The sequence below is a fragment of the Canis lupus genome, chromosome 35 (assembly GCF_003254725.2).
Source record: "Canis lupus dingo isolate Sandy chromosome 35, ASM325472v2, whole genome shotgun sequence".
NCBI lineage: Eukaryota > Metazoa > Chordata > Mammalia > Carnivora > Canidae > Canis > Canis lupus.
The window spans coordinates 10373935-10502222 of NC_064277.1; the positions used below are offsets into that span (position 1 = coordinate 10373935).

At 42.2% G+C, this 128288-nt stretch overlaps 1 protein-coding gene, 1 long non-coding RNA gene and 1 other non-coding gene across 7 annotated transcripts; 2 read left to right on the plus strand and 1 right to left on the minus strand.

Annotated features, from left to right (window-relative positions):
- Window positions 1-18113: 18113 nt before the first annotated feature.
- On the plus strand, window positions 18114-101206 carry GCNT2 (glucosaminyl (N-acetyl) transferase 2 (I blood group)). 5 transcript variants are annotated; one of them, XM_025444658.3, is made up of 3 exons: window positions 18114-19671; window positions 94076-94168; window positions 98595-101206. In XM_025444658.3, exons 1-3 carry the CDS (start codon window positions 18747-18749, stop codon window positions 98783-98785), a joined length of 1209 nt encoding a protein of 402 aa, XP_025300443.1. In that variant the 5' UTR covers window positions 18114-18746; the 3' UTR covers window positions 98786-101206. The 5 variants fall into 5 exon arrangements, with proteins under 5 accessions (XP_025300443.1, XP_025300459.1, XP_025300467.1 ...); XM_049106039.1 differs by lacking the exon at window positions 18114-19671 and adding an exon at window positions 43165-44267; XM_025444650.3 differs by lacking the exon at window positions 18114-19671 and adding an exon at window positions 67442-68533.
- On the plus strand, window positions 32440-32511 carry TRNAK-CUU (transfer RNA lysine (anticodon CUU)). Its single transcript has one exon. It is a non-coding gene; the product is annotated as a tRNA-Lys (tRNA).
- A 1058-nt stretch (window positions 101207-102264) lies between the features above and the next one.
- On the minus strand, window positions 102265-114589 carry LOC125754402 (uncharacterized). The gene is made up of 3 exons (XR_007408470.1): window positions 114497-114589; window positions 105997-106406; window positions 102265-102644 (listed from the first exon to the last, which is right to left on the minus strand). It is a non-coding gene; the product is annotated as an uncharacterized LOC125754402 (long non-coding RNA).
- Between the last annotated feature and the right edge of the window lie 13699 nt (window positions 114590-128288).

Here is a 128288-nt window from a genome sequence, read left to right on the forward strand (position 1 = left end):
AATAACAACTGTTTAGGAGGATGTGTAGAAAAAGGAACCCTTGTGCACTGTTGATGGGAATGCAAACTGGTGTAACCACCATGGAGCACAGTATGGCGCTTCCTCAAGAAAATAAATTACTTTATGATTCAGTATTTCCACTACTGAGTATTACCCAAAGAAAACAAAAACTAATTTCAAAAGATATATATGCACCTATGTTTTTTGCAGCATTATTAACAATAGCCAAAATATGGAATCAACCCAGGTGTCCATCAAGGAAGAATAGATAAGGAAGATGTGGCATATATATATAATATATAATATTGCAAAACCATAAAAAAGTATTATATCTTATCATTTGTAACAACATGGGTGGATCTAAAGGATATTATGCTAAGTGAAATAAGTCAGACTGAGAAACACAAATACCATATGATTTCACTTATAGGTAGAATCTAAAAAAAAAAAAACAAATGAGTAAACAAAGAGAATTAGACCTATAAATACAAAGAATAAGCTGATGGTTATTGATTGCTAAATCAATTCCTTTTGTGATATAAAAACACATAAAACTTGCCAAAGAGGAGGAAGGTGGGGGGATGGACAAAATGGGTAAAGGTGAGAAGGAGATACAGGCATTTACACCTGTGTAATCTCTGCCCTTTATGCTAGACAGGACTATGGTGTGAGGAGAAACTAACCTAGAATATATTTTAAAAAGCAACAGTAATATAAAAAATAGGAATCAAGGATATTGAATATGTTGGTGGTGTCTACTGCCTTGGTATAAAGGAGGTAAAAGCCCTTATTGAGAATTCTTTAAAAGACAAGTGTGTCCCAGGGGCACCTGAGTGGCTCAGTTGGTTAAGTGTCTGCCTTCTGCTCAGGTCATGATCCCTGGGTCTTGGGATCCAGCCCAGCGTCCATTGGGCTCCCTGCTCAGCAAGGAGTCTGCTTCTCCCTCTCCTTCTGCCCCTCCCTGCTGCTTGTGCTCTCACGTGCTCTCTGTCTCAAATGAATAAATTAAAAATCTTAAAAAAAAAGAAAAGTGTGTCTGACATGTATGTGAGTATAGTTGGAATGTAGTATATCACACATGTCGAATGGACCACCCAGCATTGCTCAAGTGCCTTCTACGTGACCTTAACTAGTTCCTTGGGTTACTGATGGGACTCCTAGAACAAAAGCATTCTGTGTCAAAATAAGTATGGGCACTCACCCATTAGAGTGGCTATTAGCCGAACAACAAAATAACAAGTATTGGTGAGAATGTGCAGAAATCGGCGCATTGCTGGTGGGAATGTAGTGTTATAAGTCACATGGAAAACAGTTTGGCCATTCCTCAAAAAATTAAACAGAGCATACTATATGGGCTGGCAAGTCTGGTCCTAAGGATTAATCCAAAAGAAGTGGAAACAGGGTCTCAAACAGATACTTGTACACCAATGTTCATAACAGCACAATTCACAATAGCCAAAAGTTTAAAACAACTTAAGTGTCCAGCAACAGATGAACGAATAGACAAAATGTGTAGCATACCAAACAACAGATTACTCAGCCATAAACAGAATGAAATTTCTAACATACGTGACAGTGTGGATTTGAAAATGTTATGCTGAGTGACGTAAGCCAAACCCCGAAAGATAAATATATGATTGCAAGTCATATGATGTATGTAGAATGGCAAATTCACAGAGAGAGAACGGAGTAGAGGTTAGCAGGGGCCCAGGTGGGGATGCAGAGACACTGCTTAATGGGTACGGAATCTGTGTTTGGGATATTACGAAGTTCTGGAAATAGTGCAGATAGTTGTACCGCATTAAGAGTGCGCTTACCATCCCTGAATTGTACATTTTCATCTTTTGCATATTTTACCACAGTAAAATAAACAATCAAGTGCTAAAATAGGAGTTGGGACAATACTGGATTAAACAAAGTGCAGCAGGTTTCTTTACCACCGGGCATCTCAGAACCTTTGACGGCTTAGTTAGAATTGTCACTCCTGGAGGAGGGAGATTAGTATTTCTTAAATTACTTTTTTTGTTGTTGCAGAGTAAAATCCATAATAAAAGTTGATAAATAGTAGGCATTTAAACTTGAAATATAAGGCAGCAGGACAAAATGAAACAAGCCCTGATAGTGAGCACTGTTTTAATGAGTCCAAGCTCCCACTCTAGAAGCGTGTGGCTCAAGAAGGATATGAACAGGTGGTCTGTGTGCCTCACTCAGTAGCCAGAAGGTCAGAGTCAAGGACAGGGCAGATGGAGGAACTGGAGGACATGACTGCTCCTCCCCTGCCCCCCCTCGATTTTTCTTGGCTCTGGAAAGAACATGTCGAAAGAAAGACAGTGTTTTATTTCTTCCTGACTAATCTCTTAATTTCATTAAGCTGAATCAAATTATCCAGGACACAGAAAAGAACTTAATAAAAATATCAGATACGATTTCTTTTTCTTCTCATGAATGTATGCCACCAGAAGTCTCTGGATATTTCTCTTAGGAATTTCAGATCCACAATAATTTGGAAACACTGTTCCTTCTTCAGGATGTCCACACTTAGCACACCGCCGTACTCCTAGAGTCGAGGTCGCTTCCACTGTGCTCTTCCTGAATTCCAGTACTTAGCTCTTAAAAATGAGACTAAACAACATATTTTCCCCATGAATAAAAGCAATGTACACTCTGGAATGGAGTGAGGGTAACAAAAATAATCTGTATTCCTATAACCCAGGAATAACCACTGTTAACATTCCAGTGGGGGGGGGGGGGCGGGCAAGAAAGTCTGCCTCTCACCCATCTCCCAAGCACTGAGCACATGCTGAGCTTTATCCCCACTATAGAGGAGACGTCCAATAAACACAACTAAATATTCTTGTATAAAAGATTATAAAACTATACACACTAAATTCGTATCATTTTCAGTTTGCATGACACTTACGGAATAGGCAAATTTATGAAATCTGTGGAAAGTCAGATTAGTTCCCCAGGGTCTGATTTGGGGGACGGTCAGGGCTGTGACCGCTAATAAGTAGGTGACTTCCTTGAGAGATAATAAAAATATTAAGGAACTAGATAGTGGTGATGGTGGTATAACCTTGTAAATATAAGGAAAGTCACCAAAAGGTAAGTTTCAAATGGGTGATTTAGGGAGTACATGAATTAGATCTCCTTAAAGACTCTACAAAAACCTTATATGGTAATAGCAATGACTTGCAGTTGTAATACATTTCGACTTTCAAAGTACCTTCCTTTTATTATATCATCTTAACCTCATTATGACCTCATGAAGTACGCAGGGCAAGTTTATTTAATCTCCTTCACAGTGGGTGAGACTGAGACCCAGAGACACGGTCTCAGGGATTTTGCCAACATCACTCACAAATCAGAGGTAGAACCAGATGTAGAATAAAAATATTGCAGTCCCATCCGGCGAATCTGTGTCCAATGTTACATTAATGAATCATAATCAATAGGTCGCTAATCAATTTCATCTCCTTGGTGTAATATTGTTATTAAGTGATGACTCATTTATTTTGTGCCTGCTGTTTTCCAGGTAGCTCGTGTGTTATTTACTAGTCATTATACAAATCTCATGAAGTAGGTAGTGTTGCCTTCATTTTACTGCTTTTAGAAATTAACTTACTGGCCCAAGGTTGTCCCACAAAGGACATTCATTTGGCAGTTTTGGTTATCACAGCTGGGGGTGTCTACTGGTGTCTAGTGCATAGGCCAGAAATTTTATGCTAAACATCATGCAATGCAGAGGACAGCTCCCCCTCTGCAAAGAATTATCCAACCCCCCATGTCAGTCGTGCTGAGACCCAGACACCCTGCTTTTAATGAAAATGGCATAATATATGAACATAAACACTTGACAAATCCAAGCTGCTATTTCTGTTGTTTTACAAGTAGATTTTTCTAGTACAACAGTAATTCCTGGGACAGTAGCCAGTACTAGGCCCTCACCTCATGATTGTTGGGTAGATTAGTGCATGTTAAATGCTTTGGGGGGTGGGGGCTGGGGCGCCTGGGTGGCTCAGTCAGTGAAGCGTTTGCCTTTGGTTCAGGTCATGATCGCAGGGTCCTGGGATTGAGCCCCGAGTCAGGCTCCCTGCGCAGCGGGGAGCCTGCTTCTCCCTCCGTCCCTCCCCACCACTTGTGCTCTCTCGCTTTCTCTCTCTCTCTCTCTCAGAAATAAATGAATAAAATCTTTAAGAAAAATGCTTCAGGGAATATTACTGAATGAAATAAGTCAGTCACCAAAAGTCAAATACTGCACGATTCCATTTATAATGCAGTATCCAAAGTAGTCAAATTCACAGAAACAAAATGCAGATTGTGGTTACCAGGGGCTGTGAGGGGAGAGAAATTTGGAAATCGTTCAGTGGGTATAGAGTTTCAGTTAGGTAAGATGAGAGTTCTAGACGTCTGTTGCACAATATACGTATAGTTCACATCTGCGCTGTGCACTTAAAGGTGGTTAAGAAAGCAAGTTTTATGTGTTTTTATATCACAAAAGGAATTGATTTAGCAAGTCTTCCACATCAATGACTACGGATTGGATTTGAATTTTAGAGGTTTCAGACTCAGTATTAGGGGCTAGAAAAGATTCTGTGTCAGATTTTCCTGTAGGTGCACCTGTTCTAGCCAATCAGACAGAAATGCAAGCATAGGTCAACCTTGGGAGGACAGGGTGGAGGCCACAGGAGGGAAGATGGGTGAAAAGATCTACAGCGGAACCTCATGGAGGAGATACTGAATACGAGCTTGGAAATACACCAATGCGTTGGGTTAATGCTTGTTTTTATCAGAAATAACCTATTTTCAGAAGATAACTGGGGAGTGAGAGGACATTCATAAACATAGATGTCAGGACAACTAGGGGCTCTTCACAAGAGTTTTGAACATACCTGTTGGCTTTGGCCACAAAATTTCCAAAATCATTGTTTTGCTGTGGATATATTTTCCCAGTCCTGATAGGACTAACCAGATGAAGCGTTATCTCACTGTGCTTCAAAGTGCAAATATCTTACCCGCCTCTTCAAAGAGCACAAATATTACCTTTAGCCTGGGTTTCTGAGGGTAGAAACTGAACATAAGAACAAAGCCCATGAAGCTAACATAATCTCATCCCTTGTTTAACTTGCCTTTCAGAATTAGGAGAGTGCTTGTGAAATTGTGTTTTCTAAAGTCTTCTCTATCGGACCAAGAAAGGAAACATTTTTGGAAGTAGCTGATGGCATGGGCCAGCTGTCACTCCTGGGGTTGGTGCTCGATCACTGTGTGACTTTAGGCAAGTCACTTTCTTCCTCTGGTTGGCATCTTGCTTCCTTCTGTAGAGTGACAGCATGGGATAAGAGGCCCTCTAGCCTTCTTTCAGTTGTCTCCTTGGACTGTTCTCTTCTGTAATCATTTAACTGTTCTAGAAAGAAATAGAGTTGAAAATTTAATATTCAGCCGAACGGTATGAAAAGAATTGAAATGAAACTTGAATTTTGAGGTGAGTGTACCTAGGACATTGGGGGAATTTTTATTTGTAAGACATCTCTAATTCTGAAAATGATAATATGAGTGATGGTGCATGACCCCCGGTTGCAGCTTCCTGCCCTCATAGTCTGTCCTGTCTGCCCTCCCTGCCAGCATGCTCCAAAGGGTCCCCAGTAGCACTCCATACCCCAGGCCTCGCTTGCATTTCTTCCATCTAATCTAACCTGTCCTCACTCCATTTTTTTTCAGAGGGTCTACTGAGTATCATTGGTTGCTAATGGCTTAATGAGATACTGAGAAATATCTACTGTGTCATCCCTCTTGCATAACTCATTTAAACAATGTGCCTTCTAATGAGACCTCTTAAATAGCATTCTGGATCCCTTGGTTGGCTGCTGGGAAGGAGACCTTGAGAGGGACGTGTTTTCCAGTACCCATCCAACGCCACATTGAGTGCTCCTCCCATGTCTTTGAAGACATGTACTTTCCTTCAAGTTATGCCCAGTCTAGTGGGGAACAAAATGCTATAATGGTAAGAAATTCTTCTCTCCTCCCATTCACAAGATTTTTGACCACTGAGAGGAAAGAAGAGACATGTCCAGCTACACAGTATGGAGCCACTGTGTGGCAGCACCACATCTTGCCTAAGTTTGGGCCCAACGGAGTCAGGCAAAGCACTGTGCTATGAATTTTTATTTACTAGGGGTGCGGGTAGACTTCAAAAGTGACCATGTATAGAGAATAATAACCAGCATTTGAGAATATTTTTTATGTGTCAGAGTCTGTCCAAAGCGCATCCCACTTATTAACTCATTAATTCACAAGAAATCCTACTGGTATTGTCTCTATTTTACAGATGACGAAACTGAAAGAGAAAGGTAAAGCAACTTGTCCAAGGTCAGTCAGCTAGGAACCAGCAGAACCACGTAAGTCCCTCTTTAAAACCCATGCTCTGCTATTAAATATTATTACAACATTCGCGAGGAAATCTAGAAAATAAAGCAAAACGTTGTACAGCTGTACCAAGTCCACAACAATCACCTCGATGAGGTGTAAACACAAGGATTTGCAGAGACATTGGTAATTTCAGGGGAAAGATCAGCAAACCTTTTATGTCAAAAGCCACATAGTAACTATTTTAGGTTTTGGTGGCTAGATGGATTGTGTTCCAGCTAGCCAACTGCTGTTACAACATGAAAGCAGCCATAGCCAATCTGTAAACAAATGAACGTGTCTGTGTCCCAATAAAACTGTATTTATGGAGACTAAAATTTGAATTCCGTATAATTTTTACCTGTCATGAAGTAGTTTTTTCTTCAGATTTTTTTCAATTATTTAAAAATATTAAACCATTCTTAGTACACAGGCTGTACAAAAATACGTGGAGGCCTAGATTGGGGCCCCCTCCGCATCCCCTGTCATGGTTTGTGTAGAGGGAAGAGGAATCACTGCCTATTGTCTGATAAGTGCTGAAAATACAGTCATCAGTAGACCAAAGAGTCTTCCGTGGACTAGTGCCAGAGCAAACAAGCAATTAGAAAGGTACAAAGTCCTATTAGGAAGGTGGAAGGGCTCCTAACCCAGACTTGGGAGGATAGAGAAGGGACACCAGGGAAGTGGTACCACATGGGGACCTAATGGATGGGTGGAACTCATCAAGAAAATGTAGAGGGAGAGAATATTTCAGGTAGAAAACCTGTATAGTCAGAAGGATTAGGTTTGAGACCTGATGGTTACCATTAACTCATTATTGGCCATCAGGCAAGTCAGTGTACCCTTGGGCTTCCATTGTGTCTCCTTGTGTCCCAAATGGATATAATGTCAATGCTTACCTCATCAGTTGTCAGTAAGAAGACAGAGACTAGAGTGTAATAGAATATCAATTATAGTTCATAGTCAATGTTCTCCATTTGTAAATCAAATGAGTTAGTCTGAATAATGTGCGACATTCCTTCCAGCCCTGAAGTTCTACTGAATTCATGATTTTTAACTTTTAAATAAAGAGACACACTGCCACTGAGCAATTCTGGATGTTGTCAATGTCAATGGTGACTTGCCTCACCAAAACTGAAAGTGCCCAAAGTTGAAGAAATATACTGTCCTTTGTATTCATAGATGGCATCAAGAGATTCTGAAGGTGGCCCCTCTGTGGAGTAAAGGGACTGCAAGATGGACAAACGTTCCACCTTCACCCCACATGAGAATACCCCCCTCTGAGTTGGAGGCTGTGTCCAATTTGTCAGGGTCTTACCTTGAGATTGGCCTTAGACAAAGGTACTCAACACTGTCCAGCTCTTGCTCCATTGGCCCCAGCTGCTCATGTTCTCAGATCTGCTTAACCCATTCAATGTAAGAGAAGAACTTCAGACTTCCAGTTGATCCCCTTAAGTGAGTTGCAACATTTCTCTTTTTGCTCAAAATAACAAGTGGGAGTAGATTCCCTAGTAACCTAGGGATAGACCTGCAGACTGACTTCGGCAATGGTACGAAGTCCAGCAAGTGACAAACGAAGAAGAGATGGTAGGAAAAATAAAGCTGAAGGTGTTTGGTTTTGTTAATGGTCTTGCAGCCATTTCTATAACTCTTTTATTCCTCTCTACTAACTCAGTGTCACAAAAATAGCTGCAAGTGAGGAAAATCTCAAACTCCAGTGTTTGCAGAAGTCCTGTGACATGAAAGGATAGAAAAATCTCCTGGGATGAAAATATGCCAGTGACTCTGTAGGGGAGGAAAACATTTCCCTTCTTCCCTTCTAGGTTCTTTGGCTGGTCTAGTCATTAAATTGACATAAGACAGATGAACAAGAGAAAACCAAATTTAATTTCATATATATGGGAGCTCATAGCAATATGAGACTCAAAGAGGTGATCCAAGCAGGCAGCTTTTATACTGTTTAGACAAAGAAATGATAAATTTGTGAAGAATTGAAAAAGATGAAAAAGTTTGGTCAGGGGTAGTAAATTACTGAAAAAGCAACAAGGTTTGCTTATGTGGCCTTCTTGGCCCTAAATTCCCTATCTCTAGTGGTAAGGATGTCCTCTCTCTCTTAGTAAATACAGGGAGGGCACCTTCCACCTGAGATATTTATTTCCTGTTTCCAGGAGAACAAAGGAGAGTCAGTGCATCCTTCTTGCAGCAGCTTTTTCTTAAGTAATTTTAATTCAAAATAATCAATATGCCAAAGAAGCATATTTGGGGCAGGCTGCCCTGAATCTCATCAACACCACTGAGAAATGTAACTTGCCAACAATACTGAATCTAAAATCAATACCTAATGAAACCCGTGTCTAAAGAGAAGGCTGAGGGGTGCCTGGGTGGTCAGTGTGTTAAGCATCTCCCTTTGACTCAGATCATGATCTCAGGGTCCTGGGATTGAGCCCCAGACCCTGGGGAGTCTGTTTCTCTCTCTTCCCCTGCCCCTCACCCCACGTGTGCTCCCTCTCTCTGTCTCAAATAAATAAATAAAACCTTTTTAAAAAATAAATAAAAAAATAAATATGAAGCTGAGTTCTCCTTGGTATCTGTCATAGCCATCCACAAAGATTTGGATATATTTGAAGGTCTCTTCAAGACTATTTGCACACCTCAACATTTCTACCGTGTTCATGTGGATGAGAAAGTCATCCCTGCTTTCAAAGATGGGATGGGAAGGCTATTGAGCTGCTTTGCAAATACCTTTCAGATCCAAGACAGGGTCTGTGGTTTATGCAGAAATCTCCAGGCTTCAGTCATCATAACAACCTGGCAATACTTGTAGCTTCTGAAGTTCCATGGAAGTCTATCATCAATACCTGTGGGTAAGATGAAAACCAATAAGGAACTAGTTTAGTATCTGAAAGGATTTTAAGGGAAAAAAATATAACTCCAAGATTGCTGCCTCCTTATATTATCAGAAGGACCAGATACATGCACTCAGAGCAGAGATGCTGTTTGCTCTACTTTATGCTGCTTGGATGAGAAAAACACCTCCTCATAACCTGGCATTTACTTCTGCTCTGCCTCTGCGGTCCTTAAAAGAGAATTTGCTAATTTTGTTCTTCAAGACCAGAAGGTTATCAATTTACTTGGGTGGCTGAAGGACTCCTACTCTCCTGATGAAAATTTCTGGGTGACACTCATGAGGATTAGAGGTACATGAAACTTGATTTCCATTCTACACAAAGTCTGGAAGCAGTGTGTGTGCATGTTTTACACTTTGAAAATGAGCTCGATGGCATTATATATATTCCAGTCTTTATGGACATCCTTTTAAAAAAAAAAAAGATTTTATGTATTTATTCATGAGAGACAAAAAGGAGAGAGAGAGAGGCAGAGACACAGGCAGAGGGAGAAGCAGGCTCCATGCAGGGAGCCCGGTGTGGGACTTGATTCCGGGTCTCCAATATCATGTCCTGGGCCGAAGGCAGACACTCAACCGCTGAGCCAGCCACCCAGGCGTCCCTATGGACATCCTAATAGACTGTTTTGTGTGTCTTTTTCAATGGAATTCATATAAAATAAATTATACTTCTTACATATCAGTAATAAATATGCTGTTTGCTTATAGAACATACTTATTAAATTTTTACTGCATTGTATGTCACTAATCTTTGATAGGACACACGAAACTTTTTAAAGCAATCACATTGTGTGGTTTAGGAATTCAATTATCTTTAATATGGATTATCTGTTACGGTCTTGTTTTGTGCAAATTTGAATTATGTGAGTTTGGGAAGTTTGATATCTGAAAAATGTCAATAAGATCCCTATAAAAACAATTTGAAATAATGCAAATCTGTCCAAATTAATTTTTTTTAAAGCTGTCCAGAATTTCAAGAATTTAGCACTGTAGGCCAAATGTGTTTACGCTCGGTCATGCAGCAGCCTCACTTTGCTTGGTGAATAGAAATCCTGCCATCCAATGTTAGCTCTGTACTCCAGGTGTGGATGAGCCTTCAGGAACTTACCCTTCATGTGAAATTTGAAAACTCCACTAGTTACTGATGAGCAGAAAAAAATTAAAAACACTTTTTTCTTATTCTAAAATACAGCCCTATTGTAAAAACTCTGAGAAATGAAGAAAAGAGTAAAGTAAAATTGCTAAGGGGAAATTGTAAGGAAACAAAAATTACACATTAACAAATTGAGAAGTAATTGCTGTGAAAATGTTTGTATTATTTTTCTCCTTCTCCATGTATTGCTTTATGTATTTAGGTCGTATATATATATCTATCTTTCTTTCTTTCTTTCTTTCTTTCTTTCTTTCTTTCTTTCTTTCTTTCTTTCTTTCTTTCTTTCTTTCCTTAGTAGGCTCCATGCCAAATGTGGAGCCTGGCAAGGAGCTTGAATTCATGACCTCGAGATCAAGACCTGAACTGAGATCAAGGGTCAAATGCTGAAGTGACTGAGCCACCCAGGCACCCCTGTAGATAGGTCATATCGATTTATATAATTTTGTTTCCTGCTACTTTCTCTTAATAATATATGAGAATGATTGCCCTGTCTTCTTGGAAATATGATGTAATCACTTTCTTTTTCACAGTATGGTTGAAGCATAATTTGCCAGTTGCTGAGCATTTATTTCCATTTTCCTACTGTGGAAAATGTTATAATCGATGCTGAAGAACATCAAAAGTAAAGTAACACCTTTTCACATAAAGCTTTTTGTCACACGTGTTACTGCCTTTGTAATAAAAAGTTCAAGAATCAGAAGATAGTGGAATCACTATGTCATAAGCCTGAACCTAATGTAACACTGTGTGTCAACTATACCTCAGTTAAAATATCATAACAACAATTAACAAAAGAAATTGAGAGACAGGAACACTTTAAGTTCTTGATATATATTGTAAAATTGTCCAAGGGAGGGAAAAGAAAACCTTGGGTTTACCTGCTTGGGTTCTTCACCTAAGGGTTCTAGAAACTACATTGACAATACAGATAGTCAAGAGAAAAAGTTTATTACCATATGCAGCGCACATTCACGCAGGAGAGATTCAGGGGTGAGTAACTCAGAGGAATGGCTGAAACTTGGAGTGTATACAGCATCTTAACAAAGAACCATACATTTGTAGAAAAGTGCTAAGACAAAGGAAAAGGAGCTTAGGCTCCCGGGGAGGCAGCAAGTTGTAGTAAAAGGAATATGTGGGGGACACTATGGAAAATAAGAGCTAGTTAGTAGAGTTTGTGATCTAGATTCCTCTGGTGCTATTCCATAGGGTCTAGAATTGTGTCAGGGATTAAGACCATCCTATCACTTCAAGGCCATTTGGCTAAGATCAAGTGTGAAGGATCATCCTGCTTTTCCTGCTAGAGAGGGGAAGGGCAGACTTTCCTCTGTTTCCTTCTTCTGAATCACTTGAGCTCACAATCATCCTTAGGTCAAAATGGCAGACTTTGAGCAGCATACTCTGAACCCTTTCACTGCATTTCAAAATATGTTTTAACTATCGATCAGACCACCAGTGTACAAGAGGGCTTATTTCATCACACCTCTGTTCCCAGGGGGTACTCTTAGGTGTTTGTGGGTTTGGTTTTTTTTTTTTAAGATTTTATTTACTTATTTATGAGAGACACACACAGAGAAGAGCAGAGACATAGGCAGAGGGAAAAACAGGCTCCCAGTAGGGAGCCGGATGCTGGACTCCTCCCAGGACCCTGGGATCACGCCTGAGCCTAAGGCAGACACTCAATCACTGAGCCACCTAGGCATCCCATTTTAGGTGTTTCTTTTTAAAAGCTATTTGTATTAAAGAGAAAAGAGATGCTTTGTTGTTTTTATTTGCAATTCATTGAGAGCTGATCCTTTCTTAATGTCTACTAGCCATTTTTCTTTGTCTTTATGGGTGGCCAGTTTTCTCCATGGAGGGCGTGGAATTTAAATGTTCTCTTGTTAATTATGGAGAAGAGTCAGTTAGGTGGATCAAGAGGAAGGAAGGATGAGGGTATTTAGAAAAGAGAATGGAGCCCCTAAAGATCAGGGAAGTCCTGAAGTAATTTGAATGGGCACGATCTGTTAACCGGTAGGGTGAAGTAATAAAGTCATTGCCAAGGAATGGAAAATCAGCTTTGGCTGAGATCATTTGGCTCGACTGGCTCTTTCAAAACCAGAGGACCCAATCCTTAACCTTCAGAAGAGCTGCTTCTTCCCCACCCCCACCCCCTCCACCTTCAAAAGCTGAGTCCAAAAAGCACCAATGTATACAAAAATAGATATCTGATGATTTTTGTCCTTTGTTGGTAAAAGATGTAAAATCCCACAAAGCATTGTTATTTATGGGCACCTGGGTGGCCCAGTGGGAGTGTCTGCCTTTGGCTCAGGTCATGATCCCCGGGTCCTGAGCTCGAGTTCCACATCAGGATCCCCACAGGGAGCCTGCTTCTTCCTCTGCCAATGTCTCTGCCTCTCTCTTTGTGTCTCTCATGAAAAAATAAATTTTTCTTTAAACAAGCATTGTATTTACTTCTCTAGCAAGATTCCTATGGAGTAGGGTCTGTTTTTTTCATACTTTTGCAAGTGGTACAGAATGTTAGGCCTTGAAGATATTGAGGAAGTTGAATGCTAATGAGGAAGTTGAATTGTCGATCTATGTCCAACACACACAGTGGGGCTGGGGATGAAGGAAAAGATAACCAGCTGAAGCCGTTACAATTTTTCTTTTCCGATTAGAAAAATAATCCGTGACCGTAAGTATGAAAACAGGAACAAGTACATAAAAGCAGTACTTTCTCAGAATCCCAACACTTAAAAGAAAACTCTATTAAAACAGTTGGGCTTCTTTTAGTCTCTTTGGGAAAAAGTTATTTTGAGAATTGCTGACATGCTATTCCTTTGGCTTTTCTTGACTCCATTGCAAATGTTGTTTTTAAAAACCCATTGGATTTTATAAGTTGCTTCTAGTCATTTATAGGAAGGGGAACCTGGCTAAAAGTATAATGTCACCTTGCTTGTTCTGCTGGAACTCGAACCATGATTCATTTCTGGAAGGGTATGTAAAGCGCACATACCCTAGTTTGCCTGGCCTGAGGCTCATTGTGAAAAAAGTAACTTGCTCAAGGTAGACAACTTGCATTAGGGGTGCTGGAATCCAGCCTCCTAACACCCAACCCAGGATATTTGCTACTAAATCCTGTTGCCATCTTGTGATTTCCCGTCCTTAGTGGGCAGATCTGTGGGAGGAACACAGATCTAAATCCAGGCTAGCTCACTCTGGATCTGGGACCATCAGATTTCCCATCTGGAACTTAGTTTAAGGGTGAACCATAAGCAGCAACGATCTTTGAAGAAAATCCAAAAATCCCTTCTCTGGCAAAAGCAAACTTTGAGTGGAGAAAATGGATGGGCAGTCTCAGAAGAACCCCAGAGAATAAATCTCATGCATCCTACATGAAAGCATCCTAGTGGGAGATCCAGTTATGGCAAGGATGGCTGTTTCCCTATGCAACTACTTTTAACCTCTTCGGGACTGGAAGCATTAGATTCAAAGCCCTTCTGGATTCTGAAGGGAAGGGATAAACCAGTAGTAACTAGATAACAGTGACTTGACACATCAAGAGTCCAGGCACAGATCCTTCTTAGGTTCCCAGGCCTGGTCCTCTGGGGTGGGACTAAAGGCAAACAGAGCACTGTGCTTCCACATTTTGTTACTCCACTTCTAAATATTAAGGTTAATTTGGTTAACCTGCCTTTACCTTAAAGAGAAGGAGGTATTTGCTCTGGAATGCATCTGGGCAACTTCATCCACCTGGGAATGAGAGAGACAGAGAGAGATTAATTTAGGAAAAATTATTGGGGAGAAGAGATTGGAGAGGCACCCACCATTATCTCTGTTTAATCCCAAACAGTATACGATCCAGTAGGATTATATTCATGTGGGCTGCCTTTATGTTTTATATTTCTAGAACCTTGCACATTGCCTGGCATAAAGTTAGCCCACAAAAGATAATTGTCGAATGAGTGAATGAATCATTGGATAGTGGTACACAGGATTTCCATTTCTAAAGGCTTTTCAAAGACTAGCTCAGAGTAGTGTGTCCCATTATGCCATGTACTTACTGGGGACTGGGATTTTTTCCATTTGTCCTGTTGACTCATTAATATCCACATATATTTAATTACAACTTTTAAGTTTTTATTAAAGGACAATGTTCATTTCTAATTTAATGATTTACAGTATGTTCCTCAGTTTTCTTCCGGCAAGAGGAAAATGTTTCCAGACTTTAATAAAGTATTTGGCATTGTCTGGTGGTTAAATGTACTTTTACTTCATTAGTTCCCCATGACATTCCTGTGAGGTCTGAACTCCAGTTGTGAGGTGTGAGATCCAATACCTTGTGCAGGGGCTCTGAGCTATCCATGGTGGTACTGGTCCAACTGGAGACTTTCTGACACAGAATCCAGGACTCTTCTAGTCTATATTCTTGTTTCAGGCTGTTTCCTGTGGTTATAAAAAAGTATTGGTGAGGATAAGACAGGGTACTGAATTTAACAATAGTAAATACATCAATAGGTAGAGGAAGAAAGAAGAGGAGGAGAGGAGAGCCAGGGCAGGGCAAGAGCTGGAATAATGAAAAAAGGCAAAATGTCAAGAGCATGTAAAACCAATTTAATCCAAGACGCTCATTCCCTGCGATCTCAACGAGACTTTTGTAGACTCTGAGCAAATATCCATGTGGCTTCCTTAGTTTTTCTAACTTGAGCATAGAGGCGATGTCATGGTGAAGTATGTAAAAAGTGCTTTAGGCATCCTGTGGCCCCAAGAATAAGTAAAATGAGGATCGTGGGTAGCTTATCCACATCTGTAGAAATGGAGCCCTTCTGCTCCCTTTCTAAAATCAGTTGTTGAGATTAAACTCTAAGCACAGTTTTCTTAGAGGACCAAAAATTAATTTATGCCCAGGATAAGGATTTATAGTATACATTAATAATGGGGTGCCTGACTAGCTCAGTCGAAAGAGCATGTGACTCTTGATCTTGGGGTGGGGAGTTCGAGCCCCATGTAGGGTGTAGAGATTGCTAAAAAATAAACTTAAAAAAAAAAAACGCTAATAAGTAAGCACAGGCTGAACTCTGGGGACGTAAATATACACCTACTATTTATTGAGTGACCAAGCCACCAGTCAGAACAAATTCCGTTTCTTCAGAACTCCATCTTACCTGATTACTGCCTCCAATTTAGAATTGAGGGTATTCATTTTGATCTAATGCTCAAGCTGGGATGAAGAATCACACTGTTTTTTTATGGTCACCCATTACCATCCTCTTCTATGATTTCGCATAAGTGCAAGAGCCCAAAACTCAGGATTTAGAAGGATGATTAGAGGTACATTGCATAGGGCCTCAGGAAAGCCAGGAGGATCAGAATAAGCATTTCCCACATTTCCTACATGCTTACCAGGAAGTTAAGCAGCAGATAGATTGGGTTGATGGAAACAACAACAAAAAAAAGAGGCTAGGTACTAATTCTTTAAAATATGTTTAGCATTGTTACCAGGCACCTGGGTGGTTCAGTTGGCTAAGCATCTGCCTTTGGCTCAAGTCATGATCTCAGGGTTCTGGGATTGAGCCCTTACATGGGCTTCCCTGGTCGATGGGGAGCCTGCTTCTCCTTCCCCCTCTAACCCTCCCCACCTGCTCATGCTTGCTCTCTCTCTCATCCCATCAAGTAAATAAATAAAATCTTTAACGTAAATAAATAAAATAAATAAATGTTTAGCATTGTTGAAGATTCTATTTTAAATAATTGTGAATGTTTCTAGAGCTTAAAATCAGAGGACCCTTGTAGCAGGTCAGGTGAGGTACAGTTAACTACTAAGCAAAGTACTAAACTGTAATTGTTTTTCACCCTGTAACTATAAATTCAGGGATTGTAGATTCAGAGGAGAGCCAGCAAGCTGTGAGAGATGCATTTCTATATGAAATGTCTGGAGGGATGGGATTGTGCCAAGAATGAGGTGATAGCCCGAATAAACCCAGGAAGTTATCTGGATATATTAAGAGGAGAAGCTGTAAAAATTTGGCTAGTTTAGATAAGCCATGTTAGGTATTGATGGCTTCATTTAATCATCACTGGTCCCTTTCATTTGATGTGGACAGAGACCTAGAGGGATAGTAACATTTTTTTTTTTAAACAAGAGAAATTTTAGTCATCATTTCAGAAAAGATTATTCTTAAATGACTACTTTACTGAAGAGATGATTAGTACAAAAGAATTGTAGGTACGCACATGAGAGATAGTTAAGTAAATAGGTATTTGGGTTGATTGAATTCTATTTGGGATCATATAGACAAGATGGTGAGTCTGAATTATGCTATAGAATCAGATTCCAGAAACCAGTGAGACTGATGTACCTAGTTCTGGAGAATTTCCCAGCATCTCTTCTTATCATCATTTCCTGTGCTCCCGAAGATCCCTTCACCAATGCATAAAGCTTTCAACTGAGGTGGGAAAAAAACAACAAATAATTATCCCAGTCTTGTGTTCTAAGGTAATGATTGTGAAGACAATACCCCATGAAGACTGAGTAGCACCATGGAAATATTAGGCTATGATATTAAACACAAAATGCAGGATGTGCACTTGCATCTACCCTGAGCACAAAAATCAAAATGTGTGTGTCTGTGGGCAAGAGGTAAATAGACTACCAGACATGAAAACATTGTGTTTACCCACTCTCTGTAATAGTACGTTGTCTTTATAACTAAGATGTATTGGGAAAATAAGTATGTTGAATGTACCCACATCCATAGATACAAATAAAGATTAGAAGTCCTTAATATTTGGAACCTCATGCTAATGTGATCAGGGAAACAGAGAAATGAAAACTAGAGCACTCGATCAATACATATTTGATTGTCTAGCATGTGCAGACAGTGGTGGGAGCTAGAAACAGATGAAGGTTATGTGAGCTCAGTGCTAACCCACCACTTCTGCAAGTATGCACAGCGTACGCTCACACCCCCATGCAGCTAACCACCAAATAAACTAAAACTGATCAGGGTTAACTTTGACATTTCATCTAACAGGCTCGGGCTCACAGAAGGAAGAATAAGGGAAGTGTAAAAAGGTTTCAACAGAGTGGTGGTGATTGTGTCGTTTTCTTGACACATGATGGGGGAGGGACTTTTGTTCATTCTTCTCTCTCACCTCAGCTGGTTGCTGGGCAAGGCCCTGAACTCTTCATGTTACTTCACTTTATTCTCATGACTAACCTAGGGAGGTGGTAAAATTATTTTCATTTTTTGCATAGGGAAAAACCCTTTGAGGGGGTTTGTAAATTCATAAAAACCTCTCTCTGTGAGTTCTGGAACTTCCCAGAGTGAGACACTGTCTCTCTCTTAGCTTTCTACATACCCACAACTTGGGCTCGGGTGAGATCAACTTGGCATTTCACAAACTGCAATTTTAGCCTTTATATAATTTTGGGGTAGGGACAGATGTTTGAGGTGGGGTGTTTTTGGGGGGATATATATATATATATATTTTTTTTTTAATTAACCTTAATTCATCAAGCACCCCAGTCACTTTGTGTAATAAGTTAGGTGGTGAGGTAATTTTGCAAATGTGCCTTTCTAAGGACCTTACTAGCAGCAGAGACAATTAAGCCCTGGAAAGAATTTGGCTCAACAGCCAATCATACGTCTTGCTTTATAGCATACCCAGTCGATATAGGGAGGTCGGAGTGTGTGTGTGTGGAAAAAGACAGGTTAAGCGATTAATTTTTAAGCACTAAATATTTATTGACAGAATGTCTCTCCAGGCGGTGTTCACATGCTTAGAACTGAAGCTTTTAACTTGGCAGTGCTGTTTAAGCAAACAAAGCCAGTCAGTTGAACGCAATGATTAACAGGAAGTTGGGGAACTGACACAGTCGCAACCTCTGGCTGGGAGAAAAGGCTAGGAGAGAAAGTCTAAGGGGCGCTGACTTGCAGAATGGTGACCTCACTCTTCGGTGACTTTCCAGCAGCGAGAGGTGGACACCTCAGAATCAGAACCTCCCCGAGACGGCTTGTTTTCGTGTGGTAACAGGTTGCATGGTGAACGGGAGCCGGAGCAAAGCAAATCCAAAGGAGCTACTTCAGAAATGTGTCAAAGAAAGGTGGAAATGAAACATAGTGGCGAATGAGAAGGCAAGACAGGAAAAAGGTCCAAACGGTTACCTGGAAGGGCACGGGGAATAGCTGCTCAGAATCACGTCAACCAAGAGGATGATCTATGGATTCTGGAGAACATGTAAGTTGAATATATCTACACTCTGATCGGATCTCAGGAGACATTTTCCTCGCTTTCTGGTCTTGAATGATGGTCTCTTGGAAGCATTACCTTTTCACTGTGTCTCTTATCACTGCCCTGGTTTTTGTATTTGTTTACAATCACAAGTTATGGGAGGAGAAGCATTTTCTGAGGGCATCTCTGTCCAATGCTTCAGTGTTAACAGAAGTCTGTCAACAGATTTTTAAGGGGAGGGTTTTTTACCCAACGGGGAACGCACTGAAAACTACTCTCAGTGACTCTACCTGTTACGAGTACATGGCTCAAAGTCACTATATAACACAAACACTATCAGAAGAGGAGGCAGGGTTCCCTCTGGCTTACACAGTGACCATCCACAAAGACTTTGACACTTTTGAGAGACTCTTCAGGGCGATTTACATGCCCCAAAATGTCTACTGTGTGCATGTGGATGAAAAGGCAACAGACACATTTAAAAATGCAGTGAAGCAATTGCTCAGCTGCTTCCCAAATGCTTTTCTTGCTTCGAAGATGGAGCCCGTGGTCTATGGTGGGATTTCCAGGCTCCAGGCGGACCTGAACTGCCTTAAAGACCTTGGGGCATCTGAGGTGCCCTGGAAGTACGCCATCAACACGTGTGGCCAAGATTTCCCCCTGAAGACCAACAAGGAGATCGTTCGGTATCTGAAAGGATTTAAAGGGAAAAACATCACCCCCGGGGTGCTGCCCCCCGCTCATGCCATCGGACGGACCAAGTACGTCCACCGGGAGCTCTTAAGCAAAAAGAATTCCTACATGCTTAAAACAACACAATTAAAGACCCCACCTCCTCACAACATGACCATCTACTTCGGCACTGCCTATGTGGCCCTCACCAGGGAATTCGCCAACTTTGTCCTCCAAGACCAGCATGCACTTGACTTGCTCTCCTGGTCCAAAGACACTTACAGTCCTGATGAACACTTCTGGGTGACGCTCAATAGGATCCCAGGTATGTGAGTCTCTTAACTTTTGTTCTTCTGAGTGAACATTGCACAGTCAATACTGAATGAGCTGCTTTTGAAAAAATAGTAAAAAACCAAAAGGTTATTTCAAAGATCTTTATATTTTCAAATGTTAATTAAAAAAAATCTTTATAGGGACACCTGAGAGGCTCAGTGGTTGAGCATCTGCCTTCACTGGGTGTTACAGGCAACTGTAACATGATCCTGGGGTCCTGGGATCAAGTTCTGCATTGGGGTCCCTGAAGGGAGCCTGCTTCTCCCTCTTCCTGTGTCTCTGCCTCTCTCTGTGTCTCTCATGAATGAAATAAATAAAATCTTAAAAAAAATCTTTATAGCAGTTCTCACAGATATCACTGATGATATAATTCATCTCCATTTTACAGATGAGGAAACTAAGGCATAGGGATTAGCAGGGCAGAGGTGGAGCTCAGCTGTCTTACTGGATTTTGCTCATATGCCAAGCTGCCTTTCTGGATCCACAGACCCATGTCAGATGTGTGCTGCAGCCTTGGACAGGGCAAAGGATTGAGGGAAAGCCTGCTGTGCATATGAAAGACTAAACCCAATTCTCCCCTAAGTGTGATATCATTTACAATCAGAGATAAATATTATACAGTAAATTTGAATGATATAATGTGAACGTTTTAATAATACTTTCGCTCCTGTTGAAGTTCCAATAGCTAAATTCACAGGCTTTCAAACTGGGAGCAGGGTATGACTTTAAAACTTCTTTGCAATTTCTTTCCTGGAATTGAATCAGAAATTTAGAAGGCCTTAAAGATTTTTTTTTTTAAGATTTTACTTATTTATTCATGAAATACAGAGAGAGAGAGAGAGAGAGAGAGAGGCAGAGACACAGGCAGAGGGAGAAGCAGGCTTCCTGCATGGAGCCTGATGTGGGACTCGATCCCGGGTCTCCAGGATCACATCCTGGGCCGAAGGCAGGTGCTAAACCACTGAGCCACCCAGGGATCTCCACCTTAAAGATTTCTAGACCAGTGCCTTCATTGTATAGACAGAGAAACTGCAGTGTGATTGCGTGATATGCTCAAAAGCTACCCAGCTAGTGAATGATCATGCAAATGATATAAACCAGGTCTCCTAAGCCTGATGTTCTTTTTATTTCCATTAGATCTCAGTTGTTACTAAATTAACTGCACCTTTCCTTTGGTCCAAGTTCTAACCGATTTGAATGACCTTTAGTTGTTTATAGTGAACTGATTCAGTCCTACTAGTTCAATTCAAAATAAAAATTCGGATTCATAGTTCAAGGGAGAAGTAACTTGAATCAATATGAGGACCAGATTCATGGTTTCTTGAGATTAGTGGCTCAACCCTGGATGCATTCTATATTCACTCAGAGCTTTTAAAAATACATAAGGCCAGGCCCCACTTCCTATAGGGCCTGACTTCTAGGGTAGACCTCACCTTAGGTGTTTGTTCTGTCTCCAGGTAATTCTCCGGGACAGCCAGGGCTGTGAATCATTGCAGACACTTGTCTTAACTGTTGTTTACAAACCTTTATAGACTTAGGACCCTTTTTTTTTCAAACACTTGAAAACAGCCTCTTTACTTATTTATTTTAAAGATTTATTTTTTAAGTGAGATATAACTGACATATTACATTATATTAGTTCCAGGTGTACTGCTCTTTGTAGATATTGCAGAATGATCACCACTAGAAATCTGGTTAACACCCATCACCACATATAATTGCAATTTTATTTTTCTTGTGACAAGAATTTTTGGTATGTGTGATGAGAACTTTTAAGAATTGCTTTTTTAGCAATTTTCAAATATACTGTCAGAGAGGAAAAATGTACCCCTCTTCTTCAAAGTTCTTCTGACTGGTCTAAGAATTCAATTGACATGAGACAAATTTTTTAAAAATAGCAAGATTTCATTCTTTTTTATGGTTCAGTAACATTCCATTATATAGATAGATGAGAGAGAGAGAGAGAGATTTCATATCTCCTTTATTTATTCATCCACTTATTGACACTTAGGTTATTTCCACATCTTGGCTATCATAAATAATGCAATGAGCATGGGTGCCATATCTTTTTTACCTAGTATTTTTTTTCCAAATAAATACCCAGCAATAGGATCATAGGGTAGTTCTATTTTTAATTTTTTGAGGAACCTCCAAATTGTTTTCCAGAGTGGCTGCACCAATTTACATTCCCACCAACAGTACAAGAGGGGTCTCTTTTTTCCACATCCTCCAAGACTTGATATTTCTTGTCTTTTTAATAATAGTCACTCTAACAAGTGTGAGGTGTTATCTCATAGAATGCTTTTTAAATCTGTGGTTTTCCAAAAAATGGAAGGGGTAATGTTGCAGTGATAAAAGATATCAGGACTCAAGAAAGTGAGGTGGAGGAGTCACAAGCATATAGTTGTTTCAACAGAATTATAGTGTCCAGAATAAGGGAGGAAAAACCCCACTTCTGTCTTAAGTGTTGTGAGGATCAAGCATGATGTAGACTGTTCAGGTATGAGCACCATATTTTAAGGAGAGATGTTGACAAAGCAGTTCCAAAGATGGTACCCAAGAAGGATAAGAGGCCAGTACCCCCTCTTTTTTTTTTTTTTCTAGAAAGAACCAAGACAAAAAGTTTATTCAATCTGAAACAGATTTGAAGAAGGATCGTTGTCTTCATATAACTAAAAGATTTGTTCATTTGGAAGAAGAATCTAGGGTCAGTGTTGGGAGATTTAAAAACCTGTCAATCTGGGATTGGAATGAGTAGCTTCCTCAGTGGTGAACAAGCCCAAGTGATATGGAGAAACAGAGGGGAAATGCTGCAAAGGCAGCTCATTTATCAAGCGTTAGACAAGATGGCCTGTGAGTCTCTTCCACTCTGAGAGTTAGATTCTAAAGGATGATTCTAATCAGTTCGTTGAACAGAAACCTAAAGATAAAAGCCTGTTTTCTCACCCTGGTTTATCTACTGGAAATGGATTCTTACACTTCTGGTTAGCAGTGAAGCTATAGAAAGTCCATGTACTGCTCCGTGCTTTTCAAAAACTTAGAAGACTGAGCCCTTGAAGTAGTTTCTGTTTTATATGTATGAAGGATTTTTTTCTGGAAGCCAGTGCCCTCTCACTGGTGCAGCTGGCACATGCAGGACCTGGGTGAGCCTGAGTATAGGGCTTGCTCATGAAGAGGGAAGGGAACTGAAACCGAAGTGGCTGTCTTGTTTAACTATTACTCCTGTTCTGTGGAAATCGGATTTTGTTTGGAAGGGGCTTCTTGTTGATGTATGAATTGGCTGGTTGGTTGTTTGGGACATTTTAAGATTGTTCTAGTTCATCGCAGTGATCGGGGGCTTGTTAGGATTCTCAAAGAAGTAATAGGCCAGGACAAAAAATATCTCACAACCAAAATGGCCTCAGGGAGCTAGAACAGCACCATCCAATAGAAATATAATGTGAGCCATGTATGTGATTTTAGATTTTCTAGTAGCCACATTAAAAGAAACAAACACGGCACCTGGGTGGCTCAACCTGGGTGGTTGAGCATCTGCCTTCCGCTCAGATTGTGATCCCGGGATCCTGGGATCGAGCCCCACAGGGACCCTGCTTCTCCCTCTGCCTGTGTCTCTGCCTTTCTGCGTCTTTCATGAATAAATAAATAAATAAATAAATAAATAAAGTCTACACAAACAAACAAACAAACACACATGGGGAAATTGATTTAAATAAATATTGTACTTAACCCAGTATACCCCAATTATCATTTATTTGTACCTGTGGCTGGTGGCTCCTGTACCGGGTGTACGTGAACCGGGGGTCCTCCTCTTTCCAGGTAAAATGGTCAGACAACCGTGGTGCCCTCCCAGCAGCATCAAGAAGTCAACCATGCTTGTCTCTCAGCGTCTCCACCTCTGCTTCTTGAGCTTTGCCTGCTTCCTTTTCCTTGTCTGAAATCCTTACCCCTGCTTCAGAGCTTCCACTCATTTGTGATGCCCATGGTCCCATGGCTTGTACTCTTGGCACCTTCCCACTTGGCTGCCAGATTCTGGACTGTTCCGTTGATGGCAGTTTCTCACTGTGTCCTCTTCAGATATGCCTGGAGGGTCTTGCTTTCCTTGGGTCATGTAGGAACTACATGGCGAGTATTCACGTCACCTCACAGGGTGCTGCTGCCTACCGTGTGCCTGGCTGCCACTTGTTTAGGCCTCGGGTAGTTCTGGGCAGCTGTGGCTTAAAGCACAAAACAAAACATGGCCCCCTGTACATCATCAGTTCCCTAAGAAGTTAGCAGGTCCTCTGGAAGCCTCAGAAGGTAAGGATTTGCGCATAGCCTACACAGGCGAGGGTGTCCATGAGGACAGAAGGGTGATAGAAAAGGAGTTCACCTATGGTCTTTTTTTTTTTTTTTAGATTTTATTTATTTATTTGAGAGAGTGTGTGCACAGGCAGGAGGGGAAGTGGGGGATAGAAGGGGAGGAAAAAGTAAACTCCCCACTGAGCAAGGAACCCAACATGGGCCTCTATCCCAGGACCCTGGGATCCTGACTTGAGCCGAAGGCAGACGCTTAACCAACTGAGCCACCCGGACTCCCTCAGCTATGGTCTTAAGAGATTGCCCTTCTCCCAATAAATAAAAATTAAAACAAATTAAGAGGTTGCCGGGATCCCTGGGTGGCGCAGCGGTTTGGGGCCTGCCTTTGGCCCAGGGCGCGATCCTGGAGACCCGGGATCGAATCCCACGTCGGGCTCCCGGTGCATGGAGCCTGCTTCTCCCTCTGCCTGTGTCTCTGCCTCTCTCTCTTTCTCTCTGTGACTATCATAAATTAAAAAAAAAAAAAAAATTAAGAGGTTGCCCAATAAACTTCACCAGCTGCTATGAACTTAGGCCTTCCTGCCCTCCTTGCTTCCTCCTTCTGCCTCGTCTTTCCCCTATTTTTCTCCAAGTTCTGTTCTCCCCCACTTCTTTTCCTTAATCTATCTGCCACAAAATGCAGCCCCTTAATCTTCTGACTCAGCTGGGCATGGTGTCCAGTTGGAGAAAAGATTCATTTGTAGGTCGAGGTGCAAGTTCTTGGCCTCCCACTTTCCTTCTAAGTTTCTCCTCTTGAGCTCTTCTGGCTTGCGTGGTTCTACCTGGGTTAAGGACTTCCAGTAGCTGTGACATTCGGCGAGGGTTCCTTGGATTTCAAGATTTAAAAACTGATCGATGATGACTGCCTCACTTGCTACTAAGGAGTACTTGGAATATGATTCCATGGGAGTTTACTCAAAATTCATATTAAAATCTGAATGAGTGAAAAAACAGAACCTGACTATAAGTTTTGTTGGAGATGGGAGGAGAAAGGCATGCCAAGGTGCCTGAGGGGAAGAAACAGAAAAAGGAAGAATGTTCAAGATAGTGGACCTGGAAGGCAGACTCCCTGCTTCTTATTTCTTTTCCTCCTGGAGCCAGCCTACAGACCAGCCCCATGGTTTGTGTGTCATACCCCTGTGCCCTTGATAGAGGGCCTCCTGTAGAGGCCACACTAGATTGACTCTACCCTTAGTGGAGATTGGCTAATCTCTTTAGTTTCCATCTTTGTAGAAATGCAGGGCTGAGGTGCCCAGCTCTTGCTTCTCTCAAGAGTCAGGGGAGAGCAGATCTGAATCACAGTGGTCCTGGGATCTTGTGCTTGTGGCCCTGGTGATTTGGCTGCCAGAGGGAATTTATATTGCTCAAACACATTACGTTCACAGAGCTTCCCAGATTCACCGGGCATATGGGTAGACTTGCGGGGGGGCGGGGAGTTAAGTCTTAACTATTAGCTTGAACAATATCTTTTTTATGTCTGCTAGAAAATACCAATTTTGTCAACTTACAGAAAAGGAAATCAGTGAGTGGGGCCCCCGTGAGTTCTTTTCAAGGAAATACAGTCCCTTGAAAAGGTGATAAACGGCAGGACACATTTCACATTTATGTAGATAGATTATCAAGGAAATAGTGGTATTAGTTTTATTCCTCTAGATGAAATGGGAGCAAGGCAGGGGGAAGTGGTTTGTAACCTTTGAATGATCTTATCTGTGCTATACTTGTGTCTGCCCTCCTTCCCTGGTCATAGGATTTGCTCTTTGAGCATTCTGTGGCTCATACTCTATCCTTAACTTTCCTCTTTATCCTTCCTACTAAGTTAGACTATTTCCTGGTTCTTTCCTCTCAAGAGGATGACCTTTGTCATCTTGACAATGACACCTTGATAGGACTGAGGGCACCTAGAAGTTCAGTGTCTTCTATGGTTTAAGTTATAGAATAACAGGCTTATCTGCTTATGATGACTGAGAATCAAGAACCACTGGAGATAATGACAATTTTTTGTGTTTTTAAAAAGATGATAATTTCTTGGGTACTTTCTGAGTTTTCAAAAAGATGATAATTTCTGAGCCAACTGGGTGGCTCAGTTGGTTAAGCATCTGCTCACTCTCTCTCAAATAAATAAAATCTTAAAAAAAAAACCCAAAATGTTAATTTCCACAAATCAGAAATTGCCCTAAGTTTAGTTGATTTATACGCATTTAGTTGATTAGTTGATTTATATGCATTTTACATAGCCACATATATTACTATCAAAAATGGTTTACATCATAATGATGATGTATATGAACAACTTCACTTTGTTAATTGGAGCGTCTTCTGGGATTTCTGAGGAATAGCCGGAGACATGATCCTAGATTAATTAAATTAATATATTAATATTTAGATTCAATTAAGTTAATGAAAATATTATTAATATTTAATATTCAGAGATAACATTTCTTCCTGTGGTAACCCATCTTACTTTTATACTGAGGAAGATAAAAGTAGACTGAAGAGAAAGAAAAGTAAGGGTTAGGCCTAACTCAACTAGAGTCAGTGGTCAACTAGAACGCATTTTAAACGTTAAGTGGTCTGTGAAGTGGGTTGAAGAAATGCTCTAAAGATCTGTTTACTCTGTGGACTCAGAGGGTGGCTTCCATTTGCTGGTGGGATTTAAAAGCAGACAGCCTTGGCTCTGCCACCTACACTCTGTAACTTCGGGCAAGGTGCCTAATTTCTCTGAGACTGATTCTTCACCTTATGTTGAAGATGAAATATCTCCTTGTAGGCCTTTTGGAAGGCTCTGGTCTATTGTAGGAACTCTGTGTCCAAGGGAACAGACTAACTCCTTGGACACTGATTTTTGAGGTTTTAGTGTTACTGTTCTAAAGCCATGTGTGACCCCAAGAACCCAGGAACGCCTGGTTTTGAAGGTGCAGAGATAATATTTTGCCTACAAACAAACAGATGAATAAATAAAATCCAGAAAATACAGGCAAAGAGGTTTAATTGACTACCATTTGAACTCTTTTTAATCGTTATTGCTAGGCGCCAAACAGATTTCTTGGCCTTTACGCCAGTTTCCCCTCTGGGCCCTTCTTTGGAGAAATCCTGATTATCTTCCGGGGCCCAGCTGACTGGTACTGTCGGTGAAACTTTTGACAATCCACAGCCCCAGGCAGAGAGGGCCTGTGTCTTCTGTACCCTGGCTACTCGGTTTTTACCTGATGGATGGCCCTTATCTTCTCATTAGGTTTTTGTCTTTTAGCATCTACAGGGCCTGATGGAATGCAGTCCTAGAGGGTCATGAGAGCTTTACGTTTCTGCAAGCCTCAACCCGCGCAGAGCTTGGTGTCAGGTTGAATTCGATTCACCTTATGTTGTTTGTATAAAATAAATAGGGTAGTGCTTTCAAGCAAATCCGGAAGTTTCCTATTGTCCAAGTCACTGACAGCATACAATAGGCTGACAGGATTACCAGCTGCTTTCTCAGCCTCAGGTTTCTGTGCTGTAAAGCCTTTCCAGAAGGTCTGAGCCCTTGCAGTATCAGGCACTGGATAAATTACCTCCCCCACCCTCAGATTAACAGCTTCCTTGAGGTATAATTTACATACCACAAAAGTGAGGTATGTGATTCAGGAGTCTAGTTCACATATCGTAGAATAATAAATTCACCCATTTTGAGTGAACAATCAAACAATTTTTACTGTATTTACAGAATCGTGCAACCATGATCCTCATCTAATTTAGAATATTTGTATCACCTCCAAAAGGAACCTCATGTCTTTTATAGCTACTTTCTATTTCCACACCCAAACCCTACTCTCCTGTCTGTTATGGATAGGCCTTTTCTGGACTATATATAAATCAAATTATATGTATTTTTTTCATATCTGGCTCTTTCTGCTTTGTGTGATATTCTTGAGGTTTATTCATGTCGTAGCACGAATCAGTACTTACTTCATTATATGGGTGACCTACTATTCCATCATGTGGACGTACCACATTTTGTTTATTCGTCCATTGGTACCCATTTGGGTTGTCTCCATGTTTGGGCCATTACCAATAGTGCTACTGAGAACATGCCTGAGAAAGTCTTTGTACAGACATATGTTTTCTTTCTTTCTTCCTGGGTAGATCCCAAGAGTGAAATTGCTGGTCCATGTGGCAACTCCATGTTTAACATTTTGAGGACCTGCCCAGCTGGTTTCCAAAGCAGGTGCACCATTTTACGTTCCCAACAGTAGTCCTTAGGGTTCCAAGTGCTCCACATGCTCACCAACACTTGTTACTGCTTGTCTTTTTATTTACACCATTCTAGTGGCTGTAAAATCACATCTGTGATTTAGATTTGCATATCTCCAATGAACAACAGCGTCAAATGTCTTCTCATGTACTTGTTGGCCTTTGGTATATCTTCTTCTGAGAGGATGAACTGCCTTTTGGTCATTATTTCCTTGAATTTCGGTACTTGCAATCCAATCTTATAGATGAGAAAATGGAGGAATGGAAAATTTGGGGGTACTTGCCCGAAGACACCCAGCTTGTAAGTACGAGAGTCAAGATGATTAAATTTGTTTTGAAGATGGAGTGGGTTAAGAGATGAAATTGTGCAACACAGATTAAGAACATACCTTGTGGCCCCAAATGTTCAAGTCTCTGCCTCCTGAATCTCCTGATTAAGCAATGGCTAAGACTTATTTTAAAAATAAATAAATAAAGCAGGGTGCCTGACTGACTCAGTAGGTGGAACACACGACTCTTGATCTCCAGGTCTTGAGTTGAAGCCCCACATGGGGTGTAGAGATTGCTTAAATAAATAAGCCTTAAAGAAGATCTTTTAAAAATTAATAAGGGAGCTCATAATATGCAGTTACTTTTTCTCTGGATTTATGCAGACTGTGGTTCCTCCTTTTTTTTTTTTTTTTTTTTTTTTTAAGAAGCAAATGGCACCAATCCTTCTTTTCTAAGGAAACCCTATGGGCTATTTTACTATTTTAGCCTGCATCCTTCTCCTCCCCAATCTTTATAAGGAAGGGTTTGTGCTGAAGTCCTAGTTGACGTTTCTGCAGCTTTTATTTTTTGTTCCTTCCATTTCTCAAGGGTCCCTCCCCATGGCTGTGGTCTCCATTTTGAGGGTGCTCATTGCTCTGTGCTAGCTGCATTCCGACACCTGGACACTGAGGAAGATGGGTGGTTTAAATCCACCTCAGTTTGCTGCTCCAAATGCTAATTCTATGTTACTGAGCTTGGCAAATTCAGGGCTGCACTGGACAGGGTTTCACAACCAGTTGTTTTTACTTCAGAGGATTCCTAAATGCATCTCTACAGTTTTCTCCTTATTAGGAAAGAAGCAAGCTTCAAATTCCTATAATCTGTGCAATCCTGACTAACCTCCTTCAAGCCTCAATGAAAGATCATAACAGTTTTTATGGAAGGTAAAGTCACCCTGGTAGAATTTTCCAGGCAAATGCTGAACCTGTGCAGCTGTTTTTAGCTGCTTTTGCGACTTCTTGGGGCTCCTTCCTGGTGTGTGAAACTCCAGTGTCTGCAGTGTCATGAATCAGGCAAAGGCGAGGCGAGGGTTGGGGTTTATGGCTCTCCTTGTTTCCTGGTCTGAAGCCATAAAAGGGAAGATTAGGTAGGAGTGGAAATGAAATCACGGACAAGGCAGGATTGGGAAGGAAATTACTTACAATGATAGGTCACTATTGGCAAAATGTGGGTCCTGAGAGTAGAGACCTTGCCTTGTTCTGAAGGTCATAGGTTCACCCAGCACAGCTGAATGCATAGTACAGCTGGAAACAGCTCTATCTTTTTTTTTTCCTTTTTTAAAGATTTTATCTATTTATTTGAGAAACAGAGAAAAGCAAGAGAGACAGAACACAAGCAGGGTGAGGGGCAGACAGAGTAGCAGACCCTCTGCTGAGCAGGGACCCCAACACAGGGCTTGAACCCAGAACTCCAGCATCATGACCTGAGCCAAAGGCAGATGCTTAATGACTGAGCCACCCAGGCCCCACTAAGCAGCTCAGTCTTTTCCCAGAATGTGTGGAGTGCTTTCAGCTTCTTCCCAAACCGTCTCCTGTAACAACAGCCTCTTCCCTTGTTAGGCTTCGTGCTCATTGCTGAACTTCCCAGCTGTCTGTGTGCTGATGTGCTGGCAGTAGTTGCCGATCAGCTGCATATTGATCCCGGCAGCACGCATGGCACGCAAGGCCTCAGACAGTTGGTGTCCCTTGGCCAGACACTTCTGGCTGAGAGAGCTTTGTATACATATATATATATTTTTTTTTTGGACCATATTTTTTACAAGTGCCAGACACATGATTGTTTTCAGTATATGTCACAGGGTAAAAACTGTGCAAAAGTATTCCCTTACTATGCCATCCCACGTTAGACCCTAGATTTCAGAATCTCAGAGAAGCAAGCTTTCCATTTGGTCATAAAATGTAGGGAAAAGCTGAATCCAATAACGAAGCATGGATCTTTAAGTAGCATCGTTGTCCAATGTTAATTCTATAAAATGGGGATATCTCCACTTTCTAGATGGCCCCAATGCTGGCAGTTCTGTTGATGTCAATAATGTACGTTTTTCTCAAAGAAGAAATTCTATAGAACAAATGCTTTCTCGAGGAGAAAGCAGAAGATTTAAGACTGATGCTTCATGGATTGAGTCATTTAAGCCTCACAGAAGTCCTATGAGGGAGGGGTGCCTGGGTGGCTCAGTCAGTTTAGTGGCTGACTCTTGGTTTTGGCTCTGGTCATGATCTCAGGATCCTGGGATCAAGTCCTGAGTCAGGCTTGGTGCTCAGCAGGGAGCCTACTTGGGCTTCTCTCTCTCTGTCCCTTCCCCTGCTCATGCTCTCTTTCTCTCAAATCAATCAATCAATTTTTTTAAAGGAATATTCTAAGAGAGGTAGATATTATTACCTCCAATTTGCAGGTGCAGAATCTGATACTTGAGAAGGTAAAATGACCTCACCTAGGTTTGTTTGACCCCCTACTTCATGATCAGTTTAATCCACTAGGCTGCCCTGCAGAAATTCCCACAGCTGAAGCTGTGCATTTAATGGAAACATGAGTTTGAAAAAAGAGACAAACCAAAAAACCAGACCCTTAATTATAGAGAGCAAACTGATGGTCACCAGATGGAAGCTGAGTGGGCTGACGGGTGAAATACGTGATGGGGATTAAGAGTACGTTTGTCATGATGAACACTGAATAACATATGGAACCATGGAGTTGCTGTATTGTACACCCGAAACTAATACAACATTGCATGTGAACTATACTGGAATTAACATTTTTTTAAAAAAAAGAAAACATGACTGATTATTTAGAAAATGTTTAAAGATCTTAATGAGTTTTTAACCTTTTCTTTTAAACTCATTTCAAAATTATTATTATTATTATTACTTTTTTAAGATTTATTTATTTATGATAGACATAAAGAGAGAGACAGGCAGAGACACAGGAGGAGGGAGAAGCAGGCTCCATGCCGGGAGCCCGACATGGGACTCGATCTTAGGACTCCAGGATTGCGCCCTGGGCTGAAGGCAGGCGCTGAGCCGCTGAGCCACCCAGGGATCCCCCAAAATTATTATACTTACAAGAATAATTTAGAGCTCTCTGGTACCCTTCATTCCCACATCCTCCAACCCATAACATCTTACCATGTTGGCCTTATTTTATTCCCTCTCTCTTTTATTTATTTTTCCTACACCATTTGCCAATTATTCCTTACTATTTCAAGCAGTGTTTCCTAAGCGCAGTCATCTCTTACATGACTGTAGCACAACCATCCAGTGGAACGTCATGATTCTTCAAACCACAGACCCTATTCCAGTCTTACTGGTGGTACTGAGAACATCCTTCCTAAACTAGGATCTGATTAACGATCTCAAGCTGCACTTAGCTGTCATACTTCTTTAATCCCCTTTAATTTGGAACAACTTCTCAGAAAATTTCTGTCCCCCCAGATCTTATCATTTTGAAGACTGCAATTTTGATGTTTCCTCATGATTAGAGTCAAGGTATGCCTTTTGGGCAAAGATACCAGAGAAATGAGGCCTTGCAGGCATGCAATGTTACTGAAGGGACTGTTTTTGACAAGGAGGGCAGAGTGGAGGGAAACCATAAAGTGCATGGTAATACCCAGAGCCAGTGATAATGGGACTATTATCATTTCTAGGCCTGGAAGAAGGAGTGGTTGGAAAAAGTGCTGTGAACTGGGCCCCTTTGAGGAGAGCTTCGGTCTAAGGAAGCAGCTATCCTGCTGTGACTGGCAAGAGAGGAGCTGGGGAGCAAACACCTTGAGGTCTCTCTTGTGCCCTCATTGGCAAACCCAACCAGAGCCAGAGCTGCTTAATAAGCTCCCCATAAATCAGCCCTCCTGCAGGATGGAGAACAGAGGGAGGGATCTGAAAGGACCAAATGGAGGGGTGCCTGGCTGGCTCAGTTGGTAGAGCATGTGACTCTTGATCTCAGGGTGTGAGTTCGAGCCCCATGTTGGGTGTAGAGATCACTTAAAAATAAAAATCTTTATTTATTTATTTTTAAATTACTATTATTATTTTTTAAGCAGGCTCCATGCCCAGTGTGGAGCCCATCATGGGGCCTGAACTCACAACCCCAGGATCAAGCCCTGAGCTGAGATCAAGAGTCAGACACCCAATCAGCTGAGCCACTCAGGTGCTCCAACAACAACAAAAGTTTTTAAATAAATAAAAGGACTGAATGGGAGCTATTCAACACTGTTTTTCAAGTTTGGGAGCAGGGTTATGCTGTGATGGAATTCTCGCAATAGTGTATCAAACCCCAGTCAAATAAAACAGTCATGTGGATGGCCTCAGACCTAGTCTCCCGGAAAAAGGAAAGCTTGAAAAAAAAAGAAAAGAAAAGAAACTTAGCAAAAGTCACTGGGACAGCAGGTGTCTAAGGATTGCAAAGGGCTGGGAATCCAGGAAGCATGAGGCAAGATCTGAACACCTGGTGTCCCCAAGTCAGAACAGAGGAAGGAGAACCTTGGGCGTGGGGAATTGTTCTCTGCAGAAAGAGGAGAGAGAGGATGGTTCACGGGGCCTCTGGGCTCCAGATTCTTACCAAGCACCTGGTAATTAGTTCAAGGGCCAGGCCTCAGGCACCCAGTTCACCTGGGGCCAAGAGTTACCTGGATCATGTCTTCTGCTTGTGACCAGTCAGAACATGCAGCAGTGTGGTCACCTGCACAGGGGAGGGAGGGATGGAGATTGGAAATCAATCATAATACGAGCTGCAAGGAAAAGATTTGTCCAGATGGTTTTTCTGAGCTATAGAAAGAAAGCAGTGGAAAGGAAAGAATTTCCATAGTGTTTCTGACGTAGGTGCTTTCTCAACACTGTTGACCGATTGAACTTGAAACAGAAAAAAGAAGCGCTGGAGAAAAGGAATGCCTGCGTCTCCCTGGAAGTGAACCCAGGCCCACTTCCTTCTCACAATGGTTCCATGGAGCCATCTGGGTGCTGATGCCTTCCTGGGCCTGCCTGATGGGGCACTGGATGGCAAAGTGGCTCACTTTCCAGTCCCCGGTCACACCTCCCCACTGAGTGACCCTAGACAGGAGATCCCTGAGTCATAATTCCTCGCTGGGCAGATAAGGGTGATGGCCCCAGATGCCAGCAGTCATCATGTCCGTTGATAACACACATCCTGCTTGTCTCTGGGTGTTCCCTCTCTCCTCATCTGCTCCACGTTACAAGTGGCTGGCACTCGGCTCCCCGTTGATGAGCGCGAAGAGTTTTTGAATTTTTGAATTTTTGACTTCCTGTTCTGTTTTCTCTTGACTCCTTTTCTTCTGGGCATTGCTGACTGGCAGAAAGGAGAGGTGGCCGGTTGGGTCGTGGCCCAGAGTGGCTGGTGCCAGGAACCAGAGCAGAGACACCCTTAGCAATCCGTCCCCTTGAGGAAGTGAGTAGGCTCTGCACGTGGTACTGCAGCACATTTAATCACAAGGGATAATAACCTGTAAATATTAGTTTTTCTAGGACTCCTGATCCCCGTTCACCTAGAAGACTCACCTAGCAGAGTTTTTCTGGGAAAAGGACCATGACTCATTTCATTCATTCATTCATTCATTCATTCGTTTTTGGTGAAGAATTCTAGAACATGGGAAAGTGCACAGATCAGTAGTGATCAGCTTGATAAAATTTCACGGACTGAACACATTCAAGTAACAACCATCAAGACCCAGAACATGATCCGCATCCTAGTCACTACCCTGATGTCTAATGCCATAGATTACTGTGACCTGTTTTTGTCCTTTCTATATATGGAAATAAACAGCCTGTACTCTTTTTCTGTCTGGCTTTTTTCATTTTTTTTTTTTTTTGGCTCAATATTATGTCTGTGAGATTCATTTTCTGTGTTGCAAACACAATATATTTTTTTTTCCTCATTGCTTGGTAGAGAGAAGGAGGGGCATGAAATGAGGAGGGATGATTTTGTCCCCCCCCACACCAAGGGAACATTTGGAGATATCTGAAAATATTTTTGGTTGTCACAACTTGCAGTTGGAGGCAAGGGGTGCTACTGTCATGTAGTGGGTAGAATCCAGAGATGCTGTTAGACATCCTACAGTGCACAAGACAGCCCCCACAACGCAGATTCAACCCAAAATGCCAGTAGTGCCAAGGTTGAGAAACCCTGATGGGCATTTGGGTTGATGGGCATTTGGGTCTGTTGTGAACATGGCTGTAGTGAATACTGAGCTGTAGGTCATTTCATAAACATGACACATTTCTGTTGAGTAAATTCCCAGGAATGGTATTATTGGGTCATAGGACCTGCCTGTGCTCAGCTCTGGAAGTTACTGCATTTTCCAGAGTTTTTTCCATTCGCACTTTGACCAGCAGCATGTGAGGTTCAGGTTGTCCCACATTTGCCCCCAATAATTAGTATTTCTGTTTCTTTCTCTCTTTTGGGGGGGTTGTTTTTTATTTTTATAAAAATACCCTGAGATCATGACCCAATCTGGAATCAAGAGTCTGACGCTTAACTGACTCAGCCACCCAGGCACCCCTGAGTTGTTATTTTTAAATCTCTCTCATACCCTTCTTCTAATTCAGTTTATGGCACATTAGATACCCAAAACATCAGTGTTTCTCAGTAAGTAATCCTATTCTATCTTTTGCAGGAGACTGGAATTATGCACAGGTGTGCTTGCTGTATACAGTAAATTAGAGAAGGGATTTGGGGCAGGACCCCTTGCAGCTAGAGCTTTGCTCTCCCTCTTTTTTTTTTAGAGGTGAGGGGTAGGGGCAGAGGAGAGGGAGACAGAGAATCTCAAGCAGACTCCCTGCTGAGCATGGAGCCCAAGGTGGGGCCTAATCTCACGACCAGAGATCGACCCTAGATCATAACCTGAGCTGAAATCAAGAGTCAACCACTTACCTGACTGAGCCACCCAGGTGCCCCCTGGGCTTTTTTTCTCACTTAAATAGCAGTATTAACACATTTCTATATGTCCATTTTCTTCCATTCTTCCTGGCGGTGCTGATAAGCTTTCCAAGGTAAATTTTACTCAAGAGATCAGATTACCCACTATTTGAGTTCATGCTTATTAAGTATTTTCAAATCGTACCGTATTGTTTTTCCCAAAACTTTGTTTGTTTGTTTGTTTTTATGGTAAATTACTTAGTCACAGGAAAAGAGATCAAGTAGGGTCATTGAGGAAAAACAAAATCAAAGAGTTTGGTCTTAGAGCTATTGGTTCTCAAACAGTTGGTTCCAAAAACTTGTTAGAAACATAGATTATTGGGGCCCCTGGATGGCTCAGTTGGTTAAGTGTCCAGCTCTTGGGTTCAGCTCAGGTCATGATCTCAGGGTCATGGGATCGAGCCCCGAGTCCAGCTCCACACTCAGTCAGAGCCCACTTGAGTTTCTCTCTCTTCCTTCTGCCCTTCCCCCTCCCACTCAATAAATAAATAAATCTTAAAAAAAAAAAGAAAGAAAAGTGGATTATTAAATTTACCTGGAATTTACTGACTGCTTGGGGTGAGGGCCCTTGCAACCTGTATTTTTACAGCCCCTCCAGGTGTTGGGATGCTTGGCAGAAGTTTGCATACTTTTGACCTGGAAAAACCTTATCCCCAAGCCACAGACACACCTAGTTTGGCTACATACTTATAGAAACAAATGTTTTCGTTCTCCAGGGTTAAGCAATTCACTTCCATATGTAAATTCAGATGAAGTGTACCTTCATCTTGGAATATTAATTTGCTGTGACTTATTTGGGGTAATTTTGTTTTCATTGCCTAAACCTCCAAATTTCAGGATCTTCATATTTCCATTTGCTACATTTATGCTACCAGAACATTGCCGCCTATCTACGCATGCTTGGACATTTGCCTATTTGAATATGTATATGCTATCTCTTGCAAGTATTTGCCTAGCATTCTTAAGTATCCAGGAAGTGTTTCCATGATACCTTTGCTCCATCAAAATCAGATGCAGATCACTTCAGTTCAAACTGCCGTGGTTCAGTCTAGCATAACCATCCCCTGGACCTGCTCTCTAGGTTTTAAAAATCTGCATATTAAACTTCTTCCTTCCTCTGAGATGAGAGTTTGAAATAATGCTTTGGGTTCGGTGATCTAGACAACAACTTCTTCTGTTGCTAATTAGATGAACAGTACAGAAAGCAAAATGATTGGGTCTCAGGAGAGGTGGATTTTCCCCAGAGAACCCCATCAGAGGACTCTTCAGTTATGGGAGTTGTTGTTTTAGTTGAAGAGGTGTTTTGTAAATGTCTTCTTTCTTCTTCTGTTTAACATTGTGATTCATCATGAAAAAGAAAACCAAAAACCTCCATTTACAAACTGTCTGGCCACCAGAACAGAATTATGTAGTTGGCTGTCCAAAGTGAATTGGATTGTCACCATTCTCTCCTTTCCTTGTGAATTGCTCTTAGTTCAAGGGAAAAACATATTCCCCTACATGTTATAGTTAAGAGTGAGTCCCTGAGTCATTTGACCTGCTTCAATAACAAAGGACACCACACTAAAATGTCCTTCCAAAGGACAGCCATCAGCGAGCCCAAGAAATGATAACATCTCACCTCATTCACCCAACCTTTTCTGCCACGGGACTTAACGCTTTCAATGTTACTTTGATAAACTTCATCAGACTCTGTCCTTGTGGGGCCCTTCCTGCTGTTATTTAACATTTTAAAATGTAGTATGCCTGCACAAGACTGTGTCCCCTCCATTTCTTTCCCAAGTAAAGGACAGCAGTTAATTGAGAATGGAAAAACAATTCCCAGAACAATTATGAAACTATAATGAAGTTTGCATAAGTACATGCAATTAAGCAAAGAAAAGGTGTGTGAGGAGGTGCCACTTCAAAGAGTTCAGTGCCAATGTGGTACGTGCATAGTGAGGTCTCTGTAGGTGTACACAGAGACAGGAGAGCAAAAAAAAAAAAAAAAGGATTACCGGAACAGTAAAATCACAAATCATGGTGGACTCTCCTATGCTGTGCTAAAACACAAATTGAAACAATGGGCAAAGATAGATTTTTAACACTCCTTTTTCCATCACTGAAAACTGCCCTTTTCATCTTTGTCCCTAAAGATCTTACTTACTTATTCATGAGAGGCAGAGAGAAGCAGAGACATAGGCAGAGGGAGCCTGAAAACTGTTCTTTTCAAATGCCCGGATGATTCTGGACCTGTTCAACAAGCATTGAACGTAGCATATGCCAAATGGCCCATCCTCCAGAACAGAAGACTGTTTGAGTTGCTGGGGAAGAAGAAGTCCCAGCTCTCCTGCAGTTCACCTTCTGACCACGACCCGTACTCTGAGGTCACAGTTGGCTGAAAGGGAGGTTTTTATCTTCTGCTACGCCAGAGAAGTTCCAGATTCACAACTCTGCCTGGGAAATTTCTCCACATTGGGCTTTCTTGTCTCTGTTCTGCTCTGCTGTTGTCATCTCTCCAATCCAAATGGCTTCTCCATGTTCTGAGTGTCAAAATCCACCCACCAGAAGCCCTTTCTCCCCATCTTACTTCCAAAGGAGCTTTTTCCCCTCTGAGCGCTCAGAACACTTCGTGGATATCCTCTCGTTTGGAACCGATCCACAGTCTTCTGTGTTTTTGCAGGTTGTGTACGTACATACAGATGTAATTTCCTACAGGACAGGGGCCATTCCGCACACTTCCTGGATACTGTCACCCTTACTTAGTGGATTCACCATTCACATCCTGAATTATAGCTCATTTTAGTGAAAAGGGACTATAGAGAATATCCTTTTTAAAGATGAAGCAAGTAGGGACCTGAGATCACGTACTCGGTAAAAGTCAGAGAAATGACTAGAATCCAGGTGTCCCGATTTTTGCACCATAGTTGGTAATATTGGGAGGGTTTGAAGCGGGAAAGTAGGTTCTGGTCTCATGGAGTCGACGAATGAATCTTGAGGACAAAAGAGAGTAAAACAATAGAATTTTGTTCAGTGAGGCTAAGAAAAAGCTCTCAGAAGTGAGAGGGGTCCGGACAGGGTTGCCACTGGGGGCTCTATAGGGCTGGTCTTGTATTGAAAGCCAACCAAGGAACCCAAATCCTTTTAATACCTCTATGGATACCACCATTGAGGAAGGACTAGGGATAGCACCTTCAATGGCTTGCTTCCTTTTTAGTGTCTGGTAATTCTTCGTTGGTCGTAAGTAGCTGTTATAACAAGACCCCACCTCTGACACCTGGGCAGGATGGTCTGCTTTATTTATCTCTGATTTCCTTTCATCTCCATGTTTTTGGGATTTTTGTGAGCCTGATTCCATGTTCCCCTGTCTCTCCCTACCTTGCCTCTGTCTTACTCAGGTTCATGGGCAGCCCTTCTTCTTTCATTTTTTTTAAGTTTTTTTTATTTATTCATTTGGCAGAGAGAAAGAGAGCACAAGTGAGAGCACAAGCAGAGGAGGGGGATGAGGGAGAGGGAGAAGCAGACTCCTCACTAAGGAGGAAGCATGACTTGGGGTTGGATCCCAGGACCCCTGGATCATGACCTGAGCCAAAGGCAGGCACTCAACCCACTGAGCCAGCCAGGCGGCCCTGGGCAACTCTTCTTATCACACAAGTGAAAACACAGCTTGCATGATTTCCTACAGAAATTTGATTGAAAGTTGTGCATTTTTAAATGTCATTTAAAAAAACTATCTGGTCAGGTTTTTGTTTGTCAAAATAAAAGGTATCAGTTATTCTGTTCCCAATTCCAGTGAAGAGTGATTTTCTGGGAAACCTGGGTGGTTCAGTGGTTGAGCATCTACCTTTGGCTCAAGTCATGATCCCGGGGTCCTGGGATCGAGTCCCTTATCAGGCTCCCTGCAGGAAGCCTGCTTCTCCCTCTGCCTATGTCTCTGTCTCTCTCATGAATTAATAAATAAAAGCTTTTTTAAAAAATGGGAGTATACTTACCAGTGGGTGCCTGGAACCAAGGGAGATGTGGAATTCTTTTACTCATTCATTCCTTCATTCAACACACACAAATAGGTAAATCAATAGTATAAATATGGTAACATATATATTTATACATTACAAGGTTGAGGGAATGGAAAAGTAAGGCTAGACTTTCCACTAATTCCCAGCCCATTAATTCCTTAGTGACCCTGGGACTTTATTATGTATGTATGTATGTATGTATGTATTTAAAAGATTTTATTCATTTATGAGAGACACAGAGAGAGGCAGAGGGAGAAGTAGGCTTCTCGCAGGGAACTGATGTGGGACTCGATCCCCTGACCGGGATCACACCCTGAGCTGAAGGCAGACACTCAACCACTGAGCCACCCAGGCGTCCCAGTGACCCTGGGTCTTAAATCCTTTTTCTATCTGTATTTCTTTCTTTAAGAAAAAACTCAAAAGATGCAGTATCTGATGTTCTGTGGCTATTTTACACGACTAGAGCCTCACCAAAGCCTCAGAGTGGTTTCTAGGAGACATTGTTCATTAAGGTGTCGCTAGCACCTTTACCTCATAGTCTAACAGGCTTTATTTACATTTATCATTATTATCATCAACAGGTGCAATATGCATTTATGGGCTGACACACACTTTCTCACCATGGTTTATTTTGCTCTTGCCCCTCCATTGGCTGGCACTTGTTGCCTGGGAGCCCTCCGCCACCCAAAAATGTCTTCGATGGTTTCCCTTTGCAACAAGATGAAGGCCAAGTTTTTCATGCAAGACCTTTTATGACAGCCTGCCTAGCCACGCACAACAGAGCTTCAACTCAGTGCTCTCTAGGTCTTGCCACCTTGCCTTTTCACATGGGAAGCCTCGTGGTACTGAGGTGCCAGTGGATCTTCTTTTGTCCCCTTGGTGATTTCTTTCGTTCATAGAGATTCAGAATCTTCTATCCTTCCAAATAAAGGATACTCTCTTAATTTTGGAGCTATGTTCTAGATAGCTCCATGACTAGAAGAATTCCTTACAAATTTACACAAAAAATAAAAACTGAGTGGAAGAAAGAGCAAGTGTTTAAGGGGGCCCCAGGGGAGGGTAAACATGTCTCGCCTGATTAATTGGCTAGTTCGAGAGTAATTGCTTCCAAGGTGAGTGACGAGGCTCGGTTGCTAGGCTTGCAGGTGCCAGCCGGGTCCTTGCCTTCAGTCAAAGGCGTGTAGGGAAGGAAGGCTGAGCTGTTCAGTCTCAGGATCAAAAAAATACACGGTGTCTGTTCTGGGTGAGCAGGTCTTAGGGCCTATTAGGAGGGAAAGGTAACAATTACAGCCTTTCTCTGTTCGACATGCGGTTGCTTAAAAAGTTCTCCTGTGGGTTCTCTTGGTTTTTATTAAATAGCAGAACCTGGGGGTGGGGGAAGTTGGCACCAGGACAGCCAAAAGGGCAGAGAGGAGAAACAGCTAAATTTTCAACGCACAAACAATGCCATTTGAAGTAATGGAGTGAATTCAGAAACATTAGGGCAGCTCCTAATTTGGCCAGTGTATATTTCTTAATATCATGGCACTATAACTGTCTGTCCCCAAGCCTGTGTAGATGCAAACCCCTGTGCTGCAGGCCAGTTGGAAACAACAGTGTAAACAGCCTCTGTTGGCCTAATTAAGTTACGCATCTGCACCCTGAACACTTCGTCAGGCTGCAAATATATTAATAGTCATTCTAAGCCAAGAAGCTTTGCCAAGCCAGATGCTGAAATTACTCTCTGTTGTTTTGAAACAAAATATACAATAACCTAATATTTGAAGGTGTTATTGGGAAAAAGAGAAGCTTGGGATTGACTTTTCCATGATCATGCACACCTCTGTCATGTTTTTTGCTTTATTCCTCTTCTGTGGAAGACGCTAAGAATTATATTTACCTGCCTTTTAGCTCATAATGGCTACATTTTCTTTTTCTCCTACTTTGCCGAAAAAGTTGAAGGTGGGTTCTACATGGAGTTCATTTGTGGTGGGTCTTAAAGAAGGAGGAAGATTTAGTGATGAAGAGAAGAAAATAAAGTACAAGTTGGAAGAATGAAAAATAGGAACAATGGAAAGTGGCAGAAAGGAAAGCTACAGAGGGTCACCTCGCTGGCTTGGTCCATGGAACGCGAGACTCTTGATCTTGGGCGTCGTGAGTTCGAGCCCCATGTTGGGCATAGAGTTTATTTCAAAAACAAACAAACAGGGGTGCCTGGGTGGCTCAGCGGTTAAGTGTCTGCCTTTGGCTCAGGTCATTATCTCAGGGTCCTGGGATCGAGCCCCCTGTTGGGCTTCCTGCTCAGAGAGGAGCCTGCTTCTCCCTCTCCCTCTGCCCTTCCCCCCATTTCTTCTCTCTCTCTCTGATAAATAAATAAAATATTTTAAAAAATGAAAATAAACAAACAAACAATACAGTGTGCTCAGGAAGTGGTATGTCTATCATTTGGAGCTCGGTGTCTGGAATCATGGGGGCTGGGATTGATTTTCCTACCCCTGCCAAAGCAAGGGGTCAGCCCACTATCCTCTCTTCCATTAGTAGCAGGGTAGAGACTTTTCAAAAGAAGGGAGAGAAAGCACACTGAAGGACTTGATTTCTTCATAGGGTGGGTGGGGGCTCATTGGGTTAATGCCATAGGGTGGAGGGTCTGAGGTATGACATTCAGAGTGAGGAGAAACAGGAAGGCATTCAGGAGTTGAACCTGCATTTTAGAAGTCATCATAAATAAAATATATTCATCTATATTTAAAAAAAAAAAACAACTGTTAGAAAAGTGGAGGGTTGAAGATGAGAAACTTCTAAGTCAAAGAGCTTGATATTCTTTAGCCAAAACACTACCTTTACAGGTGGGGGAAACAGCGTTCATTTCCTAGGTGGTCAACAAGCCTGCGTGGGCAGGTACAAAACCCTTCTCTGAGGATCAGCTGATGTTCTCTGGGTGTTTAAGACTCGAGTGCCCCCCAGGTCCCCTAATCTGAACATCACTTGTGGCCAGGATTCAAATTCATTCCAGGGAAGCTTTAAAGCCCTAAGTAAACGAGAGGAGGTCACCTGGGACTTGTTCGTGTGGCTCCAGCACCCTGTGACAAAGCACCGCCATGGACCTCCCAAGGGGAGGAGAGGGGCTGGCACCTAATCTCAAAGTCCCAGGATGGGGAACCTGCAGTGGCCCGTCCCCTAGGACTGGAAATCCCGTCATCTCTTGTTCTAGAAAAAGGTAGGGCGGGCCCCAAAGCATTACAAAGGAGCCGCGATGGATGCTGTTGCTTTTCATTTCAGATCTTGTCACCTCGGTGGCTTTTGTCATTAGAGCATTTTTTTTTTCATTAAGGGTTTGAGAAGGGGGGCCGCGCTGCATCCCGTGGATTGTGCAGGAAGGGTCGCAGGGCCAGGTGACTGCCAGGAGCCACCAGAGGGGACAGCCCCACGGGACAGCGGCCTGGGGATGACTAGCAGGAAGCAGCACGCCTGCCAGAGCACATTATTTCAACTTTGGCTTTCGCTGGGCTAATTCCCTGCGTGGCCAAAACGAGGGTGTGGGGGTTGGGGGGGGCAGACACACGGGCAACTCCAAGGCAGGACATCTGAGAAGCCAAATCTGCGGGGGGACAGGAGCTGCCGGAGCTGGGGGGCGGCGGCCAGCAGGTGCAGGCAGGAGGTGGGGGGGGGGAGGCTGGGCTTCGGGGACCTGCCACCGGGCTGTGGACAAAGGCGATCCAGTAGCAGAACGAGGCTGCTGGTATCAGCCCGGGGAGGCCTCCCGGGTGACACTGACTCAGTTCCCCGCGCTCCCTCGGGCCAGGAGGCACCGGAGCATGTGCCGAAGCCAGGACTCCGAGGCAGAAGAAAGTCTGGGGAAGGACTTGCCGATCCTGGCCGTCTTGCAGCCTCGCCCCCCTGGGAGGCATGCCTTCATCCACGCGCTACCTCTTCATAGCTTCCGTCTCCTGCGTGGTCGTTTTTATCGTGTGCTACATGTTGGGTCCTGGGGGAGAGCAAAGCTTCCAGAAGCTGAATCGCTCGGAGGCTCTGATGCTGACTCAGGTTTGCACATCCTTTATCAAAGGCAAAGCGCCGTTCCCGTGGAGAAACAAACTGATGATCCACCAGAGGACTTCGTGCAGGGATTACCTGACCCGGAGCCACTACATCACGGCCCCTTTATCTAAAGAAGAGGCTGACTTTGCTTTGGCGTACACCATGGTCATCCATCACCATTTCGAGACCTTCGCCAGGCTCTTTAGAGCCATTTACATGCCCCAGAATGTCTACTGTGTGCATGTGGATGAAAAGGCGACAGCTGAATTTAAAGATGCAGTAGAGCAGCTGCTGAGCTGCTTCCCCAACGCCTTCCTGGCCTCGAGGATGGAGCCCGTGGTCTACGGGGGCATCTCCAGGCTCCAGGCCGACCTGAACTGCCTCAAGGACCTCGCGGCCTCCCAGGTGCCCTGGAAGTACGCCATCAACACGTGTGGCCAGGATTTCCCCCTGAAGACCAACAAGGAGATCGTTCGGTATCTGAAGGGTTATAGAGGGAAAAACATCACCCCCGGGGTGCTGCCCCCCAGTCACGCCATCGGCCGCACCAAGTACGTCCACCGGGAGCACCTGGGCAAAGAGCTTTCCTATGTGATCAGAACCACAGCGTTGAAACCACCCCCTCCCCATAATCTCACCATTTACTTTGGCTCTGCCTATGTTGCTCTATCAAGAGAGTTTACCGACTTCGTCCTCCACGACCCACGGGCTGTTGACTTGCTCCAGTGGTCCAAAGACACTTTTAGTCCTGATGAACATTTCTGGGTGACACTCAATAGGATCCCAGGTATGTGCGATTCCGTGTTTCACATAATGGCACGTGGTGTACTTGGAAAGGCTTTTCAAGAGCCTGGTCCTTCGTAGTGGACGTAGAGGATGAAAAGTGAAATCCATGGTTCTCGCTCTGGATCCTTTCCAGACGCAGAATCGGGGCCTGGCGTGGCCAAGTAATACCTTTCAGCAGTATTGCCTGACAACTGATCATGGTCTCTTGTGTGCATCTTGCTACATCTTTGCCACAATAGGTATTACTGTTCTCAGTCCATGGTGGTGGTCTTGCTCTCCCCCAGATTTGTCAGACTCGCTCTTACGCCAGGGCCTTGGCCTCAGCCAATCTCCTTCCTACCCCCAGACCTTTATAGGCTTTTTGTCAGCCAGATGTCTATAGCTCACAGAGGTTGAGCTCACCACCCCACCCCACTGTTCTTCTTTCAAAGGAATTTGGAACAACCATTTTTTTCATTCGGAATAATCATATTTACTTATTTGCATGGGTTTGTTCTTGGCCTCCTCTGCATTATAAGCTCCATGATGTTGGGGTCATTTTCTATCTTGTTATCTACTGCATGGTGGATAAATTAAATAAATGATTGAGTGATAGAATGAATGAATGAATGGACAAGCATAAGGCTTCACACTATGGTTGTCTCCCTAAGACCCACTGAATTGAAAATATTTGGACTCATACATATGCTGTATCACACGTGTAGAGTTTTGTGGGTTTTTTTTTTTAACATCTTACTTCAGATCACAAATGAGATTCTAGGAGCAGCTCCTTCTCTCATCAAAACATTTCTGCCTTTACTAATGGACGAGATCAATTATTTTTTAAGCTACATAAAACATGATAGGATTTCCTCTGAAGGAAATCGCATGCTTTGGACTCAATAAAAAAATACAAAATGGATATCTGATGAACTCAACAGCATTATTATAGCAAGAGAAAAGCAATCATTGTTCTGGTTTTGGGGGGCTGCCAACTTGGAAACACTGGTAGGTGCTCTCAGGCTGCAGGGTAGGGCCTGCTGGGCGATAAACATGCCAGTATTCTCTGGAAAATACCGTGTTTGGTCTCTGAATCCCAGGGTGACTGGCCTGGTGAACAGGGTTTGCTCTTGTACTGTGAGCTCTCTCTCTCCTGACCTCCCTCTCTGCATGACCCCACTTTCACCTCTTGTCTGTTGTTCCATCATCTGCAGATAATTTGGGCGCTTCAGGGCCTTAGAGGCTGATTTTCATATTTAAATATGTAGTCCCTTTCTGTTCTCACTATTCCCTTTTGATGTCTAAAAAGTCAGTACTAGCTATGTGGTTTCTTACATATGGTCTGAGATGAAGGCATTTCATGAACTTAACAAAATCTGGAATCTCTCCTTTTTAAAAAACGACAAATGTGGATTTGGGCTGGAGTTAAATGTTCCTGGTTACTGTGACAGGTGGACAGTCAGTCTGTCAAATCAATAGAAGAAAACCAAGGGAAGAAGGAATCTTTCACCCTCTTCCTTTTTTTTTTTTTTAAATCTCCTTAGCCTCCTTCTCCTTTCCAGCCCTAGTCCAATAGACAAGGTGAGAGACCAAGATTGATATGTAGATAAGCACAGGAGAGGAAAACATTTTTTTTTAAGATTTTATTTATTTATTCATGAGAGACACAGAGAGAGAGAGAGAGAGAGGCAGAGACACAGGCAGAGGGAGAAGCAGGCTCCATGCAGGGAGCCCAATGCGGGACTCGATCCTGGGACTCCAGGATCACACCAAAGGCAGGCGCCAAACTGCTGAGCCACCCAAGGATCCCGAGGAAAACATTTTTGCCATAGGTTTGTCATATGCTGCTTTATAGCTTCTCAGAGCAACTGTATGACTCCTTGTAAGTCACATAACCTCTTGGAAACTCAAATCTCTCCAACTACCAAATGAGGGCCCAGGTAAGAAGACCCCCCTTTGTCTCTACCTATGCCTTTCACTGCAGAAGACCCTGGAATTTGTAGGAAGGTAAAAATTCTGGTGAGTCTGGATTCTGGGTTGACCATTAGCCTTGGTGAATGCATTCCATTTCCTTTGGAGGAAAGGAAGAGCTCCCCCAAAGACATCCTCCAGGGAGGAAGGCAAGTACCACACAGGATCAGTGATCCCTCAGGTGTGATTCTGCAAGGGATGCATTACAGTCTAACAGGACGTCTCCTGCAGCTTTGCCTCCTTCCTTTCCGAGACGCTGGATGGCATCCTGGTTCAGGGAGAAAGGATATCCTGCTTGTAGGTGGGGCCTTCCTGAATTGCAAGTTTAAAAAAAGAAAAACAAAAACCAATTCATCAAACGCTCTAACCCATGCTGGATGTCTCCATCTTCAAAGGCAATGTAAAATCCAATCACACACTCAAGTAACTCCGGGGTTTTATGCTTGAGTATTCCTTGTGACTTGAGATTTAGTGTGTAAATTTGGTTCTTGGTTACCAACCAACCTTTAACGATAGTAGCTCTTCTGTTTTCAATGTCAGGTTAAGAAAAGAAAAAACGAGTGGGAAATATCAGAAAGGGAGACAGAACATGAGAGACTCCTAACTCTGGGAGACGAACTAGGGGTGGTAGAAAGGGAGGTGGGTGGGGGATGGGGGTGACTGGGTGACCGGCACTGAGGGGGGCACTTGATAGGATGAGCACTGGGTGTTATGCTATATGGTGGCAAATTGAACACCAATAAAAAATAAATTTATTAAAAAAAAGAGAGAAGAAAAGTCCTTCCGCAAGCACAGTGTCAACATCTTTTCTCAAAAAATTAAAGTACAAATAGTGTTGTTCCTTTCCTCCTTCAAAAGTCCCTTCCTCTCTTCTATCACACATCCTAAATTAAAAGGGTTGTGCTAGAAAGACAGTGCATGGGTGCATCAGGTTCTCCAAATCACCCACAAGAGTAACAGGACCAAGAACATGACTAGTTCCTTATAATTAGATGACATCAGAAAAACAAGTGAAATTGGTTTAAAGTTGGTAAGTAAGACTCAATAAAAAGTACCTTCACAGAGGTAGCACCGAATCACATAGCTTCATGTAGCTTTTTTTCCCCTGATGTTCTCTTTCTATTGAGAAAATGATTTCTCTCTTGGTTTTCAACCCCTAGGCTTTTCCCATATTGCAATGGAATTAGAAGTGATATTGAAATGGGCCAGAAAGAGTCCCTTGGGGAAAAGAGGCCCCAGTCTCACATCGTTGGAATGATGCCACTCTATGTGGCTCCTGGACAAACAGTCTAGACCTCTCCCTCAGGCCATATTCCCAAAGAAAACCCTCCAGGAGCACAATTTTCAACATTTCGCTGATTGACACCACAGAACACAAGGCTCTGCTTAGCAATAGTCCACCTTGAATTCTGGTGTATGCTTTTATTTTCTAACTGATCAGATTTTTGTAATCATTGATCTGTGTCACCTTGGAAAAAGACCAAGTTCTCTAACTTTTCTGGTTATTCCTATAACATTGTTTTTGGCCTACCTGCCCCATGGTGGCGAGCCAGAGGCCATTTAAGTCTTTGCTTTCAATCTTGTGGACTTGATTAGTATCTGCAGAAACAGCTATTGGGCTGCTGTTTTGCAAGTCCATTCCCGTGGCTAAATTGTCTTCTGGTCCCACTTTAGGGCCGGTCCTTTCCCAGCTACTTCCCCCACCACCACCCTCTCTCTCACGTAAGTTTGTTCTTTTGAATTTTTGCTCATGCATTACTCTGACCTTTCTCATGCCATGCGGTTTTTCTTCCATAAGAATGTTTTCATTTGCCTCTCTTCCTTTTTCCATTTTGTATACATTTTTTTTTCAGAGCCCCTTCTTCAAATAAATTATCTCAACCTCAGAAGTGACCGCATGATCACATTTCCGCATTTTTCAAATCTAAAAATAGCGTGTTTCCTACTTCAATTTATTTTGCTTTTTTCACTTTGAGTTTTATTTATATGGGCACATTCTTTGGGAGTGTGCTCTGACTCCTTAAGTGGCAAGTGACAGAAACACAACTGAAAGTTGCTGAAATAGATCCCAGAACCCCCTGGGTCACAGAATTGAGATGCTCAAGGGCTCCAAATAAAGCTAGATGCAGAGTGGAAACAATGTATTCAGGACTCTCTCTTGCCAGGTTGTCTCTCTGGGGGGTTAAAAACCATCCCTATTTCTCCAGAGCTAAAGGGAGGTCTGAGTGATGCTCAGTGCTAGAATTAGGAAAGTCCCAGGTGCACTGGAACAAGTTGGTCACCCTCTCTTTCTGTGTCAGCCCCATTCAAGAAAGTCAAGAAAGGCAAGAAAGTCTTTTTCCTGAGAGTTCCAGCAATAGTTTAAGAGTCCTCAGATTGGACCTCCTCAGTCTCAATTCCTATCCCTAATTAAACTGGGTGGGGAGGGGGTGCAGTGAAGGATGCTGACCAGTTCTTCTTGGGTCACTTTCCCAAAGGGCAGGCAATGGAGGAAGATGATTCCTTAGGGTGACACTGGTGAGGTGACAGCACAACTCCCCACTGCAACATGGATCCTGGTCCTGTGGGCAGAGTGCTAATGAGCATCTCCACCTGGTCTTAGAGGGGTGAGATTTAGCTGAGTTACAAAACTTTAAGCCCTTGGGCAATTGTAATTTGGAGAATACTAGTTAAATTACTTTCTTGGAGGTGGCATGATCTCAATAAGCTTATCCTTTCTGCCTCATAAAAGCATTTTTTAAAAGATTTTATTTATTTATTCGTGAGAGATACAGAGAGAGAGGCAGAGACATAGGCGAGGGAGAGGCAGGCTCCCTGAGGGGAGCCTGATGTGGGACTCGATCCCAGGACCCCAGGGTCACGACCTAAGCCAAAGACAGATGCTCAACCACTGAGCCACTCAGGTGCCCTAAAAGATTTTTTTTAAAAGATTTTATTTTTAAGTAGTCTCTATACCCAACATGGGGCTCAAATGCACAACCCTGAGATCAAGAGTCACATGCTTGGGGTGCTTGGGGCCCTTGGGTGGCTCAGTTGGTAAAGCATCCAACTCTTGATTTTGGCTCAGGTCGTGATCTCAGGGTCGTGAGATCGAGCCTCAAGTCAGGCTCTATGCTCAGCACAGAGTCTGCTTGAGATTCTCTCTCTCCTTCTCCCTCTGCCCTTCAACCCTGCTGTCTCTCTCTCTCTCACATAAATAAATCTTTAAAAAAAGAAACCTCACATCCTCTAGCAAGTGAGCCAGCGAGGCACCCCCATAAAAATATTTTTAATAATGTTCCTTTGTTATGTTCAAAGAATATTTTGTGAAAAGTACTTACGCGTGATCTCCTTTAACCCCTGTAAGACCCCTATAAAAGGACCATCGTTCCCATTTTGCAGACGAGAAACTCGAAGATCAAAATACGTGACAAAGGCAAATATTTCGTATACCTAGCAAGAAGTAAAAATAAAAAGAAACATGTAAAGGAAGGAGAGGTGAGACCTGTGTTAATACATTTAGATTAAATGGCACCGAGTTTTATGAATTCTTCATTTAATTGTTGCAAAAACTGCAAATGTTCAGAAGATGCAAGTTTGCTAATTGGTTAAGTCTCTTTAAGCTTGTGGAATGGTTATATGGCTGGGGCCACCCAAGAATGTCCTGTCTTGTTCCTTATGTCATCTGGATAGTTAGGCCATTTTCCGGGAACTCGGGCTTTTCCGTGTGAGTGAGAGGTACAGGAAAAATGAGGAGCCTATTTACTGAACATCTGCCAATGGGTTTGTCTTATCTTAGTTTAATCTCAAGAATCTTGTCTGGTCAGTACCTGAACCCGATGTGAAGATGGAATCGGAAGGGTTGAGTTATGTGCCTCGCTCCAAAAGCAGAAGGCACGGCGAAGGAGAGAGCACCTCAAATCCTGCACACTTGGACCTCAGCCTACATCCTCACTTTTGTGTGTCCTCGAATCCCACACCATCCTCTCTGAGCTCTGCCTCACGGCCTGGGCTCTCTCTCTCTCCCTCTCTCTCTCTCGGCAGTTCTCATTGCCTCATCTCTGTGGACCTGACTTTCCCTAGAGCTTGGGTTCCAAGGCTTGGAGAGACCCAGGTTGGAATCTCAGCTCCTCCTTTCCCAGCCACGTGGCCTGACATTTATTTAGAAAAAAAAAAAAAAAAAAGCACAGTCTTCGAGTAGTAGAGCAAAGGTATTGAAAGCCTGGGCAGCCTGGAGCCAAACTGCTTGGATTTATTTATGTATCTTTAATTTTTTAATTTTTAATTTTTTTAAAGATTTTATTTATTTATTCATGAGAGAGAGAGAAGCAGAGACATAGACAGAGGGAGAAGCAGGCTCTGTGTGGGGATTGAGCCTGATGTAGACCTTGATCCCAGGACCCCGGGATCACGACCTGAGCCAAAGGCAGACACTCAACCACTGAGCCACCCAGGTGTCCCCAAACTGCCTGCATTTAAATGCCTGTTGTGCCATTTACAAGCTGTGTGACCTTGGATAGGTTACCTGAACTGGGGGCCTCAGTTTCCCCATCTATAAAATGAAGAAGAGAGTAATATTTACATCAATATTTACATCACATCAAGCATGTGAAGCTTAAATGAACTGGGCCAGTGCCCTGCGTTAATTTTTATTACTGTTACTGTTGTTATGATGTCTTCATCTATAAAATGCATATTCGTTTAATAAATATTTGTGGAGCACCTAGATACTAGGCTCGGCATTGGGGTATAGTCCTTTACAAGACAAATAAGGCCCCCCCACCTCACGGAGCATATATTCCAGACGCGGAACACGGATAAGAATAAGCAGACAGATAAGATAATTAGAGATTACCGTAGATGCTCTGAAGGAAACGCAGGCTGGTCAGAAAGGGACCCATGGAGTGGGTCGGGGAAGGCTTTTGGGTGTAAGTAGCACAAGAGCTGCGTCTCCTAAATGAGAACGAGCCAGCCAAGCCCTTGAGAAAGAGCTTCCAGGCGGGAGGGGGGGGGGGCAAATGTCCCTGGGGGAGCAGGAGATCTGGGGGTTCAGGAGCTAGAAAAGCAGCCAGTGTGTCGTGGCCAAGTGAGTGATGGTGAGTTCTGGACCTGGCATGAGGTGGGCCCGGCCCTCATGTGACGGCCACGGGGATGACATGACCTGGCAACAGGCAAAACAAGACGATGAGTACAAGTTCTTGGCACCGGGCTGGATACAGACTAAACAGTCAATAAACTGAATCTGGCTCCCTGCCTCCTCTGCACCCCTGGTGCTGCCCATCTGTGTCCCCTTGCCCCCCCTCCCCCCAACACTCTCCTTTCTTTCTAACTGTGTGGGTTTGAACTCGGTAAGTCCACTTACACATTTTTACCGTATGGTCCTACAAATGTATCAAATGTATTTTCTCTTCTTTATGATTTTCCAAATAGCACCTCCCTTTGTCTAGGTCACTTTATTGTTGGAATATCGTATACGATACGTATCATTTACAAAATTTCTGTTGTCTATGTGTCATTGGGAAGGCTTCCCGTCAACAGTGGGCTATTCATAGTTAAGTTTGGGGGGAGTCCAAAGATGTTTGTGGATTTTCTCCTGCACCAGTAGCTGGCACCCCTGAGCCCTGCAATGTTCTAGGGTTGACTGTATTTCCCCTGACTCCATTCCCAGCCTACTTTAACCCATCCTCCATAGTGACAGGATGACCTTTATCAAAACTGATAATGCAAAAAAAAAAAAAAAAAAGTTGATCATGCAATCATCTCTCTCCTGGACAACCTTCAGTGGAGCCTCATCATCTCCAATATGACATCTCAGCCCCTTCACTGGGCACAGGGCATTCACTGCAGTCTGGCCTCTCAGCCTTTCAGCACCTTCTCTTGCTATGCACCCCATCCCATACTGTACTCCAGCTCTACCAGATGACTTGTGAGTCCCAGATGTGCCACTCCCACCCTCCCTGCCTTGACTCATGCCAGTCCCCCTGACAGGATCTCTGGGCTTTTCTTCCCTCTCACTCATTTGACTGACATATGACTTTTTTATTTTTTAAGATTCAGGTTAAAGTCACTCTGTAAAAAGACTTTCCTAATTCTCACTCCTGGGGACTCACTCCTCCCATACCACACTGTACTATCCTTAGTCTTGGAGTGCTGTGTTTGTGTTCTCCGTAGCCTTCTAGGCTGAGCTTCAAAGGTAGAAGCTGCACCTGCTAGTTTTTGTTTTCTTTATACCCAGCACAACCCTTGGTACATGAGCAATGCTCAATACAATGGAGTCTCAACTTATATTCATTTCACTTGCACAAACTCAACTGCTTTCACACATACACATGCACACACACACGCACACACACAGTGTGCGTAAATTTTAATGGTTTTGCCATTCTGCCCTCCATTCCACCCAGTTTGTCTGGGGCTCAGAGTGAGTATGAGGTGGATTCTACTTATACCCACCATGGGTTTGGTTCCCACAGCTCCCTAGTGTTAAAGACATCGTGTACATCTCATAAGATAGCTCCTCAGCTCGAGCCAACTTCTTCATCTGGCTCTTGTTAGAAGAAACCACCCTCTGGACTAAGATTTAAGGGAAAAATCAGTTGTGTTGGGATTATGGAGACTCTGTGTCATCTTAATGTGGCACATTCCCAAGGGATTTCTCCAGAGGAATTTTGACTGAATGTTGTTTCCCCTTTATACACTGACTTTTCAACCTAAACTCCCTGTAGGATGCACATCCTTCTCTCAATATATCGTGAGTTTATTGAACGGCTGGTCATTATCACAGTCAGAACACAAATTCAGTTTGTCTTAGGGCTAATCCAGTGTTTTGTCTCCTCCCTACAGTTCATGTGTAGAATTGTTCTTTTCTGTAAGTCATTTTTACTTAGAAAGGCAGATAGGGTAAGAGCCACAAGGAAATAATTACCGAAGATTCAAGCCAGTAGTCTTTGAATGATACTTTGTCATGGCAATTTTTTTTCTTGAGGACTGTCTAGATTTATTTATTTATTTATTTATTTATTTATTTATTTATTAATAATCTGTTACATATTGGAAGAAGTACATGATCTTTTTAAAGTTTTATTTAAATTCCAGTTAGTTAACATACAGTGTGACATTAATTTCAAGTGTACAACATAGTGATCCCGCACTTGCACACACCACTGGGTGCTCGTCACAAGTGCCCTCCTGAATCCCCATCACCTCTTTCACCCATCTCCCACCCACCTCCCCTCTGGTAAGCATCAGTTTGTTCTCTATAGTCAAGAGTGTGTGTCTATGGTAAGTTTGCCTCTCTCTTTTTTTCCTTTTGCTCATTTGTTTTGTTTCTTAAATTCCACCTATGAGTGAAATTATAGGGTATTTGTCTTTCTCTGACTGATTTCGCTGAACATAATACTCTCTAACTCCATCCATGCCATTGCAAATGGTAAGATTTAATTATTTTTTTTAATAGCTGAGTAATATTCCATTATATATAGATACCACATCTTCTTTATGTATTCATCAGTCAATGGATGCTTGGGTTTTTTCTGTAATTTGGCTATTATAGATAATTTTGAGATAAACATGGGGTGCATGTATCCCTGTGAATTAGTATTTTTGTATTCTTTGGGTAAACATCTAGTAATGCAATTGTTGGATCATAGGGTAGTTCTATTTTTAACTTTTTCAGCTATGATTTCAACACTATGGAAAGGCTATCATGTTGCCAAATGTGTTAAAGGGCATTGCTTTTATAATCTCTCTTTGAGAAACTTGTATTTAAATGAATAATTTTGTTCTTTTCATACTCTTGGTTACTGACTATTGAGTTAAGACTTGGTTGATAATTGATTTTAGAGTCACTATTCTCAGAGAAATTCAGAATTGGGGAAATTTGAATTTTCAGGAAGCATCCCCGTGGAGTCTTTCCTCAGCTTGCTTTTTTTTTTTTTTTTTTTTTTTTTTTTTTTTTTTTTTTGCTCTTACTGTTCTCTTTCCCTTGGTGATTCTAATTTATGTCTACAGCTCAACACTGTTTGGGTACTAATGCATCATAATCCTGCATCACGCTCCCCATGCCCTCTCCTACTTTTCTCCTTGTCTTTTGGATATCTCCTCCTGAGACTCCCACTGGCACCTGCTGAGATGCTTCCCCTTCCACCTCCCTACTCCCACAAACCCAGGTCTCCAGAGTCTCTCTAACTGGTACCACCATTCTCCCCTGTTAGCCAACGCCTTTCTGCCCCATATCTAATCAGCACATTCTGTACATTCTGTCTGGGATGGTTTCTAGTGAGTATCACCCCCCTGTTTCCATCACTACCACTGAAACTCCAGCCCATCGTGCCTCTCAAATAGATTGTTAGACCCGTCCAAGTGGGCTCTCTAGCTCAGGTCTCTCTCTTCAAACCATTCTAACACTCTTGACATATTTTTCTAATCAAGGCATGGCTCTAAGAATAACTTCTCAAACCCAATGCTTCAGGGAGTTCCCACAGCTTATTGAATTACTCTGTATAAACATCTCAACATGGCGTATTGGATATCAGCATATTCCTAGTAAATATCACCTCATTATCACAATATCACTTCACTGTCAATTCCCACTGCTGCTTTCCTTGGAAAGAATGTTCCAGAAAAACCACTGTGCCTTGTGTTCCTGCCTTTGGCACTTTTCTTCAGGTCATCTTCTCTACATGGACCATTCTCCTCCACCTCTCCCATTTAAATAACAGCTTTAATATGTCTGCATTCAATGGCTTGTCATTTAGGAAGCTTTTCCTGATTTTGGTTTCCAATTATACACTTTGTAAACCTTTACTGTAACTCCTTTATGTCATTCTACAGTCTTCTGTACATTATAATTATGTGAATATCATATTGCCCTGACTGACCTTTTACATTTTTGGCAGTCCAACATAGTGAGCATCCAGCGGGATGAGAATAGTTATTGAATTGATTTAAATGGAAATATTTTTTATTCAAATATAATTAACATGTAATGTTATATTAGTTTCAGGTGTACAACATATTGATTTAACAATTCTGTACATTGCCCAGTGCTCATCAAAATAAGCGTTACCCCTAAATAAGTGTTACCCCCAAACTATTACCCCTCCTTGTCTGTTAACACCTATCCACCCCCTCCCCCCACCTTTCTTCTGGAAACCACCAGTTTGCTCTCTGTATTTAAGAGTCTGGGTTCTTGTTTGTTTCCTTTTGTATGGTCTTGTCAAAAATGGCAAGATTTCCTTCTTTTTTAAATGGCTGAGTAATATCTCATTGTGTATACAGACACACACACACACACCACATCTTCCTTATCCATTCATCTATAGATGGACACTAGGGTTGCAGTCTGTGTCTTGGTTATTGTAAATAATTCTGAAATAAAAGGAAAGGTGCATTATATATGTCTTTTCAAATTATTAGCATTTTCATTTACTTTGGGTAAATATCCAGTAGTGGAATTCCTGGATCATATGGTAAGTCTATTTTTAATTTTTTGAGGAGCCTCTGTACTGTTCTCCAGAGTGGCTGGACCAGTTTGCATTCCCACAGATAGTACATGAGGGTTCCCTTTCTCCACATCCTCACCAACACTAGTTTGTTTTTTTTTTTTTTTAATTTTAATCATTCTGTTGGGTGTGAGGTGATAGTTCATTGTGGTTTTGATTTGCATTTCCCTGATGATGAGTGATGTGGAACATCTTTTCATGTGTCTATTGTTCATCTGTATTTTTTATTTATTTGGAGAAATGTCTGTTCAGGGCCTCTGCCCATTTTGTAGTCGAATTGGTTTTGTTTTTTTTTTTATGATAGTCAGAGAGAGAGAGAGAGAGAGAGAGAGAGGCAGAGACACAGGCAGAGGGAGAAGCAGGCTCCATGCACTGGGAGCCCGACGTGGGATTCGATCCCGGGTCTCCAGGATCACGCCCTGGGCCAAAGGCAGGCGCTAAACCGCTGCGCCACCCAGGGATCCCTCGAATTGGGTTTTTATGGTGTTGAGTTTCTGTGTTCTTTACATACTTTGGATATTAACCCTTATCAGGTATATCATTTGCCAATATCTTCTCTCATGTAATAAGTTGTCTTTTGTTGCTTTCCTGCACTGACAAAATTATTTTGGTATAGTCCAACAGTTTATAGTTTACATATTTTTTGTTTCCCTTGTTTGAGGAGACATAGCTAGAAAAAATGTTTCTACAGCCAATGTCAAAGAAATTACTGTATTCTAGAAATTTTTACCATTTCAGGTCTCACATTTAGGTCTTTAGTCCATTTTGGGTTTAGTTTTGTGTATGGTGTAAGAAAGCCAATTTTTATTCTTTTGCATGTAGCTGCTCAGTTTTCCCACCACCACTTGTTGAAAAGACTGTCTTTTCCCCCTTTGTATATTATTGCCTTCTTTGCCATGGGCTAATTGACCATAAGCTGGAGTTTATTTCTGGAATCCCTACTTTGTTCCACTGATCTATGTGTCTATTTTTGTGCCAGAACCAAACTGTTTTGATTACTACAGCTTTGCAGTATATATTGACATCTGAAATTGTGATACTTCCAATGCTGTTCTTTCTAAATGGAAATAATTTTTAGTATGCCCCTCAGCCCTGCTGCCCAGTGCAAATCATCATCCCCTCCACCACCAAGGATCAGTTTCAGATAGCATTTTCTACTTATGTTCAGACATTTCCTGAAGTCTTTTCTGCTCCTGGTCAACAGCAATGGGACTATTCTTTCTCCTTCAGTTTTTCCAAAGCATCTTGCTCACCTTGGGAATGCTTCGCAATGCCAATCTTATTTTGGGAACTGTACTGGCTCAAGCCAGACTATGCTTCAGTCTGAAGCATAAGTTCATGCCTGAGCTTACCAAATTGGTGCCTTACTCTGCACCAAAGAAGTAAAAAGAAAACCTCAATAGTAGAGGCCCTGCTTTAAAGATCAGAGCTGGGTTTTCATAAATCTGCTTTTTTCTTTTAAGATTTATTTATTATTTGAGAAAGAGAGAGAGAGAGAGAAAAACGAGAGAGAGAGTACAATGGGGAGGGCCAGGGAGTCTTAGGCAGTCTCCACATTGAACACAGAGCCCAATTCGGGGCTCCATCCTTCGACCCTGAGATCACAACCTGAGCTAAAACCAAGAGTCAGAAACTCAACCAACTGGACCACCCAGATGCCCCATAGGGCTGTTTATTTAATGGAATTAACTCATCAATTGATAAAGGAAATGACCTTGCTAAGATTTTAGGTGATTTTTTTTTCTGAGTAGACAATTTGCAATCTTAGAAAGTTACATCCAAAGCAGTAAATAGATTAGTTTCCTAACCATTTCTTCGTGTGGTTTCTCAGTGCCAGAGCTGTTTATAAGCTTGTCTTTCCCTCATCCTCTGACCTGCAGAGTATATGACATTCTTTCTTGAGATGCTTTTGGACAAAAGCCATCATTAGTGGCAGAAGCTTTTCCCCCAAATCTGTTTATCCCGTATCCACATCAGTGCCATGTTTTCAGAGAATAGATGGATGATATTCATTCCCCATAATCTTTCTTTTCAGCCAGATTTAAAAGATCAGAACTTAATTGTGAATACATTGGAGGATAAAACTGCCATTTTTACATAGACTTATTTATTTTAGAGAGAGCTAGAGAGCACGTGTGCATGTGAGCACAAGCAGGGGAGGGAGAGAAGGAGGGGGAGAGAGAGACACTCCAGCAGACTCCCCACTGAGCATGGAGCCTGATGCAGGGCTTGATCCCACCATCCTGAGATCATGACCTGAGCCAAAACCGACTGAACCACCTAGGTGCTCCAAAACTGCCTATTTTTACTAATCAAGCTGCAGATACTCAGATCACCCTAATGCATTGGCTTCCTGCCATCATCAGTCACCTCTTCTAGACGCTTCCTCTTTAGCCACCCCCTTCCTTAGCCCCACAAACTCATTGGATTCCTCTTTCATGAAAGTCTATAATTCTGACCTCAATTCAAGTCAGAGCTCCTTGGGAGTCTACAGAAGGAAAGCCCTCCTGCCCAGGACCCCAAACACTCTCCCACATCCCATGTGAAAACTGTCCAGCTAAGACCCTGAAGTCCTGGCTAAGTGTCAGGCAGTCTCCTGGAGAGGCTGCACACCCCCATGTGGGTTCTCCTTTCCCAGGGCTTTGGTCTATCTGAGCTTACCTGCCCTCCACCCCACCTCCAAAACTTCTTGATTTTATCTCGGGTCAGTTATCCTGCCACATTTTGGACTTTCCTCTGCACTTAGTGAATCGAAACAAAATTCCCCAGTGCAGTTTTCTGTAAAGACAGCCTCCTCTTTATTCTGGGCAGCATTTAGAATAATCACAGCATTTAGAGCTGAAAGAAGCCTGAGGGAGCGTCTACTTCCAATCTTAAGGGTGTACAAATTTGGAAATTGAGAGCCGGAGAGCTCAAATGGCTGGTTGACTCTGCTGCTCTGTAAATAAGTGAACATTTTCTGGCTTTATTGCCCATTTGTTGCAAATGTTAAAATGAGCATTTTTATTCATAAGAACCCCCCTTCCCACGTTTTTCTATTAGTCTCCTCTTAATAGAAAAATGTCTCTCAATTCACATGTGACGTGGAGGGAAGGGATTTCAGAATCCATTAACACTTTAATAACACTTATTTTCCTTTCAGGTTCTCCCTCCATTACCCAGGTTGTTATTAAGACATTTTTATATCCACTGGGGGAGCATCTGTGCAGGTAGCACAACTGACTTGTGTGTTCTCTTTGTTCGTGGTGAAGCTATCCCACAAACACTAATCACTTTGTCCCCAGTCCTCAGTGGTTGGGATATGTGGGAAAGGGGTATGCAGTTTTTATGCATTACAGTTTGCAGACTTTTGATGGCCTGTATGCTCCACAACCCAGATCAGTGGTTTGAACCTTTCTTTTCCTCCCACACTGATCAGTTATTTTTTAAAATTATGTATTTATTGGCGGGGTGGGGGGGTGCAAGAGGCGAGTGTGCCAGGGGGAAGGAAAGAGGGAAAGAATCTCCAGCAGACTCCACTGAGTACGGAGCACGTTGTGGGCTTGCTCTCATGACCCTGGGATCACGACCTGTGCTGAAGTCAGGAGTCAGATGCTTTACCAAGTGAGCTACCCTCAGCCGTTGAGCATCTGCCTTCGGCCCAGGGAGTGATCCTGGAGACCCGGGATCGAGTCCCACTTTGGGCTCCCTGCATGGAGCCTGCTTCTCCCTCTGCCTGTGTCTCTGCCTCTCTCTGGGTGTGTCTCTCATGAATAAATTAAAAAAAAAAAGTGAGCCACCCAGGTGCACCTGGTATTTTCTTTTTAACCTTTTTTCCCTTTTTTTGAGGGGGGGAGGGGGAGAGGGGAAGAGAGAGAATCTTAACCAATGCCCAGCATCGGGTGGTGGAGGAAGGACTTGACCCCAGGACACTGAGATCATGATCTGAGCTGAATTCAAGAGTCGGATGCTTAACTGACTGAGCCTCCCAAGCACCCCACACACTGATCAGTTATTGTATACTCTTTAGTCAAATATATTTCAGCTGTGAGTGGGTAAGACTGCTGGTGTCTAGCGTGACCCATTCGTCCTGGTGTTCCCAGGACTTTCCCAGCTGTGGCACTGAAAATCCCACTTCCCCAGAGGTCCCTCAGTCTTGGGCAAACTGGGACAGATGGTTACCCTAAGTGCTGCCCCAGCACATTCCTCCTCACTTCCCAATGCCAAGGTCATCTCAGGATCAAGAATTAGAGCCTTAGATACTTGTGTTCCATAGAACAGCACTGATCAATAAACTGGGGGAAAGTTAGAATCAAACCACTCAGGTATGCAGCTTCCGTTATACCAAAGACTCATTGGAAGGTAGTGATTGAAACTGTACTAACAGTCACGAGGGCCCTAACCAAAGCAGCCTGGGACCAAGTGTACTCTATTTATAACAAGTTTTCCATTGTTTTTGAGGAGAAGGGATAAGAGTATAAGGAAGTCATTCAAAAGGATAAGTTGGTACACATAAAATCTGAATCGAAAACCATGTTAGCCAGTGGGAGAATCAAATGCAAAGATCTTCAATAAACTGCACAGGACATATCTTGGAGAAAAATGTGTTCCAGCTCTAATGTCTAAGAAAGAAGTGTCTGCTTTTTGGGATTGATCCAAGCCCTCTGTCCTATAAACAGTCTAAACCCAAGTTAATAACAGGTTCTGTGGGAAAAAAAGCTAGTAGGACAGTGGTTTGAATAAACTGAGCACAAGTCAAGAATTTAATAGAGCTATTAAAAGTAGAAGTTGGAGGGAACCACTGCCTATCTCTATTTTAAGACTGTTTGGCTCCCACTTATTTGAAAATGTTAAAAAGATAAAGGGTATCTTCCAGATACAGATCTCTGGAAGCTGCTGAATGATAAAATGTCTCTTAGTAGAAATACCATCCCCGTTGCAATGTCAGTGCGATGTTCAAAAATATGGAGGTGGAGGAGTTTGGAGGTAGTTGGTATTAGAGGGGAGGCAGGAGACTATCCTGGATCTGGACGGACCTTGGACATGCAAGCTCCCTTCATGAATTTGCAATCTTTTTTTCCCTCAAAGGAGATATTTAGAAAAGGGGCAGAGGAGACAGTCACCCATCCCATTCCTTGAAACTTACCAGCTTACAACCAACGATATAATTTTTGTTTGCATTTTTTATTTGATTTTTACTTTTGTTTTTGTTTGGGCAATTAGAATGAAATCTGGGGGATGCCTAGGGTGGCTCAGTGGTTGAGCATCTGCCTTCAGCTCAGGGCAGTGATCCCGGGATCTGGGATTGAGTCCCACGTTGGGCTTCTTGCAGGGAGCCTGCTTCTCCCTCTGCCTGTATCTCTGCCCTTCCCTCTCTCTGTCTCTCATGAATAAATAAACAAAAATCTTAAAAAAAAAAAAAAAGAATTAAATCTGGGCGATTAACCCCAGAAGGGAAAGAACTTTGATACCTGAAGCAGGCTTCCAGGGAAGTAGGACAAAGAGTGTGACCCCAGAAGAACAAGGTGGGCTAGGATGGTGGTATGTGGCATAGCAGAAGAAGATGCAGAAGAAGCCTTCTTAGCCAGATTTACTTTCCACCACTTGGATAGACTACTCGTTTTTTAAAAATTGGGAAACTAAGGCACAGTGATCCTAAGAGACTTTTTCAGGGTCATGTAGAAAGCAGCAGAGCCTTGTGAGTTGTTGTTGTTGTTGTTGTTGTTTTTGAAAGATCTATTTATTTGAGAAAGAGAGAGAGAGAGAAAATGAGCAGAAGGGACAGAGGGAGAAAGAATCTCATGCAGACTCCCTACTGAGACTGGAAGCCCAACATGGGGCTCTATCTCATCACCCTGAGATCATGACCTGAGCCAAAATCAAGAGTCGGACACTCAACTAACTGAGCCACGAAGGTGCCCCCAGCATAGGCAGCAAATGACCCTTCAAGCACAGCTGCTGTGCTGCACTAAACATACCTAAGAAGGCAGGCAGGGCAGGTAGTTTCCTAGTTGAACCAAGTTTACCAACAGAGAGATGCCTTAAGATGTGTTGAGTAATTCTTATGTGTCTTTAGCAGACACATTGTTTTAAGCTCTTTTTATGTCCCATACTATTTAAATCTCTTTAGAACTCTATGTGATCAGGCTTCTTAACATCTCAATTTTATAGAAGAAGGAAGGACACTGAGGTACATAGTCCAGTGCCCTGCACTCTAACCCAGATGGTGTATATAAAAGGGCTTCGTGCAGGTGTAAGGACCAACATTACTTTTTTTCCTCTTTTTTTAAATAATAAATTTATTTTTTATTGGTGTTCAATTTGCCAACATAAGAATAACACCCAGTGCTCATCCCGTCAAGTGCCCCCTCAGTGCCCGTCACCCAGTCACCCCAATCCCCCGCCCTCTTCCCCTTCCACCACCCCTAGTTCGTTTCCCAGAGTTAGGAGTCTTTACCAACATTACTCTTTGCCCTCATTTCACATTTCTTTATCTGGAAAGACAAGACAGAAATTACACAGGAATTACAGGTGACTGCAAAGACTCCAATATTGCAAAATGTGGACCTTAGAGGAACATAATTGCAATCTAGAGCAGAGATTAGCACACAACATAAAGCCCTTGGGCTAAATCTGGCCCCTATCTGTACTGTCCACAAACTAAGAGTGACTTTACATTTTTATATGGTTGGCGAAGAATCAAAAAAAAAACTGGTGAAGTGGAAATTACATGAACTTGAGATATCAGTGTTCACAAATAAAGATTTAGCAGGACGCAGGCACATATTGTTATTGTTACCTTCATGCTGTGAAGGTAACAGCATTGAGTGGTTTCATCAGAGGTCAGAAGTCCCACAAGCCTAAAATATTTACTACGGGGCCCTTTACAGAAAAAAATGCTAAAAAAAGAAAGGAAGAAAGGAAGAAAGAAGAAAGAAGGAAAGAAAGGAAAGAAAGAAAAGAAAGGAAAGAAAGGAAAGAAAGAAAGAAAAAAGAAAAAATGCCAATGCCTGATGTAGAATCATGTGGTCAACATAATTACCTAATACTTTCAGCAAAAAATTTGTCATAATTGTGAGGTTATTAAATAACTGAACACCTCCCCTTTTGTGCAGAAAATGGCTAATTAAAAAAAGATTCTGAATAAACAGTTCACAAATGACTTTTTTTTTCAATTTTCTTAAGGATTTTATTTATTTATTTATTTGAGAGAGAGATCTCAGGCAGAGGGAGTTGCAGAGGGAGAGGGAGAAGCAGACTCCCCACTGAGCAGGGAGCCCAACTCGGGGCTCCATCCCACGACCCCTGAGATCATGACCTGAGCTTAAGGCAGATGCTTTACGGATTGGGCCACCCAGGCACCCCCACAAATGACTTTTTAAATAGCATATCCAGCACACATGGATAAGATATAGAAATACATTTATATTCCTATTCACTACATGTTAGGACTCTGCTTGTTTTCAGACAAGATCTGGTTGGCCCAATGTTTGCCCTGATCTTTACTATTGTCAAGCCCTTTCATACACATTAACTTATTTGATAATTTACAAATACTGGAGGTACCAATCGACTGTAATAAAATGGTCACCAAGCTGTATGAGTGGCAGTAACCCTTTAACTGAATGATTGTGCACTGCTCTGCTTCTGGAGTTTTTCTGGAACCTACCTCATCTTTTGTCTGCCACCCATTGCTGACAATGGCATGCCCCGATCTCCCAGTGCTGCATCCCTCTTCTAATTTGTGACTTTTTTTTTTTTAAGATTTTATTTACTTATCCGTGAGAGACACAGAGAGAGAGAGAGAGAGGCAGAGACATAGAGGGAGGAGAAGCAGGCTCTGTGCAGGGAGCCCGATGTAGGACTCGATCCCGGGACCCCGGCATCACGCCCTGAGCCGAAAGCAGACAGTCAACCGCTGACCCACGCAGGTGTCCCTAATTTGTGGCTTTTTATCTGCTTAGTTCTGAGTGGGTTTGTTAGGATTGTGTCTAAACTAAAAGTTCATAGGCTAAGTCTCAAGAGGGATTCAAAGGACATGACCTTTAATGCTTAAAGCGAAGATGATAAACTGGGATCCTTTGGGCCAAATGCAATCTTCAGGATGCATATGTATGCGTGCCCTTGTGTCTTAAAAATGTGTTAGTTACTTGGTAACATTGAAAGAGTTTGGGTTGTTTTTCGTTTAATATATAAAAGTCAGATTTCTCAGCTAAAAATATCTGAAGAGCTAGCAGCACTGGCCCGATGACCAGCATGGCATTAATAGCCAGCGTTGAGAGGGAGCTGCTTGCTTTAGGTGGGACCCAGGCTCCTCACTGTGGTCCCCACCCTCCTCTATGGCCATGACACCTTGGCCAAACATTGGCTGCCACTCCTGAACTTACGAGCCCCGTCTCTCCCTTCCTCCACCAGCTTCGCTTCCTCTTTTTATTTATCTTCCTATACACATTCCAGTGTGAGTCCAGTCCACAGAGTTGTGATCGTTGTTCTGGCTGCTGGGAGATCTTTTCTTGTCTGCTTTCTGTGTCTCCCCTGAAGCCAACGTGTTGGGGGTTGGCAGACTGACCCCTAACGGTGTATGCTTGGTGGAGATGTGGGGGACCCAACCAAAAGCATCACCTTGATTCAGTAGCAATAATTAAGCTGAGAGAAGCAATCTGAGGTAAAGGAGGACTCTAAGCACTTGGAAAGGAGTCGGGCCCGGATTCCTCCCCGGCCCCCGTGACAACTGAACCAGCATTTGCAGTTACCTCTCATGACCCAGCCAGGGCTATGTAGCTCCTAGAAGGTTAATGAGAACTATGGGAACATAAGGGAAAGACATCCCACCGTGTTCTCAGAAAGCCCCAGATAGCCTCGCCTCTTTCTTGACTGTTCAGCTGAGCTGATTATGTGCTGCTCGCTGCCATCCCGGTGCTGTCTTCTTGTTGGTGCTGTTAAAAATTATCCTGGGGGGATCCCTGGGTGGCGCAGCGGTTTGGCGCCTGCCTTTGGCCCAGGGCGCGATCCTGGAGACCCGGGATCGAATCCCACGTCGGGCTCCCTGCATGGAGCCTGCTTCTCCCTCTGCCTGTGTCTCTGCCTCTCTCTCTCTCTGTGACTGTCATAAATAAAAAAAAAAAAATTATCCTGGGACAGAGAGAGGCAGGGAGTGTGATATAGAATGTCTACATGACGACAGTGTTCAGAATGTTAAGCCAACTCAAGTGAACAGAGCAGAAATAGTGTACTGGGTGGAAGTTAATAGCTTAGCCCGCCCAATGGTTTGCTAGAAGAAAATGCCTGTTCAGTTGCCACAGATACCAAGCAAAACAAACCTACCCGCTGGGCTAAGTGCTTAGCAGGCATCCCATTTTCATGTCAGGTTGTTCGTCTAAACCACTGTAAATAAGGCAGGACAGACTATAGGAGGGTTTCTGGGGTGCTGGCATTTTGAACCATGAATCACCTCGCACCACTCCGTGTCCCATTTGCAATCGGCCTCGGCTAAATCATGATTAAAGATGTGCTGAGTTTTATTTGGAGGGGCATTCCACCGGGCTCCCTCTTGTACCAAGGCTCAAGGCTAAAAGGGGGGAACAACCCATGGAACCTATAATCTCTCTTGCCCTCCTCAGCACTTCCCTTTCTGCTCTCCCCAGGTCCGGCCAAGGATATATTTTGCAGAAAAGGGTGTGGCTTAATAAGAACAAAGGGAAGTGAAGGCACCCAAATGGACAATTCAGTTCTTCTCTTCCTATGGCCATATTTCTGCGATGGGAAAGGAAAAGAGCGAGATTTAGACTCCCCTCTTTTTCAGTGGGAATAAATCAACCCAGTGGGAAAGCCTGAGCAGGATGTTTCTCTTCTCTATTACTAAGAACAGAAGTCAAAGTATCAGTTCATTCACAGGGTCGGTCGGAAATGTTGGATATTTTTCAAAAGAGAAATGACAACAGTAACTGGCAATGGGTGTTGAACATATGAGATCATATACACAAACCCCGAACAGGAGTCCTCTCATTCACTGCTCCTCACAACCACTCGAAATGGGAACCACGGTGATTTTCCATCTCACAGATGAAGAACCCAGGGCCAAGAGAGGTTAAATTACTTTATCCTGGTCTCACAGCTGGTCACTGACCAGTGGGGATTTGAAGCCAAATAGACTGGTTTCAGCATCTGGACAAGGGAGCTGCGGAGTGCAGGTCTCTGGCTTCTATCCAGCTGAATGACTTTGGGAAAAAAATATTCTTATTGGCTTCCATTTCCTCATCTGTAAAATAAAGGGTCATGTTAGATGATCTTTAAAGTCCCTGCCAGCTCTCTGAGTCTGTTTGCAAATCAATATCGGTCATCTCCACCGCACTGCTGTCATTTATTAGCTCCGCGAATTACAGTAAGCTAAGGGGCGTGTGGGACAGCAAGGGGGGCAGGGAGATTGCTGCGTTGTACACCGAACCCCTTCCTAACAGAGGCACCTGCTGCCATTGCCACATGGTGCCCCGACGGGTAGGATGGCTCGGTGACTGCCCGGAGATGGGAGCAGGCCGCTGGTAGCATCCCACCCAGGCTGCCACAAGTGGTTTTTGAGCTGGCCCACTTACCTTCCCCCAGAAACGTCCTTACCGCCCTCCTAAGTCTACCACGGGCTCGTGTTTGCTGAGTGCTCCAGGCACCTGGCACAGGTGAGCTATGACAACCCCTCTGTAATGTGACCAGACCTGCTTCCCTTCCTGCCTCCCCTTGAGTTACACTGACTGAGACTTCCAGGAATTTTGCAGCAGCCCTGAAGCCTTTGTTCTTGCTTCAGAGTAAGGAAGTGGGGGGGGGGGGGGGGGGAGGGTCTGGGTGGGAGGGAGGCTCCTTTGAGTTCTGTGAAATGACCTCCAATCAAGGTGTCAGCCTTTTCGGACGACCCAGTGGCCAGTGACGCCACGTGCTGCAGATGCAGATAATACCGAGTCATGAGTTCGTGTGAAATGGGAACCCGCCTTCTGGGAACGGCGACCATCCCCTTGCCCCGCGGCGTGCAGACTGAGGTGTGACTGTTTCGCCCGTGGCAGCCACGCGGCTCCTTTGGTGGCACAAGCCAGGGCAGTGCCGGGTCCCTTCCACCCTCCTCCCGGGCGCCCCCCCCCGAACCCGAGGGTGGGATTCTTCTTTCCCTCTCCCCACGAACCTACCCAAGCACGTCCAGGCGCTGGAACCGCGTCGGAAACGGTCTCATGTGACCCAGGGCGCACCCACGTCGCCCCGGAATCTCCTAACTCACACCCTACGAGCGCATCCCCCGCACCCCCCATCCGCGTCCGCGTGCCCAGAGGTAGAAATGCCACCGAAACGCAAACGACGGGCTGCGGAACGGGAAAAGGGAATAAACCCTTTTATTCCTAAAATCGGGGTGGAGGGCGGGGTGGGGTGGAACGGGAGTCCTGAGAACGCGGTTTGCAAGGGCTGCCCGCGGGCTGCAGGGCTGAGCGGGGGCGGGGAGGGAGCCTGAGGAGCGACGGGAGGTCGGATGGGAATCGATGGGATGGGAGGAGGCGGGGGAGGCGGGGGGAGGCGGGGGGAGGAGGGGGCGGGGGCGGGGTGAAGCCGGGGGAGCTCGGCCCGGGTGGACAGGACGATTCCAGAACGCGGTTTGCCGAGCTCCGCCGCTTGCATTTCGTATGCAAATGAGGAGGGCACCTCGCGGGCGGCGCGGGTCGGAGGCGCGGGCGGCGGGGGTTCGGCACCCGGGGCGGGCGAGTGGCGCGGCCGCCGCAGCATCCCCCGGGCCGTCCGCGCCCCGGAGCGTGGAGGCCGCTGCCCCGCTGGCCCGCAGGCCCCGTGGGAGGAGTCGGTGCCGCCCCTCCACCGTCGCGGCCCGGACCCCGGCCCCGGCCACCTCTCCTCAGCCCCTGGAGACAGAGGTCCCCCCCCCCCGCCCCCGAGGAAGTGAAAAGCATGAACTTTTGGAGGTGCTGCCTTTTCGCTCTCGCCCTGCTCAGCGCGCTCATCCTGCTGATGGTCTATCACAGCCAGTTGCACCTGCCGCGGAGCTTGGGGAAGCCGAGTGGCCCCGGCCCGAGGCACGTGAGGCTGCGCGCCTGCGAGGTCGCCCTCGAAGGGAAGGCGGCTTTCCTGTGGGCCAACACCTTGCCGTCGCCCGTGGGCAGCGTCCCCTGTAAGGACTACCTGCTCCAGAGCCACTACATCACCAGCCCCCTGTCGGAGGAGGAGGTGGCTTTCCCTTTGGCTTATGTCATGGTCATCCACAAGAACTTCGAGACCTTCGAAAGGCTCTTCAGGGCCGTCTACATGCCCCAGAATGTCTACTGCGTGCACGTGGATGAGAAAGCCGCGGCCAAGTTTAAGGAATCTGTGCGGCAGCTGCTGAGCTGCTTCCCCAACGCCTTCCTGGCCTCGAGGATGGAGCCCGTGGTCTACGGGGGCATCTCCAGGCTCCAGGCCGACCTGAACTGCCTCAAGGACCTCGCGGCCTCCCAGGTGCCCTGGAAGTACGCCATCAACACGTGTGGCCAGGATTTCCCCCTGAAGACCAACAAGGAGATCGTCCGGCATCTGAAGGGTTTTAAAGGGAAAAACATCACCCCCGGGGTGCTGCCCCCCAGTCACGCCGTCAAGCGGACGAAATTCGTGCACCGGGAGCACATAGGCAAGGATGGCTCTTTTGTGAAAAACACCAATGTTTTGAAGACCTCGCCTCCACATCAGATGACCATCTACTTTGGCACTGCCTACGTGGCCCTCACCAGAGAGTTTGTCGACTTTATCTTTCATGACAAGAGGGCCATTGATCTACTCCACTGGTCCAAAGATACCTACAGCCCCGATGAACATTTCTGGGTGACACTTAACAGGATTCCAGGTATGTGCCAATTTCCGTTGCCGGTTTTCTTATTCACAGATTGGGCGCACTGGCATTCAGCTCTTCCAGAGAGAACAGACTCATCTGAAGTTATTTGATGGAAAAATTGTAATGCTTAGAAAACTGTTAGTCTAAGTTGCTACTTAGTGACAGTTTTTTTTTTTTTAAGATTTTATTTATTCATCAGAGACACAGAGAGTGAGAGAGAGAGGCAGAGACACAGGCAGAGGGAGAAGCAGGCTCCACGCAGGGAGCCCGATGTGGGACTCGATCCCGGGACTCCGGGATCATGCCCTGGGCTGAAGGCAGGTGCTCAACCGCTGAGCCACCCAGGGATCCCATTTAGTGACAGTTTAATGCCAACTGTGTTGTCTTGCAACTATGTTCAGTATAGCGATGGAAGAAGTATGCAGAGCTACAGGAGCTCTGGCAAAGCTGTCTCTGATCATGTATCGTGTAGCTCACTCTTTTTGTCTTTTTAAAGTTTTTTTTTTAAGATTTTATGTATTTATTCATGAGAGACAGAGAGAGAGAGAGAGAGAGAGATGCAGAGACATAGGCAGAGGGAGAAACGGGCTCCCTGCAGGGAGTCTGATATGGACTCGATCCCAGGACCCCCGGGCCAAAGGCAGATGCTCAACCCCTGAGCCACCCCAGGCCTCCCTGTTTGTCTTTTTTTTTAACTGAGGTATAATTGACATACACCAGCTCAGTCTTGTGAACAAATGCTTTTCACAGCCCTTGATAAGCACGGCTACAACATGATGAAATTGATTTTTAATAAGCCTTCTAGAATTTATGGGTCGAAATAGGTAGTGTTTCTTTCAGAGCACATTGACGCAGTATCACATTAATCCTCAAAGTCATTGCTCAAAGTTGGTGGGGCTGTTTTTAGAAATCTGTGACTCTTTGGAAGTTGATAAATTATCTCTTCAGTTAAATGTCTCTAATCTAAGACCTCATCAAGTACTCAGGTCTCAACCGACTGGGTTCAACAAAAACAGTCTGATATCTCGTTGTCGAGAAGAATGGGTAAAATGAGTTGGAATATACAGAGTTGATCCAAAGGAAATTCCCAATTTCGAAGTCACAGATTATTGGAAATTCCACCCGGCAGTCTCTTGGTTTCATATACTGTGAAGTTTTTCCCATTGTTCATGATCGTTTGGAAGGGGGTCCAAGGTATATACTAGGCAACTGAAGGCAGGAAACAGCACCAGATTCCCTCTTCGATTCAGGACTGAGCTTCTTTTCAAAATTTTGTTTTCTGTGTGTTGTCTAAGAACACCAGTGTGGCCTGCAGCACCTGTTCCTGGTGATGTCCCAATAAACGAGTTTCTGTTGTTGTGACAGCAAGGCTGTGTGTATCAGCTCTGTGTGAGGGTGGCCCTGTGCCTGCCAATATGTGCAATAACTCCCTGCTTGTACATGTAGTATTATTATCATGGGCACATTTGAGTGCAGTTTGAAGCTACCTTCATATCTGAAAGTGGATTCACAGCGGTGCCTCTTTTCTCAATAACTCAGCATTCCTAAGAGCCAAATTGGAGTGGGGGTCACAAAAATCTATTCAGGGCAGAAAGAGGGTGGGCCAGGTGACGAGGAACAGAGACGTATGCTCTCCCATGGGCCACTGAATTGTCAGATCGCAAAGACTTGTAGGAGCAGGAGTAAACCAACATTTATCACAGTGTAGTAAGTGTTCATTCTTATTATTTACAAACGACTATTTCAAACCCATGTCAATAGGCTGTAGGTGGCATCTGATATATCTGATATAGTCTTGGTTGATCCAGTTTGCTCCAGATGCAGGCTCTACATCATTTCTTCAAGGATGAGAAGTAATCATTGTTACCCTCATGTAGAGAGAGGAAGAAAAGGAGGCTTAGAGAGATTGAACTAACATGCTCATCTTTACACGGCTTGCCCAAGCAAAGCTGGGATCTAGTCCTGGATTTGTGTGACCTGAAGCTTGAATTTGCACCAGGAAAGGAAGGAATAGTCACTTCTTTTTTCCTATATCTAAAGCAAGTTCCCTGCTGAATCCCAGAAAGGAGACAGGGTGAGGAGCGCGGCAGGGCGAGGGGTTGTGGGGAAACAGGGGAACTTAGCTCTCCCTTCACTTTCCAGCAAACTTTTGCTGGAAAGAAGGTTCGCTGGAATATGAAGTGCTAGTGTGTGTGTGTGTGTGTGTGTGCGCGCGCGTGTGCGTGTAGGAACACAGTGAACATGCTGCGGCGTAGCAGGGCCCAGTGCTAGCTGGAGTCATGGGAAGGTGGCCTTCCTGCAACTGCTCACTAACCCCACACAGGCTGCTGTGCCAGCCTCCTCGGTCCCCATCTGGAACAGGCTTTGGTCTGGCTCTTCCTTCTGTGAGCCTGTGGAACTGGGGGGTGTTTTTCTGTTAATGTTCTTAGAAAAGGCTGGCGAGGGGAGAAGCAGCCAGGCTGACTTTGAACCTAATCACTGGGTGGAGCATCTTGAGGACTATGTCTTTTTTTTTTTTTTTTTAAGATTTTATTTATTTATTTTTCACGAGAGACACACAAACACACACAGAGGCAGAGACACAGGCAGAGAGACAAGCAGGCTCCTCGCAGGGAGCCCGATGTGGGCCTCGATCCCGGGACACTGATGACACCCTGAGCCGAAGGCAGATGCTCAACCGCAGAGCCACCAAGGCATCCTGAGGACTTTGTCTTTACAATGAAGAGAGGTCCTCTTTTTTTTTTTTTTAAGATTTTTTTTAAACATTATATTTATTTATTTGACACACAGAGAGAGCACAAGCAGGGGGAGCAGCAGGCAGAAGGAGAGGGAGAAGCGGGCTCCCCTCCGAGCAGGGAGCCCCATGCAGGGCTCACTCCCAGGATCCTGAGATCATGATCTGAGCCAAAGGCAGACACTTAACTGACTGAGCCACCCAGGTGCCCCAAGATTGTTTTTTGTTTTAAGTAATCTGTACACCCAATGTGGGGTTTGAACTCCCAACCCTGAGATCAAGATTCACCTGCTCTACCGACTGAGCCTGCCAGGCCCCTCTTGTATGTAAACAATGTTTACATACACTGTTTTTAAGTTTACTACAAAAATACACAGAAAAAGAAAATTGATCTTTATTTTAGGTGCCCAATTGTGAGAAACAAAAGACTACCAAATGTGTTCTTTATTTACATAGATCATATGCGGATATTTAAGGAGCTAATTTTAATTTAAATGCTCAAGTTTTTCTTATTTTGAAGCATTTTATAATCTGGACCCAAACAATTTTGTGGGACAAAGGCACCAGGGATCTTTGCTTCCCAGACCCCAACAATGCTGAGTGCATAGAACTCTCAGGCCAGTAAAATACATGTTGTTTCCTTACTTAAAACGTTACAGTGACTTTTCATTATCTTGAGGATCACGTTGAAATTCATATTTTGACATGACCTCCATGACCTGACTCCTCCTCCCTTTGCTACCTTCATTTCTTTTTACTTGATGCCTTGGACTTTATGTTCCAAGAGACTTCTTGGCTCCACACACTTTTGCAATTTTCACTTAATTTAGGGCTGAGGGATGGTGGCCTTTTGTGATGTCCTCTCTGGAATATATCCCTCCTGCCATCTCTGCCTGACTCTGATTCATCCTTTATAACCCACCTTGGATGGCACTTATGGAAACCATCTCCAATCACTCACTTCCTAAATGGTTGGTACCCCAACTCTGGGTTCTTCTGCTCAATGTCTCTGCTGCCAGCATTGGATTATAATTTCATGCTAAGTGAATCTCTCCTCTGCCCTACACCCTCAGTGTTTGAGTTCCTTAAGGGTTAGAAATAGGACAACCGTCCTTGTCTTCCCCATCACTACCCCATACTACCACCCATCCTGATTTGAGGAAATGGAGCTTGCTGGGTGGCTGTGGGTTAGGTTTGGAGAGGGGCTGGATAGGTAGGAGAAGATTGGAAGGATGTATAGAAGGGTCCTGTATCTGGGTGAGATGGGGTTAATTTTTGATAGGAAGGATTTAGAGAAACAGGAGATAAGATACTGCTTGGAGGTATAATTCCAAAATAGCTAAATCCCTCAAGTGATACCAGTAAAGAGAAAGATAAAGGTATCAGGTAGACCTTTAGAACTGGCAAGTCCCAGAGTTCCAACTGGAAAGTTCATAGGGCAAAGTTCCTCCTTAAAAAAATCTGGTTATCAGGTAGCCACTCCGAGGGGGGGAGGGGGGGCCATCATGCAATTGCATCTGATTCCAAGAGAAAGCACTGGCACCCTATGTGGGCGCCTCCAGTTAGTTCCTACCTTCCCTGCACCTGGTTTGTGTTTCTCCCACCACCTGGCACCCATCCAAGCCCGCTGTTAGTATTTATTTCTGGCCCACTCACCATTCATGCAGTGGGCTTCTACTGTCTTATTTGGATCTAGGCTGCATCTCAGCTACTGGATTAGGAAAAAAAAAAAAAAAAAAAAGCCAAAACAAAACAACCAACCCAGAATATAAGGAAATGAAAGGTTAGGAAAAGACAACAATAGAAAGAAACTTGAAACATTTCTCCAGGTGTAGCTCCCAGCAAATGTAAACACTGAGCCATTGAGAAGATATGTGTTCTCTAGGAAAGGTTACCAGGCCCTTAAATCTGGGCGGGGCTGGATCAGTCCCAGTCTTTTTCAAAGTATGCATTGTGCTCTCTGTACATCAGCCTAAATTTAGAAATCAGTTTCTAGAACCACAAAGGGTGCATTCAGTCATGCCGGTTGTACCAATGATGGAGAATGAGAACAAATTGATGGACTAGTGGAATCGAGTCTCAATGTCATTAGAACAGTCAGGTCTACCATAAAGCTGATTTTGTGAATGGGGCCGGATGTCAATTCACCCTGGTACTTCTTTTGTCAATATGGAGATCAATTCCAGTTGAAGGAGAAATTATATAAAACAACAACTTCCGCGGGTTCCTATCTATTTAACAGAGTTTTAATATGATACCACTTTGGGGGCACCTTGCTAGCTCAGTCAGTTAAGCATCTGACTCTTGATTTCTGCTCAGAGTCATGAGATGGAGCCTTGTGTCAGGCTGGGTGTGGAGCCTGTTTTTTTTTTTTTTTTTTTTTTAATTTTTATTTATTTATGATAGTCACAGAGAGAGAGAGAGAGAGAGGCAGAGACACAGACAGAGGGAGAAGCAGGCTCCATGCACCCGGAGCCCGATGTGGGACTCGATCCCGGGTCTCCAGGATCGCACCCTGGGCCAAAGGCAGGCGCCAAACCACTGCGCCACCCAGGGATCCCTGGAGCCTGTTTTAAGACTGTCTCCCTCTCGCTCTGTGCCCACCCTCTGCCCCCCACCGTGCACGCATGCACACTCTCTCTCTCAAAAAAAAATATTTAAAAGAATAAAAAATAAATGATACCACTTTGTATAGCCAGATAATACTAATTACACATAATACATTTGTGCATCATTTAAAAAATATTGTATCAGTGATTTGGGCCTTTGGGCTTTTTATTCCACCATTAGAAAAGAGCTTTAGAAAAAAAAAAAAGAAGAAAGAAAGAAGGAAAGAAAGAAAGAAAGAAAGAAAGAAAGAAAGAAAGAAAGAAAGAAAGAAAGAAAGAAAGAAAGAAAAGAGCTCTAGGCTCTTCTCAGGTCAGTAATTTGGGGAAGATTTATAATTTACAATTCATCCTGGCTCTTGAGTACCTAGACTGATGAGTTTATATCATAAAATGGTAAGTTCCTGGTAGAGAAACTTTAGGCAGTTTGCCTGCTATTACATAATTAAGCTCTGCTGAAACTGTAGACAGTTGAAAGATCATTTATGATGCCTCCAGCCATTGGCTGTGCTGTAATATTTGAATCATCTTTACTGGGGAATCTGTGCCCAAACATTCTTTGCTCCCCACCCCTGTGAAGGAAATAATCCGGAAACAACTGCTCTTAATTAGCTTTTAATTCCTAATCTCCAGAACAACATTATGCAAGACAGAAGAAATTGGATTACAGTATATATGAAGATTTAATTAAATATAAATACCATTATGATTGGTAAACATTCACAGAGCTTAACATGACTTGAATCCTGGCAGAAAGGATTAATGGAGCTACCACTTCAGAACTGGCAAGACCATTTTTCCAACATTCTTTCATTGTCATCATTGTCTACTAATTGTATAAGATATTTTCTAGAAGCAGTAGTTGCCTTTTTTAAAAACAAAAACATAAAATGTCATTTCAATGACTCTTGAAGCAATCCAATAAAATATTTTGTGTGTCAAAGCCCTCATAGATGTATAGTATTATAATGTCAACATTATCTAACAGAAATATGTCTATTTCTCTGAACCACTACCACCACTACATCTCTTCTACCCCCTTTGAGTCCACGTGGTACTATGAAAAAGGCTTCAGAATGTGATGAGCACTGGGTATTATACTATATGTTGGCAAATTGAATTTAAATTAAAAAAAATGAGACAGAGGGTTAAAACAGGAAAAGAAAGAAAAGAAGTAAAGGGCTTGAGAGCCAGACAAAGTTTAAGTCCTGGCTCCCATTTTGCTAACTATGTGGTATTGGCTTTGATGTATGCTACCTCTCAGTTTACCCACTGATGGGAATAATAAACAGCACTTGGTTCCCAAAGAAGTTCTAATTATTAAGTGACATAATGTGTATGGTGCCATGGTTCCCGGGCAGAGCCCCAGCATCCACTGTAGGGCTTGTAGAAACACAGATTGTTGGGCCCTCCCCTCAAAGAGTTTCTGATTCAGCAGGTCTGCAGCAAGCCCCAGAATCTGCATTTCTAACAAGCTCCGGGTGATACTGATGCTTCCTGTCTAGGAAGCATGCTTGGAGAACTGCGGATATCAACCATCTTTTCCAGAGATTGGCCCATTTATAGATTTGCAGCAACTCTTGGTTCTGTTGATTTCCATCAGAGACTCTCCTTGACTGAGAAAAGGCAGCCACCAGGAAAAAGGAAACTGAGCTTGTGTAAAGAAAAGCTTGATGGTGTCGGTTGCATGTAGAGGATGTCGTAAAAGTAGTGCGTAAAAGGCTAATTGGGAAGTGTTCATACTGAGTAAATATCTTCTGGGCTCAGGAATGGGGCAAACCTGTTGATGGATTTTAGCTCTGTCCTTAATAGCTTTGTGACCACAGGTAACTTACCCTAACCTCAAACACCTCACCTGTACCGTCCTGATAACAACAACTATTTAATAAGTTGTTCTGAGAGGGGCATCTGGTTGGCCCAGTTGGTAGATGTGTGACTCTTGGTCTCAGGATCATGAGTTCGAGCCCCACGTTGGGTGCAGAGAGTACTTAAATAAAATAAAACATAACCATAAAAATAAAAAATAAGTAGTTCTGAGAATTAAATGAAAAAGCTGAGTGTCAAGTGACAGGATAAGTGTTTATCCTCTTAATAATATGAATATATATAAAGAAAACCTTAATGTGGCCTAGAGTTCCTAAACCAACAAGGTGTTAAAGTTAATGTAAATATCTTTTTACTATAAAAGGATGTCTAAAAAAATAAAAATAGTAATAAAAAAAGGATGTCTACACTATGGCTCCACAACCATGTACAAGTGGATATAGATAAACCCAAAAAAAGGAGGAGGAAGTAGAAGAAAATGTAAGCAGTTTAACATGTTGGGATGGGTACTTAATCTTTGTAACTTTGTTTTCCCTTAATGTCATCGGCGTAATTTTTGAAACTACTAAAACAGCTCACTTCATCCTCACACGAATACTGCCAAGTGTATATTTATCTATGAGAAGTGGTTCCTTAAAAATCCAAAGGGTTTCGGTAGTGTCTTTGAGACTTTATTTTTGTGATCACATCAGGTGAAAGGAACAGGAATCGGGATTAGTAGGTTGTTTTGTTTTCTGACAGCATATGGTGAACCAGACGGGCCTTACAGAGATATTTGTTTAGAACATAATATAATTTCTTAGAAAAGGAAATCAGCACAGCCAGGACACAAAAGAAATGTGAGCTTTTTCGCAATCATTCAATACAGGTTTTTGCTGGCGCAGCCACATCCTTCCCATTTTGGGTGTTCAACTTCCTCAAAGTGAAAACAAACTTTGCCCCTCCTAGCTACTTACACAGGGATAATTTATGAGTTCCAGTACCAAATTCACCAACACGCAACAACACCATAACCCCCTTGTGCCCATCAGTCAGTTTCTACAACTACCAATATACTGCACAAACTCAAAGCCGGAAAACAAAATCTATGAAAAATCGTTGAATTGATTCTAATATTCAGAAATGAGTAGCTTCCTCTTTTCAAAGGAAAGATAAAATTCCAATATAAAGTTCCTAAGGAAATATAAAATATGCTTTCTACATATCCCATAATAATGATTTCCTGAAAAGTGAAAATCTTTTTATCCAGCCTAATCTTATAGGATATATGACATCAACCAGACTGTGTTTTTGTCTTCCTTTTTTTTTTTTTTTTAAATGAACAAAGCCGAATCTACAGACTCTTTAAGCCTTTAGCCTTTATAAGCAAGAGTCAGAATAATGCTTGTTAATATTTCTCTTCTCTTGGCCTTCCTCTTCCTGCCCGGGAAAATGGGAGGACGATGTTACTAAAAGTAGTAAACCGATTTAGTGGGATAGACTGTTCATGTGCAGTGTTTTGTGATACTTTTGTTCCTCTCTTGCTACTACTGAATATCCACTTCCTCTATTTAGGGGGCGGAAAAGGACAAATAGATAGTCTTCCTATTTTAGGAGTCTCTGTATGTTTGACCGTGGAAATAACACAAGGATCTTTTGCTGTCAGCTACATATGAATGTATTTTCCATTATCACTTGTTCTCATAGAATTCAATTAAACTCCCCCACCCAACCCACCAAAAAATATATATGTGTAGAATAATGCATTTCACAGCAGTGGCTCTGACTTGCTACTATTTCTTTTCAAAGATGTTTGTAAAAGAGCCAGAAGAATCTCTGGGTAGCTCTAACAGTGAGAGTTTTAGATGACTCCCAAGGACACTCAAGAATCAGAACAGCAGGGGCACCTGGTTGGCTCAGTCCCTGAAGCCTCTGACTCTTGATTTTTGGTTCAGGTCGTGATCTCAGGGCTGTGGGATCCAGGCCCAAGTAGGGCTCCCAGCTCAGCAGGGAGTCTGCTTAAGATTCTCTCTCTCCCTCCCTATCTTCCCCTCCCACCCCTCATTCTCTCACCCCCCTGAAGTAAATAAATACATCTTAAAAAAAAAAAAGAATTAGAATAGCAGTGTGTGGACTTTGAGTTTTTAAACACTTCACACCACACACCTAAAAACAGCAGAATACTAAAGAAATGGACAAGTGTCATGAGCCTGGTGTGAATGTTTCATTTTCCTTTTTACAAGTTCTTCAAACTCCAGCCACTGGACCATGTAAGAAGGGCACATTTCTTCTTGTTTCTGGAGAGTACTTTCTGGGCACACCCATAAATACTGAGCTAGGCAGAGCCGCGAGGCCCTCTGGAGCCAGACTGCGTGGCTTCAAATGCAGTTTTGCAGATTCCTACTGTATACAATTTGAGACAAATGATATAATCACTTGAATCTCAGTTTCTGTGTTTGTAAAATGGGACGATAATCGTACCTACCATTGTCAGTGAATTATGTGCAGTAATACTTATCAGTTGCCAAAAATGGTGCTTGGTGCCTGGTAAGTATTAATAACTGTGAGGTTTTTTATTTTGGTTTTGTTTCTTTATTCCACCCAGTTGTCCTCATTAAGAGACATCAGGTACTGGAAAAATGCAAGTTTTCCATGATGCAGAGGCTTCTGAAATTACTACAAAGGATCTGGACGATTTTCTAGAACTCAGAATCAGCTTGAATTTCCCCCTCCCCTCAGCTTCCAATACTACTGTTCCGTGTGGGTAAATAAGAGGAACAGAGTAACTGATGGTAGGACACTGGTTAGTGAGAGTGCTTGTCTCACGTGCATCATGGGTAGGTGCGCAAACTCGTGCTTAGGGGCAAAGAAACACAGGTGAACAACAACAATCCTACATCAATGTTGACATCTTGACTTGTGAGGATACCTGCAACTTACAGATGCATTGAATCTCCTCTCTCTGCCCCAAGTGAAAAAAAAAAGCACTATTGTCTCCTCTAGAATGAGGTGCCCCCTGAAATAAGGTGTCTCAGTAAGGGACATTTGGTCCATCTCCCTGTCAACTTCCATCCATTGAGTTGTGTGTGTGTTTGTGGTGTGTGCATGTATGTGTTGGAACCTCCTGGGGACATTTTATATTGTGAAGTGATTAAGCTATTTAATTGTGTATCTGTATTTTGGAATGGGACTATTTCTTCATTAAAAAATGTTCTTAAAAACACTAAAAAACAAATAAGGACACGTGCCGAATGAAAGAGGCTTGGCCTCATTGACCTTCAGAGTCCTCCAGTGGTCCACATGGAATTGAGAACCGGGGTAGAATGAAGTATGTGGGTCCCCTTCCCTCAAAAGAGAGGGGACTCAAATCATGGCTTCTTCTATCTTGTGATGTTGGACAAATCCCTTCAACTCTTCATACTTCATTTCCTTAACCAGAGCATGATACCGCTAATCTCATGGTAGTGATGGGAAAGGAGCCATGTGTTGAAAGACATAAATAAAGTAGTAACTCTTACCTGTACCATAACTCTAGAACTAGTAACTTATAACTCCAGTCGTAGCTCTAAAGCCTGGAATGCCCCTCCTGACACACAAAAGAAGGTACTCACTGAATGTGGTTTTGGTTTTGGTTTTGGTTTAAATGGACCATACTAGAAAGAGTAAAGAACATGGAACAGTAACTTCACGAAAAAGAAGATGACTTTGTGTAATTTCATTCTGGAGTTGGAAGGGATATTGCCATCATTTAGGCTTAGAGAAACCAAGCCCAGGAAGGTGACCTGCGTTAGCAGCTGAAGTGAGTCTTGAAGATGGGACTTCCAAGTCATAATACAATGGTCTGTCCATTTAGTGGTTCTCACAATTTCTCTCTGAAATTCTCTAGATTTTGGAGCAAAAAGGCTGTAACATTTTGATATATATGTTATCTAATACTGAAAGATAGATGTTAATGGTCAGATTCTATAAACGTGTTCGGAATTCATCAAAAAATAATACTAATTTTTCTCAAGTGAAAAATTTTATTGTTACACTACAAAATGGAGTTTTTATTTTTTTCATTTAAATTTAATTTGCCAATATAGTATAACACCTAGTGCTGATCACATCACGTGTCCTCCTTAATGCCCGTTACCCAGTTACCCTGTATCCTCCCACCCCTCCACAGCCACTCCCAATTTGTTTCCCAGAGTCAAGAGTCTCTCCTGGTTTATCTCCCTCTCTGATTTTCCCCTTTTAGTTTCAGCCCCACATGGGGCTTGCTGCTTAGTGGGGAGTTTGCTTCTCCCTTTCCCTCTGCCTAACACTCCCTCTGCTTGTGTGCTCTCTCACTGATAAACAAATAAATAAAATCTTTTTAAAAAACCCTCAAAAACAAATAGGCTTTGTGTTAGGTGATATTGCCCTACCAAAGGCAATATGGGTATTTTGAGCATTTTCAAGGTGGGCTAGACTATGCATTGATGTTCCGTAGGTTAGGTGTATTAAATGTATTTTCAACTTGATATTTTCCTTTTTCTTAACTTTAAAAAATATTTTATTTATTTATTTGAGAGAGAGTGAGAGAGAGCATGAACAGGGGGGATAGGGAGAAACAGACTCCCCACTGAGTGAGAAGCCCGATGTGGGACTTGATTCTAGAACCCCAGGATCATGACCTGAGCCAAAGGCAGATACTTAACTGACTGAGCCACCCAGACGCCCTTCAGCTTGATATTTTCCATTTAGAGTGGGTTTATTGGGACTTAATCCAATAATAACAAACTTAATTTGTAACATCACAAACTTAATTGGAAGAATATATGAATAACAAAAGCTATTTCACTTTTATTCCAGAAACAAGTGACTCACAAAACTTCCATTGTGAGTCCTTTCAGTCAGCATACGAGGACATCATAACGAGCAAGTCACAACATCCCAATATGATCTCTTACCAGAACTCATTTGGTGGGGTGCCTGGCTGGCCCAGTAGGTAGAAGATGCAACTCTTAATCTCTTAATCTCAGGGTTGTTCGTTCAAGCCTCCCATTGGGTGTGGAGCCTACTTAAAAAACAAACCAACAAAAAAACTCATATAGAAGATTTGTCTAGATTTGTAGGTGGCTTGAGTTTATCTTTTACTATAAATTGAACGATGTATTAGTTATTGGTCTTGATCTAAATATGTCCGTAAGTCAGAGTTTCTAAAATATTGAAATAATTAACATAGAAATCAAGTACTTAAAAATCAGGGCCTCGAAAACTGAAAGCTGGACACTCAAAATGGGCACTGTGATCCCAAGGGTGACCCTGGGCAGAGGAAAGGGGGCAGGCAAGGAACCAAAGGGGCCAATGTTCCTTTGAAGTCTGATCTTTTATTTTACAAATTTATAAGAATATCACATTCCTTCACATCAATAACATTCCTAAACTTTTTACTGAAATATTACATATACATAAAACTGCACTTATTGGAATTGATCACTGAATTTTCAAGCTGATCCTTACCTGAGTAACCCGCACAAGAATATATGTTACAGCTAGCACTCCAGGAAACCCTTCCAGGCACTTCCAAGAGTGACAGCCATCCCCACCCCTTAAATGACTTTTGCCTGTCTTTGTGTTGTTATGTAACTTCGAATTGTAGCCCAGTGCTTCTTATCCAAATGTTCAGGTTCAATAGATGTTTCCAGAAGAAATGCTAGGCCTGTCCTGTGACTTTCTGTATTTCTAAAAACTGCTGCAGAATAGGGGTTGCAGGAAAGGGGATGGAGGGTAGGGGATACCCACATACCCGGGGCACATCCCAAGACTCTTCCTCCCATGTTTCTTCTCTTTTGAAAGTTTATTTAGATGTTTCTCATATTTGCAGAAGAAGACTGTAAACAGAAGAACTACTTCTCCAGTTCTGTATAAAAGATGGCTTGCTATAGATAGGCACTTAGGTTCCAGAATTAGCAACCTTTATATATACCCCGGTACATGCAGCAACAAATGGAACTTACCACTGACCTTTAACTCCTTTGGACCTGTCTTGGGTTGAAAATAGGGATTAAAATTAGACAAGTCTTAATGCCAGCATGATTTTTTATTTGGCTGCTTTTACATGGAATTAGAAGGAATGTTTTACAATTTACGATAAATTCTTGATTTACGTCCAACTGGTTGTAGCCTGGTCCTTGTTTTGAAGGTGAAGGAGGTAGTGTTTCCTGGACAAGATGAAAATTTGTCTAATGGATTTGTTAAGAACCTTTTCCCAGACAACAAATGAAGTAGTACAGGGCATGCTATGCTCTGGTGACTCCAATAGAGAGCAACCCTGACATGAAATCCTTTATCGTGTAATGGAGTGAGAAGAGGTCTATCTGGTGAATGCTTTTATTTGAAAGAGTCACATAAAATTTAGGAAATGCTACTTGAAGGGCAAATAACTTTTTAAAAAAATTTTTTTATTGGAGTTCAATTTGCCAACATATAGCATAACACCCAGTGCTCATCCCGCTAAGTGGAAGGGCAAATAACTTAATTGAAGCTGCAAATATCTATTTGTTTAAATCACAGAGAAAATGATAGTACTTGATGTTTATATGTTGCAAGTCACAACAGAATCTCTCATTTCTAGAATCTATCAAAACTTAAGTCCTAAGGAAACAGTTTTTTGAATTGATAAACCTATGAAAGTGGTAAATGTGTACATAAGGACTGTCCAGACTCATTTATAAAGAACCCTAACCCATTTCTCTCTCTCTCTCTCTCTCTCTCTCTCTCCTCTCCCTCTCTCTCTCTTTTTAAGGCCTGCTATCGGATGTGGCTTATGAACTGCCAGTCTCTTTTTTAAGAGAGAGAGAGTGAGAGAAAGCATGCATGTGAGCAGAGGAGGGGCAGAGAGAGGAAGAAAGAGAAAGATTGAATCTTAAGCAGGCTCCACACTCAGCAGTGTAGAGCCCATCTCAGGGCTTGAACTCATGACCTTAAGATCATGACCTGAGCTGAAATCAAGAATTGGATGCTTAACTGACTGAGCCACCCAGGTGCCCGCCCCAGCACCCCATGGTAAAAGCCACTTGTGAAAGGTTATTTGCAATCTATATCCAATATAGGTTAGTCAACTAGTTAATAGCTGTGTTGAAGTCTTAAGGTGACATGGAAGTATTTATTTGTCTAAGAAGATGCTTTATGAAATGCTTTTTTAAAAAAAATTCCAGTATAGTTAACATAGAGTGCTGTATTAATTTCAGGTGTACAATATAGTGATTCAACACTGCCATACATCACCCTGTTTCTTGGTTTCTCTCTCTCTTTTTGCCCATTTTTTTTTGTTTCTGAAATTCCACGTATGAGTGAAATCATATGGTATTTGTCCTTCTCTGACTGATGTATTTTACTAAGCATAATATCCTCTAGCTCCATCCATATAGTTTCAAATGGTAAGATTTCATTCTTTTTTTAAAGATTTATTTATTTATTTATTCATGATATACAGAGAGAGAGAGGCAGAGACACAGGATGAGGGAGAAGCAGGCCCATGCCGGGAGCCTGACGCGGGACTCAATCCCGGGACTCCAGGATCGCGCCCTGGACCAAAGGCAGGTGCTAAACTGCTGAGCCACCCAGGGATCCCCCAAGATTTCATTCTTTTTTATAGCTAAGTAATATGCCACATCTTTATCCATTCATTTATTGATGGACACTTGTTGGGCTGCTTTCATAATTTGACTATTGTGAATTATGTTGCTAGAAATAGCAGGGTATTTTTGTGGGTTTCCGGTAAATAGCCAGTAAGTAGCACAATTACTGGATCATAGGGTAGTTCTATTTTTAACTTTTTGAGGAACCTCCATACTTCTCCACAATGGCTGCACCAGTTTGCGTTACCAACAGTGCATGAGGGTTCCTTTTTCTCCACATCCTTAACACTTGTTTCTTATGAAATTGTGTTTTCTCAATGATTGTTATCTGTAGGTGTAAGATTTTGTAACATTTTGGTTTCTTTTTTTAACTTTCATTTTTGTTCTTTGTACTTTTATGCATTATTTGAACCCATTCTAATAACCAGGGTTCAGTTTTTCACAAATTAATGAGTAATATTTTTCGGAAAAGAAAAAGAAAAGATTCACCAGGCGGATGTGCCACAAAGCTTGACACTGGCTAATTTGGGGGAGCTGGAAAATAAACAACTGGTCTCTTTGAACTTTTCTGTGCTTTTACAATCCCTAAAACTTAAAATTGCTTTATCTGGTGAAAAATGAAATCGCTCCTTACTGAGGCACAATGGTTGGTATTTGAGAAGCTAAAAAGTATTATCCTTACGAAGAGATGTTCAATAAAATATTCTGTGAAGAACAAGTGTTCTCCACTCTAGCTATGCATTAAAATAATATGGGCATTTTCTAAAACACCAGTATCTGGACCTTACCCCTGACCAGCGAAGATGGAAGACCAATTCAGGAATTCCCAAAAGGGTGGCAGGACAGCCCAGTGTGTGTGGACAGTGATGCACGGTGAGGTGAGCAGCGTGAAAGATGAGGTCTAGAAACCGAGTATTACAAACTACATGTTGACAGGGCCGGATAGACAATATGAGTGAGTGGAGCATGGTGGGGGACCAGGGTGGTAGGAGATTTCCTGGCTTCTTAAAGCCCCAGAGAATTGTTGTCAAGGGACACTGGCAGTCCAAACTTCTGTGGGGAACCTTCTGGTTTTTTTCAGTGTTCAACCTCCACTTCTACGAGGGTTGAACCAAATAGGCCTGCGATCGGATGTGGCTTATGAGCTGCCAGTCTGCTGTGTGTAGTCTAGGGACAGGATCGAAACAATCGTTTTGTTGTCATGGTCAGTATTTCGATATCTTCCTGGCCAGATGCGAATGATAGCATCGAACTAATGGTCCCAGATAGGATTTCGGTTTTGAGGAGCTAGCTGGGGCTGGCTGCTTGACTAGGGACAGTCTGAAGCAAAAAAGTTAAAAATACCAGTTGAGAGTCAAGCTTTTGAGGAAGGAGATAAATGTCACACTGGGTCCAGGGGTGGGGGGGTGGGGGGGGGCAGAAGCAGCCCTGTAAAATGAGTAATTGTGTAAGGAGTCAGAATTCTTGTAAGACGTAGAATGGGGGTACCCAGAGGAGAGGTTTGGGTTGATGGCAAGTCTGAATGTGCTTTCATTTGTTGGGGGATGAGTGGTTGGTGGGTAAGCATCTCAGAGTGGCTTGAAGAAACACACGGGCCGGAGGTTCAAAGTACTCCTGCATCCCTCACTAAAAGAGGAGGGCACAAGGTCAACGCTGATTATAGAAAAAGCCATGTAGTGGCATCGCCAATGAAGTGGACAGAGTAGAGGCAATCATAATTCTCTTGGTGAGAGATCTCAAGGCCCTGAATTAGGACAGCGCCAGCAAAGGGAATCATCACTGTTATAAGCCACGTAGAGTTTAAAGAACCCCTGGTCCATTGGAAATCAGTTGGGGGCTCCCTTACTGCACCAAATGGCCAAGTCTTGGCTGGAAGGGATTCACTAGTGGAGTGGATTTGGGTTCATTGGGAAGGTGAAGGATTTTGAAAACTGTCACATGGTTTAGTGGAGGAAAGAAAGGCAAGTTGACAGCCTGTTAGCCTGGAAGTAGTGAAACTGAAGGTCTTCACCGTCTTAGAAAAATGTGCCATAATTAAAAGGGTATTTCACAAGATGTAAAGGTGATAAGCAGCCAAAGAGAAAAGTAGGCAGAGGGTCAATGGGTCAAGGTCAGCCTTTAGGTCAGGATTGTAGTGAAACGTGAACTGCTCTGGGTCAAAGATTTTCCACCTTCCTACTTGTGTCACTGACCTTCTCTGTTCTTCACTCTCCAGGAAAGACGAATATAGGTGTCTGAGGTGCTAGTAGAAATATTAATAAATATAAGCCCTTCTGGTTACAGTAGGGCCAAAGGCTCCAAGAACATCTCATTCATAGCTTTACCCTCAACATCTAGTCTAGAACACAAGAAACATTCAAGAAAACTGAATAACTGGGTAATTGATCTTGAAAAAAAAAATCAGTAAGTTATTTAGTACGTCCACACGCCTGGGCAATTCACTTAAGTTTCCTAGGCTCTAGTTTTCACGGCATGCCAATGAGAAGGAATATGTTAAAATATTAGAGCATATTAAAATGTCTAAAATCCCTTCAAGTCTAAAATTCTGGGGTTTTCTTCCTTTACTCATTTCATCTTTTCCTTTTACAACCAAAGAAGAATCAATTTGTTGACAATAACTGGAGGTGTTGTGGGGTTTTTTTGTTTTGTTTTGTTCTGTTTTAAAGATTTAATTTATTTATGCATGTGAGACACACAGAGAGAGGCAGAGACACAGGCAGGGGGAGAAGCAGGCTCCATGCGGGGAGCCCGATGCGGGACTCGATCTCAGGACCCCAGGATCAGGACCTGAACTGAAGGCATATGCTCAACCACTGAGCCACCCAGGAGCCCCGACGGGTGTCGTTTTAAGGATACTATGCTGTGATCTCAAAGACAGCAGAACTCCAGAAAATATCCATAGGAAACAAGACAGGATCTCTTTTAGTAAGTTTTTTGTGTTAAAAATCCTAGCTGAGTAACGAGCAACACTTTGTAGGTAAAAACAAAACGTACCTTTTTATTGCTACCCATGACCCCAACCAACAATGAAAAGGCTACGCATTACTCCACACTACATTTCCCTATTAGGTAGTTTTCCTTTTTTTTTTTTTTTTGTCGTTGTTAAAGTGAATCACCAGTGAACATTCTGCATTTCTTTTTCTTTTGTTGAATTAGTCTTAGGATATTTGCAAGTACAGTTACTAAGTCAGCAAAGCCAGTAAGCCTTGGAGGTCCATAAATAAACATATTAGAAGTATAAAAGCAAGAACATTAAAGAAGGTTTTGTAAACTAAAAAGAATATGTTCATTTTATGCACAAATATTTACATGATTTTATTAATAATGTACAATTTCATGTCCTCAGTCAGGGCAGTTTTGCCTCCCAGGGGACATTTGGCTACATCTGAAGACATTTTGGGTTATCACCGGGGCAGGGAGTGGGAGGTAGGAGGACAGAACAGGTGTGGGGACTGCTGGTGGCATCTAGGGCAGAGAGACCAGGGGAGACTAGGGCAGCTGCTATGCATCCTCCAAAGCACAGGACAGGCCCCCACAGCAATTATCCAGCCAGATGTCCGTAGCACCAAGGTGGGTAAACTTGCTTCTGCTTCTAGTAAAGAAGCAATCTCTTCCACAGCTACAGCTGTCCCCATGATTTTAATAGAGGGATTATGCTTTCGACCACTTATTTAGTGAAGTATGCCAAGCCCTGTGCTAAGCACAACACATACGTTCTCTTATTTATTTATTTATTTATTTATTATTTATGATTTCATTTATTTACTCAAGAGAGACACAGGGTGAGAGCAGATACATAGGCAGAGGGAGAAGCAGACTCCCCACTGAGCAGGGAGCCCGATGTAGGACTCAATCCCAAGACCCTGGGATCACGACCTGAGCCCAAGGCACATGCTCAACCACTGAGCCACCCAGGTGCCCCACATTCTCTCATTTAATATTCACAAAACCCTGTTAAGGTTTTGAAGATTACTACATGATATCTTAAAGAGATTGCTAACTGTTCAAAGTCACACAACCAGTCATGGCAAAGATAAGGATTTGAAATGTTGACTCTAACCTCAAAGCCTGTGCTGTTCACCATTATGTGTAAATAATGTCAAAATGGACATCTTCGTATACAGATACTTACACTTAGAAGCTTAGTTCCTTCGCTTATTTTGCAGCTGTTGGTTTAAAGGGCCAAAGGGAATTGGGGATTATAGTGGCTTTCCCTACACACTTCCCAATTGATTTTTGAGAGTTATAACAACTTAGAGCACCACCAGTAATTTGTGAGAAAACCCTTGTCAATACACTGACATCGGCATTGGCTTTTGACATTTAAAAACAAAACTCCTTGTTTATTCAATACATTAAAAAGTATATATCTGAGCATCAGTAAGAAGCAGTTTCTGGAATTTGTTACCACAAGTAGGTTTCCCAAAATGAGGACCACCCTGTGTAAGAACAAGGAGAAACTCAAGTCAATATAAATAAAGCTTGCATTTCAAAGAATTCATTTATTCAACAAATGCAGCTATTTGACTAATAGTGGCTAAGCTCCAAGAAAAACATTCTTGATTATTGTGTAAACTCATCTCAAATATTTTGTTTAAAGAAGCCTATGAAGAGCAAATGAGAGAATTGGGGTTTATAGCTTAAAGTGTTTTCTCTGATGATACTGCTGCCTTCTTTTTGCCCTATCCTAGAAATAATGCAAAATAGACCCTTCCTAGGAGACTGGTGAATTGAGGGTAGACTTTATCCATATACCTCATAACTACCCTCCTAGAATCCTGGCAAGTAATAATGAGCGTAGTCATAACAGCAATAATAACACAGTCATCCAGTCCAGTATCTTTAAGAAGCACTCTTTCCCATAAGTGGATCCAGAAATCACTTTAGTAGGTATGGACCAGAATTTTTAATATGAGGAAATAACACAACATAAACAAGTGCATTGCACGTAATAAGCCTAAGTAGTTTGTGAAACTCTTGTTTACTTCATGTACGCGTGTGTGCCTACGATGGTATAGAGTTGTTTTTCTGTGGATTGCAGTCTAAAAGGCTGAAAAACCACTGATCTGTTCTATACTTCATTTGAAAGGTGAGTCTGTGTGGCGTTAAATGATGTTCCAGGGTACACAGCTGGTTAGTGACAAAGCTGGGGTAAGGGCTAAGTCCCTCAATCCCAGTGAGAAGGCCAGTGTGTTCCATGACGGGATGTGTGAGGTGGGCTAGGGGCGGTGTCCGCCTCAGGTCAATCTCTGGAAGAAAATTATGCTTAGTAGATACTTTTAGGAGGTAGAGGAGCATCTGGATGTTGACACATTATCTTAAAAAAAAAAAAAAAAGCGTACACATTGAGTTGATATTAGAGCTGGAGTCACCAGAAGTCTTGTTGAGAGTTTCATCACCTCCCAAAGCTCCTTGGAAGGCCCCATGTGGAGAATTGGGTGATTGATGGCCACTTAAGCAATTGCTGTGGGGCAAACTGAAACATGTTGGCCTGGGCTAAGAGGGTATCAAAAATACTTTTTGATACCGAGAGGTAGAGCATGATTACACCTCCAAGTACAGTGACCTGGTGGGAAACCAAGATGGCAAGCAGGCCTGTCTTACCCACAGACAAGCCAAGCAGTCCTACCATCATCCCCAGGGACTGAGTTGATGGGCAGCCCTTGTGTGCCACACTCGCTCACTCCCTTACCTGGGACCGAGAATCCCCCCATGGGCCCAAAGCTGTGAAGCCAAAGGCACCATGAAGACCCATTTTCTGCTCAGAGTGGCCTTTCCCACATGAGGTGGGCTGCTCGTCTTCAAGGAAGTGATGATTTGAGAGGTCTGCTCACAGGCCTGTGTTCCCTGAGGTGGGGACAGGTTTGTTAAATTAACTGAAGGATGGCAGGTACATAGTACCAGATGTCTTCAGGAGGGCAAAATGCGGGCAAAGGAGAGAGAAAAGGTAGATGGCAACCTGGTGAAGGCTGAGGGAGGGGCCTCAGGGAGACAGGAGACAGAAGCTGTGTCCTCTTTGCAATGCTGGTTACAGCCCAGAGCGTCTCAGACTTGCTCGTGTGCCAGGAGGTTCTGGGGATCTTTGTGAAGATGCCCATTCTGGTGTGGAATGTCTGAGCTTCAACTCCCTTTTTTTTTTTTTTTTAAGATTGTATTTATTTATTCATGAAAGACACAGAGAGAGACAGAGACACAGGCAGAGGGAGAAGCAGGCTCCCTGCAGGGAGCCTGATGCGGGATTCGATCCCAGGACCCCGGGATCATGACCTGAGGGGAAGGCAGATGCTCAACCGCTGAGCCACCAAGGTGCCCCTGAGGTTCAGCATTTCTAACGAGCTCCCAGGGGATGCCCAAGTGCCCAGGCCTGCAGCCACCACACTTGCAAAGCCAGAGGCTGTGCCCACTCCTGCCCAGTATTTCTGGACCTCCGGATTCTTTGCGAGAGAAGACACAGTACAATTTGACTTTGTCCCTCTCCCCTCTTCTACTTTTAAAAATATAATTTTTGAACAAGGGGTAGTGGAAGGGGAGGTGGGCAGGGGTATAGAGTGAGTGACAGGCACTGAGGGGGGCACTTGACAGGATGAGCACTGGGTGCTGTACTATATGTTGGCAAATCATAACTCCAATAAAAAAATATACCAAGGGACACGTGGGTGGCTCAGCGGTTGAGCACCTGCCCCCGGCTCAGGGCATGACCCGCGGTCTCAGGATGGAATCCCACATCAGGCTCCCTGCCTGGAGCCTGCTTCTCCCTCTGCCTACGTCTCTGCCTTTCTGTGTGTCTTTCATGAATAAATAAATAAATCTTTAAAATATATATATAACAAAAAGAAGGTAATTTTGTATGCATGGATATGAGTAATATTTAAACAGACATGCTTGAGATTTGTCATTAAACAGAAAGTATAGAAGTTGAGGTTTCAGGGCACCTGGATGGCTCAGTTGGTTAAGCATCTGCCTGGGTCCTGGGATCAATCCTCACATCAGGCTCTGCTCAGCAGGGAGTCTGCTTCTCCCTCTCCCTCTGTCTGCTGCTCCCCCTGCTTGTGCTCTCTCTCAAGGAAATAAACAAAATCATAAATAAATTAATTAAATAAATAAATAAGAAAGAAAGAAAAGAAAGAAAGTTGAGGTTTGTAATCCCACGAGCAGGAGGTTCACACAAGTTGTGTGTTTATTTTACAGACAGCAGTCATTAATTATAAATGTCACCGTCTTATCTCTAGAATAATGAAATGTGTTTTTGAGGAAGAGTCTGTTTATGATGATCAGTATTGGTGAGAATGAATGAGGAAAAGAATACCTTGTCCTTTCAAGACTGTAATCATGTAAAGGAAAGTAGGGACTTGATGTTATTGGTAGCATGTTGTTCACACTCTTCTGCGGTAGCTTTTCATCAAAACAGACTCATAAACATCACTTCCGTGTCAGCTAATCTTGCTGGCACAAGTAAATATACCACATTATCTCTTTGTTTCCTGGTCCCCCTCCCCCCCACTAACTTAACCAAGGCTTGTTTTATTCGTTATCAATGTGTACATTGTAACACCTGTGCGGCACCTGCCCTGGTGCACTAGACACTTCCTGCCTGTGTCCCTTGGCCAGGGGCTTGGGCTCAGGAGCTTCCAGAGAGCACCTTGAAGTTCCCACCACCTTGATGCCCAACAGGCATGAGACTCCCTTCCTGGTGCCCAATGGCAGGAAAGCTCCCCCCCACCCCACCCCCACCCCCACCTGGAGTACTCAGCTGCAGAATAAAGGAAGCTTCTTTTGGGAAAGGCAAATGCTAAAGTGATTTTTTTTTTTTTTTGCTACAGTGATTTTTAAAGTAATAAATGCAAATCAAAGCAATAGAAAGAAATATTGCTAAATAAATGGTATTTTTCTTGGGGACCGCTCAATATTTCCAAGCAAACTTTCTGAGTTTGGCAGCGAGAAGAAAAGAATCTGTCTTATAGCAAGCCCTTAGGGTAAGGATTCATGCCATTTACAGGAAAGGTTATGCAAAATTTGATTTTAGTTGGGAGACCTTGGTACAATTCTTGATTTAGATCCTCATATAATATCATGTGACATCAGGGCAAAAGCACAGAGCTTTCTTCTTCTGAAAATGCACATTTTTATTAATGTTTCTAAAGAGGAAACATGTTTATGTGCTTAATCCAATTAAACTTTAGGAAAAATATTGGTTTTGCTCAGTTATTAAAAAATATCTATCATCTTGGATAATATTTTTCTCATTAGTATGTATACTAGTTTTTTTATTTGCCATTGGAACAAACTACCACAGACTTAGCAGTTTAAACACAAATATATTATTTTCTAATTTTGTAGGACAGGAGTCTGACGCGGGTCTCACCAGACTGAAACCAAAGCATCAGCTGGGCTCCATTCCTTTCTGTAGGATCTGGGCCTTTATCAGCTTCTAATGTCCACCCATGTTCCTTAGCTCCTTTCTCTACCTTCAAATGGTAAACACACACACACACACACACACACACACACACACACAAGAAAAAGAAAAAAAAAAAGAAAAAAGAAAAAAAAAACCAAGACCATTGTTAAAGATCCTCGTGATTGCATTGGGCTGGGCCAGCCTGGATAATTCATGATAATCTCCTATTATTTTAAGGTCACCTGATTAGCAAACTGAATTCCATTTTGCCCTGTAACATAACATAATATCAAGTTCCAGAGATTAGGATCTAGACTTGAATGTATGTCATGGGGAGGGGCATTATTCCGCCTACTGGGTCTTCTGAGAAAGGACTATTGCAGTCTAGGTACAGATGTCATGCAAATGGTGCCATTACATCAAAGTGACATTCAGATTGCATTGCCCACTGGTGAAATTGGAGTTGGTGAAGTTGGAGCTCTTATGAAGCAAAGTATTTATTCTTCCATTGCATTTACCTTTGATTCCCATATACTTACATTCCAGTAAAGGAAATCTTTGGGGGTAAAATTACTCTCTAGAATTAAATAGACCCTTTAATCTCTGTGACTTATCCAAAATTTACTGAGATGGAGAGGGTAATTTGAAATAGTTTAGCACAGGGGCAGCTGGATGGCTGAATCAGTTGAGCGTCTGACTCTTGATTTTGGCTCAGGTCATGATCTTCGGGTCCTGGGATCAAGCCCTGCATAGGGCTTCATGCTCAGTGGGGGGTCGGCTTGGGATTCTCCTTCTGCCCCTTCTGCTCATGCTCTCTCTAATAAATAATTAAATACTAAAAAAGAAAAAAGAAAAGAAAAGAAAAGAAAAGAAAAGAAAAGAAAAGAAAAGAAAAGAAAAATAGTTTAGCACAGTGTTTCTCAAATGGGGCAGTTTTGCCCACTCCCACTTCCTCCCAGAGATATTCGGCAACACCTAAAGATGTTTTTGATTGTTAAAATTGAGGGGTATGTATTACTGGCATCTGATGGGTGGGGTCCAGGAATGCTGCTAAACATCATACAATGCACAGGGCAGGTCCTACCACAAGGAATTATCCCATCTAAAGTGTCAATAATGCCAAGGTGGAAAAGCCCTGGCTTAGCCAGATGGTGACCTAAAGTCCTCCTCTCCTTTTTTAACGCTCTTTACATTTCAAAGATGAGTTAGATAACGAGTTACATAATGGGTTAGCCACTAAACTTTTGGCCAAAGAACAGCTGAAAGAAATAGAGAAGTTGGGTATAGGTCAGTGCAATCATCCTAGGAGAAACTCAAACCTTGAAACCTACTACTTGAGGTCAACAGATCATCTGCACTGGGTGTTGGAGAATCATGTCTTCCTTCTCTCTCTCTGTCTCTGTCTCTGTCTGTCTCTCTCTCTCTCTCTCCCCAGGGCCTAGCACAATGCTTGGCAACACCAAATGCTCAAAAAGCACTTTAACCAATAAAAAAGGATCATGTGTTGGGAGCGCCTGGCTGCTTAGTCAGTGGAGCATGCAACTCTTGATCTTGGGGTCATGAGTTTGGGCCCCAAGTTGGGTGTAAAAAATTTAAAATAATTTTATAAAGGGTACTGTGTTAAGGGATTTGAGTTTATAAGTAGTGAACAAACTATTTTCCTTCTGTATGCCTAATATTGCAACTTCATGTAAGAGTAGCCCTGGAAGTCCTCTCACTTATTTTTTTTTTTTAAGATTTTATTTATTTATTCATGAGAGAACACACAGAGGGGTAGGGCAGAGACATAGGCAGAGGGAGAAGCAGGCTTCATACAGGGAGCCCGACGTGGGACTCGATCCTGGGACTCCAGGATCAGGCCCTGGGCCGAAGGCAGGCGCCAAACCGCTGAGCCACCCAGGCATCTCTCCTCTCACTTATTAGCACTTAGCACAAAGGGCAGCCTGCTTTCTGAGCTTTCATTTTAAGATAGGAGTCATCTGGAAAATCCTACAAAGCTGTAGAATATTAGGATTGAAAGTCAATTCAGTTAAAGGCCATTGAGAGAGAACTCCAAATCCCCCAACTCCGCTATCTGCATTACGATTTCACACTATGGTATTTCTTAAACTTCATTTTGCAGACTTGGGCACACGTGATGACAAAATAAAAAATATATATATACATATATATATGCATATATATATATATATGTATGTATTTTTTGTGCTGGTGGCAAGGTAGAGTTCATGACCCCCACATATTCATACCATAAGCTTTTGAGGTCTTGCACTGATGATGGAAAATCTAACCTGAAAGATGACCTACCAAAAAAAAAAAGTAAGCAAAACTTGGAGGCTTCGTTGATGAGATGACATCCTTCTCTCTTGGTTCTCATTTCTGCTTTTCTTCTTTATTAACACGCAGGTGTCCCTGGATCCATGCCAAATGCATCGTGGACTGGTAACCTCAGAGCTATAAAGTGGATTGACATGGAAGATAAACATGGAGGCTGCCATGGTGAGCCATTAGTTCCACACTTGGAGGCTGCACTGCTTGTTGGTGTTGGCATGAAGGTCATTGTGGAATACAGGGGTTCTCATGGAGAGAACTGCTGGTTTATTTAGAATAATCTGTGAGTTCTTAGAGTAACCAGAGGCTTCAAGACATGGTCTATTTAGGGAGTGCCTCGGTGGCTCAGTTGGTTAAACGGCCAACTCTTGATTTCAACTTAGGTCTTGACCTCAGGGTTGTGAGTTCAAGCCCCACATTGGGCTTGGAACCTACTTAAATTAAAAAAAAAAAAAAAAAGAAAAGTAAATTTAAGTATCTCACTGATGTTCTCCAGCTCATGATCAATGAGGGGGTATAGAGGTAGGCTCAACTTATAATGGTACTTTCTTGCTAGTTTCTGCTTTATTCTTATTTATTCATCTTTCTGTTCCTTTTGGGAGTGTAGTGGTTAGGAGGGAAAGTGGTCAGGATGAGAAGTGAGATCATGTTCTCACCACAGAGCAAGCCGGAGCCTCCCCTACCCCTCACGCCAGCCTCTGCCCCTCTCCGCCCTGAGGAATTTGCTGCATGATGGCAGGCAAGCAACACTAAAAAGAGATAGTTCTCCAAAAACACAAGAATGAGAAAGTTTAAGTAGTTTTTCATTTCCACAGAACTTTATAAAGAAGGGTTTTTATCAGTCCTGGACTTTATACAGTCCATTCACCCTCTTGCCTGGTCCATAGCGAGCATGGTATTCCTTAACTGGGGCTAACATAACCAAGTACCAGAGACGGGGTGGCTTCAACAACAGAAATTTAGGGACGCCTGGGTGGCTCAGTGGTTGAGCTTCTGCCTTCAGCTCAGGGCATGATCTCAGAGTCCCAGGATTGAGTCCCATATCAGGCTCCTTGCATGGACCCTGCTTCTCCTGTCTCTGCCTCTCTCTCTGCCTGTCTCTCATGATTAAGTAAATAAAATCTTTAAAAAAAAAACACATAAATTTATTTCCTCACACTCCTGCAGGCTAGAAGTTGGAGATCAAGGTGGCTACAGATTTGCTTTCTCCTGAGAGACTTGTCTTCCTTCTGGGTGTGTCTGGGTCCTCATCTCTTTTTATACCAACATCCCTCATATTGGATCAGAGCCCATCCTATACAGCCTCATTTTAACTGGAATATTTCTTTGAAGGCTCTCTGTCTAAAATACGGTCATAGTCTGAGGTACTTGGGAGGGGGGTGCCGAGCTAGGACTTAAAACATACGAATTTGGGGAAGGGGACAATTCAGCTCATAACAGGAGGTGAGTGTTTAAGTGAATAAGTAGGTGTGAGGCTTTGACGTTTGCTCCCCATGGTTACAAAGCTTGGCCTCCTCCATTTGTCTGCCAGTCTGTCCATCCGCAGCCTCTGGCTTCCCTCTCAGGTGCATCTCATTGACCTGATGTTTCTGAGGAAAACCTCCTAATGGCTGCCTGTCTGCAGCTCTTTTTCACACCCGGTCCCCGTCTCCTGTCTTTCTGAGCATCCTCTTCCACTGTGGAGGGCAACACCCTCACATCACCATACAGTCTGCTCTTCAGCGTATTTTCTCCAGAGGAGAAATGAGCACGTCCAGCTCATGACCAAGTCCTCTGATTAGAGGGCTCCTTGTCCAGCCTGTGTACTGGGTCAGCCGTCCCATGCTGTTCTCACTTAACATTCCAGATTCCCCTGCATTTGACCCTACAAGGTCAATTCCTATCCCTGACAATTACCACCATCTGCTTTACAACGTGTGTTTCCCTAAGCAAAGCATTACTGGAGACTGTTAGAGAATTGTCCCAAACTCAGCCCCAAGAGGGAGGCTAGACCCTCCTGGCTGCCTAATTATTCTTTTTTTGGATCTCATTATCTTCCTGGTGTCCTTTTCATCTTTCCTGCTTGCTTTAAATTCAATCTTATGCTAAAATGGCCTTTCCCACTCTCAAAAGGTAATGATTTCAACTTGAGGAAGAACTCTCAAGACATTTGTGGGGGTTTTTAATTTATTTTTTTTTAAGATTTTATTTATTTATTCATGAGAGACACAGAGAGAGAGGCAGAGACATAGGCAGAGAGAGAAGCAGGCTCCCTGTGGGGAGCCCGATGTAGGGCTTGATCCCAGGACTCCCGGATCATGGCCTAAGCTGAAGGCAGATGCTCAACCACTGAGCCACCCAGGCGTCCCTTTTCAAGACATTTGATCAAAATCCCCATACCAGTTTGTCATGCCCATCCCTCCATCTCACCCTCTCATTGTTCCTTCCTGTGTCCCGAAGAAAAGCACCCATCCTCACAGCTAGGGTCACCATCTGGGGTCTCAGCTCTGTGTAGGCTCCTCTAAGTGATCCCCTCACTCTCCATGCATTCCGGCCTTGCCTTCTGGGCTGCTGGGTAGTGATTCTTTTCTCTCTGACAAGTGTGTGAAGATTGCCTCTGGCCTGAAGACCAAGTTGTCTGTGCTACTTCTACTTCAATTGCACAGAAACAATCTCTCTTGTTCATTTTCTTAAGCATGGGCACGCTGCTTGTGTATTCAGTTCTCAACACCACCACTCCCCCCCCCACCCCCATTCCACTCTGACTTCCCACGCCTCTGGCTTCTGTGCCCTGAGGTTTCCACTCTCCCTTGTACTTCCTCCCAGCCACGTCAGATTAATCACAAGTCCTGCCAGCCCCTCCTCTGTTCTAATACCCTTCCTTTCCCACTCATGGCCACCATTAACTTTGAACCAGCTCTCTGGTTTACATTAAATTGTTGCTGTGGCCTCATGATTGATTCCTAATGTACCTTGCAAAGCTTTGCGAAATTCATCTTGCTAAAGTCTGTTTCACCATTTGAGTCTTCCATTCAGAGACGTTCAAAAATTCTCCCTATTTATGGGGTAAAAAGGGCCCAGCCCTTCAGTTTGTTTTAGTCAGTCAACTGTAATTGTTCTACTCCATGCCAAGAAGCCTCTAGAAAAGAGGTTCGATGTCCTACCATTCTTTTCCTAATCCATTTCCCAACCAAACTCCCAATTCTACCAGAAAATTCCCACCTTGGCACCTTTTTCCAGAGGCCTTGTCCCCATTGAAGCCACTGTCTGTGCCCCTGATGCCGCTCCCTCTCCCCACGGGTCTGTCCTTCCACTAACTCTCCACTCATCCTTCTCTGTCCTTTCCTTCAACAGCTATTAGCATAACACCTGATAGTTACCAGGTACTGTCCCAGATGCCAGGGATGCAGAGAGGAACATAATAGATTCAAGGCCCAGCTCTTCTGGACCTAATGTTCTAGCCTAGGGAGAGAGACAATAAATAATTATCTGGTGATGAGAGCCCAGAAAAATGAATCAGGGAAGGAAGAAAGAGGGGTCAGAGAGACACTGAGAACACGGCCTTGAGGCAGATCCCAGGGTGCGGTGTGGGAAGGAGCCTCTGGGAGGTCTGGTGGAAGGGGAGAGGGGGGCAGAGCCAAGTAGACTCTCGAGTAGGGCACTCCTGGTGTGCACAGGGCTGGCAAAGGAGGCCAGTGTGGCCTCAGTGAGTGAGCAATGCTTGTCAAGGGTTGTAAGCAAATGAGCAGGTGCTTGGAGGTAGAGGCCAGACTCTGAGGAGTTTTTGATGCCATTGCTGGAATTTCAGCTCTTCCTCCAAGTGCGATGAGAAGCCCTCGGAGGGTTTTGAGCAGAGGAGACATCATGATGTGCTTATTATATTCAAGACAGTCACTCTGGCTGTCGTGCTGAGTAGAGACTAACAGACAAAGGTGGAGACGGAGTCCAGTTATCATCGTGATAATTCAGACAGGAAGGTGGAGGTGCTGTGGGCCAGGACAGTAGAGGTGGAGGTGGTGGGAAGGGCTCGTGTACTATCTGTATTTTGAAGGTGGAGCTTACAGAGTTGCTGATAGATTGGGTGAGGGCTGTGGGAGAAAGGAGGAGAAAGGGCCCCGAGGAATAGGATTGCTGTGGGTTACATGGGGAACACTTGGAGGGGGTTAGGAGTTGAGGCCTGATGGGTCACACCAGTGAGGTTGATTCTCATGCAAGCAAAGATAGAAGTAGATACTTGGGTAAATGAGGCTGGGGCTCAAAGAACAGACTTGACCAGAGCAACCCATAATGACCTCTCCCATCTGTACCCTTCTAGAACCTTCCATCCATCACTGTCATTTGATAATACACGTATTGTCTGGTGAAGCCTATTGTGTCCTTGCCTTGTATTGTTTAACCCTGCTGTTCTTTAAGTATGTATGCCTACCCTTTGTCTTCCCATAAAGGGCTTAACTTCCTTGTGGGCCGGGCCTGCACGATCCGATTCCATTAGAATCCCATAGCACTTGGCACATGTTCGGCTACTCGGTAGGCAGGCGAGCCTCTACCTCGGGGCAGCTGCCCCCCACTTTGGAAGACCAGTGTGTCCTCACTGTCTCCTGTGCTTCCCCTGCAGGCCGCTACGTACGTGGCATTTGTATCTATGGAAACGGAGACTTGAAGTGGTTGATTGATTCGCCCAGCCTCTTCGCCAACAAGTTTGAGCTGACGACCTACCCCCTCACCGTGGAATGCCTGGAGCTGAGGCTTCGAGAGAGGACTCTGAACCAGAGTGAAACGGTGATACAGCCCAGCTGGTATTTCTGACCCCCTGGAGCACAGGCTCCAAGGCCCCCGCAGCCAAGAAGAGCCTCTCTTTGGGAGAGAGCGTTGCCCTGCTGGTACTGAGAGTTGCCCGAGCAAGGTGGCAGCCCCAGGACCTGGCCGTGCTATCCCCCGTGAAAACATCCACCGGAGACTGTGGACTCTGCTATCAGAATGACTGCGCAGGGCGATGCTGGCACTTTGGCCCCCCTGGCAGCCTCCTGATGCCCCTTCTACGGCGGGCTAAGGTCCTGCTCAGTGGTCAGTTTAACTGGCATCAAACCTTTGCACCAGATACTCATCCTCGGGAAATGTTCTCATGAAAAGAACCGTAGATAATACTGTTTAGGAAAATAGGTGCATTTCTTTGAAGAAGGAATCATTTAGGACAGATCTATAGCCACGTGTGCATGGACACCACCCCTCTTTGCTCAGTCACACATAAGCGTAGAAACAGCTCTTGGGGCAACTCAGCGATCTCCTTTACAACTTAAGCTACAGAATGGAGAGTTCGGTCTTGTTCCCAAGCCCTTCCGGTTTACTGTGTCTGAAGTTCTGCATGGGAGGTAAAGTCACGGACAGAAGGCGGGATGCATTTTTAGACAGTGGCCACTGCCTGCCGCTTCAGCAAAGGAATCCCAGGGAAACAGGGCATTTCTTGTGGGTCAGAATGCACTGTAGTCCCTCTGCCATTGCTTTCTGTGGAGAACAGTGAAACTTTCCCACAGAACGAAGAGATTTCTAGAAGACAGGTGCTATGGCGTGGATCTTGTCCCAAGTCTCTAACCTAACCTCAGAATGAATCACTTTCCTCTTCGGTCACCACCCTCCACCCCCACCAAAGTGATCTTACCTGCACAATGGAGTCCAAATTCTATGCCATGAGGCTTTAAGGACTCCAGAGTATTCTCTGAGTAGCTTATTCTCAGAGAGTAGTCTCTGAGTAGCTTTACAATGCTTAAGTGCTAATAAGAGTGCCTAGATTTTTAAAAGCTTTCAATTGTGAATCAGCATTTGTGTCACTTAACCCCCATCCCCTTCCTTTATCCAATTCATTCATTCAGCATGCAGCCAGTAAATATTTCTTGAGAGTCTATTGTAGGCCAGACCCATGTTTGACACAGGAGAAAAGGAAGACAGAGCTTTTCCACTCTCAAATTCTTGGTCATAGCATCAACGTTGGAAAGGCTACACTAGAGAATTTCATGGATTGCTAATATTTTAACTCATTCATGTGCAGGGCTATAGATTGGGAGATCAGGCCAAGGATATAAGTAATTAGAAATTGAGGTCTAGGGACACCTGGGTGGCTCAGTTGGTTAAAGCATTGCCTTCAGCTCAGGCTGTGATCCCAGGGTTCTGGGATCGAGTCTCACCTCAGGCTCTCTGCTCAGCTGGAATCTGCTTCTCCCTCTCCCACTACTCCTCCCCCCAACTTGTTCTATCGCTCAAATAAATTTTAAAAATATTACAAAAAATAGAAATCAATATTGAAATCAGAGAGGATTCCAAAGAAAGAAGGCAAGGAATAGAAGCTCAAGCCAGTTGTGTTGTAGGCATCCCGATAGCTCCCTTATGGCTCATTGCACTAAAACCTTACAACACTCTTGGGAGGCCCACGTGATTACCCCCATTTTGCAGATGAAGTAAGTAGTCTTAGAGAAATTATTAATAAGCATTAGGAAACAAGTTCTCTGAGGACTGGGATGTTCTCATTGGTCTCCTTAGTTCAGTTTCCTAAGGTGGAAGATTTGGAGAAGGTGAAATAAAGCCATATTTAGTATACCAGAGAGGGTGGGTTTTATGAATGGTCTCAGTGTTAAATGAGAACACATGCCGTCACCTCAGAAAAATGTGAAGTCTACTTTTGTACTCCTAAATCCATTGAGCTCCTCAATATTTATTTATTCTAACAGAAGAAAAAGTTGCTATAACTAATGATACCTTTAATTAACACAATTTTATTATTTTTTTTCTGTGATTGTGCCTGTTGAATATTAATCATATTTATGGGAATGCCTTTGAAGTAAGTCTTCTTTTCTTCCTGCCACTGAAAAAGATGGAGCTGTACGGAGTGGTAAAGGGTTAGAGCATAGGGAACACACCTGGAATTAATGGTGGAGTCCAAGAATCATGTTTTTTTCTTTTTTTTTTTAACTTCTTTAAATGACCCCACCTGAGAAGAAGAAATGTTTTACACTGGATCTTTCTCATCTAGAACGAGAAGCCTTTTGGAATAGAAGATGTTTACATGTCTTGCTGGTCATCTCTATGTCTTAAATACTTTAATATTGGAGGATTATAGTGTTTGGGTGAGTGGGTTTCTGCTAGCCCATGGGGATGGCTGAAACTACTAAATCCGTCCTTGTTTGCAATGATGTTCTGTGTTATTGTCTTGGAAATAAATTAATATATTGTTTTCCACCTTTGGTGCTATTGTGTATTTTTTTAAAAGGTTTTTACTTATTTATTCATGAGAGACACAGAGACACAGGCAGGGGGAGGAACAGGCTCCCTGTGGGGGAGCCCAATGCAGGACTCAATCCAGGACCCCAGCATCATGACCTGAGCCAAAGGCAGATGCTTGACCACTGAGCCACCCAGGTGCCCGCTTTTGTGGGCACCTTTTTTTTTTCTTATTTGATGGCTGGTTAACATCCACTAAAGACCATGTTTAACAAGCTAATTCTTCTAGTGTTTTTTAAAAAAATACAAATAAAGGGTTGCCTGGCAGGCTCAGTCTGTGGAGCACATGACTCTTGATCTTGGGGTTGTGAGTTTGAGCACAATGTTGGGTGAAGAGAATACTTAAAAATAAAATCTTAAAAAAATACGTGAAAATAAATAAACTTCTAATTTTAGAATAGCTTTAGTTTTACAGAAAAATGGCAGATGGTACTGAAAGTTCCCATACACACCCCACTCAGTTTCCCATTATCAACATATTATGTTACTATGGCACATTTTATTTAGATTTCCTAAATTTTTACTTAATATCCTTTTTTGGTTCCAAGATCCCATCTAGAATGCCACATCACGTTTAATCATCAGGCTTTACTGGGCTATGACTGTTTCTCAGACTTCTCTTGTTTTTGATGACCTTGACAATCCTGAGGGGTACTAGTTGGGCATTTTGTAAAGTTGCCCCCCTGGTTTTGTCTCATGTTTTGCTCATGATCAGATTGCACTTTTGGGTTTGGAGGAAGACCACAGAGGTGAAGTGCCATTTTCATCACATCATACAAAGTGTACATTCTGTCAACATGACTTCTCAGTTGAGGCTAACCTTGATCACCTGACTTAAGTAGTCTTTGTCAGATTTCTCCACTGTAGAGTTACCGTTCTCCCCTTTCCATATAGTACTCAAGTCATTATTCACAACTGTACATAAGGAATGGGGAATTATGCTCCACCTTCTTTAGAGTAGAGTACCTACAAAAATTATTTAGAAATCAAAAAGGAGATTTTTCTCTTTCCCCAAATTTACTAATTTATTTAAAAATTTATATCAATGTGGGCTCATAGATGTTTCTTTTAAACTTCAGGTTATAATACAATTCCTCCAATTGTTCCAGCTGTGGCCATAGGTAGTTCTTTCAGTCAGCTCCTGAATCTCTTTGACATATCCTCAAGACTGTGGATGTTTTCTTGAACACTCTTATTTTTTGGCATTGCACAATGCTCCACTCAAGCAACTCTTACTGTTCTCTTATTCAGTTTTGAGAATGCATGACAAGTACAATAGCAATGGCATGAGAAGTACATGGTGATCAGAGGCTCAGACTCTCAGATGAGGGTCTGGATCACCTCACCAAGTAGGCCATACAGACTAGCAGAGGTGCTAGTGAAGGATATGGAGATTCTGGAATGAGAGAGAGAAGAAGGAGACATTGGGTATCTTAGGGCTTCAAGACCAGCTGCAATGGTGGAAGCTGTAGGTCATTCCACTAATTTTCCCTTTGTTAGTTTCCCCCAAGAAAAGACACTCCAAGGATTTGGAGGAGCTGCTCCTTAAGTTTATAGGAAGAAATTGATCAAAGCTGCTCAAGTGTGGATGGTGCACTGCACAAATGGGGTTTTCTCAGGACTTAGGCTGTCAGCCTTCTCTGGGAATTACCCTCAGCCTAGGAAAGTGACCCCATCCCAGGTCACGTCCCATCTGGGGTGAGCCTACACCTAATGCCAGGAGGGTGTGGGGCTATAAAGGCCAATACCCTCACCTTAACTTGCGCCCATAGCACCTGATTATCTCTCTGGGGTGAAGCGAGGCCTTACTATAATTGTATCACAGCACAGCTTCTTTCTATAATCCCAATGCCTTCCATTCCTCCATAAGTACGGAATGTGAAGAGCTCCCTTGCACACTAATCTCCATTTTAGAGCCTGATTTTTGGAGAACCTCACCTGTACTGTGTTTCCCCACACAAAAGATGATACAAAAATTTACCTATATTTTTTTCTTTAACCTCCATTGTTTGTTTGCTTGTTTTCCCTCTATGTTTAACTCTTCGAGACTTAAGCCATTTAGAATTTATTTTGTCATATGATTTCAGGTAGACACCTAAATTTTTATTCTGCTAAGGAGAACCAGCTATGCCAATACCATCTTCTCCCGGATGATTTGAAGATTATGCACTAAATCTCATAAATTTGGGAGTCTCTTTCTGGAATCTATTCTGTTCTATTGATTTTTTTGGTCTATCCACATGCCAAAACTATATTTCAAACATTACGGTAGATCTCTACTCTGGCAAGACGAGAAATCCCTTACCATTCTTTTTCTTAAGTAGGCTTCATCCCCAGCATCGAGCCCAATGCGGAGCTTGAACTCACGACCCCGAGATTGATACCTGAGCTGAAATCAAGAGTTGGATACCCAACCAACTGAGCCACCCAGACACCACCCCTTCAATGTGTTTTCTAATAGGTTTCTCAATCTATCATACCTCACATTTTCTGGTAATTATCTATAATTACCAGTTTTGCCTTTTCCTTCCCAATATTAAGTCCTCTTGTTTCTTTTTCTTGTCTTCTTACATTGGCAAAAATTTGTGATACAATTTTAAATGGTGTCAGTGATAGCAGTTATCCTTGAGTTATTCCCAACATTAAAGGGCATGTTAACTTTTGTGCATGATGTTTGAGTTTTGATATAAGTTTCTGGTAGATACTATTTATTGAAGAGAATATTAGGAAATAAATATACATTGAAATATATCATGATTCATATGTATATGTATATATATATACACACACATATATATATAGGTTGCTATCTCTTTTTTGTTGCTTGGTGCAATTTATGGGTGAGTGGTTTTTAAAATTTTTTCTTTGCATATATTACTTCAGGAAATAGGAGCAAAAAGTTACTATTCCAATCTTTTTAAACAGTAAGTCTATAGTAGTCTATGCCAAATAGGAAACTATAGCAGGGGTCCATTTGAACAGACTAGGCAAGCAATTGAAGTTTGAGACTAATGTTGACTGAGCTGGAAGGTTCCTTATCATAACTACTCCCTCTTCTGGTCAGGATGGCTTAGGGATTAAGCACCAACAGAAAACAGACCAGAAGTCAACCTCTCAGAGCCAAGTTCTGGTTTTGGAAAGAGGACTAACAGCGTTATCTCTGAGAGCAGGAGGGTAAGAGGTGAGGCTGTCCATACTCACTTTTCCATGAGGAACACTTACACACTTAGAAAGTGGGGCACCCACTGTAGCTATCTGGAAGACTAATCTGATGAGTCCTATTGCTGAGCCCAGGAAGCCTAACCTACATCTTGGGAAGAATCCTTGGGAAGGGTTTTATCAGATAAATGGGCTGAATGATCCAAAAATAAAGGGTTCTTAAGAAAATACAAAATCCAGAAGCTGATGGACAGTGTCAAGTGTCAAACTGTAGAAGGGAATTTTGGGCATAATGTCATCAGGAGCTAAGGATATTAGGAGAAACAGTTAAGAAAGTTAGTGCAAGATTAAAGTGAATTATTCATGAACTTCGGGCCATTTATTTCAGTTAAAATGAATTATCAGTGAACTTCAGGCCGGGTACACACGGCAAAAATGTAGGGTTTTAGAGGGATTCTTTAAAAATTTTTATTTTGAAATAACTTTAAACTTAGAGAAAAAGTCACAAAAATTACAAAGAGTTCTTATATATTCCTTCAACCTGCCACTTCTAATGCTAACATCTTACATAACCAATGTTTCATTATCAAAACCAGTTTGTTTGGTTTTTAACTCTGTACTGGCTGTGTGTTGAGGGTTGCAGCCAACTGACTTTTACCTTTGCACAGGACAGACTAGATGGTACATGAGTCCCAATAACATGTAGTACCATCATATTAGACCAAATGAGAGCGAGGGACTGGTCTCAAGTGATATTTCCTGATGAAAATTGTACTACAGAAAAGAAGATTCTATATATATTCTCTATTCCAGGCTATGCAAGTGAGATAAAAGAAAAAGACAAAAGAGCAGATCCAAAGTCATATCACTGAGAAAATGGTGGAGAAGAAAGGTGTATGGTGGTTAAAATGTATCTTGTATCTTACAGGTCACTGGTTGGAAAACTCTATTTTAGATTCATTTTCTCAGGATTTCACTAAATAGATTTAATGGGTCATGAAGAGCTAGGAGGAAAAGCACTGATTACTGCCATGTCTACACATTGAAACTCTGACGCTTAACACCTCTGGTGATCCCCTTCTGCATACCTCTGAGTGGGCCAGGCATGGAAGCTCTACAATTAGCATTCATGTGGTGGCTTTTACAGAGGACTCAGCAAGGAGTACTTAAAGTAGACTTTCCGCCTGCATGGCTGTGTATCAGAGATGACCCAGTGGAAGAAGAATGGTTTAAAGAGTAACTACAATAATAGCATGAGATTTTCTGGGGATACAGTTACAAAGAACAATGGAGTGACTTAAATACGTTAGAGACTGGTAGACAAATCTATGAAAATGTTGGAAATTTAAAACACCAATGTGGGAGGTGCCTGGGTGGCTCAGCCGGTTAACCATTTGCCTTCATGACCCCAGGGTCCTGGGATCAGCCAGAGTTGGGCTCCCTGCCCAGCGGGAAACCTACTTCTCCCTCTCCCTCTGCCTGCCTCTCTGCTTGCTTCTGCTCTCTCTCTCTTTCTCTGTCAAATAAATAAGTAAGTAATCTTTTAAAATTAAAAAAAAAAAAAACCACACTAATGTGGTAGTCCTTACCATACATCAAAAGTTTCCTACTTGGATGTGTAATCAAGAAACTTCTCTGAGGAATGGTGGGAGTCAGAGCAAATGTCACTTGAAAAACTTTCATAAATGGATCTTGGAAACTAGCCCTTTATCTGATACGTCATTTGCAAATATCTTCTCCCATTCTGTAGGTTGTCTTTTAGTTTTGTTGACTGTATCCTTTGCTGTGCAAAAGCTTCTTATCTTGATGAAGTCCCAATAGTTCATTTTTGCTTTTGTTTCTTTTGCCATCACGGATGTATCTTGCAAGAAGTTGCTGTGGCCGAGTTCAAAAAGGGTGTTGCCTGTGTTCTCCTCTAGGATTTTGATGGAATTTTGTCTCACATTTAGATCTTTCATCCATTTTGAGTTTATCTTTGTGTATGGTGAAAGAGAGTGGTCTAGATGTAAAATAAGGGTACAGAAATATGTTGTGTTTTCGTAGGATTTTTAAGCAGGAAGATTTCCCTTATTTATTTATATATTTAACAAAGAAATTGTGCCAGGTTCAGCTTCTAGTAATATATCTATGTATTAGGACTGATAGATCTTTTATATTCAAGCTGAAGAGATAGAAAAATTACAAGGATAATCAACACACAAGATGCTTTTAAATAGTGATTAGTTCTGTGAAGTAGATAAAGCAAAGTGAGTTGATAGAGATCAACAGACAGAGAGGGAGAGGGGCTCCTTTAGATTAGCTGTCAGTCCTAAAAGAAAACAGGCAGCAAATTCTTAGACTTGGGTCTTGGCTATATTTTTGGGGGATCATCTCCTCAGACAAGGGCAACAAAAGCAAAAATAAAGAGTTGGGATTACATCAAACTGAAGAACTTTTGCACAGCTAAGGAAACCAGCAACAAAATGAAATAGGCAACCTCCTGAATGGGAGAGGATATTTACAAATGATGTATCCAATAAGGAGTTAATTTCCAAAATATATAAAGAACACATACAGGTCAACACCAAACAAACAAACACCCCCCAAACCTCACCACAATGCAATTAAAAACTGGGCAGAGGATCTGAATAAACATTTTTCCAGAGAAGAAATACAGATGGCAAACAGATGTGTGAAAAGATGCTCAGTATCACTCATCATCAGGGAAATGCAAAGCTAAACCACAATGAGATATGATCTCACACCAGCCAGAATAACTAGTATTAAAAAGACAAGAAATAACAAGTGTTGGTGAGGAGGTTGAGAAAAGGAAACCCTTGTGCACTGTTGGTGGGGATCTAAATTGGTGCAGGATCTATGGGAAAAGTATGAAGTTTCCTCAAGACACTAAAAATAGAAATACCATATGATCCAGCCGTTCCACTTCTGGGCATTTATCCAAAGAAAACAAAAACACTAATTCAAAAGGATATATGCACCCCAGTGTGTATTACAGCATTATTTACAATAGCCAGTATGTGGAAGCTACCTAAGTGTTCACTGATAGATGAATAAAGAAGATGTTTATGTGTATGTATACACAATAGAATATTACTCAGCAGCCAAAAAGAATGAAATCTTTCCATTTTGATAACATAGGTAGACCTAGAAGACACTATGATGAGTGAAATAAGTCATACTGAGAAAGACAAATACCATATGGTTTCACTTACACATGGAATCGCAAAAGTAAAACAAATAAACAAGCAAAACCGAAACAAACTCCTAAGTACAGAGAATAAAATGGTGGTTACCAGAGAAGATAGGGGTGGGAAGATGGGTTAAACAGGTAAAAGGGGCGTAAGAGGTGCAACCTTCCAGTTATAAAATAAGTAAGTCACAGAGATATAAAGTATAAGGTAGGGAATATAGTCAAAATACTGTAATAACTTTGTATGCTGACTAGCTACACTTATCATGGTGGTCACTTCATAACACATAAAAGTGGGAATTACTCTGTTGTACATCTGAAACTAATAGAATATTACATATAAACTATACTTCAAGTAAGAAAAATACCCTTTTTTTGTTTTTTGTTTGTTTGTTTGTTTGTTTTTTTGACGATTAGGCTGTCAGGCAAGGCCTCTCCTCAGAGGGACATATTCGTTGTGATGCTTGTAGTGTCCATGGTGGCCTGTAGGCGCCAGAGTCACCTTGAGGGAGCTCCTACCGGCCACCATGGGACACTTTGAGCATCAAAATTCATATTTAGGGAATAATACATTGTAACTCCCAAAATAAAATGAGTTCATGAACCCATACATGCATACATACATACATAAATGGAGGAGGATGGAATGTTCTTACAGTAAAAGTCCAGCTAATAACACAGACGGAGTGATGGAGTTAGGAAATCATTAATGGTTGCTACAACTCATGGATAAAAGTTTGATAAGGAATAGAATATTTACATAGTTTCAAAATATCTTCCCACAGATTACTTATTAATTGTAAAGGTAGATTTTTAACTTTACAGTGCAAAAAAAGACCCTGGACATATGACCTAATCAAGTGAGCAAAGTGACATGACTCACACTGGGACAATCAACTCACATACCTCCTGAAAGAAAGCAGAGTTGGATATAACATCCCTGCAGTGGTATTCATACCCAAACCACATACTGAATTTAGAGTCATGAGAAAACATCAAACAAGCCAACACTGGTCAACATTGTACAAAACAACTGTCCTGGACTCTTCAAAGATATAAAGAAAAACTGTCGAATTGTTCTAGATGAAAGGAGATTGAAAATCAATGCAATGTATGATCCTGGATTCAATTTTAAACTGGAGATATAAAGAAAAGCTGTGAAGGACATTCCTGAGACCACCGAGAAAAATAGTATATGCATTATGGGTTAGATAATATTGTGTCAATGTTAAATTTCCTGATTATATAAAAAGTTTTTTCTTTGTACTTTATACCAAAGTGTTTAGAGAATAAGGTAGCATAATGTCTCCAACATATTCTCAAAAGTCTCAAAAAATGTATACATCCATCCACACAGAATGGTAAAGCAAAGGGGATGGATGCAAACATTTAGTGGATCTGGGGAAATGGTATAAGAGAATTCCTTGTACTGCTATTTCAGTCTTTCTGTAAGTATGAAAATAGATCAATACGAAAAATTACCAAAAATCCAACCAATTAACCAACCAACCAAACATACCCCAAACCTCGGCTGGTTAAGCTGCTTCATCTGGTGGTATGATTGAAGTTATCCCTACAGGATAAGAAATGGATTCTGGCTGATTTAAGCAGAAAAGGGATTTATTAAAAGGTACTAGAGCTGATCTTAATTTTTTAAAAGATGTATTTATTTATTTTAGAGAGAGTATGTGTGCATGAGGAGGGGAGGGGCTGGGGGAGAGAGAAAGGGGGAAGCAGATTCCCTTCTGATCACTGAGCCTGATGTGGTTCCATCCCAGGACCCTGAGATCATGACCTGAGCTGAAACCAAGAGTCAGATGCTTAGCAGACTGAGCCCCCCAGGCACCCCTGACTTTTACTTTTTTAATAGACTAGGCAACGCAGACCAACCCTTCTGCTGAAAACAACTAAGAAAGCTGGATGAAATACAAATGTGTCCCTCCTAACGGCATCACAGAGATGGCAAGATAGTGAGGCAGGACTAAACCAAGATACCATAGAAATGGAAATCCAGAGATTTCTGCTCTGGGAGAAGAAACAGCTGAGAGTCAGAACAGCACCACTAACAATCTGACTGGTTTGGGACAGGGGTCTGAAAACTTTTTTCCTAAAAGTCCAGATGTTAAATATTTTAGGGTTGCAGACCATACAGTCTCTGGTTCTTTGTCATAATTATTCAATTTTGTCATTGTAGAATAAAATTTTAGTTTTAGCAGAGATATCTGCACATCCATGTTAATAGCAGCACGACTCATAATAGCCGAGAGGTGAATACAACTCAAATGTCCACTGGCAGATAAATGGATGAGCAAAATGTAGTAAATACATACGATAGAATATTACTGAGCCTTAACAAGGAAGGAAAATCATAGAGAATATGTTGGAGCTCGGGGAGGAGGAAAGGTAAATCGTTATTTAATGAATATAGAGTTTCAGGCTTGTAAGATGAAAAAGTTCTGGAAATCTGTTTCACAAAACAATGTGAACATATTTAGCATGATTGAACTGTACACTCAGAAATGGTTAGGATGGTAAATTTACGTTCTGTGTGTGTTGTTGTTGTTGTTGTTTTACCACAACCAAAAAATGTATGTAATAATAACAGAAAAGAGTATCAGTGAGGTTGTTCATGTAGTTAGTGATCAGGATTGTTTGTTGGAAACAAAGTTTTGGGAATCAAATGTTTGAAAATGTTTTTTAAAAAAGAAGTCATAGAAAATACATAAACAAACGAGAGTGGCTATGTTTCAATACAACTTTATGGACAATAACAGGCAGCTGGCCTGTGAACCAGAGTTTGCTGAACCCTGGGCTGAAAAACAAAGTCAAAATTCAAAACGATTGGTTATGGAAGCCCTGAGCTCACACAAGCTCAGCCATGACCTTGTCCATGTGCAAGCAATGACAGTTACACCAGGATTGCACCCCGGCCAGCAGCTTATTGTAAAAGACCTCTAGTTACAAGACACATCCTGATTTCAGAGATATTAAAATATGAAGGAAAAAAGTGAAATTTAAAATCAATGAAATTTGGCAAATATTATTCTACACCCAGAGACACCATAGCGAAGTTGTGGAAAACCCAAAACAAAAAAACAAAACAAAACAAAAAATCCCAAAATAAGAGCTGGGTGGGGTTCCTGGATTTATCCTCAAAAGAGCAAGAGTTCAACTGACAGATGACTTCTCAAAATCACAATGGAAGCCATAATACAGTTAAAAGACGTTATAATAAATAGAAGGAAAATAAATGGCAAGTAAGAACCCAGCAAAAATCATGCAAGAATAAAGGTAAAATAAAGACATTTCAAAACAACAACACAAGGTAATTAGTACCAGTGGAGCTATGCTAAAGGAAATTCTAGAATATTCTTCAGGAAAAAAAAAAAAATCCGAGATGGAAAGCTTGTAAATAGTAGAAGGAATGAAAGGAAATGAAAATGGTAAAATGAGCATTGGCTACATAAAATAATAATGATGATGTTATGAGGTTAAAAGTATATTGGTAACCAAAGTTCATGGCAAATTATAGCATATAAATTGGGAAGAGATAAATAGAGTTATAGTATTCAAAATTAAGTAGGTATAGTATTCTAATGTTAAGTATTCTATAGCATTGTTGGGGAAGAGGGTAAAAGTTCCAATTAATGTTAAATGTTAAGATGTCAAGAATGCATGTCATATTTTATAGGACAACCATGAGAAAATTAATGGGAGTATATACATTCTGAACTACTAGAGCAAAAATAGCAGGGGGCGGGGGGGCACAATAAAAATACTTAATTCAAAAAAGTCAAAGAGGGAAGCCTGGCTGGCTTAGTCAGAAGAGCATGTGACTCTTGATTCCAGGGTCATGAGTTCAAGCACCACATTGGGTGTAGAGATTACTTAAATAAATAAAACTTAAAAAAAAATAAAAAGTCAAACGAAGGGACGATAACAAGGAAAGGTTGGGAAAATATAAAATGGAATAGAATGGCAAATTAAATTCAAATGTAATAGTTATCGTGTTAATTATAAGTAAACTAAATGTCCCAGTTGTCTGATAAGATTTTTAAAAGAAAAAAAAATTTGTTGTTCACAATAGACACATCAGAAATATAAGGAAACCAAAAGTTGAAATAATGGTAGGCATACCACGTAAATATAGAAAAAAAGCTGTCATTGAGAGAAAAAAAATAGTATTAATAGGAAGAGTCAGGCACAGCCTGGGTGGCTCAGTGGTTTAGTGCCACCTTCAGCCCAGGGCGTGATCCTGAAGACCCCGAATTGAGTCCCACGTCAGGCTCCCTAGCCTGCTTCTCCCTCTGCTTGGGTCTCTGCCTCTCTCTCTCTCTTTCTCTCTCTCTCTCTTTCATGAATAAGTAAATAAAATCTTTAAAAAAAAATAAGAAGAGTCATTTCATAAAAGGCTTAATTCACCAGGAAGATAAAACTACTCTTATTTATATCTTCCCAATACATAGCCTCAAAATATATTACAGAATGAGGGAAAATAGCCACATTTATAATCATAAGAGGAGATTTTAACACATTCTCTTGTTAATTGATAAAATAAGCAGAAAAAAAAACCAGTATAGCTACATAAGATTTTAAAAACATAATTAACAGGGATGCTTGCTGGAGTCAGTGGGTGCAACATGCAGCTCTTGATCTCGAGGTTGTGAGTTCAAACCCCATATTGCCGGTAGAGTCTACTTAAGAACACACAATTAACAAATTTGGTTTATTGTCCATAAAAAGAACACTAACCAACAATTTTTGTGGCAAGCACACTTGAAACATTTACAATAATTTATCTTTCATATAATAAAAATCAACAGATTTCAAAGAATTGGTAATGGACAGAGTATATATTCTGACCAAAAAGTAATTAAGTAAGAAATGTTTAAAAAGTAACTAGGTGGTCCTCATATGTTCAGAAATTAAGCAATTTACTTTCCAATACCCCATGGGTCAAAGAAGATACCAAAATGAAAATTAGAAGATATTTTTATAATGTAGAAGATATTTTTAATATTTTGATAATGATAATTTAAAATTTTGATAATTTGATAAAATGTATGTGAGTATAGTTAAGGGGGAAATTTATAGGAATAAATGCATATGTTAGAGAGGATAAGCACCTGAAGATTAAATTATAAAGATAGCAGAAATTAATGAAATAAGAAAAAATATACAATAAAGATAATCAACAAAGTCAAGAGCTAATTCTTTGTTATTTAGAAGTCTCAGACATAAGTTTAGGTAGAGTGAATAGAAGGGTAGAGTGAGAAATAATTCTGTTTCTTTCTGTCTCTGAAACTCACATTGAATCTTGGCTATAAATAATTCAACTAGGGGCACCTGGTAGCTCAGCTGGTAGAGCATGCAATCTTGATATCGGAGTTGTGAATTTGAGCCCCATGTTGGGTGTAGAGATTACTTAAAAATAAGATCTTAAAAAAGTTTCATCTAATTATTACTTAAATGGGTCACTTTAGTCTATGAGCCAAAGAATCAAGTATCAAGCAAAAAGTTAAATTTTGAATGGTGTGTGTGTGTGCGTGTGTGTGTCTAAGCAACTGTAACAAAATATTAAATAGGATTTAGCTTCTTGTCCATGGAATTAGTGACAAGAGCCAGAACTGAGGTCAAAGAGGGGTTAAGTTCCACATTTCCTGGGGTCATAAATACTCATCAGGGATTCTTAAGACATAGCAAACCAATCTTTTCTTTTTTTTTAATTCTATTTATTTATTTGGGAGAGAGTGAGAGAGATCACAGAAGGAGAGGGAGAGGGACAAGCAGATTCCGCACTGAGTAGAGGGCCTGATGTGGGGGCCAGATTCCAGGACCCTGGGATCATGACCTGAGCTGAAGGCAGATGCTTAACTGACTGAGCCTCCCAGGCATCCCCAAAACCAGTCTTATTACAATCAACCACGATTCTCTAACTCAGAGGTCAGCAATCTTTTTCTGTGAAGGACTAGATAGTAAATAGTGTAGGCTATGTGGGTATGGTTTCTGTTAAGACTATGCAACTCTGCATTGTAGTGCAAAAGCCACCATAGACAATATGTGAATGTGGTTGTGTTTCAATAAAACTTAATTTACAAAAATGGGCCATGGGCCTGATTTGTCCCATGAGCTATAGTTTGTTGACTCCTGATCTAAACACAGCCCTAATATCAGGCTAAGACTGATGAAGGAGAAAGAGCATCATCGTAGATGTGAATGAGAATGCCGTGGTTGCCCCCCCACTTTCTACTCCTGAGCAAAGTGAGGGAGACAAGAAAATCACTTGAAAATACAAAGTGTGCCTGAAGGGAAGACTGGAGTCTCCTGCTCTAGTTAGATCTTCTTTCAGGGAGTGAACTTATAGCTCTGAACTTCATCTAGGTAAACAAGCTAAAGAACTGGAGTTGGCAGGGCAGAGCGAGGTAGTTTATAGCCGAGGAAGGAACAACCAACTGCTGTGACGAAGACGTGCAGAATTCCCTTAGTTCCAGGGGTCACTATGGAAGGAAACTGGATTTGATTGGTTTTGCTGTAATTTCATATAAGAGGATTTGCATCCTGGCCCAAAGACTACCCAATCAGTTGTAAACGCGTTTGAACAGGGGCCAAACTTCCCAGGGTAGAGAACCTGGTAAATAGGGAGGCTTCCAGGCTTCCCCAAGAATATATACCATGCCACAAAGAGAGAGTCGTTGGTGACCTGCCAATAAGTAGGTATCCACAACCAGCTGGAGTGAAAAAAACAAGTAGCCACAGCCAACAAAAGGCCACACTAGCAGCCAGATCAGTAGAAGACACTCATCTGTTCCCAAGAAGAGTGAGGGCCAGACCACATATCCTCTCTTCTCCACCAGACCACACACTCAGAGGTGAGGTGCAAGGGGGCTCAAAGGACAGACCTTGCCTTCCTCGATTCAGGAACGTGGTCAGTGGTAGGGGAAGGAAAGCCTTAGGTTGGAATGGGGTTGTAGCTTTAAAGGGAATGGATTTTTCATAACTGAGGGTGACCTGGAAGTTCTAGAATCTGCTCACGGTGCTATTTATTAACAAATCTGCCATGGAGAAGACAAGGAGAGTTAAAGCAGCACATTTAGGAGCCATGCCTCCTGGGAGGAAAAGGCATAGTGTTTATATATCCCTGGGTTGAGACTATTTGAAAACTAAATATCAATGTATAGTAACACCTCATTAATCTGGAGTCTACATAGTTAGTCTTTTTGGCTACACATGCCAGTGTCAAGAAACTGGAACACACACTCATAGGTACACAGGCACACACACATCTATGAAGGAAAATCTGCCTCTTCTCTACTTAAAGCATTTTAAAAAAAAGGATTTTTTTTTTATTTATTCATGAGAGACATAGAAGCAGAGACATAGGCAGAGGGAGAAGCAGGCTCCCTGAGGGGACCCTGATGTAGGACTTGATCGCTGGACCCCAGAATCATGCCCTGAGCTGAAGGCAGACGCTCAACCACTGAGCCACCCAGGTGCCCCCTGCCTCTTCTTTATATCCCTCTGTGAACTACTCAAGTCCTTACTCAGAGCTGAATTAGCTAAATGATAAGAGAAAGCGAGGGTCCAGTTCTAGTATCACACGGGATGTACTTGGAGCTTAGATGTCATTTTTTTCTACACATTTGAACTTCCCTGTAACAATTAAACAACTCTTTGTTTCCACCCAACAAGATCTGGCTACCACTTATGTAAGAGGACCTCACACTTCAAAATTGGGGGACCCACAGTCAAAACAGTTACTGGCTATGTTAATGACTCAAGTGTAGTCACAGTCCCACTAAATATCCCATTGCTTAAGGAAAACATTGGAAAGTTAACCTTCAATAACTTGTGTACATAAAAATCTATACAATAATAATCATAATAATGGGAAGAATGAGAAAAACGGTTAGTATGTACAAATAAGCACAAGCAATGAGAAAACATGAAAAACCATCATAGGCCTTAATTTTTTTTAATCATTTATTTAAGTTGTGCTTAAAAATCTATAACAGGGGCACCTGGATGGCTCAGTCGTTAAAGCATCCAACTCTTGATTTTGGCTCCAGTCATGGTCTCATGGTCGTGAGATCGAGCCCTAAGTTGGGCTTTGCATTGAGTGTGGAGTCTGCTTAAGATTCTCTCTCCCTCTTTTCCTACCCCCTCTCATGCATGCATGCATGAATGCACTCTGTCTCCTTCTCTCTAATAAATAAGTAAAATCTTTAAAAAATAAAAATATATGACATAAAATTTATCATCACAATCATTTTTTTCAATGTACAGTTCTATTGTGTTAAGAATATTCACATTATTGTGAAACAGAGCTCTGGAATTTTTTCATCTTCTAAAACTGAAACTTTATAGCCATTGAACAACTTCCCATTTCCCTTCCTGCTAGCCTCTGGCAACCAACATCCTATTTCCTATTTCTATGAGTTTGCTACTTTAGAGATTTCTCATAAAAGTAGAGTCATATGTCCTCTCCTTTTGGATAGGATCTCCTTTTCAAAGACTGTATAATGTTCCCTTGTATGTGTAGACCACATTCTCTTTATCCATTTATCCATTGATGGACATTTGAATTGCTTCCGCCTCTTGGGTATTAAGAATAATAATGCTGAAGAGAACAAGGGTATGGAAATACAACCTCAAAATCCTACTTTTAATTCTTTTGAATGTGTACCCATAAGTGGGAATTGCTGGATTGTAGAATAATTCTACTTTTAATATTTTGAAGAAACTCCATATTGTTTTTCATAGTGACTACACCATTTTACATTCCCAACTACAGTCCTCACTTTTATAAAAAGTCACAAGTTTGCACATTATAGCTATGACTTCCTTCTTCCACCACCCATCCCATATTCCTCACTTTCTCAGCTTCCTCATGATTCAAGTCTTCAATCCTAAGTGGTACGAGTTCTTTATCATCTTGCCTCTTTTTGGTTGCTATAGTTTTCCATTAACCTTTACTATTGGGCATGGGAATATTAAGAGGTAATGCCCAGAGAATTCCCGCAGTTCCCAAAAGTGTCCATCTTGTCCCTACTGGGCAGTGCAATGCAATTACCTTTGAAAACGGTCATCATCAAAAAAAAACAAACAAAAAAAGAAAACGGTCATCACTCCAGCCAATAGAGTGATGCTTTTTCTTTTTCTCTCTCCTAGAATAATATTTTTTTCTCCCTGTTGGTTCAGTGCACAGAGTCCAGAATGACCAAGAGGAAATCTCACCTTTGAATTCAATGGAACCATTGTGGTGCTCCTTATAGGGAGCACTCCACCTTAGAAACCAAGACTTCCAAATCATAGAATTCAACGTTGCCAGGATGAGAAGTGAAAATTCTATGGGACTCAGTCCTTGATTCCCAGACCCGTGTATTCTGTCTACAGGTAAAACTGCCATATAAGGGGTACCTGGGTTGCTCAGTGGTTGAGCATCTGCCTTTGGTTCAGGGCATTGTCCCAGAATCCTGGGATTGAGTCCTGCTTAGGGCTCCCTGGAGGGAGCCTGCTTCTCCCTCTGCCTGTATCTCTGCCTCTGTGTGTGTATGTGTGTGTGTGTGTGTGTTTCTTATGAATAAACGGGTAAAATCTTAAAAAAAAAAAGACTGCAATATAAATATCTCTGATTCAAAGTATACATGGCATCCCTTAGAAGAGAATTCCATTCTTTCAGGATTTTGCCTTCCAAGAGGAGCTGGTATTAGTTTTCAGAAATCCATTATAAATTTAAATTAGGCCAGCCACTCATACTTGATAAGGTAGGTAGCAAGACCAGTTAATTCCACGGACATGAGTGAACTGCCAAACTTCCTTTGCTCTATAATGAGTTCCTTGATCTTTATATAAAATGACATGATGATAGATAAGTCATCCTATGAGTCTATGGATTGTGGGGCTAGTGGAAGCATTGCAGATAGGGAAGGCAAATCCATATTCTATATTTAGAATGTATGTTTATTCCAGTGAGGGCACATTTTTACTCCTTCAATGATGAAAGAGGTCCAGTGTGATTACCCTGACACCTGACAGCTAGCTATATAGCTATATATATAGCTGGCTCAGTATTGGTCTCTGATGTTAGTGGGCTAGGCATTCAGCAGTAGCATTGGCCGTAGCCTTGGTAATGGAAATTCCACATGGTTGAGCCCATGCTTAGTTTCCACCCCTCCACCAGAGTCACTTTGTTCATGGGCCCAAAGAAGAAGGATTGGATGACGGGGAAAAGTGGCTGGCTAATATACACAGAATGTGTCATTTGCTTCACTTGATAATTAAGAGCCTCCATTGCAGTATATGGCATTTGGTGGGCATTCACATTAGACGCAAATATCTTCATGGTCTTTTCCCATTGTGAGAGACCCATCTACATGTCTCTTCCCCAGACTTCTTTGTCACCCATCTTCCAATCCTATTTCTCCCCAAGTCCCTAACATCCAGCCCAACTATGCAGCTGCCCATGTAGTGAGTATAGATCCATACTTTTGGCCATCTCTCCCTCCAGACAAAGCAAACTACCAGATATACTCAAACTTCTGCCTATTGGAGGATTTCCCATTAGCACTATCCTTCAGTCACCCTCAACTGGAATATAAAGCTGTAGCTGTCCACTTTGAGTGGTGCAACCCTGCCGTATATTTCTATTACTAGCCTATTACTTTTATTACTCTCTACTCAGCTCCATGCCCAGCCTTTTTCCTGGTGCAATTTATTTTTAATATTTTAATATAAAAGCATCCAAACATACTTTAAATATAGAGTATGATGAACCTCATAATCCTATCAATCAGATTTAGGAATGATCCAGGACACCTGGCCACCTCAGTTGGTTAAGCGTCCGACTCTTGATTTCAGCTCAGGTCATGATCTCAGAGTCATGAGATTGAGCCTCACAATAGGCTCTGTGCTCAGTAAGAAATCTGCTTGTTTTTTTTCCTCCCCCTCTGACCTTCCTCTTCTATCCCTCCCCTCCTATCCCTCCCCCTGGTGTGCACATGCACACTGTCTCTCAAATAAATAAAATCTTTTTTTTTTTTTTTAAAGAATGATCTGTATAATGCTATCTATACTTGATTCAATTATTTACCCTCCACATTTTCTTTAACTTCAATATTTGAAAACTAATCCCAGGTCATTATTTCTTTTCACCTCTAAAACTTCAGTATGCATCTCAAAAGAAAAAAAAACACCTTTTCTCACTCAACAAAATGCCATTAACACATATAAGAAAATTAGCAATACTTCTTCAATGTCACTGAATACTCAATTCAAATTCAAATTTCCTAATTGTCTGAAAAGGTTTGTACTGTTAGTTTGTTGAAATAAGGATCTGAACAAGTTTCACCAATTGAATTTGTTTATCACATCTCAAAGCTCTTTAAGTTTCTTTTCTTCTAGAACAGATCTTTACTCATGCAGAACATCCCACATTCTAGATTTGACTAATTGCCTTCTTGTTTCATTTTTCATTTTGTTTCTCTATCCCATGAGTTGCTTACAGACTGGAGATTAGATCTAAAATAAAAGCTTGATTAGATTAAGGTTAGATTGGCCAGGAGGTCAAGGGGATCATCTTGCATGGAGTAAGGATACATATCATGTCTGGTTGTCTCCATTTTAGGGATGCAAAAATTCACAAGTGACTTCAGGAAGATTCACTTCCTTTAACTGCCCCATAAACATATCTCCAGGATATCTCCCCACCAACATATCTCTTCCCAAAGATATCTCCCCCTCCCCCAATCCCTCGCTCCCCCATCCCGGCCCAAACTGCTTTTCCTCTTTTATTCATCTTCAAGGCACAATGTTCTGAGACATTCTGCATTCTTCTCTTTCCACTGATTACCATATTCCAGTTAGTTTCTAAACAAGGAGCATTTCTTGTATCAGCTTCTTCTCTGTGTATACCACATTGCCTTAGCCAGAGAACATTCCAGAATGGAGATATTTGAGTAAGCTTGAAGTAAATAGAACTAGACACAGATTCATTTCTCTGACTCTCGCAGATAGAATAATCATCACTCTATTTTCATAGCACTTTTGTTATTCCTCTGTGATTGGAAATATCTCATTACAAATTTAGTGTCCATTTCTCTTCATATCCAGGATGGAAATCCTTTTAGAGGAAACCAGATTTTATTTGATGCCCTAAATTCCTTATACCTGGCTACATTAAATGTTCACTGCTGAATGAATGTTTCCCTTACAGGCAGTACTAACATTTGAATAAGTAGTATAAGTATTTGGGTAAGTAGTATGTTTTCCAGCTCTTTTTATTAGTTATTAAATTGTGTTTAAATGTTTAAAATATTAAATTCAGTTTTATGCTCATAATCTTTATTTTATTTTTATTTTTTTATTGGAGTTCAATTTGCCAACATATAGCATAACACCCAGTGCTCATCCCGCTATGTTCGTAATCTTAATCTGATGTAAGATGTAGGAAAAAATTTACATCTATTTCTATTCACAGAATAGAAAAAGGATGCTCAGGAAGATGTGAGGCCACATTTGGATTGTTCATGTGGTATGGGTCCCAGTCTCCTGATAATGACGCTATCGGCTAGCAATGCCTGAGCCACTTGTCCCAACTGTATTACTTACAGGGTCAGTGTTGTGGTTGGACCAGCCCGCGTGATTCTTCTTCTTTTTTTTTTTTTTTTTTTAAAGATTTTACTTATTTATTTGACGGAGAGAGCACAAGCAGGAGGAGCAGCAGAGGGAGAAGGAGAAGCACACTCCCCACTGAGGAGGGAGCACGATGCAGGGCTCCATCCCAGGACCCTGAGATCATGACCTGAGCTGAAGGCAAATGCTTGACTGAGCCACCCAGGTGCCCTGAAAGACTCAATATATTAAGGATGGCAATTCTCCCAAATTAATTTCCCAATTCCCTGCAGTTCCAATAAAAATCACAGCAGGATTCTTAACAGAGCTTTATAAGCTGTTCCTAGTACTGATCTGCCAGTAAAAGAACCCCAAACAGAATGGCTCTATAGTTTTATTTTAGTTGTCCTTTTCTTTATTAACTGTTTTTCTTAGGTATTCATGCTCCTATTATTGAATTTGGGGATTCTTCATATTTCTATTTTCTTCAATTGTTTTGATATTTGTTGGTATGTCTGCTTCCTTGTTTTTAAGATGCCTTGTCCTCCTGTCTGTGCACATTGGTTATATTCATCATGGCCTGTGATTATGGGGAACCAGCAGGATGTGCTTGCAGCTAGTGCAGGTTGTACCCTTTCACTTATAGCTTTGCTCTTACTCATCCTGAGCATCGCTAGTCATTCAGATAGAGCACAACTTCTTTTTCCCAGACATTTACACCAAGGGCCAGCAAACTTTTTCTATAAAGTTTTTAGGGTTTGCAGGCCTCCTCTGGTCTCTGTTGTGTATTCTTTGCCTTTTTAAAATGTTTTAAATGTAAAATGTAAGAACTATAGCTAGCCTGCAGCCAATACAAGCTAGCTCACAGGTGGATTTGGTCTGTGGACCATGGTTTGCCAGCCCTTGCTCTGATTCTACATTCTTCCTCTAACCTGGAATAAATGTCTCTTTCATAAGTGGAGGATGAAAGAGAGGACTTCCTTATCAGATTCCTGCTAATTTCATTTTATAACCAATTATTCTGACATTTGCCCAGGGTCCTACCTTCTTCCTCTTGACCACTTGTTTCTGTGCCTGATGCCATCCTAGGACCCTTCCTACTCTGACCAGAACACATCCCTCCGATAAGCTCTGAACTTGATTTACTGCTCTCTGCCTTCCAAAGGACCTCCAGAGTTACTCTTACTACCCTCCAGTGCTGCCAATAATTAGTCATATCTAAAGATACATATCTTTCCTAAGAAAGAAATCTTTGGATTTAGCATAGGAGGGGATTTAGCGTAGGTAGGATTTAGCGTAGGAGGGGAGGATTCACAATGTCTATCCAATCTCTACTACTTTCTGGGAACATTTTCTTCACAATTGCCCTGAGCCTCAAAGTAATGTCATTAACAACTACTTAGACTTAGCTATGCATTTAATTTCTCTATTTTTTTTCTTCTATGCCATTTCTCTCTTATTTTTTAGAGTTAATTAGCTTACTTATTTTTAGTAATCTCTACACCCAATGTGAGGCTTGAACTTATGACCCTGAGATCAAGAGTCCCACACTCTGGGACACCTGGGTGGCTCAGTCGGTTGAACGAATGACTCTTGATTTCAGCCCAGGTCATGATCTCAGCGTGGTGAGATGGAGCCCTGCGTTGAGCTCCACACTTAAGCAGAGTCTACTTCTCTCCCTCTTCCTCTGCCCCTCCCCATGTGCTTTCTCTTTTTCTCTCAAATAAATAAATAAATCTTAAAAAAAAAAAAAGAGTCCCACACTCCTCCAACTGAACCAGCCAAGAGCCCCTCATTTCTCTTAGATTGATATTTTATTGAGTTGGAGTATATCCTTGGGTGATTTTTTAAATAAATGTCCTGAAGGTAGTATAAGCTATTTGGGTCAATGCACTGATCTCACTCTTGAATATTGTATTAGTTGGATAGATAATTTTTATTTTAAAATAATTTCTCTTGGAGCTTTGCTTTGATCACTTGTAGCATCCAGTGTCACTAATGAGGAATCTGTTACCAATGAGATCTTTATAGGTAATTTATTCTCTCTCCTCTATATAGAATCTGAAGATTTTGCCTTTGTGAATATATAAAATTTTATCAGGAAGTGACTTAATTTGTGTTAATGATGTGAGGTAGGAGTCTGAATTCATTCTTTTACATGTAGATAGTAGGTTATTCTAGTATCTTTTTTTTTTTTATATGAGAGAGAGTGGGGGGGGAGGGCAGAGGGATAGAGAGAATCTTTTTTTTTTTTAAAGATTTTATTTATTTATTCATGAGAGACACACACACACACACAGAGAGAGAGAGAGAGAGAGAGAGGGATACAGGCAGAGGGAGAAACAGGCTCCATGCAGGAGCCTGATGTGGGGACTTGATCCTGGGATTCCAGGATCACACCCTGGGCCAAAGGCAGGTGCTAAACCACTTAGCTACCCAGGGATCCTGGAAAGAGAGAATCTTAAGCAGGTTCCACACCCAGTGTGGAGCCCAGACAAGGGGCTCCATCTCATGACCCTTAGATAATGACCTGAGCTGAAATCAAGAGTCTGACACTTAACCAACTGAGGGGCCCCAATTCTAGTATCATTTGTAAAAAAATTATTCTTTCCCATCGAATTGTTGTGACAACCTTATTGAAAATTAATTGACCATAATTATAAGGGTTTATTCTGGATTGGTGATTCTTTTCAATTGATCTACATGTCTACTCTATGGAAGTGCCACATCATCTTGATTTCCATCATTTTGTAGTAAATTTTGAAATTAGGAAGTATAAGTCCTCTGATTTTATCCTTCTTCTTTTTAAAGATTGTTTTGACTCTTCTAGAGTCTTTGGCTTTTTAAGCTTAATCTATTCCTTTCTTTCTCTCCTTGAACTCAATATAATTAAAGAGGCCCTTTCTGTTTTTCTTCAAATTTCTACAAGCCTTCGTTCATTCAGAATCAAAATTTGTTTTCCCAATGCTCACACAATTTATTTTTATTTGTATGCCTTTCTATACTTATCGTTTTATTTTTAAAATTTTAAAGATTTTATTTTTATTTATTTGAGATAATCAGAGAGAGAGAGAGTGAGAACATGAGTATGGGGAGGGGCAGAAGGAGAGAGAGAAGCAGATTCCCTGCTGAGCAGGGAGCTTGGTGTGCGGCTTGATCCCAGGATTCCAGAGTCATGACCTGAGCTGAAGGCAGACACTTAACCAACTAAGCAGTTCAGGCACCCCTATACTTATATTAGAACCGGGACCATCAAATAGACCTTACCCAAATTTCATGAGCCACTTCCCACTCTTCTTCCCTGGAGTCATTCATGACTGTGTTGTCTGATTCTTGTTCTTTAGAACTTCCTGTCCCCTTTTGAATCATCTTTCCTTTAAGAGCTTCCAGTGATAAAATTAGGCTTTTCTTCTTTTTTTTTTTTTTTTTTTTGTTTTTGTTTTTGTTGTTGAACTTCCTGAAATTTTCAGAACGCCCTAAAGTCATTCTCCCCAGGTCTTTTTTTTTTTTTTCACTGTCACAGGCAGCCATTTGCTAAAAGGCCCCTGTGTGTTCCTGGCAGAGGGAAAGGGTGAGGACCACATGTTTATGAACACTCTTTCTCCTGTAACCTGTGGCCTCAAAAAACAGACAGTGTGTTCAGCTATGAGCCCCAGATTAATAATCTGAGTCCTCCCATTCTGGTAATATTGATCATAAATGTTGATCACAAATGGAGAAACTGAGACAAATGAATTACATCTTCCCTAAACCTGGAGACTGTGTAGTCTAGGGAGCGTTCCGAAAGCCCAATAATTCATTCACAGGTAGTGGTAGCATGCAGGGACTAGATACAGAAATGTTGTCAATAGCCTTCCTTATAGTTGAACATTAGTAAGCTATCACAACACACCAGAATTTTTTTTTTAAGATTTTATTTATTTATTCCTGAGAGACACAGAGAGAGGCAAAGACATAGGCAGAGGGAGAAGCAGGCTCCCTGTGGGGAGCCCGATGTGGGACTCAACCCCAGGACCCCCGGGGTCACACCCTGAGCCGAAGGCAAATGCTCAACCACTGAGCCACCCAGGAGCCCCAACAGATCAGAATATTATGATACAAATCCCCTCTTCTTCAAGGCCTTGGACTCCATTGCACACTGTCCACCAAACATTTTTTTTTTTTTTTTTTAGCACAGCAGAGGCTAGCCAAGTGGTTGTCTTAGAACTGGTCAGAGGGCTGGGCAATCTCTGAGTTACCTGGAACCCCAGTGACTACTGATTTCTTTCTATCCTTATGTGACTTCCTATAAAGATGGACATTGGTGCCTCTTACTGGGCTAGGTTAACTGCCTTAGAAATAAAAAGAGAGCTTAAGAAGTTAGCCAAATGAACCAACTGAAACATAAGAAATCCAATCCCTTTCTTGGAATATCTCTAAGAAATATAATAGGAGAAGATCCCAGTAACATGAAGTACACATAAATAATCTGAACAAGAAATGTTCAAGAGAAAAGACAAGGTGGGAAAAATAATTTTAGCATATATAACTGACACCGATTTAATATTCTCTTTTTATATGAAGAGGGCAATTATAAATCTATGAGAGGACTGTCTCCATAGAAAATTGTGCAAATGGCATCAACAGGCAGCTTACAAAAGAAGAAGAGGAGGATGGGAAGGGGAGTTGGACTTGAGGGCTGATCACCTCAAACTTGCTGCCACAGAAATACCAGGAGAGAGGAAGAGGATGGTGAAGTAGCAGATTTAGTATTTTTATGTGAAACTCTTTATTTACAAGGAAACTTGATAGGACCCAATCTCCCCAACTCCTTCTTTGTCTTAGAAAGACTGTGTGTTTCCAGTGTGTGTGTGTGGTGGGGGATGGTATTACCTCTTCCTCTACAAAACAAGTATACAACACATAATTTAATAATTCATTGAGGGCTGTCTGGGTGGCTCTGTTGGTTAAGTGCCTGCCTTTGGCTCAGGTCATGATCTCGGGGTCCTGGGATGGAGCCCCATGTCACACTCCCTACTCAGGAGGGAGTCTGCTTCTCTCTCTCCATCAGCCTGTCGCCCTGCTTAAGCTCTTTCTCACACTCACACTCACTTCTCAAATAATAAAATCTTCTTTTTTTAAAATAAATTCATCAAGATGCAGGTGCTTTGTAACTCAGCAATTCTCAGAGTATATGTGGTCCCTGGAGAAGCAATAGCACCACCTGGGAACTTGCTGGAAATGCAAATTCTCAGGTTCCAGCCTCGATTTATAGAATCAGAAATGCTGGGGGTGAGAGGAGAGCCATGTGTGTTTACCTAGCTGGCTGGCCAGGTGATATTGGTGCATGCTGACCTTTGAGAGGTGCTGTCCTTGCTACAATTTACTGTTTCATGAGAAATTCAAAGTAGCTTTGTGTTTGAATCTTTATTGTAGATGTTAAATCATATTTATTAAAAGGCTAACAACATATTATATTTTAAAAAATGAAATCTCTAATTAATGTATTAAATTTCAGTATTTCATTAAGTCAAAGATGAACAGAGGTGGATCAAGGAAAGAGTGGTTCTGGGTTGGTTGGTTGGTTGATCTGTTTTTTAAAGAAAAAGAGCTGATGGAAGAACAAACAGCAAAGGGAAAAAAAATTCAAATTCATAAAAGGTCCCTCCAAACATGGTTTGTTCAGGGAAACTCCACAAGTTCCAGTGGTTTATTTTAGTTCTTCTGGCTTTCTCCTCACTGATTCTCCAAGTGTCCCTGGACCCAGGACTCTAGGAATCTCAGATAGGAGTCTTAGAACCATGAAGTACATTTTCCAGAAAAATATTCATAAAAGTTGCCATGGGAACACTCTCCTTCTCATTTTTTCCCCCTCATTGGAGCCACATTTTTGCCATGAGAATAAAAAGAGGGGATGGAATGGCAGAAAGAGAGGGTCTAGCTACAATAATTGTGTCGGGGTCACAGAGTGAGTGATCAAGAATTAATAGCTCCAAAAACATGGCAGTGGATCCACAGTAATTATTTTATCTTAGAGATTTAGAGTTTTAGGACTCTAAGAAACTTTGGAAATCCTCTAGTTTCCCTCATTTTATAGACATTGAAATGGAAAGACTAAATGACAAGCTAGTGAGAGGCAGAACCAGGCACCAAATGTGGCCATCCTAACTTTGAGTCTAAGATTTTCGTCTCTATAACCCACTTCCCCTTAAATCCAGTTTCTTGTAGTAATAGCTCCATAGAACCCTGGAAGTCCTAGGAGGTCACTCTAAGTGCTAACATTTGACCAGCCTTCCCCACTCACGTACGTATGTTTGATGTGGCATCATTTACAAAAATTCTTTGACGTTTTGTCTTCTTGGTTCATGCCTCATCCTTGATGTATACAACAGTATGAAAATGACCTCCTATTTGTGAACCACAACAGAGGTTTGCTCTGCTTTTGTTCTCAGTCACTTTCTAGAGAACAGTCTGTGGAAAGCCCTTCCTCCCTCCCACTACCTCTTCCTCTCTGTGTCAGAACCCAACAACTCATATTTCTCTGTCAGTCGTTTTCACAGCTTGGTTTACTGAAAATGTCATTAGGTGACAAGGTCTCACTGGTCTTTGGCAAAATGAGAAGAAAAAAATTGTAGCAAGTTTTTCATAAAGCTAGATTTCTTAGCTGTACTGTCCCTTCTTTGAAATTAAGTTCTTCCTCTTTCATTTTTAAGATGCCACATTTAAAAATGAGATGATGAGAATGGATGATGGAAATCTGAAAACAATGAAACAAACAAATAAATGCTAAAACAGAGAGTTGGCCATTATATATAGATTTCACCTAAATTTTTTAAAATTTTTTATTTTGGGACACCTGGGTGGCTCAGTGGTTGAACTTCTGCCTTCCGCTCAGGGCATGATCTCGGGGTTCCGGGATCAAGTCCCATATCAGGTTCCCTGAAGGGAGCCTGCTTCTCCCTCCACCTGTGTCTTTGCCTCTTTCTCTGTATCTCTCATGAATAAATAAATAAAATCTTAAAAAAAATTTTTTTTAATCTGTGAAATCAAAATGTCTATGAGAACAATGTCTCTGGGCCATTGGTCTTTTTAAGAGTGTTTGTTGCGGAGCCTGGGTGGCAAAGTCAGCATCCAACTCCTGGTTTCATCTCAGGTTGTGATTTTAGGGTCATGAGATCAAGTCCCGCTTTAGGTTCCAGGCTCAGCATGGAGTCTGCTTAGGATTCTCTCCCCCTCTGCCTCTGCCCCTCCCATGCTCTCACTCTCTAAATCAATCAATTAATCAAGCAATCTTAAAAAAATAAAGTGGTTGTTAACCATCTGCGGTGAAAAGCCAGTATATTCTCTCCAACAAGTTGTGTAGTGATGAATTTGTAAAAAACCAATGACGTAAATTATTAGAAAAATAAAATGTTGCTTGGATGTTGCAGCAATCTGATGATTGCTATACAAGCTTCCAAAGCTGCTCAATTTCTGCATTAACCTTGCTGCAGACTGGTAAAGAGTCAGTGGACTAGCCCTGGTCTGCAAGGCACATTTTCAGTACACTGAAAGTTTCATTTACGACATCACACTCTTTCCAACACCAGGGCCTGCCAAGGTGTGATGGGCAAAGGGACTCTATGGTCCAATCCATTTAGAAAATGTTCAGCATCTTTCATCTGGTAATATGGGGAGTAATATTGTAGAATTTCTTGAACTTATTTGGCCACAGAACGACCATTCCCTTTTTTGGTAGTTCATCTTTCTTTTTTAAAGATTTTATTATTATTGTTTTTAAAATTATATTTAATTTTTAAAGAAACTGTCAAATAGTTTTCCAAAGGGACTATAGCATTTTACATTCTCACTTCCAATGTGGGGCTCAAACTCATGATTCCAAGATCAAGATTTGCTCTTCCAACTAACCCAGCCAGGTACCCCTAAAGATATTCTTTTTAAGCAATCTCTGCAGCTAATGTGGGGCTCGACCTCACAAGCCTGAGATCAAGAGCCTCACGCTGTACCAACTGAGCCAGCCAGGTGCCCCAAGTATCTTTTTAATGTCTTTCTCTTAACTCTGGTGTTTCATGGATCACAGCTGGGGAAACATACTCTGAAAAA

Bases quoted from the DNA above. Each gene is read 5' to 3' on its own strand.
- GCNT2 (XM_025444658.3), top strand. From the start codon at position 18,747: ATGATGGTCTCTTGGAAGCATTACCTTTTCACTGTGTCTCTTATCACT. The intron at 19,672-94,075 runs GTATGTGAGTCT...ATTAACACGCAG, and splicing joins GACGCTCAATAGGATCCCAG to GTGTCCCTGGATCCATGCCA. The intron at 94,169-98,594 runs GTGAGCCATTAG...CTTCCCCTGCAG, and splicing joins TAAACATGGAGGCTGCCATG to GCCGCTACGTACGTGGCATT.